The sequence below is a fragment of the Manacus candei genome, unplaced genomic scaffold (genome assembly GCF_025592945.1).
Source record: "Manacus candei isolate 608988 ecotype Guabito, Panama unplaced genomic scaffold, ASM2559294v1 h1tg000035l, whole genome shotgun sequence".
NCBI classification, from domain to species: domain Eukaryota; kingdom Metazoa; phylum Chordata; class Aves; order Passeriformes; family Pipridae; genus Manacus; species Manacus candei.
Genome location: NW_026138083.1, coordinates 1,946,735 through 2,069,550, shown reverse-complemented (window position 1 = coordinate 2,069,550; position 122,816 = coordinate 1,946,735). Strand labels below are relative to the sequence as shown.

Below are 122,816 nucleotides of genomic sequence, written 5' to 3'. Positions count from 1 at the left end.
GCTGAAATGCAGCTGAGAGAGGTGCAACTCTCCCCTAATCCAGCCTCCTTTCATCAGGGTATTAAGGATTCATCTTCAAGCACTTCTGCTCTTCGGTTTAATCTTCCCTTATCTCCTGAGTGGCCACAGAGCAGCCTCTTGGAATTAATAGGGCTCACTGCTAATAAGCTCAGGAGCAGCTCTAGAGCACAGTGGGTTGGGAAGGCCATGGAAGATGCTCCTGAGCCCTTTCCCAAAGCCCCTACTGCAATCCCTTCCCAATGCAATATCCACAGGGATCACCCAGAACCTGCTGCCTTAAGTGAAACAGGTATTGGAGAGATTTGGCTGATCTTTCCCCCGTGCTGTGGGGCGAGCTGGAGCTGTTGGGATTTTCAGCTCCACGCTTTCCCTAGGCTGCAACGCTTCCCTGCCCTCACCCGGGGGCTCAGGAGGAGATTTCCTGGAGACAAATCTCTAGGCAAACCAGCAAATCCCTCGTGCTGGTTTCGTGGCTCTGTTATTACAAGCTGCCTGTCTGGCAGCTGGAGCAGGAGATCCTGTCGGTATTACCAAAGCAATAAAGAGTTGGGAAGCAAAGACAGGGAAGGACAATGTGGATTTCTGCAAAGGGAGAGCACACAGCAGAGTGCCAGAAGAGCCAGAGAGGGATATTTCAGGTATGTCCTCAACGTGCACTTAGCCCAGGCTGTGAGCCAGGTTTTATCCCAGTCCTTCTCCCGTCCATCTGGACGCACTTCACTGCAGTTTGGGAAGTGCCAGGTCTGAAACTTTTGCTCAAGAAGGGAGAACTTTTTTTTTTTTTTGCAAGTTAATGCAGTTGAGTCAGGGAGGGTCACGGATCCTTCCTCAGTGAGACAGCAACAAACCCTCCATCAACAGAATTGACTGAAAAAAGTGTGGAGCACAAACAATCACAATATATTCCCCAGAAACTCCGGGACCACAGAAATAGTGAGGGCATGATAATTCAGGCAGGGTGTCAGTACATCTGCACTCACACCCAGGCTGCCTCCAGCAGCTGGGTAGAGCACATCAGGGATAACTGGAAGAGAGCCCTTCCCACAAGTAGTAAAATATATTTATTCTTGGCTTATGTCTCTACAAAACCCAGCCCAGGAGTTGGGTTTCATGGTGAGGGTTATTCTGCACTACTGCAAAAGAAATGCCTTAAAATAGATTTAAAACTCACTACCTACAAATCAAAGGCGCCAAAAGTGTGCAGAGCTGAGATTCCCAAGCAATGTGGCCTTGTGCTCTCAGAGAGCCCTGTTATTCCCATGAATGGAAATGATAAAGACATCGTATAACATGGAAAGGAATGAAAAAAACCCTTCACAACACAAAATAACCCTTCCAGGGACTTGCTGGCAGGCTCAAGAGATAAGAAACAGAAGATAAGTGAAGGCAAGCACCCCAACAGCATTTCAATACCATGCCCAGTCTGAAAGAAGAAAATCTATTACTCTTCTCAGGAGAAGGAGTCACAGGCTCTTTATCGTCTCCAAGCATGACAATAATGAACAATATCTCAAGACAGAGCTCATACTGCTTGGGAGACAGATGGGAGAGATGCTGTGTCATTTTTTTGTTGAACTTTTCTCAGCAAAATCACTACTTTACCAATAAATCACTTCTTCCCCAGCATTTGTGCTCTGACCCAACACAAAAAAAGGATCTGTAGCAAATGTGGGAACGCAGTTTTTTTGAGTGATCCCACATCGTTTGACTGGGTGTCACATCCCTGCAGAGACTGCAGGGAGAATAAAAACACACCCAAGGCCTCCCTCAGTGCCTTCCAAATGCGCTCCCAGACATATTCATGCTACAGAATTATCCCATTTCAGCCAAGGTGTAGCTGCTTTAGGAAGTAAAGGCGGGAGGTAGCTGGGAAGGGTGTCTGAATTCCCTGCTAACCTGAGCCACCCAGGAGCAGGGCTGTTCCCAGCCAGTCAGACAGGAAAAGGACCATGCAACTCTTGATTTCTAGACAAGAGCAATAAATAAGTGCTGTGGCAGGAATCCACAGGCTGGGATGGAGTGAAAACACAACTCCAGAACCATATTATACTCCATGGTATGATGGTTTTCTTCAGCAGCAATGGAAATAAACAGTTGACTCAGCCCAGCCTTTGTATGGCTTTAGTGAGGCTTCCCAGCCAAATTCCAAGGAAAAGGATCCTGAATCAAACGCCAGAAAAAGCAATGGAAAAATTCCCACTACACTGAAAGGCCTTTAGATGTGGCCCATCTACTGTACTCTCTTGGCAGAGCTATTTGAAGTTACACCAGTAAAAATACTCCCAATTTGGGAACTATCCTTTTCTTCCCTGTCATACAGTTCCCTTATCCCAGATGAACTCAAAAATACCCCATACTGATGAAAGTATGGAATTATAATTCAGCCTCACGTACAGCTGAACCCATATGTGCAGGGTCTCTGTTCTTATTTAGGAACAGTGTAATGGTCCATTTTTCAACCCAACATTAGACCTTCTCAGAAGATGTTTTCCTTGATGTTCACCACTAGAAAGCATAATGTACCTTTTTTTACTTTTCCCTAGGGAGATCAGATGCTGAAATGACTGCTGGAATTAGTCCTACTTCTCTACTGAACTGTTACAGGAGAAAGCATCTTCACGAGGCTCAATTAAAACTCATGTTAATAAGCTAAAGTGTAATTAATCAAATAGAGACAATATTTTACTGTAAGAAAAAAAAGTTATATATTTTACTGTATTGGCTATATTATGATATCTTATGCATTCACTCTCATGGAGAGTGAATTTTTATATTTAACATAAACAAGAATGTGTGAATATTAAAATACAAACATTCAGTACACATATAATGCACATATTTTATATATGTTTAAATGTAAGGAAAATTGAACATCAGTTCTTTATATAGGAGAAATATTGTCCCTGGCTTTAAAACCCAGGTTTGCTGATTTGGCCTCAGTCCCCATCAAGTTTTTAAAGCTCATTCCAACCAGTAGAAGAGGCTAAAGCAAACACAGCCCTGTGGTACCCTGGCTTGAGGGAATACATTTAAGGTGTAAATCACATGCTGGGACAGAGGTGTACGGTCAAGAACATCCATAGTGTTTTATTGGACATAAAGGAGAAAATGTGCAGTAATAAATTGTAAAAGTTATGCCTTTTAGCTGGATGGCCACTTTAGAAATTTAAGACCTCACCTTTAAAAAGCAAAACAACTAAGCCATTATTCATTTTTATTTCACTCTTCCAATTCCCCATCAAAGATTTTCACTCCACATACAACACCTTGTTTTCCAACAGCTGTCAAGAACGTAAGAAATTTTGCCTTGAAGAAAAACACAACCATTTCTTTCTGTCCTAAGATACAACAGTGCATGTTTCAATCCAGACAGGGTTGCAGCAATTACATTTATGCAGATTATATTTCATTCCACCAGAGCAGGGGGGGATTGTTTTAGATGAGAAAGGCTAACACTCCAGAAAGTATTCTGGAAGCTAAATATTCCAGGAAGGAGTCAAAGATCCATCCTACACTGTAGGCTCACCTCCCCCAGGAGGCTGACGCAGCGTCAGGTCTAAGCTGATCCACTTCAGCCTTGCCAAAACATGATTTCATGGTCACAGCATTCAACTTGTTCAACTCATTTCAACTCTCATTCAAGTAATTTCTGGGCACGTGGCACCTGGATTCAGTGTTGGGGTTATTTTGCCATTTCTGCCCTCACATTTTTAGCTCTCCATGCAGAGAAGCACCTGGACCATGGACACCTTCAACAAGCAAAGTCACATCTCTCTTTGCCCATCCCCAGCCCACTGTTACTGCTGCTTGGCTGAAAGGTTTCCTCACAACTCTGAGTGCCCCCATTTCTACACAGACTTTTACTAATGCAAAGCAAAACCAAAGCCAAAGTACAGACCCCTCACTCCTCCTTTTTTGGGGAAAGCAGAACAACTTTACAGCTCCTTCACCTCAGATGATGCAATGAAGGTTTCTCTGTTTCACCCAGTTTAACCCCTGCAGAGCTTTGTTGTGGTGCATATCACAGGTTCCCTCCTATGAGCCTGCAAACACCCATGAAACCCTGAGTGGGACCTACTCCTCCTGACTCCAAATGAATCCAAGGTCATGTGCATCTTTATAGGGGAATTAACATTTTTTAGGACCGCAGCCCTTTGGGGACAGTTTGGCCTCTGGGTAGAGGAAACTGCCCAAGGGAATGTGGTTTATGCAGGATTTTATGCCTCCTTTACCAATCAATACACCATAAAATACATGCTGAGGTCCCACTCACACGACTCCAACGAGCCTCACAGCATCGAGGCAGAGGATTTTGGCAGTACTCTGGCACCTCCTTGGTGCCTTTTCCCTATGGAGTCACCTCCCACTGTCCCCTCAGCCAGAGGACAAAGCTCAGTCTCTGCAGAGGGTTGCAAACAGGAGGCTGATTACAGTGCTCAATTAAGAGGCAGGTCCCTGCAGATTGGTGCATCACACAACCTTCGTGCTCAAAAGGTCAAACACAGGGGGAAGTTGGATTCCTGTCACCAGGAAGCTCCCTGCTGGTTCTTGTCTCTCAGGGAATGCACGTGGATACATTTAGACAGAGCTGCAAATGGCAAACCAGGATGCCAAGATGACAGCAAGCTGGTCCTCTGCAAGCACATGAGCTTCAGCCAGAGAAAAAAACCCCACAACTTTATGAGCCTGGGAAGATGATAAACTTCCCTACAAGGGTATGAGGATGTTCTTCAGCTGTGTGACTTGCATTTTGTCTTTGAGACACCTGTCTCAAAGCCAGGCTTTACACCACGAGTGTGACGTGCCTTTCCCTCATACCACATTTGCAGCACTTTCCTGCTGAGTTTAACAATATTCAAGGCTGGAGAAGCAAAGCTCCACGTGAGTTTTCAGATCTATGCAATTTAGGCATATTTTAGATTACTGTCTGAAGTAGAGACTTACAGCCCTCTGTGAGAAAGTCCAACCCAAGAAAATAAAAGCAAACACCCAGTGAACACCCAGCTCTCCCTAAACACCAGTCCAAGCCCATTTCCATTCCACCTGCACCCCCCTGCTCCCAGCTGGTACCACAGGTATAAAACCAGGCTGATGCTACAGACCTCCCGGGCTAAGTTTTGTCTCTGTAAATAAAACCGGTGGTATTTTTTCTTTGAACAACCTTTAGCAGGTTGATCCTGCCTCTGGGAATGATATTTCCTTTACAGAAACCCGCTTGAAGGATAATTCACACAGAGCCACTAAAAGCTGAGGAAAAGCTGGGGAGAGAGCAGCCCCTGAGTCTGCCCCAGGAGGCAAGTGCCACTCACTTGGATCTGCAAACCCTCTGCTGAGATCCCACACAACCCAACATTTCTGCAAGTTTCTCAAGTCAGGATCCAACCTTGCTGAATTCTTTGCATGTTCACATGGACTATTCAGTGAACAAAGCCATATACAGGTTCTGTTCTTCCCTGGGTTCTTCAAGGGGTTTGATGGGGTCTGTGCTGATATTTGGGCCAACTGTTGCCAGATGCTTAGAGGAGCAAAGTAACCCCCAAATCAAACTAGCAGTGGTGGGTTTGCACAGTCTGACCAGAGAAAGACAGACTGACACCCTTAAAAATATTTCCACTCAAACTTTCCTTTCTGTCTCAGAGGAATAAAACATTTTGCAATGAGGCTGAACTTCCCTTTTCATGATGCCTTCACTGGAGAGGGAGCACTCTCCCAGGCTCCAGAGACAAAAGATTTACAAAAAAAGATCTTTCATGTCTAATTTCAGTTTAGCCTCTGTTATGACTCCCTGTCTTGGGCTCTATACCAGGATTTCCTTCGCCTTCTGAAGCAAGAGTAAACTCAAGTATTAAACAAAACCTTCTATTTAAAAAGAAAACAATTGAACTTTTCATCTATAAATGTACACATTTGTTCCAGAAATTTAAACCTAATCTATCAGTTCTAACATCTCTAACAAAAAAAACGTGTTGAACAAAACTGGGGGCTTTTCTCCTTTTGTTGTCTGTACAATGAATAAATTCAAAACTTAATAGGCAGCAAAAAAACCTTTATACTACCCAGAGCCAGAAGGACGTAGAAAGAAGTTTAAAATGCAGCAGCAGATGACCAGAGGAAATCTGCGCTGGTTGTTCTTGCCAGGACGATGTTCCAAATTCCCCAAGATACATATTACCTTATATATATATATCAAGTGTTATTTTCAAACCAGCTTAAAATCCCACCAGGGCTCACCAGACACACGTGTGCTCAGGGCAGAAATACGGTTTTGCTCCACAAACCACCTTTTGGGTTTAGGTAATAACAGTCCAGAGCCAAGGCCCCAGCACTGCACAGCCCCGAGAGCAAGGGCATTTGGGGTACTGAAATTAAGCAAGCAGTAACTTCTGGCTGTTTAATTACAGGCTGCATCATTATGCGTGTGCACGACGGAAGGAGAGGACAAACGGAGGTCACCCGGGAAACTTTGATGCTGGCATTTCTTCACCTCCAAGTGTCTGACTTTGCAGCTTTAATAATATTCTTGTCAGGAAGGGGGTTTTGTTTAATTTATATATAGATTATGGGTTGCTGTCTATTGGCAGACACCCACAGTATTGGCTGAGTGCAGTTTAAACAGCAAACCTTCCCTCTGTTGGAAACACCTGTTTCAGCTAAAAGACCATTTCACTGCAGGTGTTGCCTACACTGTGAATGAAATAGAGCCTCATTTTGATTCTGATATGCCCAGGGATGGCAGCATCATTTAATGTGTCCATCCAAAGTTCCTAACTGGAGCATAATGGAATAGGGAATGGTGCATCTGACCTTTCTTTTAAATTACCATCACAGACTTTTAATGGGTTTCTCAAAAGTTATTGTTATTAACATGGATATTACAGGAATGAAATCAGCCCCTTGCAGTCAGTTATCACAGTGCTTAAACAAAACTGATACCTGCAAACAGTCTGCTGAGGTATCAAGAACTGAGTTTGTCCCCGAAGAAAGACTTAGATGGAGACAAATACATTGCCTGGTAGAGATAAGGTAATGACATCAATAGTTAATCAATTGTTTTAAATGGGACAGAATTGAAGTGGGGATATAAAGCTACTTTACAGCATGTCCTGCAGTTAAACAGGCCTGAGCTGCTCTTTGGCATCTCCCCCCCTTGGTCTGTGTGATGGATATTGGCTGTGAGGGGCAGGGCACTGACCTGTTCAGATGCTGTGACCCTGCAGTGATTATCTCATAGATCCTGCACCACATATCACCACTGAGGGCACATCTGTGGCAGGGTTAGAGAGCAGCACAGGGAACTCATTCCCAAGCCACTGTTCAATTACCACCTCAATGGGAACTGAACCTTCTCAAAGATGCCCACTTTTTGTTCTTATTTTTAAATTAGGAGTGAATAAACTGTTCAGTCGTTCAGTAGGAAGGAAAAAACCTCATTAATATTCAAGTCTGTCATTAATAGTTTGTTATTAACCTGTCTTCAGTGCTCCCAACCCCTAAGATCAGTGCTCCAATTGGTCTCAGCATCTGCTGTGTATATATAATATTTTTTTTTTGTCACTGGAGGAAAAACTACAGTAGGAGAGATGCAATCCACACAGCAGTGATAAGAGTTCCCTAAGGATCTCCCCTTGGAGCATGACTCGCTCCCAGGCTGTAGGACCATCCCTAGGTTCCTGAAAGTATTTGTACTTTGGCCTTTTCTGCTAAGAAAAAGACAAGCTTGGCAGTGTGCAGATTATAATATCCCCCCATTTCCCCTGGTCCCAGAAAAGAATTCTGAGATCCCTGTCAGCAATGCCTGAGTGAGAACAGAGCCCTGACTGCCCTCTGTGGTCCAACAACGCTTTGGCCACTCTCCCTCTTTACTCCATCTAATCAGCTAAATGCCACGTTGTGAGCTACAGTTTACAGAAATCAATGTATAACTAAGTTACTAAGCATGGGAAATTGGCTACAAATAGCAAAGGCATTCTTCCAGCGAGGATTCAAATTTTTCCTACCATGCCATGGTTTTACTGTCGTTCCTTAAGTATAATTATATATAGTTGGTGCTAAACCGAGTTTACAACCTGCTGTGATTCCATGTTCTCATTTATTTTTCTGCCCCAAGAAGCCTAAGGGCCAATAACAGGAAAAATCTGTTACACTTAATTCTACAGCCACAGCAACTTAAATACCATAACTTTTAATACTGGGCATTGCAAAAGACACTCCCTATGCACTGTGCTGTCTCCAGCCACTCGCTGTGTGCAATAGCTGTGCAGTACAAGCCACTACAGACACCAAAAGCTGCTGGAAATGGAGCATGACTGGACCATGCCAATACTACGTGTTATCCACCTCAGCATCCAGCTTTTTACCTGGCATTTGGCCAAACCAATAAAACTAATTGCCAGGAGATGGTTTTTTTACAAGAGGAAATGCTGCAAACAAACCATTGCCAATTTTCTTTTTTTTTTTTTTTTTTTGGCCAGTGGAGAAAGCAGCAATTTGTTCCTGCTCTCACTCCAAAAGGGAAAGTCCCTGCTCCTGTCCGGATCTGCTGCTCCTGGGAGACAGCAGCAGAGAGGATCTGCCTCTCACCATTACAATAAAGAGGATCCTCACATGGGCTGTACTGAAACACATACTTGCAGATGCCCTTTCATTATCTGCAGTACCTGGTTGCTTTCACAGATCCCATTTTCACACACCCTTCACAGCAGCACTGTCGGCAGGTTCCATCTGGTCAGGTCGGACACACAGACACAAAATGTCCTGTTACAGACAATCCCACAGGCGCCTCCCACCCAGCACTGATGAGAAGCTTTCTGACAACCATCCCTGCTCTGCCAGAGCGGTGGCATTTCACATCAGAGGGGATCCTTGGGCACGTGGCAGGGGGGAGTAGTGGGACACAGAGCTCCTGGCAGGGGAGCAGAGGCACAAGCAAAGCTGCTAAACAGTTCCAGTGCCTCCTGACATCACCCAGGATTGTCTGCCTCCACCACCACAGCACATCCCTGTCTAACATCCAGGATTCTGTTGGCACCAAAAAGCACTGTGGATATTTATTGTTGATATTTACCCTGATTCTCTGAAAAATTAGTGGCAAAGGAAATGAAATACCAAACAAAGAATAAGAGTGTCTGCTCAGGATGACAAAGCCAGGAAGATTATTTCATCAGGAGAGTCAACCTATGTCCTTCACAGAAAATGATATTGTATCTGCCCTATCTCCCAGTTCCTACATAACTCACCATCACACTCCCCAAGCTGTACACACAACAGCAAAGGGGCTGCATCAGCTCCAGTGTGAGGCCTCACCCTGTGCCCGAATCCAGCCCTGAGCTGCAGACCCTCCTGGTGTCCACACACACCCGCATCCTATGGCTTTGGGGCAGAACACACCATTTGTTGCTGGAAAGGTAGCTGGAAGGCTTGCTACACTAAGTTTACCATGTTCTTTAAGTTATTTGAGAATATTTACTGGGAGGTGCCAACACCAGGCAGTTTTTCACTCCTTTTCCTTAGCTGTTGCCCACATCCTAAGGACCCTGCACTGAGCCTTCCCGGGAATCCATCAGACACGCATCCTCTCCTGTCAAAATTAGCCCACGAAACAGTGGCTGGTAAAAGCCAAAAGGCATCACACAAAGTAAATGGTAAATTAATGACAGTGTTTAGCATAGGAAAAACACCAGAGGTCCTCCTTTAATGAGATCTGCATCTGACAATGGTTGCGCAGAGAGAAAAAATGGCAAAAAAAATAGCCTGGCGTAAGGAAGGACACACAGAAAGGGATGTTTCTGCCCAAGAAGGAATTTTTCCCTGGGAGTCTGCAAAGAAACATTCTTTGTCTTGCCTGCTGCCCCATTTACTCTACTCTATACAGGTCAAGAGAAATCAGCTCAGAATGTTCAGGTACAATGGAACACAACTTCAATGCCCAGGCTCCAAAGGAACACGCTGCCACGGACACCTTCAGCCCCAGGGGCTCAGACCAGGATCTGTCACTGCTGCAAAGTTCCCGGAGTGTTCCCTCCCTCCCTCTGCACAGCACAAACAAGGTTTCCTGAGCAGATGACTGCACCATTTTGGAGCACTTTTCCCCACTGCTGAGGGCACCTCTGCAGGCCCTGAATACTCACTCGGTCCAGAGTTTCCACCAAAGTCATATGAATTTTGAAACAATGACTCTGCAGCCTTGGCCAAGGATTTCAGCTGCATTCCCCAAGCGTTATGCTCACTGTGCTAAAAAGCACCTGCAAAGCAGTTCTTTGTGATATTTACTTTGTAAAATTAAAGCACAGGGAAGAAAAAAAAAAAAACCCAACAGTTTCTTTCTGCCATCCCTTAGTTTGAGTAAGTAGCCAATTGTAAATGTCAAACATCAGCAACATTTTAGGAGAGAATCATTCTGAAAAATTCCCTCTTCCATGGCAGAGCCCAACTCTTCACCAGCCCCAAAACTGCTCTAGTTGCACATATAACGTCTTACATTAAGACCAGGTACTGTAAAGCCTAATTTAGCCGTCACAGCTCCAGAAATGTGGGAGTCAAAGAGGCTCCAACAGCACAAATGCAGAGGGTTCACTCTACACTAAATTTTAGGAAGTGCTCCCCTGCTTCAGACAGCTCTGCTCAGGTTCAAAGCAGGGAAGAGGGAATATTGCGAGATCCGAGCTCATTAGAGGAGCAGGTGGGGATGTCTGCAGCTGAATAAGCAGGTTGCTTTGGGAATAACATGAAACAGATGTCCTGTCTTTGCACTCCCTGAACATTTTTTTCAAATAAACTGCAAGTGCAGGGTTTAAGGCTGAGTCTGTCATTTATCTCTTTAGCAACTCCTCTTCTGCTTTCTTCTGCCTGTTTTCTTTTGGGGAAGCCAATCTTTTCTGTAAAAGGATGATTTCATCCTTTCATCAAGCTAAAGAGCAAAAAAGGCTTGTTGACTGAGCACAAGGGAAATGAAGGGCTCCCTGCTAAATGAGTTTACTGAAGTTTCAGGTGGAGAATACTGGGAGAGCTCTGCACATGGTCCAGCACAGACACGCAGCAAAGCTCACTGAACAAAACCACAAACTAGGCTTTACTCAGGGCTTTTCCCTTCGAGATATTTTCCCAGCAACATTTATTGTTCAGGCTGGGGAGGGAGTTGGGTTTTTACATATGCTATGCATAGCTTGAAGTCTGTTATTTCAACACAGAACACACTGATTTATATCAAATGGCTGATACAGATGAAGGGACACCGGTTCTGATTACATACCCAAGCCCTGGGAAGTACTCAGGCAGGGTTAGAACATATTTCCAAAAAATGTGCCTTTTTTTTTTTAAGTAAGAGATTACCTAAAGCACATGCTAAGGAGACTTGATTCCTCTTCATCCATGCAGATTTTGCTTTGAAAGACCAAAGCACCCAGCATTCTACAAACAAGCAATACCCTGGGATGTCTCTTCTTGGAGACACACACTGCTCCTACCAAAAAGTAGCTACTGATAACCAGGAAGTCCCTCTTGCTCACCATCTAGAAGGGTTGCAATGAGGCTCTCTCAAGTCAGGCAACCAGGCCCCTTTGTCAAGGCCCGGGATTTAAAACAGGCAACAAACTTCTGAGTGCAAAAAATGGGATTTCCAGGTCTGCTGTCTTAACGCACGGCGATGTGTCTCTACTGCCTACGCTGCTGGGATAACCTTTCCTAGGTGCACTTCTCTCAATAATGTGCTCAGCTCAAAAAGAAACTTCCCAAAACCCGCACGGAGGATTAGTTCAAGTCTCAAGACAACGAGGCAATAACTCACTGACTCCATCAGCACTACCAGAAGCTAATGCAAAATAAATTCCATGGGAGTTTCCAAAAATGTCAGATGACAATAATACCTTAGTGAGGCAGGGCATATTTTATGCATCCTGCTCATTAGCTGCAAAGCCTGTCTGCATGACTGTTTTTTCTCATTTGAATTAATCACACTGTATATTATGAAGAGACCCCGCTGAGCCCTCTAGTACATAAAGCATTTAAAAGACGATATTATAAAACTTATTGTGGAAATTTGCAATTACACATCTATTTGTACACTTGCATTTATTGCTTCTCTTACTGTCAGTCTGTGTCAAGGGAAAGACAGAGGAGCATTTCCACAGACAGAGGTTTGGAGCCATGATAGGAATATTTACAAGGAAATAACAGTATTATCCTCGTGAAAGGCTATACATTTTACAATGCAAGTTATGTTTGGCATAAGTAGATGTCTCAAACTATTTTATATTCAGTTTACACTGTTCACCCTTGATCTATCTACAGGCAACAGCCTAAAACGTCCAGCCAGCCCTCAAAGTGAGACTCGAGCACTGATTTTTGGGCTACAACCTTGATTTTGTGCACAAGACAAGAATAATTTCTGCACACCGGGGGGTCACCCTGCTACCGTGACTAAAAGCAGGAGAGTGACACAGAATGAATTTCACAGCCCTAAACCTCATGAAACTTGTGAGGAACACAACGAACAGGTTTCACTCAGGCACCCCTGGACAGTGTTGGTAAAGGTTGACACAAGGGCAGCAGATCCAAGAGCCAAATGGATAAAATGGCATCCCCAGCAGTTTTTTTCCTCATTCATTATAGGTGCATTTTTAGTCACCACATAACCCTGCCCACCCTTCCCCTCAGGGATATCAGTCTCGAGTCATTCGTCAGCAGAATATTGTCACATTTTACAATATCACCCTTAAAAACAAGAGCTCTCAACAGGACAGTGCTGGAGGTTATCGATTTTGAACCACTGATGCAGCAGACAGCCTCCCCCAGCAGGAGAGATGCCCAAGGTCAAACGCCTTCTTAAAATACACATTTGGCTACCAGGAGTTTCATTAAGTCCAATAAACCATCAGGTATTGACTGGCGGCACTATTTATAAATAATCAGCCTGTACAGTGCTGATCCCTTTTTTTATTTAATGAAATTTGCTTCCTCCTGTCAGTGTCAGGTATTCTGAGTTGGCAAAACGCTGTGACCTCTCCCATGCTAGAAAACAAAGCTGTGTATAAAGACCGTCGTAAAAGCCCCAGACCAGCAACAGCCCCCGGAAACAGCATATGTCTATTTAGGTAACACAAACAAGATGTCGAGTCTTTAGAAGTGTGAGCTGCTAAACCAAGCACCAAAACCATCCCTAGACTCCTGTGCACCACAGAGAGTGAGGGAGCTCTTTCACTCAGCATCCCTAAAATAAATAATGTATTAGGCACAAGCAGAATTTGAGTTATTGCAGCAGTGACAACATCTCATCCTGAATTAAGACATTCGAGAATTAAAGCTCTCCCTCTCTGTGTGATTCCTGAAGGGAAAGAATTTCCTAAAGGCAGGATTTCTTGCACAGGAGCTAAAATATCTGGCAGCACCGTGGGCCCAGTCAGGCAAGGGCTGGACTTCACTAAAGTTTCTCAGGTCTGAGTTCCTAGTGCAGGGCCAACATCCTGCTGTGCTCAAGCCACCACAAAGTTCAGCACTGCTTCCTCCTCCTTATGCCAGAACTGACAGCAGCTTTATCTACCACAGACTAGTAAAAACTCACTTTGAATTAATAGTCCTTTATTTCCTTATGGACTTTCCTTACTCTGTTCTTTATGCTGCTCTGGCAGAGGTAGGAATTCCTCTTCCTCCTCCTGAGTTAGTTTGCTTGCCTGACCTTTAAATTCTCCTGCATCATCCATAAAGTGGATAGGGATGGGGAATCACAGCACAAAAAATCCAGGAGACATAAGCTTATCCCTTCAGGCCATGCTATATTTAGCAGTTCCCTGGTGTGCTGCTATGTTTCTAATTGCTGTTGTCAGGATACATGCAGGAGAGGGAGCTGCTGTTTTACAGAAGAGGAACCCTTCCTGCCCAGGTGTTAAGTGTGCCACTGTCACCAGACCAGTTACCGGGAGCAGGAACTGCCGGGGTCAAACACAGCACCCAGGCTCTTATTTCCCTAAGGAAATCCCTGCTGCACTCACCAGAAAAGCTGCCCGGGTTTGTTTCCATACACACACCCCGCCATTCTCACAGCAAGGGGTGCATTTCTGGTGTTTGTGTCCATATTTATACCCACGACACTGAATCGGGAACATTTTGATTTGCAAGCCAGCAGTGCTCAATGACACCACATTTGTAATGACTATGGGGGATGGAGAGATAAGGAGTTATTACAAGGCAAGATTAAACCCCTTCGGTTGATCTGTATTGATTTTATTTTTGCAGCGCTGCCCGATCATACATCTTCCCATTCCCAGCCCGCTGCCGGGCAGGAGGGGGCACGACTGGGCTGGGGCTGCCGAGTCCAGGATAGATCTGCGGAGCGCAGGAAGAGCCGCCGGCATCCTTGAGTGGTTACAAATTACAGGCCTCTCAGCAGGGGCCAGGCTGGAGCCAGGATCCAGCTTTCAGTGTGCCAAGGCCGAGTACAGCTAAATTAACTCTCTGCTCGACCAAAGAGCCGCCGTGGCAGACACAGCCTCCAGCAGGTCCTTGCCTTGTGCGTCTGTGCAATGAGCCACAAGGCACATGCTGCAGGAGGGATAACTGCTCACGGGCTAAGAACTGTCACACACCAGCTTTAGCCCTTTTACAAATGCATGTCCGTGTGGAACCGGCAAAATCACCCTGGGGAACCACGCAAGGGCCCAGGGAGAGTTCTGACACCTGATCCCAGGGGCATCTCCTGTGTGACCAACGGCTCCCTACTGACTGAAAAGCAGCACATCATTGGAAAGCAGGAGTTATTTTCAGCCTTGTTAGCATTTGCCAAGCACCGTTCCAACCCGACCATTATAGATGTTTAATAGGTCCACACCGAAACTCTTTGAACCTTGCAATCAATACAGCTGAGCCAGTGCACAAAATTTCCCATTGATCTGCGTTTCGCTTCATTAAACGTTAGTTTTACACGGTTCGAAATGGGCCTGCTTAAAATTGTTTAACAACCTGTGGCTGCATCATCAGCTCTAAATGGCCACGCAAGACTGACTGCAGGAAAACCCGCTCGTTGGTTATTTCTTGCCTCACAACAATATCAAACTCACTTTTAAAAGTCTGTGACCTGTTCAGCAATATTCACTTTACGGTCAAGCATGCTGACAACCACTTAAACAGAGAGCACAGACATGAAAACTTAAACCTTCTTTCTCCGTGGGCCCCAAGGCTCTTGAAAATTCTTCCAACTTCTAATACAGATTTTTTTTTTTTAAAACATACCAGCTCCTCTGGAGCAAGCAGGCAACTACCATTAGTCTCTGCAAGACCACATAACCCTGAAGTGGGCTAAGCCATGCAGATTTGCAGAGTAATAATTCCACACACAGCAAATTAATCATCAATTCTGCTTTTTGGTCTCTCTTTTGATCCACTGAGTTAAGGGTGAAACACAAAACCTCGATTCCTGCTACGCCAGGATGGCTGAGAGGATCTATTGAGTCCTCAGTCCACAGGAATGCTCTGCATGGGATCAGCTGTGAGGGCTGGGAGCAAACCATCACTCTCCTACCACTACTAACACACTTATCTTCTGGACAAGTGTAATATTTTAGTACAAATGGATTTATGTACTAGTATCCTCTCATTTCTACGGTCTTGGATCACCAGCCTCTATATTTTCACTTCCACAACCAAAAACTAGCAATGGAGAAAAATATTGTGCATTCATTACAGAGGAAACCCAAAAGAAGTTCCACATTCCACAAAGGATTCCTTTGTGCTTTGGTTCAAGTTTGGACTTTCCTCTTTATTCTGGTCTCACATAATTTATTAAGGCCAGTCAGGATAAAATTCATAGTAAGTCCTGGAGCAGGTAAAAAATCTATTTAGGCAAACAATTGATATACTGCACAAACCATCAGATAAGAACCAGCACTCTTTAAAATTACAACAGAGGTGTTTTTAAAGCATATCAGTCATGGAGGAACTTTGCCACGTGCCATGTGCAGTCCTGCTGGAGCAATAAGCCCCAGGCAGGGGCCTCCTTGCTTCTGCACAATGAATGCCTGGCTGCTCCTCCCAGCCTTCAGAAGAGGGGTTGCTGTTCAAGAATGGGGGGGCAGAGAATTAGGCCAGGTTTACAGCCCAGAAACAGCAGCTCTCCCATTCACAAAGCAAATAATTAGACACTGAAAAAACCACAGAAAATGTCATTTTTGCTCTGGCACTTCACGTTTCAGAGCCGTGAGCTGGCCCAATACCGAATCTCCCAGATGCCATTACTAAGGTGTCACACTTCAGTCATTCACTCCCCTGCCAGCAAATGGGCGTTGCTAAATTTTGAGGGAAACCTCTTTTGGTTGCTACAAGCTCCATGGCCAGGAAAGAGACACACACACACACACCTATATATATATATATATATATCACAGAACATCCTGAGTTGGAAGGGACCCACAAGGACCATATTCAGATTTAGAGACCTGCACTGCACAGAGTGAGCAAAACCACCTCTGCAATACATCCCAGGGAGGTTCACAGCACCCACTACAGGGGCATTAGCAAAGATGTTCAGAGACTTCTCCTTTGTGCATTATTTCCCTCCATCCCTCAGCTTTGCTTTAAGGCATGGCAACAGCAGAGGCTGGGAAGTGGAATCCCGGACTTAGAGCAAGGCAACGTTTATTGTCACTGTCTGCAGGATAAATGCTGTTTCTCTGACAGACTGGCATTCCCACACAAAACAAACATACTCCTACGGGATAAAAGGAGTGGGGAGCCGCTCCAGCCACAGCCCAGCAGGATTTTGCAAGGCCCAGCAGCCTCTGCCAACTCGCTTGGCACAGCCACAAAACCAACTCCAGCATCAAGGCAGGAAAGGAGAGGGACTGAAATCAGTCCTCATCTGCAAAGTTGATGCTCCCTCCCTCTGAGCATCAACAAAACACAGATAGTCTTTTCTCTCAGTGAAGACCATTCTGCACCTGGAAAACCCAAGTCAGGAAGAGAAACCAGAAGGCAAAGGGAAGAAATCTGCTTTGCAAACCCCTCTGATCAGCAGCAAATGTTCCTGTGCACAGCAGTAACACGTGTAAACCAAACCCGTCTCCCAAACAGATAAAGGCATTTCTTTGTGTAAATAAGTATTTTGCATTGACTTAAACAAAAAAATAAAAACAAAACAGGCTCCTGTTGGAATTTTTAAAATAGAGGGAAAATGTGTTAATAATAAAAGGTGGTTGGGATCTGTCTTTCTTTTCTAAAATAATTTGAAGGACTAGGGCTGATGTCAGAAGCAGATTGGAGGGACTCTCCCTCAGGAGCAGAGATCAAACAGCCAAGTTTTTCTGAGCAGTGTTCCCAAGGAAAGGCCATCAAGCACTCCCAGATGCCTTCCAGGAGTACCAAAAAAAAAAACCACCCTGTACTAACATGAACACGGAGCTCAGACCAAATAAACTAAGTGTGGTTTTAACCCTAGGCTCCACAAACCTGGAGTAGAGTTGCAAGGTGAAATTGATTTTTAAACCAATTTAATTATTACATTTGACAATCTCCATGTAATTTACCTACTCCTTAGGAAATCACAACAGACACACCAAAACAAGAATAGAAAATGCATCATTTTGAGGTAATTTTCCAGTCATTTATACCCATGAAATCCCAGTTAACAGATCAGCAACTGTAAAGCAGCAATAGAAACATGAAGGGATTTGGGTCCTTTCTTTTAAGTAAATATCTGGTAAACCAGCATTAATTTTCTGGTGGGTTGGAATATTGTACAGATTGCTCAAGTAATTGAAAGCAGAATAAAAACCTGGCTTTGTGTGCAGTTACAGTCCATCTGAGACTCCAGCACTGCAGTCATATTTTTCTTGCCCTTTGGCCATCTTTATTTCTCTGTAAAAAATGAAAACCTATAGGACATATCTGAGCAGAGAATTACTTTGGACCAGTTACACAGCTCTCTTCTAATATCATCCCTTAATTTAATAATTTCAGCTCCTCCTGTTCAGGCCACTGGAATTCTGAGACTAATAATGTGTGAAATAGGAATAACAAATGTGGTTAATAGGCAGTTTAGCCAGAAACATTTTAGGGAACATATTTAATTACTCCTAGGGAAGAAAAAACAAAAAGTCTGCCTAATATTTCCTCGCCATCCAAACAAATAGCATGAGGTAATTAGACTAAATATCTTCCCCTCTTGCAATCGCTCTGATTTATGGACTTGGCTGTTTATATAGTTTCTATGATGACATAAAACTAAAATGCAGCAAATATGACTTAGAACACGGTTTTTATACTGTGCATTCAGAAAGTTTTCCTCAGTCTCTGACACCGACAGCTGCTGACACACAGTTAACCACAAGTGGAGGCACACATTATTTATGCAGATGCCATTCAGCCCAGGAAAAGTTTCCTCCCTCTGTGACACAAATGACTGGAAATCTCCAAATTCAGCCCATTTTTTCCCCCCCTCCCAGCCCAGCATTTTCCATATCTATAACAAGTACCTGCACTGCGGGTGGGGGTCCAGGTCCCAGCAGCGCTGTGAGGGGGCTGTGAATGGAGATGAGGGTTGTGAGGGGAAATGGGGGGCTGTGAGGGGGCTCTGAGTGGGAGATGGAGGCTGTGAGGGGCCATGAGGGGAGATGGAGGCTGTGAGGGGAAATGGGGGACTCTGAGGGGGCTGCAAGGGAAAATGGGGGGTGTGAGGGGCCGTGAGGGCAGATGTAGGCTGTGAGGGGAAATGGGAGACTAGGAATGGGCTGTGAGGGAAAATGGGGTACTGCGAGGGAAGATAGAGGGTGTGAGGGGAGATGGAGGGCTATGAGATGCTGTGAGGGGAGATGGAGGCTGTGAGAGGGCTGCGAGGGAAAATGGGGGGGTGTGAAGGGGCTGTGAGGGTAGATAAGGGCTGTGAGGGGAGATGGGGGGCTGCGAGGGAAAATGAGGGGTGTGAAGGGGCTGTGAGGGTAGATAAGGGCTGTGAGGGGAGATGGGGGGCTGCGAGGGAAAATGAGGGGTGTGAGAGAAGATAGAGGGTGTGAGATGCTGTGAGGGGAAATGGGGGACTGTGAGTGGGCTGCGAGGGAAAATGGGGGACTGCGAGGGAAGATAGAGGGTGTGAGGGGAGATGGAGGCTGTGAGGGGGCTGCAAGAGAAAATGGGGGGCTGTGAGGGTAGATAGGGGCTGTGAGGGGGCTCCGAGGAGGAGTTGGGGGACTATTGAGAGGGCTGTGAAAGAAAATGGGGGGCTATGAGGGAAGACAGAGGGTATGAGGGGAGATGGGGGGGCTGTGAGATGCTGTGAGAGGAGATGGAGGCTGTGAGGGGAAAATGGGGACTATAAGGCAGCTCTGAGGGGGAGATGGGGCTGAGGGGGCTGTGAGTTAAAATGGGGGGCTGTGAGGGAGCTGTGAAGGGAGATGGGGGGCTGTGAGGGGAGATGGGGGCTATGAGGGGTCTCTAAGCAGGAGATAGGGCTGAGAGGGGGCTCTGCGGGGAGATGTGGCATCTGTGAGGGGCAGGGGGGCTGTGAGGGGCTGTGAGGGGAGGAGGGGGCTCTGAGGGGCCATGAGGGGAGTGAGGGAGCTGCTGCTGCCCGTTCCTGCCATCCCGGCCGCATCGTGTGAACAAACACCGAGACACGGCCCCCGGAGAGCGGAGGGGAGAGAAGCACCCCATCAGCCCCCCATAAACCTCATCTGCACCCGCAGCCCTTCACTGGCCCTCGGGAAGCGGGTCCTGGGACAGAGACACGGGCAGGACCAAGCCCTCGCTCCCTTCCTTAACCGGGCGAGGACGTTTCCAGCTGAGACCTGAGCACCACTGAGCATCAATTAACTCGTCAAGATCAAAGATAAAACCTTATCAGCACTAGTCTGGGCACTGATCGCTGTCTGACTGTTATCAAGTGCCTCTTCTCTCCACTGTTCTTTTTTCCTGCTAAAGTACGGATATTAGCAGGGAAAAAGCCAAGTCCATGGTCACAGGAACTATCCTCCGAGGAAAGGCAGAGCTTCAAAGGGCTGAAGGAAGCAGCTCCAAGAGCCTCAAGTAGTCTATTTTTCACTTATTTGTATTTTTTTTTAACCAACCACTCATTCTTTAATCTGGAAATGTCTCCAAAATGCCCCCAGAGCAGCACATTTATTGCCTGCTGCTGGCACACACCTGCCTTCCCATCCAGCTCAGCTTTCCATCGGCGCTCACAGAAACATTTTTGCTGGGCGCAGTAAAGTCATTACTTAACAAAAGCACATATGGATTATGGATACTCTATATGAGCATTCCTGTAGTTTCCATTCTGCCAGGGGTCCAACACTACCTTTGTAACTACAGCATTACAGGGCTTATAAACCAGGGCTGAGGGAGGTGATCCTTCCCCTCTGGTGATGCATCTGGATGCCAGAGACTAGAGCACAAGGCACGTGCCTCTCTCCCCCCAGAGGTGCCCAGTGTAAAGATGACACACAAATGGGAAATCCTGGGCAGATATAAGGAAAAGTTTTCCACAATGAAGACGTGCATAGATCCAGATCTCAATGATGCATGTTTATGAAAGGCTCAGTGGCTATGATGTGCTTTCATTAAAAAGTGATTTCAGCATGAAAAGGCATCGAACATATGGTCTCCTTGCAGTCCTAGAGACCTGGTGCTCTCAGTTCCAGGTTGAGGGCAGTGCCAGTGCCCGGGCACAGAGGGCTGACACTGTGGCAGGGAGCTGACGGATGGCACTGCTGGGAGGCAGCCAAGCAGGGGCAGAGGGCACTGCGGTTCAGCAAGGCAGAAACCGAACCACAAAGCCTGTGATTTAGAGGCCCTCACGCCATTTGTGGCATTTTGTTCCTCTGGAGAGCACATTCCTTCCCCTGCTGGGGAAGATTTGTCTTTGGCGATGGCAGCGCTCAGAGCAAGGGCCTCCCAGAGCAGTTCTGGCAGCTGTGCCTGTTCTAAGCTGCATGTGAAAGGAAGATAAACCAGAGCAATCCTAGGACCTGCTACATCGTGGTAGGAAGCAGCCTTGACCCCCAGCTGATTCCCACTCCTTCTCTTCATCCAACCCCTACAGAACTCCACAAAACCAAAACCTCCACTCAACACAAAGTGAGACTGTCCCAGCAACAAATCCAAGCCCCCAAATACTCCACAATCTTTAGAGAGAAGACAATGAGATGCTGCAAAGTGGCCATAACAAGCTTTAAAAATAAAAACCAAGAGAAAGTGTGAAAGTCTTGACAAAAAAAAAAAGTCACACTGTTTTAACATCAGCGTAAGGTCAGAACATACAAAACTGCTCATAAAGAAGGCTTTAAAATGAGTTTGATAATCTACTGTGGTTGAACAATCAAGACCTCACTCATCTTGCACCTAACTGCAAGCACATGTTGGGACTCCTGCCTGAAGCAACAGGTTAATTCTCCACTTATTTCACAGGATTAGAACTACATTTTTCCCCCCCAGGAAATGTAGTGTTATTGTGAAGCCCATCCAGACATGCTATTTCATAATTAATACTAAATAAGAAGTGAATTCTCTCCTTTGTCTAAATAGCTTGCTTTGGCTCAGCGAGGAGCAGCAATTAGCAAGTTGGCCTCCCAGAACACATTTGATCTGCTACAGGGTTTCCTGCTGCTGATCAGAAGAACAAACCTGATTTCACACAATCCATGGGGTTTATGTTGGCTGGATGTGCTATAATTAAAATGATCTTTTCTTTTTTTTAACTCCCCCAAGGGCTTTGTTTATCTGCTTGGGCTTTTTCATGGAGAGGCAGGCACGTCCCTAATTTAGCAGTTTGGTTGATTTACACTCCTGCTCTTTACCAGCTCCCTTTGTAGCATTCACTGTTTGTAGTTTGGTGCAGAAACGGGGGCCTGTTATCATTTGTGTTATAGGGCTGTCTTAATAGCAGGAGTAGAAGAACAGTTCCCATGGAAACATTTCCATGTTTCATCGTGTGCTTTTCCTGGGATTCCCAGGGTTGAGCAGGGTGGGCTCTGGGCCTCTCTAACGGGCACACACAGCAGCGTGTGGACACTTCCCCTTCAGCAGGGGAGGGAAATAGCATATTTATAGATTATTTCCTCTCTTTCAAAGTCTAATGCCTGTAAAAACAGAGCAGCTCAACAGCCCCATGCCCCTGACTGATGTCCTGGCCAGTCCCCACCACTCTGACAACAAACCAGGTCCTGTTTTGAAAGGCCACCTCCAAACCCAAGAGAAGGTTTTCCTTTCTTTCCGACCTCTACAATTAAGCCTGGAGTGGTGCCATGGTTGAACAGGGCTCAACAGGCTCACCTGAGCCAAGGTGCCCTGGTGTCACCAGGGACTTCCAAAGCCTCCCAAAAAACACACGCCATCCTGCTCTACAGGCGAGGTGTTCAGGCCTGGGGAACACCACTGCTCATGGGCCACCCCTGTGCCCTGGTACTTAGCAAGAGCAAAGGTAAAACAACAAATAAAGTCACCAGTGAAAAGGTTCAGCCACCTTCTCTCTCACTCCTCAACCACTGCCACACACAGGTGAGCTCAGGGCAAAGGGGCTCTTCCACCTCCATGCTGAACGAGATCCACCTGCAGCCCCATCCCCTCCCCTTTGTCCTCTTTCTTTCCAGAGGCTGGGCATGGGCTCACAATATTATTTTTTCCTTTGCTTTTCTTCATCTGCAGACTTATTAGTTTCAGAATTTACTTCAACCTATTCACAGTAGTGAGGAAAAAAAAAACCAAACCCAAAGAAACCTCAAACTCAAGGGCCACAGCCACTGCTTTGAAGAGATCATTATAACAAGTTCTTATTCCAGGGTAGAGTAATTATCATGTTATAACAAACATATTAAATAATTCACTATTATTATTTTGGCACTTCTTCGTGAACCAGGTGTTTAGGAAACTGTTTCAGACAGAATCACACGATGCAGTCCCTGGGGTCCTTCCCCCCCAGCCACACACAGCAAGGAGAACACTAATGCTTGGGCAAGGCTGGAGCTCCCCAGAGCCAGCAAAGCCCTCACATCAACAGCACAACATGCTATGCTTTTACTTTTTTTCATCATTCTCATCAATATTTCTCAATTTTCTAATTATAAGCATGGAAGTGTCTGAGCTCTCTCAGTTCAAGTCAGATTTATGTCTCTTGTCCATAAATCTCTGGTTATCTCTTAAGCTTCTAAAACATAGTCATATTTTTATTCAAGTAAGACTATTTTAAAAGCTGATTTTCATTCACATCACCATTTTTGCACTGCCTGTTTGCTGGTTGATTAATGAATGCAGAACCTCTCTTTACTCAATCCAGGCAGAGCTGCCACTGAGTCAGCTGTTCTTACCTGCAGGATTTTGGACAAGCAGAGCTGCCGTGGGTGCTGCCTTGGGGTGAGGTCCCTGTGCACGTGGTTCACCTGAGCCTGGAAAACACAAGTGTGGAGATATAAGGAGGGTTTGGCATTTATACCCCCAGTAGCTGCATTTCCTGGGACACTCTGTAGGAACTCAAAAAAAAAAAAAAAAAAAAAAAAAGAAAGAGTCATCACATCAAGACTTTTTTCCACCCAAAAGTGAGGGAAAAAATGGCTGAGCCACTTCTGCATCAAACTGGTGAGATCAGTAGAAAGAATTCACACCACCCTGGGACTTATTTCAAAGACATTTAAAGACTTCAACAAACCAGTGCCCTGGCAAGGGTGGTATTTGTTGGGGAGGCAGCACAGAGACCCTGAGGGGCATTTGGTGTTGGAGAGGTTGGGGCAGCACAAAGGAGAGCAGGGTTGGGTGCTCAGAACATTAGAAAGGGCACACTGGCTTCGTGCCACATTCATAAACATGTCCATCAACTGCAGCCTTTGGGGAACAGGCTCCACTGAGACCAGTCACTTGCTGAAAACAAAGTGCCATTCTTTACCTTCTAACCCTTCAGCAAAGCAGCTTCTCTGCAGTGCAGAACATAAAATCCACTCCCCACATCCACTACACCAGTGCTATTTAAAATTCACTCCATAGTGAATTTTACAGCTCATTCAGGCTCAGCTCAGAGCTCGGGAATGGCCCTGGAACACGTGCACATTTTCAGCTGAAGCAGAATTATGCTAAAACAACTGCACAAGGAGCCCACGAGGTCTGGTGCAATAACATTTCACTGAAAAAGGGTTAACCATGTGTGCAGGGAGCAAGGCAGATGGGATGAAGGGCTCTAACTGCTACAGAGATTTTTATTCATTAGCTCAGAGACATTCCAGCAGGTTCCAGGGCCCCTCAGAGCACTGACCCCCTTCTCCACACACTGCCTGCCCTCTGCTCTTAGTAGGCTGCATTTTTAGGGGCCACCACAGGATTTATCAGCTTCAAGATACTGATTATACTAAAGATCTTTTTCTTTTTTTTTTGTTAGAGAATTTCTGCTCTGCAGAAAACTTCTGACCCACACAGCCCATGGAGGGAGGAGGGAGCAGAGATGTAGTGGGGACAGTGGGACACAACCAGCCTCCCCCCGTCCCACCAACACGCCAGCACCTCTTACCTGAGCAGAAGGACTCCAGGAGCTCCATGTTGCTCTGTCCTCACCTCAAAGCTGCTCTGGGAGGAAGGAGGAGCCAGCACAGGTGTCCTGAGTCTGCAACTCCATCACAACTTACCAACTTCCACCTGGGCTCAACAGCCTGCACCTGGTCACTGCCCCATGGCACAGCCCACAGCAGCTCCTCGTTAGCATAAAACAAAGAACCAAGTTCATAGCTCTGGGATTATTTTTTTTTTTTAAGACACATGGTAAGAAAAGGAAGAAAAATGCACGACATGCAGCTAATTTCTCATCCAGGCAGGAAACATTTCCAACAGCAAACTGCCCCTCGCAGCTTTGGTCAGGAAAGGAGAGCAAACAAGGGTGGGATTCTATAATTTATTACCACTGCTAAGATGAACACAGATACTTGATACCCCATCGTATGCAGAACTGTAAAAAAATAGTTTTAATACAGTATCAAAATTTACACAAGTGAAGTGTCAAAAGACCAGTGTCCCTCGAGTAGCCCCTGCAGGCACAAGTACAGGTGTCACAGCTGTTCATACACACAGAGATAGGAATACAACAATTGCAACCGAACTGTGCAGTGGGAGAAAACAACGTGGGAAGATAACACAGAGCTGCCTGGGCTGGGTTCTATGTCAGAAATCACGCAGGAGTGCCATGTTTCAAACAGAAGGCTGGATTCTGCATTCCCAACTCAAGGAGAAGGAGTGAACGGGAGCTTTGCCCGAGAAAGCAACGCTGGATCAGAGGCCTTACATCCAATGGTACCAAGTGGAAATAACAACAAAACCCAACAGAATTACTGCTGCAAATTAACACAGTTTGGCTGAAGACAGGTAGCAGATTTACATCAGCTATATGACAAAAGATTGTACAGCAACCGAGCTACATTCCACAGCAAACAGCCCACGGGTACAGGATGTCCAAGCCCAGAGAAAACAGAGCTTCTCACTTCGGCTCAAATCTTCGCAACCGAGAACAAACCAGAAACCCAGGAATTGTTGCATTCCTATTTTTTTTCCTTTTTTTTATTATTATTATTTTTTATTAGTCTCTTTTTGACGCTCAGCTATGGTAAAAAGTTAAGCAACAGCCATTCAGTCACAAGCCTGTTGCACATTCATACATGAAACTATCATTGCTCTTAGATATACACAAAATACCTATGTTGTAATTCAATACACACGACTAGTGTCATACACAGAGATAAAAATAAACTAAGCACATCTAGGGCGCCGTCTGGTCACATCTCAGGCAATCTGAACAAGAGCTTTCTGCCTCCTAATAATGAAAGACATGCTCTGAGGATAATAAAACCCTTTTTCTTTGAAAGAACTCTACGGTGGCAAGGAAAGCTTTTTTTTAATAATGCAGTGCAATCTTTTAGATCCTTATAGGCTCTTGTTAAATAAACCAGCATGTCTCTAAATTAAACAGTTAGAAATTAGCATCCTGACAATTGGAAAATATTTTCCAAAAGAAATTCTGATGGAGATTCTGATCTGAGACCTGTGATAGTGATGCCTAAGTATTCTGTTCACTAAAGGGCTGCCAACACCCTACACCTCTTCAGAAGATGTGCATCAAGAGAAAGCTACCTTGACTTTCCTTTAGAAAGAAATTGTGGATCACTACAAGGACTGTAGTTATGCTACACTACTGGCTGGTTAGGACTTTATGGTCTTTTAGCACCTCCAAAGGCAGGTTATTCTACCAAAGCAAAGAAATCACCTGGGAATTGCCTAAGCACCATTAACGGGTCCTTTACAGACTGAAGGGGGAGTTACTAAGAAGCGACTTTCTCAGAACTGCGGAGACCAAAGGCACAGTTTATCCACGTCTCTCCAGTCTGGTGGAAAAACCCCTCTCAAATCCAGCAGGAAACTCGTTCAGGCCTATTAGAGACTCGCTGTAACTAACCAAAATAAAACTTATTTAGCGCAGCTCCTGCAGAATCCCAAGTATCTGTGGAGTTGGGATGGAGATACCTCAGTGCTCCTAAGGGTGGTGTGTTGCAGTGAGGGTGCAGCGTGTCACTAGGCAGGCGATTGGAACAGCAGGAGGGGAGGCTGCCAGCACGGACAGCCCCCCGGGCAGCAGCTCTGGTGTCCAGCCGAGGCTCGTGCAGCGCATCCAGACACCCCGTCGTCAGTGGGGATGGGGGGACAGCCAGTTCCTTCCCTCTCGTGGGCACGTCAAACTCGCTCTTCAGAGAGGCCATTACATGGGTCCTTTATACTGATTTCCTGACAAGTGTTGCCTAATTCCAGGGCACGACCCTGCAGCATCTCCAAGTTTCCTCCACACAACCTAAAGGGAGGGATGGAAAGAGATCGTTATCCCCGGTCGAGGTGCGCCGGTGTTCACACGGACATGCAGCTGGAATGCCACAGCTCTGGGACATGCAGCACAGGGGAGGGACACACGACAGGAGCACAGGATGTTCCTCAGGGGGTACAGCATTCCTTCTGAACACAGAAAGCACATGCTGCTGGGTAGAAATGATTAAAAACGGACACAGATGGGCCAGCACGTGCTTCAGACACAAGACTGAGGGTGTTTGAAGGCCTCAGCTGAAACTCAGCTATTTCCCCAACCACATCTCCTGCACAAAGATCAGTCCAGAGGTGTCTAAACATTTCCAGTTTAACAAGCACAGAGCAGTTCTCCTCTTTGTCAAGGGATTTACTTGTTCTCTTACAACCAAGCAAGGCACCAGAAGTGTTTATTTCCCTAGTTCTTCCGTGAGGTCCAAGGAATTGTGCATGTAGTCACTGTGCTATACTGTGCTTAACATCATCTGTTACAACACTGGAATTAAAAAGGCAGAGAAGTGACACCCCCAAAAATGTAAGGAAGTGTTTTATAATGACTTATAGGAAGACTGATGCACTGTAAGTGGGAGAGCAGTAGCTGGTGGTGTGTCACCAGGCCTCTCTAGAGACAAGAATGTTGATTCCACCATCCAAACTGTGTACTGCAATTTCAGAGTATTTCTGGTTAATAATAATCAACTCCCAACCAGCTAAAGTGTAACTGCTACTAAACCACCCTTCACCCTCTGGGCCAACAGCAATGTGACTGTCAGGAAAGGTAAAACTGGTTTCCATTGTCATTATTTATTGTTTTACCAGTGCCTAAAGTCCAGCAGTGAACAGACACTGCATTAGCTGGAGATGAATAAAGCCAAAGCAGCTGGATCCTGGGAAGCTGACATCCTTGAAAAGGTGGTTCCTCCAGCTGATGAGCAAAGGCAGAACAACCTCAAGGTCCTGCTGTGATTCTGTGCAATTGGTGGGAAAACAACCCAGTTCCTGTGAGCCTTTGCTGCAGAAAACCTGAGCATAGGCATGAAAACCAGAAATACTCCCAGACTGGAAGGAACAGGGCTACAGTCCTACTGTACAAGGCCACAAATAATGGTCCTTTAAAGGGAACTGTCTTTAATTCCAATGGATGGGCATAACCCAAAGCCTGCAAGCTTTCCACAGAGCAGGATCCTGCAGCCTGGAATCCCAAGTCACATCCCAGAAATCCACGTGTGTGTTTTGGGTGTATTTGCTGTGTGTGAGACACTGCAGAGGGCAAAGCATGGGAAGTGGGGGCTCAGTGACACCTCCCACACTGGGTGCCTGGGCACAGCCAGGGCTGGATCTGGCAATTCTGTCCAACAGCTGGTACCAAAACACAAGAGCTCCTGTGGGAAGGCACACTGTGCCTACACGTGCCCTTCAACAACTTCCCTGGGCAATAAATATTGAGACAATATTTACCAAGCAGCTAATGCTGACCCAGGAATAAACTGGAAGGTGACACTTCCTTTCTTTCCAGCTGAACAAGTGACCCCTGAGTGGCAGCAAGGGACAGACACGTGCAAGGGCCCCAGAGAGGTGACGAGGGGGGGGGTACAAAATTTCACTCAGAATTTCAGCAGGAATTTCAGCCCTCCTGCCCAGCTACACCCCCGATCCCAACTGGAATATCCCACCTTCCCTGCAGCTCCCAGCCCAAGTGAGGGTGCTGCAAACTACACTTACCAGTAGCCTGAGGAAAATCATCAAGAACACCCCTCCAGACTTAATCCAGACATTCCCAATTATGAAGAACACCCCTCCAGACTTAATGGAGACATTCCTGTGCTGTGGAATTACCTCCATGCTCACTAATACACGACAAACTACCTCTAAACTTGCTGCCACGTGTTGCTACATCCTCCTAAGACAATGCAAGTATATAAATACAAAGCAAGAACGTTCCCAAATAACACCATTCCCAAATGCAATACCAACTGCACATGCACGTCCCGAGGAGAGAATTCCTGCCTCTGTTATCTCAATAAAACACCAACATGGTCACAGAACACCACAAAGTTCCTACAAGGTGAGTTACACATCCACCTTGGCAGTTTGCATTATGTCATTATTTGGGTACCAAATTGCATCTTGGCACCAACCCAAACTATGCACCGAAATTAGGGAGCCCAAAACTGTCATCATTCCCCTGTTTTCACAGGGAAAATGATGCCATGGCAAATGTTTCCTGTGAAACACCCACAGTGCACGAGGCTGCAGACAAACAGTGAGTTACAGCCTGGCAGGAACTGCAGTGAGAATGCAAAAGAAAAGATTATAATAAACATTGTAATCGGTTTATCCCAAATCCACTGCGCTTTTAACCTGGACTAGACGGGTAAAAGGGAAAGCAAAACCAGAAAGGAAATACCCAACTGCTTTAGAAGTATAATAATGTCTCAACAGTGAAATCAGACAGAGATTGTAAAAGTCAGAGGGACAGGGAGCGTTTCAGTGGCAGCAGCAGAGCTTTGAATGGCTGGGAACAAAGGGACGAGGTAGGACAAGAGTACGTATTTGAGAGTTACAAAAATGAAGTGATAATGTCAAATTTAGCATTTAGAAGTGGCATTACTTACACCACAAGGACTTCTACGGATTACCATGAAATATGTATGAGCTAGAAACTGCTTTTTTAGCCATAAATGGCAAAGGAATATCCGAGGCAGGAAAAGTCATCAGGGCCATTGCTCAGCTGGGGAAACTGAGGCTGCCAGGCTTCATCACTCCTGCCAGATTTTATTCTTAGGAAGGATAAATTCAGGTCATACAGTACTTTACCCCCAATATATTATCCCACATAGATTTTTCTGATCAATACTAACCAACATGTTAATGTTATAGTGCTCCTAATAAAACAGTAATTGCATTACAGAAACAGTAATTGGCTTAATTTCCATAGAAAATCTTCAAGGGCACATTGTCGGCATTTGAACAAAAAATACTTTGCATCTTCAGGTGTTTCCAGGCTCAATATGGAATATAAACACCTTAAACTCTTACTGCATATTTCTCCAGCCTCAGCTTTCTCTGTCTCACTAAGGTGGTGGTAAGAGAGCCTTTAACAGCCCGGTGATTGATGTTTTCCTGAGCTTCCAAGCCATGGAGACGTTTAAAAAGAAGGGAATTTCATTTATACATTTTTTGGCAGCCACAAGTAAGACCAGTAGTGTGAGTACAGTATATAAGTAGTCAGACTTACAGACCTACAGACCAGGTAACAATCACTGTTCCACCCATACAAACCCTGGTCTGGAACGTCACAAGCAGGAAGTTTGGCCAGATACAACTTCCAAAAGGAATCGAACACATCCTGCCGTGTGAAATAACCACTTACAGGTCCCCAGGGATGCCACCTGCACTCCAGGAATAATCCCACAGCCACGGGCAGGGTGGGGAGGATTGCCAAGGACCCAGCAAGTTCTCCTTCCAGCCATCCTGCCTGAGGGAGCAGGTCCTGGGAGAGCCTTATCAGACCCACTGCATGGCAAAGCTCTGCTCCTGTTCCCACTTTCTCCAACAGTGGGAGATTCCCAGTCAATCTTTTTAAATTTCATAATGTTTTTTTAAAGTCTCCTCATCACTTAGGAAAACAACAGCAGCATTTTTAGCAATTCCCTCCCTCTGTTCCCTAATGGATCTGCCCCTTTCAAACACACTCCTGCTCTCGAGATTTCCTGCTGGGAGGAGTGGGTTGCACCAACAAGGAGGATGTCCCTTTGCCAGGGGGTATTTTAAGAGAACTACAAAAGGCTTTTTTCCATAATTACCCACGATCTCTTGACAAAATTAGCTGGCATAGCTTTATTTTCTGGGCAGCAGCAGGTGGGATGTATGGAAGATGCACAGAGGGCTCGGAGCACTCCTGAGCCAGGCACTCCTGGAGCTGGGAATGTTGCAGGAGGGCAAGACCAGAGCTCTCATGGCCAGTGCTCCTGACAGGGACATGGCTGGGGAGGCCACCCCAGAGGGGACCTGCCACTGTGGGAAGAGGGGCTGGAGCTCTCCTGGATGCCTCTCCTCTTCGGATGCCAGGAACACAGGCTGTGCTGAAGTGCTGTGCCCGGGTTTGTGTCACGGGAAGGATCTGGTGGCTGGGATTTGTGCACAGTTCACTTGAACAAACCTGTTTCTTCAAGCTTCATGGAGGAGAAGGCAATGTCACAGAAGCTTGGGGGGCCAGGCAAATCCACAGCACTGCTGAGCTCTTACTGTGCATCTCCACAAAGCTCAAAACCACAGCAAATACCTACACAAGTCCCTTCCACTCCTCCCCTGGAGGAGGGCAAGCCTGCCCCCTCCAAGTGTCCCTGCAACACCTGTACATGTGGGGAGGAACACCTGCTTATCCAGCTGGATACTGAGGCAGTTCAGCTGACGAGTGAAGCACAGGAGAGAAGAGGGGCACAAAGCACCAAATCCACCACGTCTGAGCCACAACAGGAGAGAGGAATATGCAGTCCCTGCTCAGCTCTCCCTCAGTTTTTATCCCCTCCAGAGGAACATGGACAACCCTGATGCCCGTGCAGCGAGCTCAGCCACCTGCTGACTCCCATGGGCCCACAACCTTTCAATCTTGTAACACCTTCTAAGTTTCTTTAATTGCAACAGTTTCGCTGCTGACAGAAGGGAGAACTTGCAACTCTACCCCTCCGATTCCTTGTGTCACTGGCTGTGTATCAGTGTCACACAGGCCTCTGCAGTCCAGCCCTGGCTCCAGGGTACAGCACATCTGCTCGCAAAGCAGCGTCAGCACTGACCTTGGGACTGTGGTCTTCAGCCCGAGGCCCTGCTATTTTTAACATGAACATACCCTGTGCCTCAGCTTTATCTTTGCATTAGAGTATTTCCCTCTGCAGGAATCCACTGTATCCCACCTGAGCACAAACACGGATCCTCCAGGAAGCAGAAACACCTCCTTATTCAGCAACACACCACGTTCAGCTCCAAATGAACACTACGGGCGTGAGTAACGCGGTGAGCAGCGTCACCCCTGCCAGGGCCAGACCCCTGCCCAGGACACACACAGGCCACAGATACGATGGGTGACAGACAGAAACAAGGCCACTGATGACAGGAACATCCCGGTGGTCCCACGGGGATGTCGGCAGGACGACAGGACAGGAGCTGAGGGACAGACAGGACGCGCGGCAGGGCCGGCAGCGGAGCAGCGTTACCTTCAGAGCATTTACCACTGAGTCAGGCTGCGCAGAGGCCGGGCCGTGTCCCCCCACGCTGGCTGGCTGGGCAGGGCAGGGCCGCCCCTCCGCCCCGCCGGGCATCCTACCGGGCTCCTTGGCAAGAGAGCAAACACTCTTTAATACACAGCACGCTGTCGCTGAGTCAAACACGCCACTTATTCACTGCTCTCTTTTCAAGGGCTGAGCAGCGCTGACGGCGTGTGGTGCTCCCGAGTCCCCCTCTGTCTGTGCCACGGGGACCAAGATCCACGTGAGCGTCACTCTGGCCCTCCGGGGTGTCCCCCTGGAAGGTCAGCACGTGGCAACAAAATTTCTCATCTCAAAATCAAAATCTCTCACAAAAAGCGCTGCAAAGTTTAGAGAGATGATTTCAACCCCAGAGGAAGGTTTGGAGGATGTCTAATTTTATCCCAATAATTCTGGCGGTTGTTCCTTCAGCAAAACTCTCATTTTTGAACATTGCTGCAAGGTTTGCAAGCCCAGCTCAGCCACAGCTGGCCAGGGAAGGAAACAGCTCCGGGCTGACAACTCACTCCTTCCCAGGGTGCCAGGGCACAGCCCCCTTTGCCTTTGCCCAGGGGAGAGGAAGTTTAGCACCTCACACTGACTGCAGAACGTTAAGGCTGCTCAGACCATTTCCCCACAGCACCAGATGCCCATTTGTCCCCAGCAGTGACAACCTCAGTGACAACCTGGAAGGGTTTTTCAGGACACTGCCAGACAAATGTGAGCTACCTGAACTGTTCCAGCTCGGTCTCCTCAAGCTTTGCAGTGTGTGAAGCATCTCCCGGAGCAACTGCAGTGCTGAGGTAACCTGAGAAAGCTTCAGAGAGTGCTAAAAATACCCCTGCTGCACTCATGGGCAGCCATGGGATCCCTGTGGATGCTCCCCAGGTGCTGCCAGCCTGCCCTGCTCCTCACCCTCAGCCTTCAGGCAGAATTTTGCTTAAAAACAAATGAGAAATATAAAGAAGTAAAACACTTCAAAGACTGAGAGATGGGAAGTTCCTTTCTTAGAGAGTAAGAAACACCGTAGGAGACATTAAGAAGTAACACAGCGGTAATCCCTGCTGGGATGAGTGGGAAATGCATTTCTGAAGGAGAAATAACGACAGTGGAACAGCCTCTGCTCAGAGTCAGTGCCCTGATGTGCACTCCTTTGTCCCACTGAGCAAGCACACAGAACATTGCAGTGGGTTTGGGGGTGTCTCTAATCTAAACAATAGGAGAGATGAAGGTGGGTGTGGGAGAGAAAGGGCACAGGGCGACAACATGAGGCTGAGCTTCACAGACCCAGGCTGCCTGCAAAGGAATGGGAAATAACACAGCCCAAAGCAAGCTTCCAGTGCTGTGGGGATATGGCCAGGCCTTTGCAAGGCTCCCAGCAGTGCCAAAGGGCAGAGAGAACCCTCCCAGTCACCCAGCACATCCGCTCGACCCCCACAATCCCCTGCAGGTCTGAGCCTCGTACATTCAAACAAACCCCCCCCAAACCAACCAGTCAATCAATAACAAATAAACAGAATGCTGCATATGCCAAACCCACAGAAAAGGGACTTTATGCCTGAATCTGAAAGCTCATTTCACACACAGACCGGTTGTCCAGCGCCGGCCTCCTGCCAAGCAATGGATCCATGGAATCCACACTGGTGGGCACTAATGGATCTCACTGCATTATCCTGCAACTCTCCCCAGCAGTGCCTATGATCAATTTGTTGTGATGTATGGAAGGGGGTTTAGGACTTATTTTGCTTGGGGAAGGATTTATAGATCTGTTAGAGGCTGGCCAGACTTAATGCTGTACTTTGGGAAAGGAAATGAAGGAGGAAGGAGAAGGGGCAATAGAGCAGATTGGAGCAGTGCTGGGTTAGGATAAATTCACTCAGTCAGCTTTGGGGGTTTATAAGTCAGAGTATCCTGTTTCTTTACTAACTGCAGCACCAGCAAACGTTTTGGTCAGTTTGGAACAGTAAAACAGAAATATTGCCATTAAGAGGCTGAGAAAATGAGCACAGAGTGTACATGTAAAGGCTCCTGAACACAAGGAACTCCAAACCTCCTGTGAATGGCGCTGCTCCCGGAGTTCAAGCCCTGCTCCAGGCACTGTGTGTCCTCCACAGCTCCTCTGTGCCATATGCAGCACATTTCTGCCTGCCTTCATGAGAATGAAACACTTGTGAACACACTGCTTCAAGCAGCCAGTGTTCTCAGCACATGTTGGGAGGAGACTGAAAATTAGTATTTCCCCCGTGGACATCCTTCTCCTTCTGTCCTTGATAAGGGACATGAGCTTTTCTTTAAAAATAAGGCAGATTTTGCAGCCCTGAAGGCCCATCTCAGGCTCAGGGGCTTCTCATCTCAGGTGAGGCTGCTCCACTGAGGCAGCACAGCTTCTGCTTCTTTGGGGGAAGATTATTGCAGCAGATGATGGGGATGGAACCGGCCTGGAGGTGGGTCCTGTGGGGCTGGAGACAGCCCAGCACTCCTGATGAGCTCCTGAGGCAGGGAAGCCAAACAGGAGGAAAAGGCACTTTGCCCAAGGGGCCTTGGGGGATGAGAGATGCTGCTCCCTCCCTCCTCTTCCCTGGCTCCACATACAGCCCCTGCACTCAGCCACTGGAGGGAGGTGTCCCCTGTGACAGAGCTTTTCCTTTAATATCCAGGAACAAAGCTGTGGAAGTGGAACCAAACCAGACAGGGCTCCACACTGCTGGAATCTGTGTGAGCTGTAACCATCCTGAGGAACTGGGAACAAACAGCACTGCACAACACCTGCACCTGAGAAATAACTGACCTTTTTGCTTCTCCTCTGCAGCCACCCTTCCCTGCTGCCTTGCCCAGTCCTGGTGCCCGAGGTCCAGCACAGTTTGGTGTTGTCTGATGTGTCCTCTGTGCAGATCACACCTCTGCAGGGAGCAGGTAAAACCCACAGCACACCCTGGGCATGGCTTCCCAGCGGGATGAGTGAGATCACTGGCTGTGCACATCATTTTCTGTCAGGAGTAAATCTACACCAAGTCTAACTCTAATACAGACTCCAGGGAATGGAAAGCACAGGACACCTGACTCGACCCTGTAATCTCACCTCCCAAAAAGCCCAGAGGAATGGGAATTCACCATCTCGCTCACACTGAGTGCAAAATGTTGAGGCTGCTCAGGCCGTTTTGCCCCAGTGCCAGAGGCAAACCCTGCACTGTGTCCTGGGCACGGGCAGAATAAAGACTCCTGTGTGGAACAGGGAAAGAATTAACCAGGAGCTTTGCTACTTAAGCCAGTAGAAAACTTCATTTTTTCCATCTGCATTGTTGGTAAGGACAGTCCTGAATGAAAACCACTGTAGTGCCAACCCAAGCCAGGGGGATTGTGTCTTCCAGCCCCTCCGGAGGAAATGGGGGAGAGCCAAGGAGGGGAAAACACAGCCCATGCCTGCCCTGAGGACACTCAGTCACCCCACCAAAGCTTCCAAGAGAACAGGGTTTTCCTCTGTTCACTCACCCTCAGCAAACACACAGGACATCGTTCTCCAGCAGCCTCTTATCCCACAGGCAAGTGGTTTCCTGGGAAGTACATCCTTCCTGCTGGGTAACTGCCACGCCAGCTCAATCACTACCTGATTTTCAAAGCGTTTTTCTGATTTCCTCAGCCCTCAATTTCCCTGTAAAGCTCCAAGCAAACACAGGCTGTGTTTGTCAGCTTGTTTCCAACAGGCAGGAGAGAGGGAAAGCAGAAAGCGGTAACTGCTCTGCTGGGTTAATAATGCACTTAAAGAACAGCAACAATTCTCTTAGGGAATGCTCCTGTCAATTAAAATACACAATTTTCAAATGCTGCAGCTTTTCACCTGTTCTCAAAGAGCTCAGGAGAAACCCCTCTAGGACCCTGCTGCCAAAATCCACACGCCCTCAGAGAGGGTTTGAGGCACACTCAGATTCCTGAGTGGCCAAAGCCATTGGTGGCTGCACACCCTCAGAGACAGCCAGTGCCAGCAGGGAATTCCCTCCAGAAACCTCCTTTGATAACAAATATGGAAGAGAAAAAGGTCCTGGGCTGTGACAGCTCCGAATTCTGGAGGCCACACAAAGACCACCAGCATTTTAAATCTGTAAGATCTGGTGGAGTCTGCTAGAAAATCAGGACTGCAAAGCAACTCCAGACTTTTGGAACAAAAAATATCTGTACTCCCTGCACTGCAACTCTTTGTACACCAGGTTTTGCTTGAATTTGTATCTTGGTAACATCAAACCCATGAGCTTTTGCCAACTATGATGGACACCCTGGAACAAAGACTGGTGAGAGCCTCTGCTGCTGGGAACTGAAGTCCTCTGTTAATGACCTTTTAATTCAAACTGAGGATGAGAGCACATGAAAGAACTGGGTGGGTGGATGCTCTTGCTTTACTCTCTTTCAGCAAATATTTGATGACATGATTAGGAAACATGAGTTTGTTCAATGTGTTTTAATTACATTTTGGTTGGAGGATTCCCTATTCTGTGGAAGGGAGGAGACAAGCAGTGTTGGGCTGTGAGTGACACAGATTTTACAAAAAAAAACCCCACTAACCAAACAGTTCCCATCTTCTAATTAGATTTATAATTAAAACCACGTCATACAGAGGGAAAATAAAAAACACAGATCTCAGCAAAAGGTTTTTGAAATATTTGGGAATGGGTTGAAAAAAAACCATGATAATCTAATGAAGGGGGAAGAAAGAAGGAAATGGAAAGTGTTGGAACAGCTTAAAAATAAAGCAATGTGTGCCTAAGTGTTACACCTGCCATTTCCCAGGTAAACATTCCAGGCCTGGAAACTGAGAGCAAGGATGCAAAACCCCAAAAGAGTGCCTGAAGCAACAGTGCAAACGAAAGAGGGACGACAAAAGCAGATGGAAAAGGACCAAAAGACGTGGAAAGGAAAGAACAGGGAACAAAGGCAGCAGAGAGAGCAAAGGGCTCTGGTTCAGCCTCGTGGCTTTGGTCCTGGGCTGTGGGAGCAGGAGCTCAGCTCCCTGATTCCAGCCTCCACTGGCAGCTTGTCTGCAGCACCCTGGCAGTGCTTCCCTTCCCTTCCAGTCACTGAGGGGGAAAGCTGAATTACAAGGACAAAGAGTTGGAAGGGGGAATGTCTGTCAGTTCTCCATCCCTGCCTCCTGCTCCCTCCTCCCCTGAAACAAATACCAAGCAAAGCAATTTGAATTGGGTGGCTTGCCAAGTTTCTCTTTGCAAATGCATTCACTGTCGCTTTATGACAGATGTCCACATTTCCACAGCCCTGAAACACTGCTCCTACAAAAATTCCAGGTAATCTCCAGCTAACTGAGGTGTGGCTGCCAGTCCCTGAGCTGGCTTCCCCGGCCCCACCAGGGCCAGCAGTCACACCCCCGGCAGGGCTGGGAGGACAGCCCTGTGCTCACCAGCTGAGGTCACTCCCTGACACAGCAGGTCTGTCACAGCCCAGGGAGTGTCAGTGGGATCCAAATCCATGGTTGGGTCCCTGCCTGTTTGCTGAGTTATTGCTGAGTGTGCTCATCACAGCACACACGGGCTCTGGGCTCTGCTGTGCAGGGCTGCTGGGACAAGGTGCAGTAGCAGGGAGGCTTTGAGGGTCAGCCAGAGCCCACACCCCATCCCTGGCTGGAGCACTGCTCACACTACATATTTGTTGAATGTTAGCTGCAAAACTCAATCCACAACAACAAAAGAGCAGCTCTCAGGAACATGGCAAACCCACACCCCCTCTATGGCTCCTCCTTAGAGCCACCCCTCTGCTCTGAGCCACAGCTGTGCAGCACAGGGAGACATTAACAGGCTCCAGTGGATATTCCCGGGTTTATGCCTTTCCTATTACCTGATCAAACTAAAATATTGACTCAGTGGTGGTTCTGCAATTCCCCTGACGAAGCAGCCCTTGGGTACAGCAGAGTGAGCTACAACTCAGGTTCCACTGGAACAGGGAGGGCAGCATGTGAAACCATTTTCTCTAGAAACGTTCTTGCCACTAAATATTAATAAAACCTTTACATTAGAGGTCTGTGGGGTTTTGGAAAGAAAAAAAATGAATTAATACATATGGAGAGAGACAAGCACAGCAAAAGAAATAAGTGACAGAGGAAGGGAGAGATTTGCCTGAAGAGATGTCAGCAAATGTGTCAGTGCATTTTCATGAGAGACAGAAAGCAGAAGAGGAGGAAAAGAAAGGATATTGAAAGCAGTGAGGGAAAAGAAGGAAAGTGTGGCAGGAGGAGAGGAAGGCCAGGGCTCTTCAGTGCAGACTGAGCAGAGGTGTCACAGGAGTGAGTCGTCACCTCTCTCCTACCAAGGCCAATCCTGCAATTCCCAACCCCTCCCAGTGCTCCAGCCCCCGCCAAAGAGGGGCTGTGCAAAAGGCAAAAGGCCAAAGGCCTCTCTGACTGAGGCCCTGCTGACATTGGAAGGCACAGCACTGGAACTGAGCAAGGGCTGTGCCAGAAACCTTCCCCACTTGTGGAGCTCATTGTAGCTTTGCAGTTTATTTGTCAGGAGCACTTGGTTTGGCTTCACCCCCAACAAATTCCCATTTCTCCCATTGTATGGAATGGAACCAGTGCCAGGAGCTGATGCATTCCCATCGTGCATCCTTGTCTTTGGGGCAGGGCCTGATCACCACTGAGGGCACGTTCAGGGTGGTACTCACAGGAACAACAACCCCCAGAACTAACTCGGGCAAAGGGAACGTCCAGGGGATCGGATGCAAAGTCGGAATAAGCTGCATTTCCTTCCTCTCCCCAGAGCCATCCCTTTCTTCAGGAGGAAAGGTAAGCCATGCCAGGAAATGTGAACCCTCATCACTCCTTATTTCTTAGAATGAAGTATCCAGAGACACCAGGAGATTTTTCAGGGCTCTGCCCCAGATTCCTGTGCAGCCAAACCCCTCATGACCCAGCTCCGAGCTGGGTCCTTCAAACCCAGGAGCACTTTGCCCACCTGACTCTGCCTTTCAAACCTCACCAGCAGCACATTTTTGTTCCAATGACTTCTCCCAAGCACTACTTTCTGGTTTTGGCTCCCCAGCCAAGGCATTTGCACTGAACTCCGTGCCCACAGTGTGGGTGTTCCAGCCTTCAGTAGGATCTGGGAATGCATTTTGTGGGGCTCCACCTGAGCACCTCCGACCCAGACAAACAAACATAGAACACACAGCCACTTCCAAGGGGTTTGCACACCAGGAATGTTCTGCACAATTTATCCCCTGGTGTTATTCCAGGCCCAAGACAAAACATTTGCCTTGAAAAACATTCTTGAAGAGAAAAGAATATTCTTTGTCACCAAGGATCAACCTTTGTCTTTCCTACTGAAGACTGTTCACATGTTAATGGACAGACATTTCTTGCTGTCCCTCTTTTCCAGATCCAAAAATTAGGGTAGAGAGAAGCGAACTGCTCAAGGTCACCCAGCAAAGAGCTGCAGAGGCCCTTCCAACTGTCATGGATTTTATGGAGTTATGGATTTTTCTAAGGCTTATTTAATGAAATATGAGAGAAATATGTTCCAGTAAGTATGTGCAGATCTGAAAAGTTACAAGTGTCTTCCACTCATTTTTAATGAACTACTAATTTTTTTCTTAAAACCATATTGGAAAAACCCTTTAACTTCATATTTGCTTATTTATTTAATTTAATTTCAGTCTTGCATTTATGTTTCTAATATATCCCTCAAAGGATTAAAAATAATATAACACAGCTATTATTACTTATAGCATTTGCATTTTTAGAGCCAAATATTTTGGTTAACTATACAAAGTAGCTGAAATTTTAACAAGAAGTTCTTGGGGTAAAACCAGAGTGTAAAGGGTCAGTTCAGTGTGATTTTCAACCTGCCAGTTAATTAATTATAAGCAGGGGCCTCCAGGGAGTTTTTCTAGCAAGGTAATAACTCCTGCAAAGGAAAAAAAAATTACAGAAAGCATTGTCATGGCCTTAAATCAATCCCCCACTCACACAGGACCAAGATGAACGAGGGGCCTTGTTATCTGAGAGTTTAGAGGTGGGGATGCCAAGGAATCCTGATCCTCTCCCCGGCACAGGGACTGGAGCAGGGCTCTCTCCCTGCCAGCTCCTGATCCCACAGCAGAAGTCACCCACCTGGGGCAGCATGCGATTTTCCTCCTCCAGCTGTCTTACTCTGGCCTCCAGCTGCCTAACATAGGACAAGGTTGATTCTAAAAAATCAAAACAGAAAAAAAGACTCGTATTATCCACAGAGATCTGCTTGTGTTCACTGGTGCCACAGCCTGGGCCACATCCTGACTGCACTCACAGCAGACTGCCCCTCTCCAGTGTCCAAGGAACACCCTGCTCTGCTCCTCTCAGGGCAGCACAAACAATGCTGATGCTGGAATTAATGAGCTCCTCGCTGCTTGTCATTCTGAACTGCTGCACTTGGACAAAGACAACACAGCCCTGAGTCCTTCCAACCCACCCCCTGGGCTCTGCGAGCTTGGACTGCATGTTGGCAACGCTCCCCAAGGATAATGCATTATCCCAAGTCACCCTGAAAGCTGTCCTTCCAGAGGGGTCACAGCCAGAGGGCCCCTCACACAGCGCCTGGGGGCACACACAGCCCTGCAGGGCAGCTGGGCAGCACACAGGCTGCACCCCAGCTCTGCCACGACAGGCTGGCACAGCCAGAGCGGGGCTGGTAGCCAGCTGTGTGTCCCCAGGGCCCGGGGGCTGGCAGCCAGCTGTGTGTCCCCAGGGCCCAGGTGCTGGCAGCCAGCTGTGTGTCCCCAGGGCCCGGGAGCATGGCTGACAGCCGACACCCTGGGGCACAGCACGCCCTCCTCAGGGCACACCTGCTGTCCTGCTGTCCCCACACAGGCAGGGACATGCCCCCTCTGCCCTGCTGTGATCTGGGAGCTTGGACACAGAGCAAAGCCTGGTTCTGTTCAGCAGCAGCTCCTGGACCCACACAGGGCCAGCCTTTGCTTGGCCGTGAACAACAGGAGTCACTCCCAGGCTGCTCCCAAGAACTTGCTGTAGGAAGAGATCCCTGATCCACCCCTGAAAGCACCCGAGAGCTTCACCATCACACATTTGTGGGGTCACTCAGAAATTCTGCTGTTAAAGTCCTATGTCTGAGAGAGATGAGTGTCTGGGAACACAGCACTCGGGGGGAAGAAAAAACATCTTCTAAGGAAAAAAGGTACTTTCTCAGTGCAGGAAAACTGCTGTGCCTCTCGCTCCTGTGTGGAATCCCACCATGCTCTCACTCCTGACTCAGTGATCCACTCAACTTTCTCAGAGATGTCAGTTCCTGTCACACATTTGAGCTCATCCTGCCACATAATTAGCACAGGTATGATTACTGGTCTGGAATCCATGGGTATGGGGGCAGCAGTGCCAGCTGATACAGCCCTGCAAAGCTGCACTGACACCAGAGCTGCTCACTGGTTTAGACTGGCAGATGAATTTGGGCACGAGTTTCCTGTGCTATCTCATCACTACTCCAGCCTGCCCATAAAACAAAGGAGATGGGGATTAAGGTGTCACTTACTGCTCTTAGAGACTGCAGCAGGTAAAATATGCATGGGAATTTACACAACACGGAGATAACACACAGTCATTTGTCAGAGCTGATTAATGCCCAGCCCGGCCCTGGATCAAAAATAGCCTGTGCAATTAGAGGGAAGGAGGTGAAGTGAGGTTCTGCTCGCTCTGCTGCATCAGGCCTTTCCTAGCTGGTGATGGGGCATCTCTGGAGAGCCCTGAGCCCGGCTCGGATGAGCACTTGGGAGAGGAACAGCTTATTCAATTAACTGCACGCGACAGGGCCCCTCCCAGCACATCAGCGCCTTCCCAGCACAGGCACTCCGGGCAGGAGCTCCCTCTCAGCTCGCTCATTAGCAGGGGCAGCAGCTCCCAGCACATCCCCCTCTCCTCCCTGCTGTTTCCCGCACGGGATGGTTCCCGAGGACCCATCTTTTCCGAGGGGCTGACCCAGCACTTCGGCTGGCACTGCCAGCTCTAAATTCCGTGGTCATCAGTGCACAGCCAGGTGAGCTCAGGCTCAGACTTCATGCTCCAGCCCAGTTCCCACTGAGCCCACTCCATGCAAACTCCCTCCTGGATTCTCTTCAACTCTTTATTTTTTCTAGTTTTCTGGTTTCCCATTTCTCAGCTCCTCAGATGAGGCACCTCTTGGCAAAATCTGTCTCTTACTTTTATTTCTGCACTGGGAGCCCAGAGCTGGGCTCTCTGTTGCTCCAAACCACCCTGCTCTGTCTCAGCCCCCAACCTCCCAGTGCCAGCTCCCACCAGCTGAGCCTTTGGTTAACTCTCCTGAAGTGTGAAACAGTTCTTTAAAGCTCCTCCTGTAATCTGATTAAAAGGGGAAATTAGGCCATCTACCAAAGGCTTGAGCAAGCAAATCCTAACTTATGTGAGTCTTCCTGACACATAGACTAGACACATATATATATTTCAGGATCTGTTAATATATTTATGCTGTGATGCCACGAGCTTAGAGGGGGAAATGAGCGGAGAAGTCAGCCAAGGACATAAGAGATGGAGGAATTGAAAACACACAAAGTGAAACACTGGCACCAAACCTTAAAAAACCCAACCAAACCAAAAAGTTGCATCTAAAAGTATTTATGAGAAGACCTATATGATCCATCTATTCTTAATCAGCCTGGAGACAGGGAGGGAAAGTATTGGAGACACAGAAATATCAAATATCTTGCTTTTAGGGAAATGCAGTGACAATCCCCTGTCTCCACATCCATCACTCCAACATGTCGTAAGGGAACATCAATATTTACGTAGCTGATCTCTGTTCCCTTTGACATGCCCGCTCTTGAAGCTTGCAGATATTTTGGGGTCATGTCAGACGTTATCAGACATTTGTGTTGCTGCCAAAGGCACATTTGTGCATTGGCTTTACCCAGTTTTGTGTGACTGAGCCTGATCCCAGTCCACCAAGGAATTCATCATGTCCTTTAAGCCAGATTATCCTCTGCTGTTTCAGAATGCTCGAGGATGTCATGTTACATTCTGATGGTTTAATACTTTCTTTGGAGGGTTGCAACTCCCTGTGGGACTGCATTGAAGAACCCAAACTCTGAGGTTCTCTGCCCACCTGTGAGATCCCTGCAAAGCACCTGGAAGAGAACTCCACAGAAAGAAAAAACTTCAGGGTTCAACCTCCCCTTCTGCTTGTTCAGATGAGCTCGATACCGAGCCCAGTGTGAAAGGAGGAAGCGATTTCACCTAATGCCCAGAGGAGTATTTCGGGGAAAGAAAGAGCAGGAGATCCAACACCTGGCCAGAAGCAGCACCAGCCAGTCCTTGCATCCTCAAGGCCAGAAAATGGGAAAACAGGATGCCAGGATAATGCAAAATTCACCTGGATTTCGTGAAGAGCAGCACTTTCTGCTGCCACCAGCTCAGCTCTGTTGGGTGTTCGTGTTCCTGAGGGAGGTCTCCAGGATCTGGAGAGCTGGCACAGCCCAAGCTGCACATTTTAAACACTGAGGCTGTAAAGGAGGGGAACTGCCAACGATTCACCTCAGCAAAGAATTGAGGGTGTTGTGTGTAGGGATACTTTGATGTGTAGCAATGAAGTTTTGGTTCAGGTATATCAGCTCCAGCAGAGAGAGCCATTGGTCATGCTGCTCTTTCTGCACTGTGTTGGCAGGAATTTAATAATTTTATTATTATTATTATTATTATTATTATTATTATTATTATTATTATTATTATTATTATTAAATTTAATATAAATTACATCAGGTTTTGGTCATGCAAATCCACACCCAGCACCCCACAATGAAAACCGAATAAACCTTCCATGAATGGCAGATGAAAACCAAGGCTGTGCAAGGGCTGTTTTAAACCCTCCCAGAATTCCCTGACAGCTCCATATGTTCAGGAAAGGCTCTCCATGCTAACTAGCAGATCCAGTGCCACACAAACCATCTCCCTGCCCTGTCATTCCCGGGCAGCTGATTTAATTACTTCAGTATTAGCATTCATGGCTGGAACATGTTATCACAGCCACCCATGCCCTTCCAGCTGCCTTGTTTGAACATGAACAACCCAACCTGGCCCTGCTGGGTTTGTGTGGACACTCATTGCCACCCCCTGCACCAACCAGCCTTGGCTCTGGCAGCGTCCCAGCTCCCCTTGGCAGGATCAGGCCAAAGGTCATTTTTAGCCCTGTCTTCTGTAATTTCCCGTTAGGGCTGCACATCTTACATAACAGCCCTACTGAAGAAGTGCTGGAGAACTCCTTATTAAAGTGCAGCCACATTAGGATTAGTGCTATCATGTAGAAAGAGAGAGGTTTGCCCAAGGCAAGGTTTTATTAAGCTCACCAGAATGTTTAGGAGCTGCTTACGACCAAGGCACATATTCTCAGGAAGTTTTGGGGCAGCAAACACCACAGTGGTTGCAATCCTCAACACTGCTGTTGTCTGAAATCCTCCCATCCCAAACTGAGAATCCTTGGGATTACAGATCCAGCACTTCCTGACTTTAATTAAAAATATAATGAACTAAGCTGAGCTTGTTCAGTGAGTGTGTCAGAACTGAATGCAGGCAAAGGGAAGGCAAAGGGCTCTCACTGCTCCTGAGCTACCCAGGGCACACCTGAGGGCACCCCAGTGCTGCCTGTGACACAGCCTACTACAAACACAGTGTGGAGTCCACTTCAGAACAGCACTGACTTAGGCTGGAGGGTTTGTTGCACATTTAGCTTTAGGGTGCAACAAAATTTCCAGTTGAATTCATTTGGAAAAAATAAAAAACTTTCAGAAAAAAGGTTTAAAGAAGTCTCACAGAGCAGAAAGGGTTTGATAGAGGGGCACCTCCAAAGGCTGCTGGTGTCAGCTGAGGTCACAGTCCTGCAAACAGCTGGCTGGCACTGCCACACTGATGCTCTGCTCTAACCCTCACCCTGGGTTGTTGGGCTGTTGTGGTGCTGGAGGTGACAAAGCTCTCCTTGCTGGGCTGTTTGATGTCCCATTAGCTCCCCTTCAGCCCCTGCTAAATGCATTTGCCACGGTATTGATGGAAACAGAGAAAATCAAACCCATTATGCTCTTGCTGAAGCCTTTCCCACTGGCTGCCAGCTTGGTCTGGTATTGATTCACGTGGTTTATGACTGGGAATATCTCTGTGGGCTCCATTTACTCAACTGCTGGGGTTTGTCCCCGTGCCACCACACTGTCCTTTGCTCATTAGGAGTGTCCCCAGGGCAGGAACAGCCCCCTGGACTGGAAACACAGCACAAGGGGAGAGGGGTGTTCTGTGCCCTCCTGCACTGTGACACTACAGAGCTCCCTCCAGCTTCTCCCAGTAGTGCTTCCCAGCAACACCAATATTTGTGCAGAAAGCAGAGGCTCAAACTGACTGAGGTGCCAAATATGTGCACTAAAGTTCCCCCATGAACCTCACAACTCCCCACAGATGCTCACAGTGACCCTGGATCACCGCAATGCTCATCTCCTGCCTCTCTGGGAGGCAGCTGCCCAACCTGCAACTCCCCTTTCAGGGGCTGCTTTTGTGTGACTCAGTCCCACATCCAGAGGGTGCTCCCGAGAGCACAGAAATAGCAGCTCTCACAGCACCCAACCATAGAACCACTGAACAACTTCTCTTTGCTACACCTGCAAAACAAATGCCAAAACTCCCCCAGAGATCAATAACCACAGGAGTATGGCGAGGAACAGCCAACCCAGCCTCTCCCTCCTCCTCCTGTGAGTGAAACCAACAGTTCCTGTGCTGGTTTGATGGGGGGGAAGTTTGGATGGCAAGGCAAAGGCTGGGAAGGACCAGGAGTTGTGGCCCAGTGGCCACAGCACCTCCCATGTGCAGAGCAATGCCAGCACACCCAGCCTCCAGGGGAACAGCATCCCATAACAACAGCCCAAGGAGACAGCAGGGGTTAATTCAGCCATTATCTGTGACACTCTACTGCCTCAGGGTGCAGGAAAAGCTGCTGAGGAGGTCAGGAGTCTGTCACACTCACTCTTAAACCCTGGAAAGAGGTGGGAGAATATCCTCCCCAAAATCCTGAGTGTCTTATTAGAGGATGGATATTACAGGGAAACACAGCAGGGAAAACTACTAAAACCAGCAGGTCTCCGAGGGAGAGATTTATCCCATTATCCCTCTCTGTGAGGAGCCATAGGAGCACTCCCAGGACCAGGCAGGAGCAGAGGCTGGGCAAGTGCCAGAGGAAGACAGGCCAACCTGGGCAAAGGCAGTGCAGATTTAACATTATCAGGACAAAAGAGGGGTCTGGATTAATTTCTCTACACAGAGTGATTAAGATTAGACCAGGCTATTAAACGCAGCAAGAGATGTTACAAGATTAAACACGTCCTGGAGACTGAAACCACCCTCTTGCTTCCCACAGCCCATTAAAGAGCCCCCGTGTGACAGACCCTGCCTGTCCCTGCTGAGCCTGCTGGCATTTAGGGCAGGAGACATGAGCATTTGGTAAAACTCCTGCACCAGCAGCCTCAGCACAGAACCTCGCTCCGAGGAGAAATGAGCTCTCCATTTCAGCTGGCAGCTGCACAACAGCACAAGGAAAGGCTGTGGGAACAGCCCCCAACCCCTCTGCAAGGGCTTTTTGGGCTGACTGGGGAAGGGAGAATGAAGTGTTCAAACGACACGGTGTTTGAGCCAAAAGTGCACCAGTGTAAGGCTGTCACTGTGCAGGTACTGACACAGCCTGTGTGCCAGCAGGAGAGTTGGGCAACTGGAGCATCCACGTCTCCAAAGGGAACACGTTTCCCTGTTCACACAGTGAGACACTCACTCCACCCTAAACCAGCATTTTTCCCTGCCTCGCTGCCTTCCCTGAGATTCCTACGGCTGCATCCTACACTGCTGGGCCTTACAACCAACCCGAGGCTGGGGCTGATTTTGGGGAAACACACAGACACAAACCCTCCTCATTGACTGACTCAGAACAACACTTGGGAGAGGCACAAAACATGGGAACCTGTGTTTTGTTGGGGCTTCAGAGGAAGCCAAATGCACCACACAGACAGTGTCTGAGTCCCTTTGCACAGTTATTGCAGTGATACACTAACATGATGCTGATTAAGACACTAATAATTTAAAAGTGACCTCGAACACAGATAACAAACCCCAGCACGTGTATATGGGCTGCACTAGATGTATTTACCTGCCATAAATGTACAGAATTAATGATTTATAACCATCTACCTCCCAGACATGGCCAATGGTGGCTGAGCCTCTTGTGTTCCCTTTCCCTGTCTGCTGATCACAGATCTGCAATGCCTTTGGAACCAAAACCAGCTGAGATTTCCCAGGTCAGCACATTCAACACCCAACTGCCCATTTCCTGGTCAGCACCAAAGATTCCTCCAGTGTGCCCACAGAGGTTGAGCAGATGCTGGGACAGCAGATGTGGCAGCTCCCTTAGGATTTAATGTGATGGGAACACACTCCTAATTGAAGAGGTTAATGGAGTGTCTTTGCTGTACTACCCTTCCCAAACATTTAGGAGAAAGACACAGCTCTCCCTCTAAACAGCCCTAACTCAAGGACTTCAATGTGGAATGGTCTCCACATCCCAGTGGCCAACACGACCCAGCACAGCCATTCCTGAATCCACAGGTCTCCCTCTGTCTCAAACACAGGGAATGATGCCCCTGCATCATTTGCATCTCCTTGTTATGTTTGAGGCACCATTTAACCCCCCGGGGACGGAATCAGCCCAAAGCAGGGAGTCCTCCAGAACCCGCAAATGGCAGTTGCAACAATTCCTCAAGTTTTCCAGTCCCCTGTGCCCCTTTTCAGGGATACACTGCTGTGTTCCAGGGCCTTTGACAAGCAGACAGAGCTCAGCAGACACAGGGAGCAGCCCAAGCCAGAGCTGTCCCAGCTGCTGATGTGCACAGGAGAACCAAAAAAACCCTTCCACCACGGTCTGTTCACTTCCTGCCCCCTCGCTGATGGCAAAGCAATGCCCACATTTCCTCCCCCTAAACACACAAACAGCTGAGGGCTTGGGGCACACGGGCTGTTGGCAGCTGTGCTGCCCTTCACTGAGGTTTGCACAGAGCAGTCCAGGACTGACCCTGCCCCGGGCACAGGGAGAGGGGCTGACACCTCCTGAGAGGCACTGATTGCCCCTCCAGCATCAGGTCCCTCTTGGGCCACCCAGCACACACAGAGAAATGAGTCAGACCCAAAACTCATGTTTGTGGGGACATGTGCATGTGAGGGGAGAGCTTTCCACTCATTCCCTGCCCTCCTGTTCCCAGGATTTCGGTCTGGCCACTGGGAAGCTCCTGTATGGGATTACAGGGACAAACACCCGTGCCCCCTCAGCAGGCAGAGAGGCAGATCCAGGCACTCCCTGAGCAGCACAGGCACAGCTCTCAGGGCTGATTAACACCAACAATGAATCTGAAACAGAATAAGTTCTAGAAAAAGAGTAAACACTGACACTTCACTCTCCCAGCAGCTGCAAAGTAGGGCTGGATCTCCCGAGACTTTCTAGAATGAGGATAAAAAGCCCTAATTATTCCCAGAGTTCTGGGCAATAAAAGACAGACGTGACTGTAACTCCAAACTGAGGGAAAACTGCAAGTTACACAGTCAGGGAGGATTACAAATCAGATTTATTATATATGTATGACCACAGCAAGTCACGTTAAACAGACAACCCAAAGCAGCCTACCTGCTATTTCATTACACAGGGATGAGCTCACACACTCCAGTGCTGAGGGCAAGGAAGGTAAAATCAGTGTATAAATGAGCTGCCAGGGCAGCTGCTGTAACAAAATGCACACAGCTTCCCCAAATTTCGGGAGAAAATTGAGACATATAGACAGCCTGGCAGGTTTAAGGCTAGAAAAATGCTATTGAAACAATGCAGCCTGGCTTCCTGCCCTGCTGAGACAAAGGAATTCTGATAATAATTCCAGGAATGCCTGGTTTCCTCCTCGCCGCTGGAAGTGGATATGGTCAAAAGAAGTCTGTGGGCTTTTTCCTCTGCAGAAAAATTTGGCAAAAAACACAACTGGGCCAAAACTAAGTTTATGAACGAGATTTTTCATGTGACTCTGGACATGACCCGTAGGAATAACTTATTGCAGGAGGGTTACATATTTTGTGTGCTTTGTGAAGCCTGACAACCAGCTCCAATCCCTCTGCCTTCCTTCCTGCCATTCCTCAGGACAGCCCTGCTTTCCCTACGGAAGCAGCAGGAGCAGACCTGTGTTACTGACACCACAGCAGAAGGAAACCCATCCGCCCCAGCTGGAAAACCTCCCCTGGAGAACATCCCCTGACACTTCCTGCATCCACCTGCTCTGCACAGGGATGGAACTGCCACTGTGGCACCAGGATTTGTCGTGACACAGGTGTGAGCAGTCCCTGAATCTGACACAAAGCGAGTTCTTTCCAACTCAGGATTTTCTGTTTGGTATTTCCCAGATGGAAACGACCATTCCTGGTCTCCACCCGAGTGTGCCAGAGACCTGCCCTCAGCTCCTGCTGCTCACAAACTCCACACAAACTCCCAGTCCCAAGGCAGACTCACAGAAAAATCTCAGAGCAGGGGAGTGGAGACTGACAGGAATGTCCTTTCCTGCCATTCTTCCAGCACAGGGATTACGACACACCGACTCCAGGAGGAGCTGACACACAAAACAACGTCTTCCTGGGAACGTGCCAGGAGCTCAGGAAAATTATAAGCTTTCCTTTCCTGCAGCATAAACACATTTCCAGCAGGATTGTGGGGCAGGGCAGCCCCTGAGTGCTCCACACCTCCGTGCCAGCCACTGGCAGGGCACAGCCATCCTGCTCTTTCTTGGGCAGCTGGAACAACCTTTCCTTCAGCACTCACCACCCAGTGCTGGTTTGGTTTGTTTGTACCTTTTTTTTTGCCCCACTGTTACAAACAGGCAGAAGAGACAAAGGCTTTTAACACATCTCTAACCCACTTCCAAGGCTGGGAAGCAGCAGTGAGTTTTTCCATCTCGGTCTCCACCTGCTTGTTGAAAGACTCCCGACATTCCCAGGTTCCCTGTGTTAAGGGAATGCTTGCAGAGGCAGCTGCCACGGCTGGCTGAGTTCTGCTGAGAGCATTTGTTGTGTGCTGACCCAGGGCCTGGCTCCACAGTCAGCAGCAGGGACAATTTACACTGCTAGGGCAGCAAGGAAAGTGCTGCTGTGGCAACTACAGAGAAAGCCACGGGCTTTTCCTGCTCTTAATCAAGCCCTTCCTTTAGCCAATGATCCAAGGAAGCTGGGAAGTTGTGTTAACTTCCAGGTTTGCTGGTTGATTGCTGCCCTCACCAAGGACATTTGATGGTCTGGTAAAAATCCTGACACTGGTGTTAAGCACAAACTACTGCTCTGTCCCAGACTCTGAGATTCAAGGGTCAGGTCTCAAAAGGATTAGATCTGGTTACAAACAGATCATGGGAGAGACTCACACCTGGATCTGAAGCCTTCAGAAGGGAAAAGAGAAGGAGAGGGAGGCAGAGTCAGGGAAAGGAAGCTTGACCCCAGTTTGAACTAACAAGTGAGACAAATCCCTTACTGTGGAAGTCCAAGGAATGCAGACCTGTTTGGGAAAGTCCAATCACAGGAAGTGAGTAACCATCAGCAACCTTATTTCCAGAAAAGCACCTTATCTTTACTGCCCTGTTCTTGACACAAACACGGTGTTTCTTATGTGGTGGCAAAGAATTCCCTGCAAAAGAAGGTGGGTTTTTCCTTGCCATCCATTACCTCCAAAGAAAGACTACAACCCCTTGAGCATCAAGATGTTAAATGTTGGCAAGAGCCAATTTTGTTTCAGCAGTTCTCACCATTCAGTGTCAGCTCCTGCTTTGCTCTTGTCAGAGCCCAAAAAATACCCACTGCCTGGGCCACCAAAGCCATTTCTTTCCTCAGCTGGCAATGAAGGATGTTTCAGAACCATAAAATAAAGACATTAAAAGTGGTCTTTGTTGAAAGCTCTTACCCCACCCTTGTTAAGTGCCGTACTGCAACAACAGCTGTCTCAGTGCATAATTCCCAGGTGATCAGGGATTTCCCAGGAACAGTGCACCTCACCACAGTCACCAACTCCTTTACGATCCCAGCCACTTTTCCTAGTCCTCAACCAGAGACACAGCACTGCTCAAAGGGTAACACACTGACCTAGGACTAATGCAGGACATTTGGGATTTGAGTATCAACCTTAAAAATGCTCCTGAAGTCACAAGATGCTTTTTTCCCACTAAGATTCAGCCCCTCCTTAACCTCTTTCCATAGTCTTTTATCTTTTTGTGGTAAGAACATTCAATCAAACCTGCTGAGTCACATTAATGTCTTTACAGGAAAAAGATGTTTGTCCTTTGGATTCAGGTTTGGAAAATAAGATGGAAACTCAAAGTTTTCTCAGCTTCTGTAGTAAGTGGTGATATTCTGGGGAAATGTCTTTGTGAGTTATTATTTACTGCTTGGAGATCATATCTGAGAAAACTTCACGTCACATGCTGTAAAAAATCATGTCCTATACTGCACATTGCAACTCTTCCCAAATTAGATCCCTTTCCCTGCTGAAAGAGTGGATCAAACCCGCACAGCCTACAGTTCATTTAGTGCATTGAACGGATCACATGTTGAGCCAAAGTCACTTTGATCCGAAAAAAACCAGACTGTTGACTCAGCAGTGTCACACACTGGGTTAAACGTGCCCCCCAGCCTGTTAGAGACCCTGTGTTCCATAAACAGTGCCGGTCCATCATTCCCAGGAACACCTGGCACAATAGAAAAGGCACTTTGAGCTGCACTTCCCGTTGCTGATGGGTATCTGTGCCAGCGCCTGCCGTGCCACTCCCGCTGGGTCAGTGCCACCCCCGCCGGGTCAGTGCCACCGGAGCACTTCCCCTGCACGGGGCACAGAACGGGCCATGGAATTTGGGAGGTGACGGATACGGGAGCACCGGGAGCTCGGACACAGCACAGCCAAGGCAAGGCTGCTGCTCCCAGGGCACGGGGAAGGAGCCCCACAGCAGCACCAGGGCAGCAAACTGCAGGCTCGTTGTGCTGCTGGGCACAGAGAGAGGGACAGACACACTGCTGCTGTGTCTGGTTTGGGGGGATGGACACAGAAGTTCCTGGGGGCTGGTGATCCCACGCTGAGCAGAGGGCAGGCCGCACACTCCCTGCTCTCTGGGGGGATGCTGCTGGACCTTGGTGGGTCACAGGAACCCCAGGGGCACCGGATTCCTCCTTTCCAGAACTGACATATCAGCCCATTGAAACCCCTGAAGATGGGACCAGAAATAAGGATAATTTGGGCTCCCCCTCGTGCCCCAGCCAGCTGTTAACACAGGGCAGGGCTCCTTCCCTTCTCCCGCAGCCTGGGGTCGATATCACTGTTATCAGCCCATCGTGCTCCAAGTCACTTCCCAGGCACCAGCCTTCACCTGCTAATTGTGCAGCTCACACTTTCCACCACTAATTGGCTTTCACCTGCTGCTCTTGCTGCTCCAGACTTGCAGAGACCTTGCACACTTCCCACCGAAGCCCAGCCCAACAGAGCACACTTCACACTGCAATTAAGGCCTCCTGGCCCCGTGAACCACAACAGAAAAGTTAATCAAGCCTAAGAGAAATTAGGGATGTTGTCACTCGAACACCCAGATTTTACAAGCCGTCTTTCCTAACTGTGAGGTTGTTTCCCATCTGTCACTCATTTGTTAAAGCTCCTCTGTGGCAGGACTGCACAAAAGTCATGTTTATTTGAAATGTCACCCTTAACAATCCTCACACCCTCAGCGAGCTCGGGCCACATTCAACTGAAAATGTGTGACTGGAGTGCAGTTTCCATAATGCCACAGCACAGCAGCAGAGGGGGGATTGCTGGCCCCAGCACAACTCCCTCTGTTTCATGGGAACAGGACAGGTTAATTACTTTTTCTCCCCAATAAAATTACTTTTATATCGTTTTTGCTTACTGCATCAGAACAAATGATGCATGGACAATTTTAAACGTGATTTCTCTCTTCATGAAGACAAGCAATTAACAACTCCTCAGTCCTCTCTCAGCTTTTACTCTGGGTTCACTTGAAGAAATTCTCACTAAGGCTCACAACAGATTTTATCCCAGCCTCACTGCTCTCATTGCCTGATGATTTCTGAGGCTGAGAATTAATAAATAAGCACTTTCCTTACACTGCAACTCCCTTAGATCTTCATCTCATCCATCAGCACAACTACTAACGTGAGCACTTAGAGATGTGCCAACAAAAATCCCTGGAAGCCCATGGAAAGCAGTGAGAGTGGACATTTGCCTCCATGGTCTCAAAACGTTGTTCCTCTCTCCTTGTCAAACACATCTCCTTTCGCTGACATGTTTATCAGCTGCATAAATATGCACATTGTTCAACCTCACACCCAGAAGCATCACTTTGCCCCTGGGGCAGACATTCACATGGTCTATTTTTGCAGCTGGAGGACCCACGGAAGGGAAATATGCTTTGAAAAAGGCAGCCAGGTCGGGGTTGTGTGAAGGAAGAGTGAAGATTATGATTTCTTTAAGCAAAACAAATTTTTTTAAATAATAAAAAAAACCCACAAAAATAACATTCCTGTGAAGTCAGATCCTGTTGCAAGGAAAAGTCAGAGGACAAGTTTCAGAAGCGTAACAAAAGTCCATTTTCAAGACCTCTTTTTCATGCCTTTTCACTCTGAAGGCTTCATTTTGGTGCTGTTTTTCCAGGTTAATCCAGCACAAGATGAGGCTGGACTTGGCCATAACTTCAAACTCTGATGTCCAGGGGCTTTCCAGGGGTATTTTCAGTGATTGTCCCCCACAACCTGCCCCTACTAGGCCTGTTGTGTTAAAGGAGCAACTCATAACCCTTCCAAGAGCTCCTTCCGAAACGGGAGCTGCCCATAATTCCTCCTGGAGCCTCTTCCCACCTCCAGAGAGAAAACGCCTGGTTACTGAGTTCATTTCAAAGATTAGTCACTCCCTGATTGGCATTTTCCCTCCCTGGTGGCATTTCCTTTTAAAGGCTTCTCTTTCTGGCAGTGTCACAAAGGCAGTGACCACTGTGGGAGGAGTGATCCTGACATTTATTTTCTGTAATGACCCAGCCCCATCCTACAGAGCCACGATGGGAAGCTGCATGGAGAACATAATTAATGCACGGGGGCATTAATTTGGTCCTGATTTGGAGGGAAAATTTGGTCCTGATTTCTGTACTGGAATTCATCAGTGCAAGCTGGTGTGGAGAGAAGCAATTTTCCCTAAAATTGCAGGAAAAGCTTTGTGTTCCTTACTTTCTCTCTGGTTTCTGTGTCAGAAAATCACAGGACCTCTCCACTGCTCCCTTTTTCTGCCCCCAGAGCCAACCTGCTCCTGCTCAAGCCACGGGGGAAAACTAAATTTGGTAGTTTGCAGGTATTTCACATCAAAGCCACAACAAGTTGTAAAAGCCAAAAGGAGCAAGAAGAAGAGAGAGTTATCTGAGATCCATGACTCTCCTGTGTCTCAAATCCCTGACTCTGCTCCTTAAATCCAGATCTGACAGGAAGTGACTGAGCCTTGCCCTGCAGTACCAGGTTTCTCATGGATTTAAAGGGATCTGTGTCCTGTGGCAAATTTAAATGAGCTGAATAATTCAGGAGATATTAACAGGTACCTTAAATAAACAGTGAGTTCCCTGAAAATAGCCTCACATACATGTTTTAAAGTCCTTAACTGGCAGTGCAGTAAACAGCAATTTTTACTCTCACAGAAGAGTCTGTAGTGAGTTTACAGCAGCTTCAACTCACCCAGAACCCACGGGACCTCCTTGTCCCCAAGGAAAGGTAACAGTTACAAGACCCTAATAAATAACTGCCACTAAAATAACTTCTACAGAGGGATGGGGGAAACGAGGGCACTGCAAACGCAGGGAAGCAGCTGCTGATGCAGTAATTTGGGTGCAAATGCCACAGCCCCAAGTGCAGGTGATGGAAGAGCCAAACTTCCCAGCAGGACAGCAGAGACCTCCCCCAGCAGAGTGTTTGAGCTGGGAACCTCCAGAAATGGGACTTGGAGATTATCACTCCCACGTTCGCCTGGCTGAGGTGTTACTCTAAAAAGAAACTGCTGAAGAGAGATCTAGCACTTGAGGGAAGATTAAAAATTCAGGGCAAGGAAGCTCCGTGCAGAATGTAGTTAAGAGACCCATTTATCCCATGCAGTTATATTTCTCCCTGAGCTTCCTTCTCTTTTCATGAAACTGTATTTAGAACTAATAGGATTTGGAATTATATTTAGAATTACACAGTCAACACTGCAGAGCTGTGTCCATCTTTTTAAAATGCTTTCTAAACCAATTTTCCCAAAGATTTCTCAGCAATCTGAGCTAGATATGGATTTTTTTTTTTCCATTTTGCAATCTTACAGATATTTGGATTTAAAAAAAAAAAAAGCTTAAACAAAATTAAGCTGCAAAAAGTACCTGCTCATAACAACTGTTTGCCTGATGGTAGTTGTACAGCCATTTGTAAAATTAGTCTTCTAAACCACCACACAGAAATCCATGGGACATCAATGCCCATGGCTGCTATTAGGAAGTAGCAATGAATTATTGCTTAGGAAAGAAGTAAAAAAACCTGGTTTTTCCTTTTTTTGCAAAGTTCTCAAGGCCAGACCCAAAGCCCTTTACCAGTGAAGCTCCTCACTGACTTTGATGACACCGCTCGCCCTGTCCTTAATCTTGTCAACAAATTCTATCATATCCTTCAGAGAAAATCCTGCAGTTGTTTTAAGTATGTCTAATCCACGAGGACAAAGCTTTAATGAGTTTCTAAATTTGTATCTTAAGAAGTAAAATAAAATAAAATGAAATCAAAAAACCCCCCCTGTGACCTAGAATCCACTCCAAAGCGCTGCTCATCTCTCCACAGGGTCTCCTGGTGCTCCGATAAATCAGATTTATCCCACACCCCTGAGCTAATGGGCACCAAACAGGGGATAGTTGCTTGTGCTACACCCAGAGAAACCCCCCCAGAGAGGAGTCCTGGATCCTCACTGTCCATCCCTCGGGTGGTTCAACAAAGGGCAGGATATTGAGCACCACAAAACGAAAGAGAGAAAAATCATAAGAACTCCCGGTGTTCCGTGGGGTTTGTTTGCAATTGGGCAGTTCTGTGATTTCAAAGGCTGGAGCAGCTCTTTCCAGGCAGACTTTATCACCCTGAGAGTGATAACGTCCTCACCCATTGTCTGGGCTTTATTACACCCGCAGCTCAATGACAAATGGCAGCCCCCACCGACCCTTCACCCGCTCCTACTCCAGAATTCAAATTCCTCCACGTGACCCAACCTGTGTCCTGCAGCAAACTGCAAGGCAAAAGCATTCACTTAGTCCCTTCCAATCTGATTTTTCGTTTCAATCTATTCACTTTAAGGTAAATAAAAGAAACCAGAGCTGCTAAGCAGCCAGGGGAGGGAAAGAGGAGTGGGTGAGTTCATGAGGAAAGGAAGGGGGAATAATTTTTTTTAGCTGTGCATGCAGAACGTACAGAGAACTGTGGTGGTGTTATCTCTGCATGTGCAGCCTAAACAAAGTTCCTACTTCCAAATTCCCTTCATTCCAACCATCCACTGGCACTACAATAAGTGTTCAGTGCTCACAGACTCCAAATCCCAGCACCCTCAGGGTGGGCTCGCTGCCAGAGTTTAAGGCAAGCCATGCACAGGAGCTGCAGCTGCAATGCAAATGCAGGCAGGCTCTTCACAGAGGGATCCCCTCCAAAAAATCACATCTCTCTGCCTTGAAGCCATCCATTAAAAACTAAGCAATACAAACAATTGATGGAGTAGGACTTGGTTATGAAATGAAGTTTCGGTATAAAAGGGTAAAGACAGCCTTAAGTGCACAACTCCACTTCTGCAGTTACCAGTTATATATTTGCACTTTTTTCCCTGCCTCTTCTCCTCAGAGATTAAAAAGTCTTTTCCAGTTGTCCCTCACCAATTAATTCTTTTTCTTGTCCCCAAGAAAGAGATGACCAGAGCTTCACATGCTATTAATAATGAAGCTTATACAAAACACACTCATACATATTTAGGTTGATTCAATACAATCACTTGATATCAAATTCTAGTGGAATTGGTCTAATTTGTGATACTCAAGTAACCTCATCTCGAATAAGTTTGTTTTACCATGGAATGCACCTTGAGTGAGTTTGTTTTCCCAGGCATGACTCACTTACTAAGCAAACACCATCCACAGTGTGTTTTTGCTCCCAAAGACCATTTGAATCTTTTGCTAAAAAAGTGACAGAAGGACAAATATTTGAGAGCTGCCCTGGGCTTGGCTCCCTCCTTTACCTGGGGCTTTCCTCCTGCTCTCTCTCCCAGCTCAGCTGTGAACGTGCAGCTGCTCCCTCTGTTCCCTCCTGAATGTCACTGTCCCTTCGTGTCCCAGCCCTGTGTTTAAAGGCAGTTGTTCTTGGCTGGTAAAAGGGCACTGGAAGGCACGGCAGCAGTGTCACAGCTCCAGCCCTGCACTGTGTCAGCCTGATCTCATCACTCGCCTCAAAGCCCTTTTGTTCTTCTTGCTCAGGAACCTGCGGACATACGGCAGGAGCTGTCCCGAGGCACAGAGCAGGGACGTGTGGCACGAGCTCGGAGCAAGCTGAGGAAAACGAGCAGGCAGAATGGGAGGCTTTCCACCAGAGGGAACAGAGTTAAATATAGAGCTGCAGTGTCCCAAATACACCAGCAGCACCAAGGAAATACCTGCTTGGCCCCCTCCGGATGGCTCCAGGTGAGGAGCAGCACTTAACCCACTGCTGGGGCCTCCTCATCACCTTTGCCTTCATCACTCCCAGGAAATACTGGAAAATCTGCCACCTTCTACTAAGCTTCAGTTCGAAGCCCTCACGTAACAAAAGTGGAAATGAATGGTGTTAATGTAAAGCACAATAAAAAAATACCAGCTGATGAAGATCCCCCTCAAAGCGAGACACAGCTTATTGTCCTTGCAGCTCTGCAGGCAGGCTGCACCTCCTCCTGCAGCTCCAGCAAAGGCCAGCAGACACACTGTTTACCAGAAAACCATCTAAAATTCCAAGCTGGGATAAAAAGATCCCGGCTGAGCTGCTTGTTCCTAAACAAGAGAACCTCTGAAGTGTGGTCTGGAGCTGGATTCCCTCAGCTTGGAACCCCGAAGCTGCATGGTGGGACCCAGAAACCTCCATCCACGGCTTCATCCATCTTACTTGTAAAGCTCTGCTGCACCTGGTGAGCAGATCCACTGTGCACAGCACAGCTTTAGCCAAGTCTGTATCATGAATTATATAAAATATATTGGTTCAGCTCGCCAGGTAAAATGGACTATTTTATTAAGCAGTAAAGTCAGGGGATGGAAGGAAGATGTAAAAGGAAAACTTATGCATCACTGGGGTGGCCACTGTCCAAATCTTTGCAGCTTTCAGGAGAGCTGACATTATTTGATGTCATGTTTGAAATGCCTTGAAGATCTGAAAATGGAAGCCAAATTCCCCATCAGGCAGAAGTCCTTTGCATTGTGCCACCCTTAATTAGCTCTGGGGTTGGAATCTTGTCCCTTCAAATCTTACACTTCTATCTGGTGACTTGGATCACCCACACAAACTGTTTCCCATTCCCCAGGGCTGCAGGGAGCTGGGTACATGGACTCACATTCACAAGGTCCTTCTCTAGGAGGAGAAAAGGAAAAAGAAAGGAGCCAGGGATCACCTTCTTCCCTCCTCATTACAGTGTCTTTGCATTTGGTAAAACTCTTTTAGGAAGAAAAAAGACAAAGTGAAAGCAGCAAGATGTATTAAGATGTATAAATAACTAAACCCAAAATCTGTTCTCCAGCTGTTCCTAAATCAGATTAAGCCAGCTCCTGAGTCAGACCCTCCTCTTATGGGAGAAAGCAGTGAAGAAAGGGCTGTGGGAAAAGAACTGGCCTCAAGAAAATCATCATCATTATTCCCTCTCCAAAACCTTAAACCTATTCAGTCTCACTTGATTTCATCAAGATACTGCCGAGGCAAGGGAAAAGATTCCAAAAATAGTGTCAGCACCAGGACTTACTTGCACTGCAACATATTCCTGGACACTTCCCTCCTGATCTATCCCTTGTGACAGGAGATCCAGAGCATCTCCAGGGCTCAGGAGCAGGCTGTGGCACTCAGCATCTGACACTGCAGCATCCCCGAGTTCTGGGATGGAACATCTCTCCTGGAGTGACCCCTGGGCCTGGTGCTCTGCAGGGGACTGACTCTGGAGCACCGATCTCCCCTGGGACACCCATCATGTTCCCAGCTCCTGCACACTCAGCACAGCTCACAGCAGCCCTGACAGGAACTCAGAGTTCCACTGTCCTGCAACCTCTCTTTTACCTTCCCAACAGCTCCTGCTTGTCTCCCACCAGCAAACCCCACCCTCAGCACACCCCAGTGCTTCCTGGCTTCCTGCCCCTTTCTTGGCTCTGGTACAACACCTTCAAAACCTGACACCAAACCTGCTCATTGTTTCCAGCACTCACTGCATTAAGTGTAAGGAACACTGCTTAGGAACTCTACCTTGCCCTTTTTCACTGTCCCTCTGCCCTGCAGAGACTTTTCCCATTCCTGCTGACACTGCCCACCACAGAACCTCAGCTCTGGGACAGGATCCCAGTTTGGTTTCTCCAAGGAAAAGAATATGCAAGGAAAAAACCAACAAAAAAATCAAACCACTTGCCTTACTCCTTCAGCAAATACTGGGGGGTTCCTCATGTACAAGAGCTTTATTTCTGTTCCTTCTGCATTCAAAGCAGGAGTCCCACCTCGCCATGTGCCAGGCTCAGCAGCTCCACAGGGAATACAACTTCACACGCAGGGAGTTGGTCCAAGTTTGTTTGGGATTTCCAATACAAAACTCACTCCTGCTTTACTGTGTCGTGGCCATTCCTTTGTCATTCAACCAGGGGAAGCTGGACTGAAGCACAGGGTGCAGGGTGGGCACATGACACAAAGTGCAGCACATCCCCAGGGAGGCGTCAAATCCAAACTCTGCCTTGGGATGAGAGGAACTTTAGTGTCTCCTCTGTTATATTTAAACTTGCAATGAGATTCCAGATTACACTAATTTCCCCCTGCTATTCATAACAATAATTAGCAATAATAATAATGAAAGGGTTTATTATTTCTGTTGTAGGAAAGTAAGGAGTACACCATGGAGACAGAAGACACTGGAGCAGTATTTGCAAAATAAAGCAGTAAAACACATTCTGCTGCTGAGAGCAAAGCCAAGGCTGAGCAGAGCACAGAGTTCATGGAATGATGAGGCAGAACAGCTCTAGGAGATGTGGGAAGGCTGTTCCAGAGGAACAGCAAACAGGTCTCAGCCCTGCCCAGGTTTGTCTGCGATGCCCAGACAGGACCACAAGCACCAGCACAGCCACCTGAGGACCCTTTTGGAGAGACACAAAGAGCCCCCAGAGGTCTGGCTGCTGGGGAAGGCAAACAAAACTATTTTTGACCTAAGATATATTTCTGTAATACAGAAAGATTTTTCCATAGCAGGAGTTTGATGACTTCACATTCCAGAAGTCAATAATCTGAACTCACTGTTCTATGAGTACCCTGAGCACAGTCCTTGAAAACAAACCCTTGTCTCCCACAACATCAACAGCATCCACTGCTTACAATTTTTCCAAGGGGGAAGACTGAGATGCCAACAGCCCTTTAAGGAAACTGTCTCCTTCACATCCACACTTGTTCATCTGACAGTCCAGCCACACATCAGGATGAGAGCCCAAACACGGACTGCTCTGATAAATCCAAGATGACAGACAACAAAACAGGAGATGTAGAAAGAAACACCACGATTGATTTTTAGCCGAGCAAATATTCCCTGGGTTGTTGCACTGCAGGGCTTGGTTCTGTACCACAGATATGAGTTCTGAGCAGCTCCAAGGCACCACTGCTGCTCAGTGTGTGGGACTGCAGATACTTATTTACTTCACCATCCATGAAAGGCAAAAAAAAAAAGGTTTATATATTTTAAAATTCTCTAGCACTGAAGTTTCTGAGGACGGGCAGAGGAACATAAGGGAAACAGCTTTTCCAAGAGAGAAAAGAGGTCAGAGAAGGGAGTTTTTCCCCAGAATGGGAATGTTCTCTTCTTGACATAGTCCTGGACCGTTTCCATGCCCCGCAGGCATTTTTGCTTATAATTAAATCTATTTTATCTTCTGAAAATATAACACTGAAGAGTGGCAGGGACAAGGGGCACAGAGATGGTGAGAGACAAGAGATGGTTGTGATAAAGAGAATAAATGTAGTAGTAGTAATAATAATAATAATGTAATTACTAATAATGATAATAGTAATAAATGCTGTGATGAGAGAACACGAATCATGGTCAGGACTCGAAGGAGACAGGGATACAGGGCTGTGTTTGCTTGGAGCACACAGCAGCACCACACAAGAGCTCCTGACAAGGAGTGACTGACAACACATCCCACCACCAATATCTGCAGAGAACTTTAAAGCTCTTGGTCTTGGGGACCACAAAGAACAAGTAGAAAGAATCTCAGCTCAGTGTTTGAACCTTTCCCCCCGGTGTTTCTGCCTGACTCCAGAGCTGATGGTTTTCCCAGCACTCACACACCTGTGTTCTTTGCAGAGGTTAAAAACCCAGGTGAGGGCCCAGACTGACCTGCCCAGTGGCCAAAGGCTGAGCAGAGCCTTGCTTGCAAAAGCACAGCTTCTTTTCTCTTAAATAAATCAAGATTAAAGCAAACCCCAGGTCTCTGCCTGTGTCAGCTGGGACACCGCCGAGCCCTGCCCAGGAGCCTGGGAAAGGAGGGTTACCAACCAACCTCTCACAAAGCAAAGGCACCTCATCTCTGTGAGGCCACAGCCAACTGAGGGCCTGAAACACAGCACCCAAGTCTTGTTTGCAGCAGCAGAAGCCCCAAAACTCTGTGCCAGGGGGTGTTTGTGCTGCAGAGAACACCCCACCCCACCCCTGCTGGTTTGCTCTGCCTCTAACACCCCTCTCCGTGTTCTGCTGGCTGGATCCTCCTCCCCGTTTCCCAGCGCTAATCCCGTGCCCCAACAGGTTTTTCTCCCCAGAAGTTAAAGGGTAAAAGCAGACACGAGTCTCAGAGCTGCAAATCCTGCTGGCTGTGCAAGTCCTGACGTGGGCATTTCTCCATGACTGGGCTCCCAGTGCCCGGGGTGCCAACAGAGGCCTGTCAGCTGGGATCAGCCCAGGGACTGCCCTGGGCACCCACGGACCGGGCACAGAGGGATGAGCTCAAATCCACCCCCTGAGAGCTCTACAGAATAAAACCAGTAATTTCACAAGGAACCAGAACAAAGGGAGCCACAAATATCTTTCCCAGCACAAACTGATGCTACGTTAGGTTTCTAAAACATCTCCTGGGGTAAAGCGGAGCGTTGTAAAATGCACAACTTCAAAATCTCTCCTAGTTTGTTTTCGTGTTTATTTTAAATTATGTTTATCAATCATGTAAGATTCCAGGGGGTGCAAACAATGAATAATCCACTGGAAATTAATCCTGCACGTTGGTGCCAGAGTTGTAAAGGTAATAAATCATCAATCAGCAGCACGGGACCGCAGCATCTATTTCATGCACGAAGCAGCACTTCATCATGGTAAATTTAGCTGTGTCTCATTAAACTGACTGCAGGCTCTGGCCAGCCAGTAAAACCTGAATAGTTTTTCACATTATATTCCTCAGAGCTCAAAATAAATCAAAAAGTCTCAGTTTCATGTGTCTGTGATCTTTAGAAAATGAATTAACCGTTGTGACTACGGAGCGGCTCAGCAAGTGCACAGTTAGTCTGAGGAGCAGGATTTCAGGGAAAACCTTCCCTCAGCCTCCCTGGCTCCAGAACAATCTTATTAGAGATTAAAAACCTTCATTCAGTCACCGTGCAGCCAAGTGGGTTTGGTTTGTTCATTTGCAGAGAGTGGTTTTGTTTGGGTTGGGGCTTTCTTGGAGTGGCAGCGAATTATTCTGTACCAAGAGCAAAGCACAGTCACAGCACGGTGGCCACATCCTGCTCCTCCAGAAATCAATGGCAATACTCCTGCAAGAGGATCAAACTGTGTGGGATCAATTCCTCATTCAAACCCATTTCTCCTCCCCACCAAAAAAGAAACTAAAGACATTTAAGCATTTGCCAAGTCCCTCTGTCCCTTCTTCACCAGCCAGTGCTTTCCTCCCCTGTTAATGTTCTAAAGGATGTTCTACCTGTGGCCAGCTGTGCCAAGGTTTTGTCCCAACCATGCCTGCTTCCCTCACTTTGCACACACTGATCCTTCACACTTCAACTGGGGTGGGAAGCAAAGGTTTAGGGGAAGAGTTGTCTCTGCTCTTTTCAGTCAGACCTTTACAGCCCAGAACAGTGCTAAGGTACCTTAATGAATTTAGGGAGTCTTGCTGATTTACCCTCGGGATTCTGGGCTCACCATTCCAACAGGTCTGTTCCTGGGATGAACAGAGGAATAAATGCAAAACAGCAGAACCTCAGCCAAGGGCTGCACAATCCTGGACTTCTCTCTCCCCACAACTTCAACCATCCCACTTCTCCATCTAGTTCTGTTTTGCTACAAATCAGTGAAATGCAATTCCTTTAGAGAAAAAAAGCTCCAAACCACAGCCAAGATCACACAGTAATCGTGATTTTTAACGTGTCAGTGGCTAAAATCTGCATTTTCAAGGAGAACAGTGAGCAGTGTGTCTCTTTAGCAGGCAAACACTGCTGGCCCTGCACTGTCACCCAAGCCATGGCAGAAGGAAACAAAGAATGATTCCAGTCTCCAGAAATGGAGACAGAACAGCTCAAGTGCTGCTCACACCCTGTTGTAGCAGCAGGCAGAGCCTGGAGCATGGCAAGGACGGCTCTCAGACTTCCAGGATACTCATTTATTGCAGAGAGCAGGTCTAATTCCCTGCCCTGGGTACAGTAATGGATTGGCAACACTTGTCATAATTCAATTTTCCCTCTTACTGTTGAATCTCAGACAGCCTGTGTATCTGAGGATGGAGCTTGTTGGTACAGCTGCAATATAAGCTCTACATCACCACACTGAGCACCTCCTTGCACTGCCCTATCCCTCTGAAACAGGTCTGGAATTTCCCCAAAGCAGCTGCACATCCAACCTGGGGTTCTGTAGAAAAGCGTGGAAGGAAGGGGGTGCACCTTACCATGAAATATCCCACAGTACCTTTGAGTCATGGTAAATTTATCACAATTATCATTTAGACAAATGGAGAGATTAAAGACACTTAAGGTTATAGTTAGGAACGGTCCTAAGGCTAAAACTAAGCATTACAAATTCCTCAGTACATCCTTCAAACCTCCCACCTTCGTAAGGCTATTTAGCCAAGTGACTTGATAATGATGAAACAAAAAACAAACAAACAAAACCTCATGTTTGATGCAAAAATTGCAGGTTAACATGCAAGTTACATGGTGCTTTCTACCTATGTAACATATAATTAAATGATTATCAAGCAATGCATGGCAGCCTCTGTAACTGCAGTGAATGCAGTGCCTTTAATTAATCTGGTCTGATAATGGGTGTGCAGATGGACAGTCCTATTTGTGCAGCTGAGTGAACAGTGCCTATTTGAATTAAACGAGACAGGTGGCCCCTAAATTAACTGCTGCCAGGTATGGTCACACATACAGTGAGCCAGCAGACTCTTTCCCCATCCAGCCTAGCTGAGATCTTTTTTTCAAGCTCCTCAGCTTGAGAAGCTCAGGCACCTGTAGGAACTTCCTCGTGCCAGGAACTTCCTGTGCCACACTCACCTGGCGGCTCTCTGGCATTCCAACAGGGACTAACAGCAGGAACCAGGAGGAACTCCCAGATTCCTTTTCAAGGATTCTGGTCAACAGTACCAGCACTGTGGATTTTAATCTCACATTAGAGTTTTAGCTGGTTTTTAATGTAATTTCTTTTTCACCAGCAACAGTAATCAAAGGACTCGCAGTAACGACTTTCAGAAATCAGTAATTTAGTATAAAGTGGATAGAAAACATGTTTTGCTTTCCCCTTTTTAAATAGGAAAGCTCAGACTTAGCAGCAGAGTACAACTAACACAGACTATTGAACAATGTCGTGGCAGCAGTTGTTTGAAACATTAAATATTTCATAACAAAAGATTTCTGCCTTCCAGTACAGAGAGGAAGACTCCTGCTTTAGAGAAAACTCTGGCAGGGGAGGGGAGGGCATACAAAGAGAAATTTGGATTTCTACACCATCCACTCTCAGGATTGCCAGATCTCCATTCCCAATCACAAGGGAAGACTGGCAGCAGGTCCCTCCAGGGCTCAAGACACCAAAAGCCACGGGGAGCTCAGAGGTGCTACAGAGGCAAAAACGCTGAGCAGCCACTGGGAGCTGGGCAGGATCAGCACCACACAAAGGTGACACTGTGACAAATGTCCTGGTTTCACCTGAGAGCAGAGAGAGGTGGGCAGGACACCAACTGATACCTGCACTGACTGAACAGCTACAGAATCAGGCACAAACCCCTCCAGCCCCTGCACCCTCAGAGAGGTGATATGCAAGCAGTCACTACCTACAGCATTCCCTGCTGTTGCACATTTGGATGCTGGAGCTCCGGTTGCCCTGCAATCTGATCCTGCTCTCCCACTCCTCCATTTTCTGGAAGCAGGGATACTACTCAAAAGCAGGGCAAATTCAACACAATCCAACTTTGGGTAACTGGATTATGACATTTTCCCTTCCTCACATATTTTTTTCCAAGCCCTTCACTTTACAACCTGTTCATTCCTAGATGTAACCCTGACTCTGTCGAACCTCAGCTACTTTCTTTCCCTCCAAGCCCCTCAGAAGCTCTTTTCTGCCCAGTTCTACTGCCTGTGCTCACTGGGTGTGACCCCAGTCCCTCAGCCTCAAACACAGCCACAAGAGCCATCTCCACATCCCAGGGATGTTTCCCTAGAGGTGCCAATCAGCTTCTGAACCCACGGCAGGAGAGAGGAGAAAGGAGATCCTGTTCAGTCCGTCCTTCTCCTTCCTTTCCACTTCCAGCAATTGTGCACTGGCTGCTCCCTCCGTTCCTCCCAGGGAGGGAGCTCTGCAGGGGCAGCTCCTTGCTCCTCCCCTGGAATACATCTCCAAGTCCCAGCTCCTGTTTTAAGACACCACTTAAACCCACCCTGCTTCTTGAAGCCCCTGAACTCGGTGGGAACATGCAAGTCCCCAGGAACATCCCCCTTCTGAGAAAGGGCATTTCTCTGAGCAGTGACAGGTCCTGGGGGTGATGCCCAGCACATGCCCTGCCCTGGCAACCTCCTGCACTTCAGGGGACCACACTTCTGGAGAAGTGTATTTAACAGGCCAATTAGCCTCTCACTAATCATCTCTCACACTGGGTACCAGTCCAGCAATGGAGACAAAAATATACAGAATATTCCAGTTATTCTCCTCCTCTCCCTTTTCCAGCTCTTCAGACTCAGACACATTTCCAGTTTCCTTTCATTGTATATAGATGAGTGTGCTGCTGGTTTACATTTTCAGTGCCTGCTCATGGCTCCAGCTTCCCATGGCTCAGGCAGGAGGAAGAGCATCGCTTGGGAATTGTGAGCACCAGACTGCACACAAACAGAGATGTGACCAACCACCACGTGAGGGTTCTGGACACTGCATTAGAGGATTCCATGTCCACTGACTGTCAGTGATATCCTAAGAGTTCAACTTTGAAATAAAACTACTGCTTTGACCCTTTCAAAATACCTGGCAAGTGTTTTGATAAACTATTTTTCTTTTTTTTACACAATTATCACTCTTACTTTACTTCTTCAGATTTCTAACTACTTGCTGCCCATTCTTCTTATTTGGGGTTCAATTTAATTTCTTGACCTCCATCCACTAAAACTTTGCAATGACAGAAGCGTGACAAGTCCTGTGCTGTAGCTATAAAAACCAGTTAAATACATTAGGAATGCTTTTACAGGAGAAAATTATATGGCTCTGTAGAAAACTTTACAAGCAAAGATATTTTGACAAGTGCTACCTCAGAAGTAGCACCATATGTTGCTGCACTTCAGCCGGAAAGACAAAATGCCTGTAAAATGAAAAGCAGTGAATTTTTTCCAATTTACTGCCCTGAGAAGTTAAAGATATGCACTTATTTCAAGTACCAAGTAATCCGAGCAATCTAATTAGGAAGGAGATAATTAAAAGACTAAGGGGTTGCTAAATCACGCTCAGGTCACACAGCCTGGTGTGTGCTCTAGTTTGTAATGACAGCAGTCCCGGTGCTAATGTGCCTGTAAAGCTGGGCTCAGATCGGGCCGTTAAGCCGCGCTCAGAGCCCATCTGAGCAGAGCGGGGCCGTTAAAGCCTGGTTAAAGCCCGGCTGCCTGGCACGGCAGGAGCTGCTGGAACTGCAGTGACTGTGCTCACAACCACTGATGGACACCAAGGGCCAGATGACCACCCTGCCAAAACACCGTTCTCGGGTTTTTAAGCTCCGGAATGTTCAGTTTTGAATTTTACTCTGATGAAAGGTGAATACCCCTTTGAATGGTACCATTTGGCAGCCTGAAATCCTCGGCTGATAGCTGCCCCTGCCTCTCAGTCCTACCAGCATCCTGATTTCCCAAGACAGCTCCAGCTACACAACTGTTCTGCAACAGTAAAAGCAAGACATTAAGGTAAAGCTTCCTCTGGTAAAGCCATGAGAGCACTTCAGCTGTGGATTCATGGCTTTCTGTGCAAGGACACTTTCAAGCCCGCCTGTAAATGCAAAAGGCACATTAACAGCTTCTAATAGGACTGCAGCACGCACACAAAAGAGAATTAAAAATAGCTTTGTTTCCCACTGGCCGGCTTAGCACAATTCAGGAAACTCAGGAAGGAAGGAAACATTGTCTTAAAAGTTGATTTTGAAAGGAAACACATTGAAAATGTTTGTATCAAGCTGGTTGTTCACAAAGGTGTTTTCTAGGCGTGTGAGTAACGTCAGCCCCAGTTTTTACACCACACTCAAAACAGACTAAGCCAGGAATAAAGCTGTTAAAAAACTGGCATGATGCAACAGAATAATCAGCAGCAAACACTCAGGAAAGCTGCATGTAAGGTTTAGTGATTTGAGGCTGCTGAATCCTGTCTTGTCATTTGTTTAGCTGTTCCCACTGGGGGTGACAATGGCAATATTTGCGTTGTTGGCACGCTGTTTTCAGAACTATTGATAAAAAGCTCCAGGTAGTACCCAGGCATTTACTCAGGGCCACAGCACATCCAGAGCTCTTCACACCCCCCCAAGGTCTCGCCTTCACAAAGACATTTGTCCTGGCCAGCAGGGCAGAGTTCACGCGCATCAATCCATGTCCCACACGTTGATGTCACCCCACGGAACACGCGGGAGATCTCCAGGGACAGAGGCACTGTGAGTTACTCCACGTGCAGCTGAAAAGCCCAGGCCCTCTGGTCAGGGCTGCTTTCTGTCCTCACAGTCACTCCAGGCCGATCCCAAAGCCCCGGAGGCTCCGTTACTGCCCCGTTACAACCTGGAGCAAGGACAAGACTTTCTGGTTGCTTTCCATGGCAACCGAGGCAGCAAAGAAAAGCAGCACCATCCTCCTCTCCTGTAGGTACCTCGGTCCCCACCCCTGAGGTCACAGCCTTGCCTTGGACCTTTCAGAAGCTCACAGGGCTCACTGAAACTCAGAAAGAAAGAAGCTTCTGCAGCATGAAGGTTTTGACCCAACAGACTGGGCCCGAAAAGAAGGGCCGTGCTGCAAAGGCAGTTTCCAGAAGGTGCATAAATAGGTTTAGTCTGAAGACCAACATGTTACAGATTTTCAGTCTTTCCCTCTGTCCACAAAATCAGCAGAACTTAAACATGCCACAGACACACCAGACAGGTATCGCTGACCATTTATTGTGCTGGCTGCCAGATCTGATACATGCAGGACACAGGACCAGATGATTCCATGGCAGTGGTGCCACAGCACAGGGTGAGGGAGCCCCCTGAGCCGTGAGGAGGCAGAGGATGCTCAGATCTCCCATCCTATGGGAACAGGCATTAGCAAACTTGCCTGCAATGAAACCAAACCATGCCTTATCTACCCCCAAAATCTCACCCCTCCACACTGTCAGCCTCTCACACCTGAGTACCACACTGAGGGGCAAAAACCCAGTCCAGGAAGGCTCAGTGTTAAAATGTTCCTGGTTTCCTGGGAAACAGCACTTCCTAGTAAACAGAATATAAACACTATCTGGATTTTTCTCATCCCAGGGAGTGGAGATCTACTTGTCACTTCATCTTCCATTATAGATCCTTTCCCAAGAGCTTCCAGAGCCTCTTGCTCCCCAGGCTGTCACCTGACTGCATCTTCACAGGCAATATCCTGTTTCCCTTGCAATGAGGACAATGAATATCCAAAAATCCTACAGGCAGGACTAATATCTAACGTCAGTTGACTGAAAAATCCATGTGCCAAGTGCATCCCTACTAAGCACAAGGCAGACACAGCCAAGGTTTGCTACATTTAAACTACAGAACTTTCCACGGAGATAATTTCAACAGGTATTTTGCTCTCAACACCAACAGAAATTCTCAGTCAAACATTCTCCACTAATCCTTCAAATATCCATTTTCCAAACTGCTATCAGAATCAACTGTTGGGTTTGTCAGTTAAAAAGTAAAATCAAGCAAAACCACCATGGAGCAAGAGAGGTGGAGTAGGACATGTGGCCCAGGAAAATGACTCGTGGCTTCAGGGCCTGAAGGACACGTTTCCAGTTGATAAGCCTTGACTTGTCCTTTAAGTACAACGAATGCACTTTGCTGATTTGGGGCTGTTGTAGAGTTATCAGGAATGTGGGACAAGCAAATCCTGTTGTGCTACATCTCTTTCTGGACTTCCCCAACCATCTTGTCAGTATTCCAGGGGTCTGCAGCTGGATGTACTTGCAGTTCTGTGATCAATACAAGGAGTCAACGCTGTCCAACCCATTCTGGACAAAGCCAGGATGATGAAGTGACTTGACAGGATAAAACCGTGAGATCCATGCTTCCAAGAGTCTGACCAGTCACTTCCATGCTGCCAGGCAATCCAGCAATTCATTTTTACCAGGCTGAATACAACATTCCAGTACTCTCAAAAGGGACAAAATTGTCCAGGGTTATTCCATTCATGGGGAAGGTAAAATACACAAATCCCAGTGGCTTCATGCTGGAAGTAGCACTTTTTTAATAAAAGCTCAGGATGCTTTTGTCCTCCTTGTTGTCCAAAATATTTGCACGTGCTATGGTTGTAAGTGGTGAGAATGTAGCATTCAGCATTATGGAGTGGAGTGCAGACCAGGTGATCCAACAACAGGAATAAATCAAAAGGTCATTTACAGAGGAGACATAGATTCTGGCACCTTCTGCTGTTCAGTTAAGACTGAAGAGCCTTTGGTCTTGGTGCTTGGAGAGCTGGTTAGGAAAAAAAACATTGTTGGAATACTTTGTTGTCATGTTTCCTTTATGGACTTAGTGACACCGCAAAAAAACCTAAAATTCAAAATTGAACTTCAGGTTACAAAAAATTCTCAAACAATGACAGTGACTTCATTCAGAGCACTGGAGGGGCACAGATATTCAAGCATCTTGCTTCTGTCTGGGCACCCCGTTTCGGTGCCACCAGGGGTGAAGAGCTCGAATACTTCGCGGGATCTGAGTGAACGTTCAGGTTCTACCTCCCAGCATTGCTATGTTTGTGCTTGGTGTGTTCATTTACCTTCAGGGAAGTGTTCCTTTGCTTTCTCATAACCCAGCACTATTTTTAGAGACCATCTTAATGTGCTCAGTAATGTTTTCAGACCACAAAAGCCATCAGATGGATTCTGGCCCTCCCCAAGGTTTGTTCAGTGTAAGACAGCAGCAGGCTCAGGAAGCAGGAGGGGATGTGGGGCAGCAATCAATGCTTTTCTCCAGGCTCATCTGATGAATCAGCCTTGTACCCTTAGTAAAAAATACAGGGGTTTTTTCCTAACCCAAGTCCCAGGTCCGTGTTCCACAGCAAGGGCTGATCAAGGGACGTTTTCACAACTCACAGGAACTTAGAGATGCAGTGGGAGACACCCAGGGAGTTTTGAGGTCAACCATTTGAAGGAGCTATCTCACTACTGATCACATTAGAGCTGTTTAATATTACAGGCATAAACACTCTGTGATAATTTGTGTAACCCTGAGGAGAAATGGAGACCTTCAGAGGACATTCAGTAGTGCTGTTTGCCACATGGCTCACTTGGCTTTTTCAGCTATGACACATCTTTTACTCTCGACAGTGCTTGAACGCTGTGTTTGATTAGTCTAAATAACCCCTTAAATTATTGTATGGACTTTTACAAATCAGTAAAGTTCACACAAACCATGCAAATAAAAACTGAAGGCTAGAAGAAACATGTTCTTGCTGAAGTACATGGGTGCAAAGCTGTTGGTTTCTTCCCCCCCCTCCCGTGAATGTTACAGAAACAATGCAAATATGCCAGCAATTTTCTAGCACAACTGACAAGCAGAACTGTTTGTTATTCAGAGCCTTCACACAACTGTTCATCTTTTGAGACAGCCCAGCTCGAGACAGCAGCTTTCCCATTCACAATCAATACATTTGCACACCCCTCCCTGCTGCGTCCCAAATGCTCAGGGACACATCTCACATCACAGCCCTGACTCTTCCCTGCGCCTTCAGAATGAAAAGCACTTTAAAAAAACACATTTACAAAAACACTCAGCGTGCACAGACTGGTATCATTGCTGTTTACTCTTTTAAGAAAACTTTCCTGTATGTCCTTTGCCCTCCATGTCATACTTTTTAATTCATTTCCTCTGAAACACATTATTGTCCTGCTTGCTGCACTAAGCAAAATTCCAGGCTCGGTGTTTCAGTCCCACTGATTCCCTTCCCAGAGACCACCCTTTAACCAGTCAAGAAGCACAAAGAGACAAGATTTATATCCAGATCCTGCCTTGCTGATAATTCTCACTGCCCTCTCAGTAACTATATATCTGTGCACACGACAGTATGACCTAAGACAAGCTGTGCCTTGGTTTACTAATTAAGACATGACTTACTAGCTCAGAAGCCAATGAATTTTCGTTGCCAGAGTCATTTTCTTGTGTACACAAAGCTTTATTACAGCTCACTAAATACCCTATAATTTGGAATGCCTGCAGTCCTTTGCTCCTGTCAACATCCATGAACTCTGTGTGTGAGGAGCAGCACCAAATTTGAACCCCACACTACACTGACTGCTCTTCCCTGACCATCAACCAGCTCAGCTCCAATCTCTGCACAGCCTGCAACAATTCTCCATTGTGAACTTCATAACAAAATACACAAACTGAAAAAAGATCCCATTAACAGACAGAACTGAAGGGACGGGACACTTTGATTGACACACAATACACACCACAAGGCTGAAATTCTTCAACAAGCAGCACTTACCAAAAGTTATTACAGTATTCTGACTCTGCATTAGAGGTACCAGAGGTCAGAGAAGTTGACAATTTAATCACTGATACTTCCAAACCCGTAATTTACTATTACCAAATAATAACAGTGTAACTCCAAAGTCACCAGAAGGACTCTTACACCGGGTCCTGAGCTCGGGTCAGAGGTGCTGTCTCAGCAGAGGCTCAGACAAGGCTTTAATGTGAGGACTCGCCATTCTGGCACTAAGGAAAATAAAATAACATCCACATCTGCCCACATATTTCAGGCAGACAACAGTAGCTACACAAACTCCTGATAAGCTCTCTGAGGTAAAGGCAAATGGCTCAACTCTTGACCCAACCACCATGAAAAATAAATGAGCGTCTATTGTCTCCTGCACAAACCAAAACAAACGCCCACTCGCTGCTCAGAAAAGGCATTATTTTTTAAAAGCCTTGCAATGAGATAAACAAGACACAATAAAAATCAGTGCACCGGCTCCAGCCCAGGGGTGGCACTACAGCCAGAGGACGGGAACCAGCTCTGCCTCGCAGTGTTTGTGGAGGAACGGTCACAACTCGGTAAATTCCTCCTCAGCAACAAATGCAAAGTGTTCTAGTCCCACACGTATTCACATCTCATGCCCCAGTTCTCTCACAGTGTGGAAGAGCTAAAACCAATTTACAACTTTGGCATGAAACCTACGGAATTCAACGGGAAGGCTTGATAGACGTAAATGTTTAGAGCTCCACGCTTAAAAAAATAAATATCTGAAATAAACAGTAGGTTACTTCATCCTGGCAAAGGGGGAACTCAGTGGATCCTGCAGCCTTTGTTTATGCTCCCAAGAGTTAGGAATGCTGCTCGGGCTCCCAGAGATGCAGTGCTGGGTGCCACCAGGAAAGGCAGATCACGCACAAAGTGCTGTACACTGCTATTGAGGACAGGGAAATTATCTCCATTTCGACTTTAAGAAACACAACTGAGCAAACCTGCATTGAAACATGACATCATCCCCCTCTTTGGGCAGCAAATGCTGTTTCCACCAGAGGATATCAGTTGCCTCAGTAACATCGTTATGAGGTTTTCCTCTCTGAAGTCATACTGCAGTTTCCTCTCTTCACTCAGTGCAGCATTTTCTGATTTTGTTTTCCTTCTAAAAAGCACGTTTATAACAGAAAGTGTCCAAAGTTTAGGCTGAGTCTCTATTCAGCCTACAAGCACCTTTGCTCAAGGAGAGGTGATGTTGCATTTGTTCTGTGAGAGCCCTCACACCTCCAGCAGTATGAGAGGTGTTAGTCAGCAGTTTTACTTCTCTTCATTAACAGCCTCAGCAGGAAGCAAGAGGCACATGTGAAACCCTTTGGATACTTTCCTTTCACACAAAAGTCAAAGCTCAGAGTAAAACAAAGGACTTCTTAAAATAGAAAGTTGAGAATAAATTGCTTAGACTGAAAAAACAGCACTAGGATTGCAAATGCTGAAAGCAGATCAATTTACATAGAGGCACTTACACCCCAAATATCTGTCAGAGTTAAATTGTCATGTAGTCTTCTAGGTCGCATTAAAATTCTCTTCAAAATGTTTTTACCGCTGGCATTTTCCCTTCTAATTTCAGCAATCTTTCTATCCCAAACATCTCTGTTCTCATTACCCAGAACATTTAGGTGTGATTACAGCAAAAGATCGTTATCGTGTTTTATTTGGTTAAGGCCTTAAAAATTAAATACAGGTGTTTTCAATTAACAGCCATCAAATTTAGCTCTCCCATCCCATTTTCTGTCACTCCAAAGGCTGAGGACACCTATCTGAGAAAAATATGTAGGAGAACCATGAAGCAGGACTTTTTAAAAGCCTTATAAATCTTATAAATGAAAGCTGACATGTCATACAAGAAAAAAAAAAACCAAGATCAAACCTTTGAGCATGGAAAATGAGCAGAATTATGAAAGGAAACGTTATCACCTCATCCCTCATTCCTTCAGCTGTGCCTGTGGACCAAAGGCTGAGGTAACTTCCCGCACACCTCGTGACAGCTTAAAACATGCATGAGGCCCAAATGATTAATGCATGAGCACATCCTGCAAAGCTGCACATCCTGTTCCTGACGCACTGCAACGCTGGGCTGCAACTGCTGGGACTGAGCTGAGGAGCTGTCAGGAACCTGCCAACACCCTAATGCACCCCCCCACACCTCTGGGGACAGTGCAGAGCCTGGCAGAGGGGACACGGCAGCACAGAACCCGGCACTGCCCTGCGGGCACCAAGAGAGGCCAGCTCAGGCCAAGGGAGGTGGGCCAGGCTTGTCCCGAGTCTGGAAATTCTGGTTGCGGAGTTAAAATACGTTGTTTTTATTCAAAAGGCGTTTGTGGTTGCTGTCTGTCACTCAGGGTCACCAGCACTTCACTCCTGCTGCTCACACAACACTCCTCAGGTACCACAGTAAGGTCGGAAGTGCCCTGCAAACTCATCACACAGATGGGCAGTCAAACATCTCCTGGCTAGATACACTCCAAATTTTAAAACAAACTAGGGGCCAAGGGGACACTGAATATTTACTACATGATTTTGGGATAAGAACCCAAAATATGGTCCTTTTGCATTTCTCATCAGAGTTGAGGGCCACGTTTCCAGGCCACTTTCTGACTCAGGTTGTCACAGTTTCCCCACTCCTCACCACAGATGCAGAAGATGAGGATTTCCGTCCCCTACACTCAGCTGGCAGGTTCAGGCAGACACAGAACAGGCAAACTAAGATTCACACATTACTTGCACAGCAATAGCCAGTGCTAACGGCCAGCACTTGGACCATTTCCATTTTACCTGCTCCCCACAAAATCAAACCCCCAAACACCCAGGAGGATTCAGCCTTGCTGTGAAGACCAAGTATTTCCCTGAAGTTGAAAGCCTCTTCCTCACAGTAGGGCTGTCAAGAGCTTTACCACTGACCAAGGTCAGATGAATGCCAGAGTTACACCTCAAGTTTGCATCAGATTGTATAAATATGGAAAAAGAGAAGTTTGACAAGGTACTGGTGAGAGGAGTTGTCAAACCAAAGAGGACTTGCTGTAAAAGTGATTATATAAAGTGTAGGGCAGGCAGAGCTGTGATTAAAGTCAATAAACAGCCTCCCAGAGCAGCAGCTGCCCTCTCCAGCACCTTGTGGCCTGAGTCCAAACTGTAGACAGATGAAATATGCTGCACAAAGGATGCCAGTCAGCTCAGGATTAAAGTAACAACTGCTCTCACTGCACTGTTGGCAACACGGGCCTTGACAAGGTACTTGGACAACAGAAAAATCCAAAAACCCACCATGCTGGGAACAGAAAAACCATATCTTCACCCGGGTGTGATTTGAAAAATACACACTTAAAACCTTAGATCACCTTTCTACTGGCTCGGTGATGGACTGAGGAACATCGTGGTGCTCTAAGGAGGTCTGGTTCCACACTTGGTGCTTACAGTAAGGTCAGTTTTAAACAGAAAATGGAGAAGGAATACAGTATTTAATGGAAGTTGTGTAAGGCCAACTTCAGTAATTGCTGTGTTACACATCTTCACATACTTGTCACACACTCACCTTATTAATCACTTTAAAATCAAAGAGAGAAGTCTCTACACTTACCACTTCGGGTCTGGGAGAAGAGTTTTCCACTAGGACACTAATTTCCTTCATGGAAACAGCTCAAAGCATATGGAGGAAAGAAAAGGAGCAGGCTACAGAAATTCTGCTAAGTCTACAAAGAGTTGTTTCTACAGCAGTGAACTTTGTAACCATTTGACTTTCAGAATAACAAAATACTTACATTGTGACTATCCTAAGAATAAAATTAATCCCAATCAGTGGGGATACGCAGCTCTTAAAAGCTTGGCATGTTTATTGGAAAACTTTCTAAAAGGCAGCAATAACAACAGCAAAGAAACCCCTTCAGATCTTCCTTAATTTTTAATTTGTTATAGTTAAAAATATGCAAACTCCGGGCTTTGAAAAGCTTTAGGAGCTATCAGATTCATTTCTATTGACCCTACTCTTCACCTGGGGTCTTCTCCAAAGCTTATGGAAAAGGATATAAGAAGCCTTCAATCAATAGACAGGAAATTCTAAAATCTTTAAAGCTAGAGGAAGGTGGAAAGGAAACTGGAGACATCCAGCTCCACTCTGCTGACTCAGATACAGGCAGGACACAGAACATAATGCAATTCCTCCCTGATGCAAACAGAAACCCATCTGGGGACAAACAGTTTACATCTACGAACCACAGAGCAGGGCTGGGGCCAGGAGCTGCTCCTTGGTGTCTTGCACCAGCACTCAAAATGCACTTTTCCCCTACTTTTTCAATTTAGCCAACACGTGCTAGATGGACAAACAGGGCTACTCCAATTAAATCACTTGCTAAAGGAACAATGCTGACACCAGGCTCGTTACCTTTCGTTTCACATCAATGAAATGAAACATTTCATCACTCCTCCTCCTGAAATAGCACTGGAACTACCTTGGGAATTTTCAAAGAGAGCTGTCACCGGAAGCATGGACCCACCATTCATTCCGTTGTAAATACTCCTGTGGTGAGGGGACAGGTCCTCTGTCACTTGTCTCCTGAGGGTCCCTTCCCTGCTGCCTCCGCTGAGGTGTTTGAGGTGCTCGGGGCTGCCTCCATAGTGCTGTTTGAGGTGCTCTGGGCTGGTGCCCCTCACCTTGTGCAGGTGTTCTGTACTCCCGCTCGGCGTGTGCTTCTGGAGGTGGTCTGGGCTGCCACCGCTGTGCTTTTGGTGCTCAGGGCTGCCACCAGGCCTCTGCTTTGGAAAGTGTTCAGGGCTACTACTCAGCATGTGCTTTGGGATAGTTTCTGGGCTGCTGCTGCTGTGCTTTTGTTGGTCGGGGACTTTGACCACGGCTTTGTGGTGCTCGGGGCTCGGCCCTTTCAGGTGGTGGTCAGGGCTGCCGGAGCCGCGCGGCTTCTGCAGGTGCTCGGGGCTGATGCTCCGGTGCTTCTGGTGCTCGGGGCTGCCTTCCCCCCGAGCCTTCTGCAGGTGCTCGGGGCTGGTGCTGGGGTGGTGTTTGTGGTGGTCGGGGCTGTCTGTGCTGCCCGTGCTGGAGGTGCTGCTGCCGTCCCCCACGTCTCGGATGTAGGCGCTGGGCGCCGTCAGCTGGCACAGGCTGAGCTGGCTGTCGATGGAGCTCCGGCTCCCGGCCCCGCCGCCCTTCTCCTCATCCAGCAGCACACACAGCTCCTTCAGCTCCAGGTTCTCCTTGACCACTTCTTCCTGTCTCACCTCCAGTTCCTTCAGCTTCTGCAGGTACAGGGCCACCTCTTTGTGCATCACGCTGGCGCTGTACCTGCCCAGCCGCTGCCACTCCCGGGACACCTTCTTGCCCTTCTGTCGGTCGTCGTCCAGGAAGCAGCACAGGTCCCTCAGCTCCTGGTTATCCTCTTGCAGCTTCTGGTTGATATCCTTCAAGAGAAAGATTATCATGGCAGAGAAGTGTCTAAAGGAATTGGTGTTATACAATCACCCTTACACAAGCCACAAAATCATATTTAAGTACTCAAGCGAGGCATAAATAATTGCTTGTGTAGATCTGGCACGTTGTAACAGCACAGTGCTTCAAACAGAGCTGCTGTCCAGCCAAAGCTGACCTGGAGCTAGTCTGAGGTGTTCAAAGACTAACTTCTGACACAGCATAAAAGTTTCAGGTGCTTAATTAATTTTCATGCTAAATATCAGAGTAATTTAGCTCCCAACCTGGGCAAAGCTCGTAAGTGCTCTCCTGATGATCTCGCTCCCCAGAGAAATATTCACCTGAATAAAACTGCAAGGTACATCAGAACTTGTACTCTCACTTAAATAATTAATTATTACACATCTAGGCTCCCTATTCCCCAAAGCATAGTCACATATAAAGATGAACATTTTAGAGATTTAAAAAAAAAGGGGGGTTGTTTGACGTTGTTCCAGATTTGCATTAAAAACTCTTGTCAGACATCACTTTATCGGGATTGCTTCAGCCACTCTGAAATTAAATAATCTGCTTTAATAGATTTTTCCCTCCTAATAAAATGCAGTACATGATTCCATGCCCTTCTCTGAACGAGGAACAGTCTGAGGCAAATGCTCTGAAGAAAAATGTTCAGGGTGTTACTGTAGCAGAATAATGCCAAAGAAAACATTTGCAGTATTTTACCCGCCTAGTTTGGACTTGTGACCATATTTCTCTTTCCCCCAGCTCCATATTCATTCCTTCTTATGTATGATATCACAAATAGAGATTAGCCACAATTGTTAAAGGCTTGGCCTTATGGAAAGACCATTTTAGCACTGTTTCCAAAGAAAAGGAAGCTTTTGTAACCCCACTGGATCTGGATGCAGGAATGCCTGGGTTTGTCTGATCTTTGCCTCAGAACAACTCTGAACTTGACCAATTTCAACCTGTATTTGACAATGCAAAAAAAAAGGCTACAAGGTGTCCTTAAAAATCTCTGCTGGTGAGAGATATTTGAAGTGATCCCACAGTGGAATAAAAAAGTTGTGGAAGTGCAGAATTCCTCAGCCAGAAGGCAGCCTTCCAGCTGGGCATTCTGACTCAGGGACCTGGTATTTCACACACAACAAAGGAGGGAGATGTCCAGACACCAGCACAGGGCTCACAACCTCCTTCTCCCAGATTCTGTTGAAAAGTTCCAGATGGGGCATCTGAACAAAAGGAGGAAGTTAAACATGACTTAAGGAGTTCAGAATTGAGAGGGGAATGTGTCACTGCTTCCTACACATCTTGGTGTGTTTGGTCAGTTATCCGGAGGATGCAGAAATCCATATGATGTCACAGCACTGGGAGAAAGACACTATTGTTGTAATTGAACTTACATTTGAAACCCAAGCTTTATTCTTACTAAATACTATCAGGGATGGGTCTTTTTTACCCCCAGACACCACAGATGGTCAAAAAGAGAGAAGAGACACACCCTCCCATACTCTGCAGAACACAAAAACTTGGGAGACAGGAAGAGTCTTCCCCCACATGCTGTTTATTTTATGCCACACTATGATCAAAGACACTTTCTCAGTAATTCCATCATTTAAAGCCATTCTACAAGTGAAGAACTCTCTTCTAATGCACTTCCGTGTAATAATTCAAAAGCCCACACTGCATCTGTCTCTCCTCTCCTTCCCTCCAATCTCACTGGAAGAATTCCCTAAAAACAATGTCCTTTCTCAAAAGCAACAAGACAGAAAAATGTTGGTGGTCCTGCCAGCTCTAAGGTAACTTTCCAGGTCTATAATGCACAAGCAAGGTAATCCTCTGTAAGCAGTCACACTATCTTCCCAATCCTCAGAAGTGGGAAGGAAACATTAGGACTAAGCTTCTCACCCAACCAAGGAGTGAAATTTAGAAGGGATAAGCCATTACAGACCTGGTCTGACTTGTGATGTGCAGCCTGCACAAGGATACAATTGAAAATGGTTAGTCAGAGATGCATTAGTAGATGCCTTTTTCAGACAACAAACTAGGGATTGGTTCTGATCACCCCAAAACGGAGCCCAGGGGTTTGCCATCACCTGCCATACCCTGCGCTGCATCCTGGAAATGACCCACTCCCTCCAGCAGCCTGCCTGCCTGCCTGACAGGCTAAGGCAGCTGAAACTGGGGACAAAAAACCTTTTGAACATCTACAGCTCTGCACACCCTTATTTCTCGTGCACTTCAGGCAGGATCATTGAACTCCAAACCAGTGGAGTCTAACACAGAGGTGACCAGACTTTAGTGCTTGTACCAAACCAAAGAACACTGGGGCAGAGCACACCCCAGCTGTGCTGCACATCCTGCCGAATGGCTGCTCATCTCTTAGCCGGACACTCGATTTTTAAGCAGCATCAAAGGCTATTCACTCCAGCCCTCGTCTACTTTTCCTGCGGTTCTCGGGAGCGGCTCCTCCCGGAGCATCCACCTGACGAGACCGCTGCCGGCGGGACGGGCGGGGGGCCGCAGAGACACGGCACAAACTTCAGGGGTCCCACCCTGCCCACCCCGCTCTACCTTCAAGCCGCGGATCTCGCCGAGGTGGAGCTGGAGGCGGCGGTTCACCTCGCGGATGAGGTTGCTGTGGTCCAGCATCGCGCTCATCTTCTCGGCCTCGGCGCGGCGGAGGCTGCGGATCAGCTCCTCCTTGCTCCACTTGAGCAGCTCCTCGTCCGACACCTTGGACAAGTCCTCGGCCGGCGCCGACCCGCAACTTTCCGCCGCCACTTTGGCCATGGTGGCGGCGCGGGGGCAGCCGCGGAGCCTCCCCGCGTTGCCGGGGCCGCCCCTCCGCCGCCGCCGGGGCAAAGGGCGAGCCCGGAGCCCGCGGGTGCCCCTGGCTCCAGCGCGGGGAGACCGCTTCTGGCCCCGCGCAGCGGATCCTGGAAAACAGGAGGAAGACGAGGAGGAAAGGGTGTGGAGGAAGCCGGGCCACCGTCTGGGGAGCAAACTTCCCCCGTCGAGATGGGAAAAAAATAGAAAGAAGCCTCGAGACAAAGGATCCCCAAGACACGCGCGGTTCTTTCAACAGGTCAGCGCCAGCCGCGAGCGGCCGGTGCCCGCGGCGGGGATGCGCGGGGCCGGCTCTCAGCGGCCGCGGGCTGCGGGCTGCGGGGCGGGCGGCGAGGCGCGGATGCCGCGCCCCGTGGCGGCGGGGGAGCGGGAGCGGCAGGAGCGGGAGGGATCGGAGCGGCTCGGGCGCTGTGGGCGGCAGTGCCGGGCGCGGGGCCGCTCGCGGCTTTTCAGCGGGGCCGCGCCACGTGCGGGGGGGCGGTGCGGGAGCGGGCACAGGCGGATCGCGGGCTCCACCTGCCGCCCGCCGCCCGCCAGCGCCGCGGGACCGCCCCGCGGCGGGGACACACCTGCGGGACACCGCGGCACCCGCACACACCCTGCACGGGGAGCGCTTAGGGACCGCCCCGCGGCGGGGACACACCTGCGGGACACCGCGGCACCCGCACACACCCTGCACGGGGAGCGCTCAGGGACCGCCCCGCGGCGGGGACACACCTGCGGGACACCGCGGCACCCGCACACATCCTGCACGGGGAGCGCTTAGGGACCGCCCCGCACCACGGACACACCTGCGGGACACCGCGGCACCCGCACACATCCTGCACGGGGAGCGCTCAGGGACCGCCCCGCACCGCGGACACACCCGCGGGACACCGCGGCACCCGCACGCACCCTGCACGGGGAGCGCTTAGGGACCGCCCCGCACCGCGGGACCCAGAGACGGCGCAGCCGCCCGCGGAGCAGCGCGGTCCGCCCGCCGGGCCGGTCTCCACAGCTCGCATTACATCACCGCCCGCCGGCACCGCCTCGGCACTCCCAGCCCCGCACCGCTCCTCGGCGCGCTCCCCGCTCCAGATGGAGGTCGCATGCCATGAGATGAGCCCCCCGCGGGAACTAGGACTGGGCTATTAATAGTCCTTCCTTAAGAATACTCGGCCGCGTGGTAGCGAGAGACTCACGTTCCCCAATTTGCTTAGAGATACAAAGGCTCTGCATAAATCTGCCTTGCAGATGATTTGAGAATGAAATTTGATAATCCGTTCATGCTGCTCGCAAAGAAAGATGACACGACGGATCTCAGTGGCAGGAGTGATGAACCAAGACTACGAGGTGAGTAATTGGTTGAATCCCCGTTTCTCAATCACCGAGTTCCCCTGAACAATCCCCTGAGGGCACAGGAGCTGCCTCGCCTAATGGGCCCTTGCTACCTCCGACTTTGCAATTTTATAAATTCGTGGGATTAAAGAAGATGTCTCATTCTTGAGAGGAAAAATTAAAGTACTTAATGCCAGCGCTGGCTGATCACTAGGCTGTAGCCCCACAAGCAGGGCTGGCTCTGCAGAGGCAGCTGCACAACCTGTGCCCTACCTGTCCCACATCACTGTTCCAGCCAGCACTTCCCAGCCAATGCTACAGGACCAGACTAGCCAAGGATTACTTTCTGCTCTTAGTCCAATTTAAGAGTTGCCAAAGAATGGTTAAATCAAACACTGCTCCTTTGTTCTTATTGCTAATCCTTTCCTTCAGCTGCCAGCTGTCCCTCGATCACAACAGAAGTTCTCCTGCTCCTTTCCATCGTGGGCCATGCTTTGCCTTTTTCCCCACCAAACAGCATTCAGAGACGTTCTTTCAGCTGATCCATCTCCCAGGTATCTCCAGCCTCCCATGGCTCCATCCAGCTGGGTCCCAGGATGACCCAGCCAGGGCAGCCCTGCTCTTCCCTTGCCAAAGTCCTGGCGTGGGAATCACACCTGAGCTGCTCCCACAAGTCCAGGCTCTACTCAGGACCCACCACACCCACTCCAAAGAGTCCCTGTGATACAGCAGGAAGCACAGAAGGGTGGGAATGTTGGCTGAGCTGCGGGATGAACCCCAAATCCCACCACTGCCAACAAGAGCTCCAACAAAGCGCGGAGCTTTGCCAGCATGAAATCCCATTTCCCGACCAGCCCCAAGTACTGTGTGAAAATTTTATTTTCTCTGAAAACTCTATCACTCTCTTAAATCCGCTGGAATTTTTTTCCACCGCAAAGAACAAAGCTTTAGATAAAAGCATCTGACCAGCCACAGCAAAAATACAGTAAAAGGCCATGAAAAAGGAGCTGTCAACTTTCATACCCAAATATATTCTATTTAAATGCAACTAAAAAAGAACAGCTAGGGGGAAAGGCAGCAATAAATTAAGGCTTTTCTTCTTCGAATTCAGTTGAAAGGTCATATGATGTTAGGTTTTTACAAGTTGTAATTAATTTCTTTCCATGAAATAAACAATTAACTGAAAACTGACCAGAAACTTTTAAATCAAAATGCTTCAGGAAAAGGTGTCCATTTGCCTCAGCACCACCACTGTTTCTCCAGAGCAGCATTTCATAGCCTTTGATCGTGGCGTGCCATGGAAAGCACGGATGTGAGATGAACGGCTCCACAAATGGGAAACACCTCCACATTTGTGTCCTCGGGAGGCACAGCTTTACTGCACAGGCACCGGCAGGAAAGGGCAGTTCATCAGGTATGGCCACTGGGAACAGTTTAACAAAGCCAAACTTCAGAAGTCGGGGACAAACGGAGCTCCAATAAGGGAACCAAGAACGGATCAAGTGGAACTGATGTGGAACGTTTCTATAAGGAGAGGATCTAATTTCACATTCGCTCACGCTTGTGTAACGAGATCAAAACGAGAGTGGGAAGTGCTACGTAATTATTCCCAGCTCCTGGCAAGCTTAAAACTTTACTTTTAGACAGTCCACCTCAGTGCTCAAATGCCAAGTACTTCCCAGCTCCTGGGCTGTCACCATCAGCGGTGAGGACAACAACTGCCCCAAAACAAACACTTCCATTTGCACGTGTGCTGGTTTGCCAGCTCAGTAACACTGTCACTGCTGTGTCACATTGTCACTGCTGGGTCACGTTGTCACTGCTGGGTCCTGCTCACCCCGGACATGCAAATGTGCACCAGTTGTTGCTGGACAGTTCTCCTGCACGTCCTTGAGGACTTGCTTTTCACTGCTGCTTGCCTTGCTCACAAGTCTCCGAGGGCTGGGCGGGGTCTCTAAGCATTATTATAACCAATAATAGTTATATGATGATTTGAAAAACACTTTTGGACACTTCCAACAAGGCCCTAAAGCTGTTCAATAGCTCCCTGCCAAAAATGTGTCAGAGCTGAGTACTTTCCTAGCAGTCATTTTACACAAAGATGGCTAAACTGTTTTTGTTCAGACCTTCCAAAAATACTTTTGAGAAGAGTTCAGACTTGAAAAATGTCATTCCCAAATTGGAAGGAAGTGGAAGGAGTTTAAAAATGAAAAGTTCAAGTAATTTTAGTTACAGTTGCTTCTAGATGTTCTACCCATCATTTGTGTGTCCGTAGCTGACACCCAACACAGCATCACCCACACTGGCTGCTGTCTAATCCCAGTTGTGCTGATTTCCCAGGGAAAGGGGTAGAGCTTCCCCTGCAATGTTCTCCAGCTCTTTCCCCATCACAGGATTCATTTTCCAACCCTGACTGCCACTCCTGCAGTCGCTGTCCCAGCACAAATTACACCAATGCATTCACAGAGGAATATTTTGCAATTCAATATTGGACTTTTCCTAATGGAGTCTCACACAGTGTTCACAGAGTGTCAGTACACAGAAAAATTAACAGACTGATACTTCCAGTGCACAAGGGATATTATGGATAATTCCATCCAGCTAAAGCTGGCCAGAAGCAAAATCCTTCAGTGCAGACACCTTCGTATCCAAAACATTTAAAGACAGAATCCTCACCTTTTGCTCCTGACTTGAGCACAGGTAAGTAAACAGACAACTTGGAACAAACCCAACTAGCTAACAGGCTGTTTTCTTATCCCACAAACACTTTGGAGAGAGAAAAAAATTCCACGCATTTCCAACCCTGAGAAAATGTAAAGGAAAACTAGAAAAAATGTTTTCAAATTAACAATCTGGAGAGGAGATAAAAAAAAGCTCATCTTAGATTAGTCATTGGGCTTTTTAAAACTTCAGACAGTTGTATGTCCCTCCTCCAGGACAAACCTGGGATCCCCAAGTCACAGATTACTCCCAGAAGCTGGAGACTTCTGTCCTCCCCTAAAACACCAACAGAGCTTGAAGCATTTACAACATACTTAGGAAGCACAAGCATTGGAACGAGATTAAGGCAGGATAAATCCTCGGCAAAGAATTTAAAAGGTTTGGAAGTTAAGCAATACCATGCCAGGAAGAAAGGCACCACTGCCTGCAAGCAGCAGCACAGGGAAACGCCTCGCCCTGATGGATGCTGGACACTTCCCATGAGCTTCTGGACTCCTCCCTAGGACTCTTCTTCATCCAAGCCTCCACACTCTTCTATCATTTCCCTGAACCTATGAGATTTTTTTTCTGTGAAAAGACTGCTGAATCTGCCTCTTCAGTGGCATTATTGATATTTGTTAATAAACCCTTTTTACGAAAAAGAGATTGCTCATTGCATTTTTTATAAAGATATGTGTGCTTAAATAAAACTAATCCACAACAAGAGTACATGGGACAGATCTCCAATGGTTTGTAACTCTGTTTTTCATTTAGAATCATCTCAGTTTATCCAAAATATTTAAATCAGTCACCCACTCACTCATCCTGGCTTTCCCACGGCTCCATAATGGCCTTTTATATCCACCTCCTTCCTTGGCAGGGCAGGATTTTGTAAATAGACTCTGCAGTCTCAACAAATCTCCCCAAAATTCAGGTTTTGCTGGCAGTAAGGTGGGCTGTTGTGGAATCATGGGTTATTTAGCCACCACTTACCCCTTTACCACAGAGACACCAGTGGTCTGGCACTGCAGCTGATTTCTCCCTGTCCCTTGCAGCTTCACACCGACAACTTCCACAGTGGGAAACAACTCCAGGGATTTCCAAAGTATCCAAACTTCCTGTTCTGAGGTGTTCCCATCTCTGCTGGGATTACCTATTTACAGAGAAGCAAAATCAGATTCTTTTGAAGATTTCCCTAGACTCACTTAAAAACACCAAGAAAACCATTCTTTCCAGCCAAGCACTGGTCCTTCAGTAGAAAACAGAACATGGTACTTCCTATGGAATGTATTCCCTGTGCTGCCACAGCAGTTTAAAAACCAGTGCAATATTTTTTAGAGTACAGATCACACATCTGAACAAACCCTGGGCCTCCAGTTCACTGGCAGTTCCTCACAGCGACCTGGTGCAACGAGTTAATAACACAGAGGAAGAAGCTGGAACTCAGAGCCCTTTGGGCTTATCCAAAATGTTCTTTGGTTCTCAGGGGAAGTGCCCAGTGAAGGCAACACAGAGGAGAAGACCCCTTTTGTAATTTTTTTTTAATTATTATTCACAGATTATTTTTGATGAGAAAAACAAGAAAAGCTGTTGCCCCTAGAATTTAAAAGCTGCACCTTAGACCTCTGGTTCCTGCAAAGTGCAGGGGAAGGGGCACAATTATAGTTATATATATAGTTATACAGTTAAATATGACTGTCCCACCTGATATATGGGCATTTCTCACTGTAAACCCACACTCACACCCAACTAATGGAGGACCAAAGCACAACTTTATTGCCAGCTCAGCAAAGGCAGGCAGTGATACTTTGAAGTCCTTCCTGGTTATATGTCTATCCATATTAATGTACACAAGAGCATACTGGGAGGGAAGGAGCACAGTAATTGGGAAGGCAGCTCGTGAGGTTATTGAATGGACAGTGATCCCCACAGATCACCTTCCCCTGCAACTTTCATCTCCAGGAACACACTCCTTACTTATTCTGCTGATTCCTCGCAGCGGGAAAAATCCATTAAATATTTAATTAAGCTGTGTTCGATATATTAGGCAAGTGAACTCTTCTATCCAGTGCTAACCAAACATTACACACTGCATCATTACAACACCCTGTTGCAATGATACACACTTCTGTTTGCTGAGGAACAGTAGCAGCAAACCAGAAATGAGCACCCAAATCAGGATTTCTAATCTAAGCATCCTCCTTTGAGCTATTTTTATGTAATCAATTCAAGAGGAGAAGCACCAGCTCTGGGAACTGCTGCTGCACCAATAGATGGGCATCGAAACGAGGGGGGTTTGGGCTCGTTTGGGTTTTCAAGCAGAGCAGGAATTTATTGCTATTACCAGGAACTCAGTGCAATGGAAGCAGACAGCAGTGATATTTTAGAATTTGTCCCAAAACTCACCAATATGTGACTTTCCATTATTGGCAAGGAATACTGGACTGGTACCCTGCTCAAATACTTGTTTATCAGCCTTATTCCTGACCTCCTTCTAAAAGTAGGCTGACATTTGGCACAGAGAAAACCACAGAAACAAAGTTAGAAGAGGGAAATAGGTAACAAAAAAAGAATTAAGAAAAAAAAAAATCACATTGCCTGTTCTTTTCTCTTGTCAACTGGAATCCTCTTACAGCTGCAGTAATCCAAGTGGTGCTTCCTTACATTGCAAAAGGAATTTTGCAAGTCAGCCATGTACCAGAAAATCCCAGCTGATTGGACTTTGATAAATGTCTCTTATAAAAGAGTAAATGTATTTGTATTCCTTTTTCCACTGTAATGGTTTTATGTTTTGTTGGGTGATTTTTTTAACAGGGGGTCTTATGAGCACTACAAACAAAACATTCAGCAAAAATGCAGACCCCAAAGCCTTGTTGCAGCCATGGGAAGATCTGCAGCTGAGAAATGAGTGGTTTGGAAATAAAGCAGGCTCTGGAACTAGGGATTTTCAACTTGACACAAACCCAGAACATCCCTGATCTTGCACAGGGGCAGGGGGAAGTAGTTTGGACCAAAGTGAAAGGAAAACCTCCCAGAGGTTTTCTTCCAAGAGGATCAGGTGTTGATGCTTCCCCCAAAAGGAGCTCTTTTGAAATAAATAAATAAATAAGGCTGAATAGAAACAGTTATTTTCCATACAACCTTCCAAAGCTGGGACAAGAAGGAAGGACAAAGTTGTCAGGCTTCATCATGATTACAGACAGAGAAAGAAAAAAGGAAAAAACTACAACCAGATCCTGGTAAAGATATTGTTGGTTTAAAGACAACTCCCCTTCTTCAAAGGGTGACAGAAATGTGCTGGCCCCACAGGGAAACTGAGAATCTTCTCATCTTTGTGCTCTAATCTTCCTGTTCCTCATCTTCCAGGGCCATAAATCACTGCTCAGCACCGTGACAGCCCCTTCTGCAGCAACCCCATCACCAGGCCGGGCTGAACATGTGCTAGGCTGGGCTTAACCACAGAGCACTCCAGGGCAGAGGGAAGCTCACACAGGCCCAGCCTAAGAAGATTTCTAAGAAGATGTGCACAGGGAAGCCAGTGTCCTGATCTGGGTGCAGGGGCACTGCAGCTGCTCCCTCGGCCACCATTCCGAGCACAGCCTTTGCTCCGGAATCATATTCACTAAGTTTACATCTCAATAATCCGATTAAAACCTGCAGGAACTAATTAACTTAGTGCATAACGACAGTAACAATAGTCCACAGTAATTTTCTATCTTCAGTGTGCTTTACAGGCATTAACTAATTAATGGATAACACGAATTAAAAAATCAATGCATGAGCATAGCATATGATTAGAATTAACATTTCAATTACTCTCCTCCTCTGGCCACTGCATTCACAAAATGCTTCTCCTTTCTTTGCACGTATGTGCCATAATTAAACGGGATCCTGTACAACTTATTACAAAGTAATTATAGAGTTTGGGAACCATCCCGTACCCTCAGTGAGAGCTCACATCTGCTCTCCCATTGTCCTTGAAATTCTGCCTTTTCAGTTATTCCCACAGATCCCTTTTACCGTAATCTCTTTTTCCTTAAACTTTCCTTGTGCACACGGGGTTCTGTGAGGTACCTTTAGTTACTGGGATGCTCACACACAGACAAAAAACCCCCGCATTTGGGAATTCCAGGGGCCAAATCCCCATTGCAAAAGAGCCTCATCTGATTCCTTCGCTGACACACCCCCAAAATCCCCAGTAGTGCTAAAAGCAGAGCAGTGCAGAGCTTTCCATGGGCCAACTGCTCTGGATCTGCTCCACAGGCCAGGTTTTTTTGAGCCCGAGCCTTCCGATTGCGCCACAGCAGATTAAATGTAACCGAGTGTGTCTGTGCAGGGGCCAAACGGGGATGTCTCCCAGGAGGAGGAACGGAGGCTTTCAGAAACACAAAGCAAAGACACATTTTGGCAACCCATCTTCCCCTGCTGCCAGTTGAAATCCTGCATCTTCCAATGGCTCCCTTTCAACATCTGTTGTTTTCGTGGCGAGCGGGCTGACCTTTGTGAGGAGGGAAAAGTTCCTTTGGGTTTCTCTGCAGGGATGTCAGTGGCCAGAGAGCTCACAGTCGTAACATTTTTCCAGTAGTTTCCAAGGGTTTTCAGGTGCTAACCCAAACCAAACTAACAACCCCCAAAGCCACAAGGGCCCGTACACATTAGCTACACACAGCCTACAATAAAGAGCAACTTCCCACAGCTGACAGGGTAAATTCATTTGCCTTTTCTCCACAGCACAATTTGCAGCATTTTCCCTGCTGGTGCCTTCCTACCACTGCCCTTTCCATCTGCAGGGAGCTGCAGTTGTTCCTCCTGCTGGTTCACACACCTTTTTAATGAAAATTAATTCAGGTTGCAGCATTTTCCCTGCCAGCTGTGTGGGCTGGGGCTCACTTTGCTGTTCTCTGTATGGACTGATGTAAATCACCCAGTCAGAGATTCCAGTGAGAATCCCTTTTTTTCCTCACACTTTCCCTTATAATTGTTGAGCATTACATGATTCCCATCCAGCTCATCTTTTTTTCGGTGCTAATTACATGTTTCCAATCCATGGAATCAATAACACACTTCTCATGTTTTCCCAGTTACATAAATACAGATCCAGTGCTCCCAGCACACAGGCTGAGGTGACAAAGGGGAGCACAGCAGTGAAAGCCAACAGAAATCACTCACTCCCTGCTGAATAAAGTTCTAACTAACAATTCAATTACCAGCTTCCTTTTCCCATTTAAATTCATTAAATGCCCATAAACTTCTCAGAGGAAAGGCCAGCACTGATTTTAATCTTCCTCATTACCTCACTTGCTTCTGACTAATAGGGCTGCAAACATGCATTCTTGTGTTAATTATTTTTTTATTATTATTCTTTAAAATGGACTCTTTAATTTAGAGAGAAGCTGGCTGCTGAGCTCTATGCAGCAATATTTCAAGCTCATTGCATTTTACTCTCAGCCATGAAAAGAATCTGTGCAGCTATGAAGACAAGTTTCTGATCACTTCAGAAAAGCACTTCTGGACACACTGGGGATGAAAGAACTGTGTTAATAAAGTTTTTTCTGGACCCCGAATGGAAATTCTCATTGGGATTCTCATGAGCAGGATGGTCTTAAACCCTTACTAGTGTCTGTGGGGAGGATCTTAAAACAGCAATAGTGAGGCAAGCAGGTTGGAACAGGAAAAAAACCTCCAGGGCCGTTCCTGCCACACAGACAGAGTTGTGAGGCTGAAACATTTGGTTGCTACAATGTAGGAATCAGATTTAGTGCCACAATTTTCCAGGCAGACAGAAGATGGGAGGATTCTCAGTACCTGACGTGAAGCCCATCCTGGGAATCCACCTGAATCCACCCACGTGTGCAGCAACTGCTGCTGCCACTGCTGCTCTGTGACCTCTGAAGAGGATAACGGGGGAAAACCACCTAAAGCACAGGAAAACATTCTCAGAAGAGCAGCAATTCGTCCCATCTCGGTAGGCTTGGGAGAGCTGCACAGGGATAATGCTCTGAGCCTCAGAGATGGTTTCAGACGAGATCCAGGCACTGGCCCAGAGCACCAGGAAATTTCCACTGCTGTCAGTCCTGTACGTCACCAGGATAAATAAAGGCTTTCCTAAACCAGCCCCTCCCCGGTGCCTTTCAGAAGCACCACGCTCACAAAAAGCAGTAAAAACTTGAAGACTGCAGGAAATACAAAGTGTTTCCCTTCTATACAAATGTTCTGAAGGAAAGAGGTCTCACAGGGAGAAATATTTCAGAAGAAATTATAGCCTCCAAGCGATGCCTTTTGTTTTCCCTTTCCACTCCTACCCACCTGCTCTCCCACCCACACACCCCCAGCGTTATTAACGCTTATGAAAGAGCATAAAGTTTTCATAATAAAGAATGTTTCTGTCCATTATCTACAAAATAATACGGCTCATTCAGTATGTTCCCTTAGAGAAAAATAACAAATTGGGCTGCTGTAACTAGATGCTCTTTCTCGGGACAATACATTGCACTGAACAACCTGATTTCCTTTTGCATTTATAAGGGCACCAAACAGCTTTGCCTGAGAACAGTGATTTTCATCGTGGGAGTGTCAGGTGTGCTGTTTGTTACATACCGTGTGTTATGTGTAGAACAAGGAGATGTATTTTCAATCCTAAAAGCTGATTCTGCATTATTTATCTCATTACTGAAAAGACAGATGTGCTAACGCTCAGGTTTTTGCACCCAAAATCTACTTCAAGGACATGGTTTGCTGCTACTTATTGTTTGCTTCTGGAAAAGTCTTGATGAGCCAGAAATTTGGTGATGTCACTAAATCATATACTTGCAAAACAACCTAAATGAGCATTTGCTTGTTCTAAGGTTAAGGCCAGACCACAAATTTGAGAGTCAGTTGTGGTGCCAGGGATTTCAGCTGACAGTGCTTTGCTCTAATACCTACAAGCTTAATATTATGGTAAAAACCAGCAGGAGCAGCTCAGGCAGGAGTGTTTTGGCAGAGGGAAGAGGCAGTTCCTGAGGCAGTTCAGTGCTCTCTGAGTGGAACCCAGTGTTTGATGTGCACAGAACCAGCAAAGAACAGGGAAGCAGTGGCAGAGATGTCAGTCTGAAACTGGTGGTCAAGTGCAGCATGACTTAATGCCACTGAGCACTTGCTGAGGGTAACCAGCCCTCTGTTTATCTGTTTTATAGTGAACTAGGCTAGAAGGAGACAGGCAGGAGTAACTATTTGAGCAGTCACTGATCTGAGTGAGTCCTCAGCAAGTATTTAGCAAAGAGGGGACAGTCCTCCAAATATCAGTGCCCTCAGAGGAAATAACCGATTCCACAGCAGCCCCATCTGTCCAGGAGAAGTACTGCATGGGAATACAGGTCAGCAGTGGAGTGACTTCAGTCAGCTTAGTGAATTTTGTGGATTTGTTATTTAGTGAACATCTATTCGGCAAACAAACAGCCAAACTAACAAACCCCTGGAGTTATTCACTGAAGTTTTCAAAAATTACCTAGATGAGCTAGGACCAGAATTGCAGAAATAAGAAATAAAGCAGCAAATAAAATATGTGGGGGAAAAAATAAAAAACTGAGGAACCAAGAGCTACATTCCTCTCTGGCTTTTATTTAAATAAGTCAAAAGCAGCTCAAATAAACTGACTTTGATTAGAAATGCTGACCCAGACTTCTCTTCCTCAGCTTTTTTCATCTGCCCGTGTGGATGTGCTCCAGGTACAAAGCACAGACCAACACCGTGAGCACTGGAAGTGCATCCCTGTGTGGGGATAACAGCTAATGGCACAACAAGTTACCTCGGACAAACTCCCTGCCGGCGTTAACTCAGTCAGTGACGGTGGAAGGCGACCGGGCACCTCCCCAACAGGGAGTCTCCGCAGAGCGCAAAGGACATTTCCTCTGGGGCCCAGAGCTTGGCTCTCCCTTGGAACAACCCAAAACATAAGGCGGGACAACTGTTGGTGACATGCGACACGGGACATCACTCACATTTCCAAATGCCTGCAGCAGTGCCGGCGGCCGAACAGCGCCCGCTGTTCCCCCTCAGCCAAATCCCCTCACGGTTCCCGCCCCCGGGCCCCTCAGGGCGACGGCCGCGAGTCGCCTCAGGGGGAAAGCCCGGGCCGCTCCTCTCGGCGGGGCCGGGGCAGCCCCACGCGGGCTCTCGCCTCGCCCCAAACACCCCTGAATCCCCGGAACCCCGACGGGAAAGCCGCGGGGAAAACGGCGGGAAGGGCGGCGGGAAAAACAGCGGGAAAGGCGGCGGGAAGGGCGGCGCGGGCGGCAGGTGGCGCCCGCACACAGGCGGTGCGGGGCCCTCACGGTGCCGGTCCTGGTGGGCACACAGACGTACAAAATACAGACATAGGGACACATACACACGTACTTCAGACCCCTCCGGCCGCCTGACACCCCTCTCCTGCTTGATCTCCACACAACAAAGGGGCTTCACCTCAGACCGCGGTCCTCAGCCGCCTCCAGCCTCCTCTCCCGGCGCTGGCACCGCATGGTTCCCTCAGCAGCACCGCGAGCCGATGGTATTACACTGCTTTTTCAGACAGAAGTCCCCGTGAGTGTGGCCGGGAGAGGTGAACTGCCTCGGCGACAGTGAGCCATGGCTGAGGCACGGAAAGGACACAAATCCCAACCCACAATTGCTGCTCCAACCATTAGGGCCATCCTGGTAAAAGCTGCCACCTGATATTTCTCTCTCACTCTCTTCTCTTGCACACAAGTGAGGAAAGTCTGTTCAAATCAAACCAAATCAAATCCAAAAACTGAGCGGTTCACTTTTACTGCCCTGTGAAGGGGACTGGGCAAGAACTCATGGTTACCACTCTCAAGCCGTGATGAAAATAAAACAGGGACATTTCCCTAAAGGGCCACAGTCCATCCCACTACAGCTCAAAAGCCTGAGCACAGCTGATAAAATGAGCACCAAGAAAGCCAAAATTTGTGCCTAGAAAAGCATTCGAGTAACCTCCTTCTCCTCCAACGCATCACCTTCCTCACAGGAAGGTAGGAGGAAAACATGCCCCTTAAAGTATTTCATTTTACTAAGTGCAGTAGCTGGGTTTCTGTCGGATTGGACAATTCCCTCTCACATTATCTGCACAGGGAGCTCTGCCAAAGTCCGCTGGCAAGGGGACCTGCCAGGCTTGTTCACGCTTGTGGGGCTCAGTAAGTCCATTAGGTTTACAAGGAAGAACAAGCTCAAATAAAACGCTCACATCAGTGTGCCCTGCCTTAATTAAAATGTATGAGCACCAAACAGCTGACACCCAAAACGCTGCCCGCACAAAGGGAGCACACACGGCCCTCACTTCATAATGCTTTATTTTCTGCCAAAACTTCTCAGGGAAGACGTTTTGTTGGGAATTTTTGGCGGGGTGGAGCGTGCAGTGTCCCTATTCACAGGGCATAAGAAGCTGAACCATGCGGAACCAGGTCTCGTGAGCTGCTGGATATGTTTCAGAAAGCACTTGAAATGTCAAGGTTAACAAGATAATAATTGTGATTATCTTGAAATGTGGAAGATGTGTATCTTTCAGTGACTTGGTGATATTTTTTGTGATCAGGATTTTGTGAAATACCACACAAGCACTGACCATCTTTTCCGCTATTTCTCATCTTTGTAGCTGATTTCTACATTCATCCAAGCGTAAAAGATCTTCTGGAGTTTGAGGAAAACCAGAAAATCCCAGATGATGCCACAATAGAGTTTTCCACTCAGATTCTCCCCTGCCTATAGGGCCTCTCCATCTACACCAGGATACATAAGGAACAACCATTCCCATGTTACAGAACCCAGTGGCTTAAAATTCTCTGCAGCATCACACGTGCTCTGCCCTCAGGACACAGTTTTAAACTGCAGTGCTACATTTACACCCCAGAACAAAACATAAGTATCTAATTACACAGATTTCTCTTCAGAAAGGGGGAAAATATGTCAGTCCTGTGCTGCACTGTTAATATTGCCAGACCTCAAGTAATGAACGCTTGCCACGGCTGTTTCAACACTGCTCTGTCCACTCAGTGTTCCAGAATGTATGATCCATGCTTTCTCCTGACAGCTAACTAATCGATTCTCAGAGAAAATCAGCTTTCCAAAGGTGAGGAAAAATGATTTCTGCAATCATTTCTGTCACATCAAGCACAGTTCTAAAGGAAATACGAATTTTACTTGGAATATGATAAGAAAAAGCCTTTCAGCAAGAAGAATTGGGCTGGCTCGTGTCGCTTCTAAGAAAAATACAATTTTATTTTTTTTCTTTCGTTCTGTTACTTGTGATATAGAGGGTTTAGATTTAAGGTTATTTTTTATGCCCACTTTTATCACCAGCTTTTCCAATGATCTTGTTCATTGTGGGTGCAGAAACCGAGGCTATAATGTTGTGCCATTTGCAGCCCATTAGAGCGTGTTGTTCCAGTGATTTGCAATCGAGTGCAATATAAAGCTGTTTATAAGGCAGTTACTTGTGTATAGAGTTTAACATCACTAAAAGATACGGAAAAGAAAGGCTCCCAGAGCCATCGTTTTTTTTATTTGCCCATAAAACTATTTTGGAACTTTAATATTCAAGCGTAAATTTAAGCCAAATTAAAGTGTTGAGATGTTTACTGAGAGTCATATTTTAGGAACGAGTAACTTCAAAAGTATTAAGAAAACAAAAAAACTAGGATCTGAAGGCATTCCTCTGCACAGGACAGCAAAATTAAACACTATGGTTTAGCTAGAAAACAGTGTACTCACTGAAAGCCAGAAGCCATGAATGACCCTCTTGTAGAGGTGCTTTACATGCACCAATCCCACCAAACACAAGAGGCTGAGAGACATGTCCAGGTCCCTTTGAACATCAGCTAAAAGCCCTAAATCAAATGTACATTTCCTTAGAAGAGGCAGGTCTTTGGGAGGTAAAAATAGTTGAGTTTTCTAATTTCAGACCGGGACTTGAAAGTGTTTTCCAGGAAGCAAATCAAATTTTTACTCTCATATTTTAAAACATCAGCCACGAGGTAAAAACAATTTTGAAGCACATCCATTCTTAACGGGGTTTTAGGTCATGTTCAGTGGAACATTGAGCTGTCAGTCTGAGTCAGCACAGTAATTTTGTGTTCCCAAAAGTGAGGGGAGAGAGGCCAAAGGCCATCACAGAGAGCACAAGGGCTGGGGAGCAAATTTTTCTCTACTACACTGTGAGTAAACTCCCCGATCCAAAGGGAAGATCCCCTTGCAGTGGACATGTGTAGGAGCGAGCCAGAAGTGGATGCTGAGGGGAGCAGCAAACAATCCTGGAGCTATCCCAGGCCAGGAGAACATTTGCCCTTCTGAAGCAACTCTCTGGGGCAGGACCAGGGGCTGAACTTCCCGGGAGGTGACAGCCACTCCCTGGAGGAGCTCTGCGGTGACGTGTGGCAACCTCACCGCTTTGCACATCTTCTGCTGGTTTGCAGTACTGCACCAAGGCAGCACAAAGTGGGAAAAGCACATGTGCTCAGGGTTCCTGACACTTTACACAGTGTGCCATGTAAGATGGCCCAATTATTTCCTCTTTCTGAAAAAAAAAAAAAGAGTCCCCTGAGCACGGCTTAATTCCCAGTTCCAAACCGATTGGCAACCCGGAGTAGATGAGCGCTCCAGACCACGCTCCATCAAAATACAGTTACAACTATTTAAAACCCAATTAATTCTCTTTCTAACTTTCCCATCGAGCTGTAAAGTTCCAGTTGGCAAGGCTTTTTACTTTGATTTTGAATTCCTGCTTGGAAGATTAACTGAGAATGGATTTGGCTCGAACAGCTGCACCGACCATATTTTGTTTTATTTTGTTGCCATCTCAAACAACAATACTTAGCACTCTCCATCTTCAAAGCATTATACAAACATTGAGTCACATCCCCTCACAACAATCTCGTGACATCACCTCCTGTGAATAAAATCATTTTCACTGCAAAGAGGTGGAGAGTGAGCAGGAGATAATTTGTGTGGGGTCACAGGATGAGCCCGAGGCAGATGGAGAAGCTGGGGGCTCACAGGCCCCTCTGCTCCTCACTTCATTAACCTCCACTTCTGCAGACACATGTGGGTGTCTTCAGGGTGGGGTTTTCTTCTGGTTTTTTTTTTTTACTTTTCTAGCTCCGTTTATCCTCAGATAACATTTCCCTGGTAGCCAGTTCTGCATGTACCAGCTCGCAGGGGTCCATGCTGGTACCTGCCCCGCCACCTAAAGCTCGGCTTAAATCAATCACGCACGGCTGGGTCTGGGGTAGGGAGTTCCCTTTTCCCTCACTGACTTACAGGTATTTCGGGCACAGTCGTATCCAAGTGTGTCTTTGCCCTCGGATCTGGCTGCACCAAGCCAGGGAAGGAGGATCATCCTGTCCTCAGCCACACTCAGCTCTCCAGAGTTCCCTGGCTGAGGGCAGAGCAGTGCCAGCACCATCACCGAGTGCTGTTCACTCGAGGCTCACGCACCAGCACGTGGCTGACCTGCCGAAATTAGGAACTCCAAAAGGTGCCTCCTCTCAGGGGTAAGTCAGAGAGTCCATTGAGGCTGTGCTGACTACAGAGAGCGCCTGTGCTCCCAAATTAGCCTCCTAAATCAGCAGTCTGTGTGGAGCAGGGCCCGTGTGCATACACCCCTATAAATACACATTCTCCGTGGTGCCAGCCCCCATAAAGTGAGTTAACGTCAGACACGAGAGCACAGAGCTGTCAGGGCTGCTTTTCCTCAGGAAAACTGACAACAAAGCCGTGCTATTTGTGGTCCCTTGCACAGCTTGTTTCCCTCCTTATTTGGCTTCTTCCTAAATATCTAAAAAGATTTTTCAGACCAGAAGAATTGGATTGTTCCCCACAAAATGAGAGCATTACCTAGAGAGCCCTTTTGCAAAGCATTCTGAGGCACAACTGCTCCTCCTGAGGCATGACAGGTATGTGGCAACAAAATCCAGAAGGTTTTGCTGATTTCATGCCTTTGTGAGGTCTGGTACTCTTGTTTCTAGGCTGGGGGGCACTGGGAAGAACTGGCATCACGGGGCTGAGTCATTCAGCAGTTAAGACACTGGCCCAGGGTAATTCCCAGGCCCACGACTCCTGCACAGCAGCTTCAAACAAGTTATTTCCCCCCATTCCTGCTACAAGGTACCCTGGATCTCAGGAAGCACTGCCAGGAGCTTCCACTATTAAGTCCTAGTTTCAGTTTTTGAGTTCACCTGAAAACATGGTGGTAGGGTATGAAAGGGAAAAAAACACCCACTAACCAACAGGGGCATTTTAATTGTATTTTATGTTCTGGTTCTGCAAGTAAACTGCACGATTAGAGCCTGTGATGGGGCTGCAACAATCTGAGGCCATGAAGATCCTCAGTGGCAACAACAGACTTTGGCCTCTTAAAATAACCTGAGTTGTTCCTGCCTTGACTGCAGGAAATTCCAGGCAGGAAGAGAGTCTTTCAGATAGGAAAGATAGAGCCAAAGAACCTGAACCCAGAAGCACAAACGAAACTCCAAAATCCCACCTTGAGGTGAGGCCACTTGATTTTGAACCCGCTGACCTGTCCAAGAGCAAATAAAGCAGCTTGGGAAGAGCAGGAGAGAAAACACACCCCGAGCAGTCCAGGGCTGAGAGGAAGTTTTGTGGACTGTAATAGCACAGATCCCCTCCCCTAAGAAACAGCTGTTATTCCAAACAGCTCCTGAAAAGCACTTTTATGAAAATTCCATTGCTAAAAAAAATAAACAAGGAGGCAAAAGGACCACCATAAATATACAAATAAAGAGTAAAAATACACACATGTATGTAATATATATATAAAAATATAAATATAGACCGAGAATGAAATGTTCTCAGTTAAACCTGAGACACCACACAAAGAAAATCTGATGTTCTTGCCAACTGGACAGACAGAAAAAGCCCAGCAACCGTGGCCAGTAAAGATTTATAGGAGATTTCTGTAAAAAGCAAGAGGCAGAAACCCAGAAGTCACCAGAGCCATTTCATCAGACAGGCCAACTTAATGAATTTGTTCAATTTGCTCCTCTTCCATGCATGGGTGTAAACGCAGGCTGGGAAGCAGGAGGCTGGAGGTGATGGGAACGGAGCTCATTAGGAAGCAATAAAGAAGGAAGAGAGGCTGGAAAATGAATGCTGGTTCATTGGGAGAATTTTAAAAAATGCCATTTGTCTTCATGACACAGAGGCAGGAGAGCCCAGCGGGCCCAGCCCGGCGCTGGTTTGCAGGGACCCCCGGCTCCTGCTGCCCTCTGACCTCAGGGTTTCAATCAAGGCAACACTGCCACGTGTGTGGGGACACCTCGGAGCATCCAGTGACTGCAGAGCTTCCAGGCCAAACCCAGAATAAAGACAGGCACCTCACACACCTGACACAGGATTTCAGCAGGCTGTGGAATGTCAATGGCAGTGTGAAAACGTGAAAATCCAAGTCCCACACACCTGAACCTCGGCCAGACCTCCCCTACCTGACACATCCTACTCTGACACATCACACCCTTCAACCCCAAAGCCCTCTCTCGCATTTCTCCTTCTTGCCAACTTTCAAATCACTATCTGCCAGAAACCAGTGCTCTCCTGGGTAGGCAAAAGAACTGAAATGCAGGAGCAAACCCCTAACATCAGGGAGCTAGAGCAGCTCCCTGGAGAACAGAAGGTTCAGCCCTTCCTCCTCAGAACATTGAAGCACTTCCCGTGCCCAGTGCGAGCCTCCGGTGCCCAACAGAAAAGCTCTGCTGTGTTCCCAGCCCAGCAGGAAAACCTTCCCTGCAGGAGCAGAGATCTTACAGTTCCACAAAGCATCCTCCTCTGCCCTCCACACAGCTTGGGGAAGGGAGGGAGAAGGCAGGAGCTGCAAATGCACAGCTCCTTCCTGCGCCACACCCGTGTGACACGTGTGAATGTCACCCTCTGAAGATGCATCCTGCACTTCCATGCTGTGAATTGGAATTAAATGCTCTTGAGTGGGGACCATCTGCAGGCCAGAATTTTACTTTCTTTTGCACAGAAATTCTTCTCCCATGAGCAGGAACCTGGAGGAAGGCTGGCTCCTCCTTGGGAAGGAAAGAGCGTGCTGGTGAGTGAAGCTGAGTGTGTCGGTGTATCCTGGGCTCGGACAGAGGGGCACAGAACACAAACCCTCTTTTCTGCCCACCCTCCGAGCCCAACTCCAGCCCAGCACGTGCAGGAGCCTTGCTGAGGGCTGACATGCTCTCCAGTCCTGCAGCTACGCCCCTGCACCGAAACCCCACTGCACACATCAAACAACGCAACAAACACCAGCTGCTTCCCGGGAGGTTCTCAGGGCTTTCTCCTCGGCTGCTCAAAGCCTTCCTGCAGGTATTTTTCCCTTCAGGCTCTTTGGGAAGAGCAGCTGTGGTCACCTCTGCAGCAGGAGAAGACGGGGGGTCCCTTACCCTGACCCCCTGGGTACTGCTGAAGGCCATCAGTCACCTCTTCTCCCTCGACATGAGGCCAGTCTTGCCAAGGAACCTCTGGGAGCCACACCCCATAAATAAGTCAGGCCCCATTATTTGATATCAAAACAATATCTTGGCTTTAATGAGTGCAGCTGCCAATACAGAGAGCCCCGTGTTATGAATCGCTCTCCTCTCCTTCCCAGCACTTTCTAATTTCCTGCTAAGGAGGCGACTGGAATGGGGTCATTAATCTGAATTAGAAACACCCTGACCTGCTCTGCACTCACTGATAACATCCTCTGGCACAGCAATATTCCGTGTTTGAGACGACAGAGGGATGGCAGAAATGCAGGGCCTGATTTGAAAGGCGCTCAGGAAGAGGTGTATTTTTACAGCAAACTCTGAAATTGAAAAGCAGCACAGGGTTCTCTGTGTTGAAGCATCACAGGAAATATGTTGAGCAGACAGCAGATAAGATGTTCTTTAAATGAAAAAACACAGGGACTTTTCTCCTTTACCTTGGAATTAAATATTGGAATATTACTGAGAACACACGGATCACAAAACAACTACCAATAGAAATGTAAGGTACTAAAATAGAAAATTTATATATATAACAACGAGACTCAGAAAATGAATGAAAACACTGTCCCTAATTTTATTTTCCATTTCTAATGCACTTTTCCTCACCTGGGAGCCCAAAGGCCCTGACAAAAGCCAGGTCACGCTGGGTCTGTGCTTTCCAGGCAGGATTGCACCCCAGTCCCTACAGAGGGTTATTCAAAGACACAACCAGGATATAGCCCAAGGGGTGCAATATCTGCAAGCACTTCTGCACTCAAGCCTTGCTTTCGCCTTTTATTATTATTTTTGATCAGACTAAAAGGGGAAGTGCCAGCTCCAGCCCTGGAGAACATTCCCATTGTGCGTGGCACAGGGCAAGCTCGGCCCAACAAAAATACAAGGCCAGGACTGAGGCCCAAGCATTGCCCAGAGTTGTTGCCAGCTGTTTTACAAAGGAATGCACCTCCCTCAAAATAACTTTCCACAAATGGATAATCCCTGCAAAGTCAGTGGGAGTTTTCCACAGGATTTGAACCGCTCATGGAAAGCAGAGTTTCCAGCAGCCCGCCCAAGGCCCGAGGAGCTCCTAGACGAGGTCTCCCAAACTTCCAGAGCTCCTCGAGCAGGACTGGGGCTAAATCAGAGCACAGGAATTGCAAGGGGCTGTGCTGGAATGGGGAACATCCGTCCCTGGGACTCAGCATCCTCAGCACAACGGGAAGCTTTGGCTGGAGAGCTGGAAGAAACGCGGCACACGGATCTCACACAGCACGGCCAATTCTCACTACAAATCACCCACTAATCATTCTCCAGTCCCTCTATGTATTTCACAAGCCAAGAAGATTAAAAGTCAGCAGTAAAACTTCCCCCCCCCCCTTATTTCTTTGGTAAAATCCTGATTTTCTCCTGCCTGTGGCCGTTTCACTTTGCCAAAACCCCCTCAGCACTTAGTTCCACTCAGAACTAAGTCATCCTTCCTCTGCCTCCCAGGCTGGTACATTTATTGTCAGGGTTAGATAACATGTTAGGCACTTCAACCTCATGGTGCAAACCTTTTCCAGCTCTGGGAACCTCACTGCCAAACATGGATTAGGGCAGCCTAGAATTTACAGCCAAGGGAGTTAACTGGGTTAAAACCTGAGCTTTCCCTTCTGTGCAAACAGTGTACAAATAATGCCATGTACAGGCTACACAACCTAACTGGTTTTTTACTTCTATTAACACGTGTCCCTCACAACAGACAGGCTGGAGCTGGAGAAATAAGAAGTGCCTCTATAGCTTCCCACTTTCCCACATCTGCCCTCCCCACATCTCCTTTTCTGGTTACCAGGACATAGAAATTCCCATCTATGATAAAGCCACTTCCCCTGACTCTACAAGACACCTTTTGCTGAAAAATAAAAATATCTCACAGAAATTTCACCGAATATTCTGAGTTAGAGGGGACCCATGAGGATCACTGAGTCCAACTCCTAAGTGAATGGCCCATCTTACAGAGAGCCAAGGGATGAGAGCTCCTGTCTTGGTTCATCCCATTTATTTGTTAAATATGCACACTGGCATGCAAGCTAAAAAGAGCAAGGCAGCCTTTAAAAGCCTGCTGTACCCAGAAGGAACCTCTCTGCTGTTTATTCAGCTCTGACTTCCTTTCCTTCCAGAGAAAGAGTTGCCAACTGCAGAGCTGATGACCTGTGGTTTGACAACTGGTTTAGGATCAGGAAACCACTTGCTCTGCACTGGACCAGCACTGGGGTTTTTTTATTTTTTTTTTCCTATTTTCAGCCTTTGACTATTAAAAAAAAACCACACACCTATTCCATTTTGGCAAACGGTTAAGAGTGCAGGAATTGCTGGTCAGCAGTCCTGCTGTTTCAGCATCCAGCCTGTGCCAGAGGCTTTCAGGAAATCCATCTCTTTTTTGGTCACACTTTACAGGTTCCTGCTGTCACCAGGGCCCACACAAACACTCCCTCCTGGCCGAGCACATCAAATAGTCCTTCCTCAACCTTGAGGATGCTCCAAGCAGCCATCCCACCTCCTTTATTGCACACCACTTGGAGGAATTGCACTGTTTCTCAGGGAAAACCTCCTGATTTTCCACTGCCATGTCTCCTCTGCCGAGCAGTTTCTGTCCTACCGGTGGGTCACAACACATTAAGAATAATAAAGTCTATCCCCAAACGAATTCCTTGTCCAGCTTGAGTTGTGACACCAATAGGTACATCCTAAACTCTCCGTTTGCAAATCCCACTAAAGCCATAACACATTCTAACACTTTTTTTCCCCTCTCCTTCCGCTGCCATCCAGTTTTTCCAAAGGAAACACAGCAGCTCTTTTCATGCGCTTTTTGAGCCATGCAGCAATTCCTAGAAAAAGTAAAGCAGAACAACTGAACATTTGAACTCCCACAAATAACCTCCACGACGATTTTCCACATGACCCAGAAGAATTATTTTTAGCCCCAGAAAAGTAGCTTTATTCTCTATTTCCACTTAGCCCCGGCGCTGTTGGAAAGGACATCCAGTGAGGATGAGTGTTATTCTTTCTCCGTGATGCGTATTTGCTTGGAAAAGCTAGAATTCCTAGAAATACCAGATTGGGGAAGACAGGCTGTTCTAAGCACGGTGGGACTTCTGGGGAGAGCTTCTGCCTCCGGAGAATTTACAGGCACAGGAGACAAAGGGGAGGGAACAAAGGGTGAGGAGTTTGTTTTGCAGGCAGGGGATCTTCCCCACCTTTCCTGCGGTTTTGTGGGATGCAGGACAAGCCCACAACCCTTCCAGGCTTTAGACTCTGCTCCTTGTTCCACCTCAAGTGTCTTCTGCCTCAACCACCTCGCCATGGACCGAGATGTTCTGGAAAATTCCTTTTCCAGGGCCACCTCAGACCCATGAGGCAACTTCCCTCCATCCCTGGCTCCTGCCTTCCTTTCCCACTCTCCAGGATTGGGAGCACTGGGTGCCAAGGGGTGGTCCCAGAAGAGACTCCATGGGTGCAAACCCATCCCATTCCCAGTTTTGCCACCCCCGTGCCTTCAGAGCCCACAAACACCTCAGCAACTGTTCTAATCCTTATTTTCCCAGCTGTAAGCCAAACCTACTCCTAAGCCACTGAGCTGTTTCTGAAAAGCTTCCCAGAATTCCCAGTAAGCTTTCACTTACCCCCACTGCTTTGCTCCCAGTTATCTGTGGAAAAGCCACGCCAACAGCAAGATCCAAAGAACCCATTTCTGTTTCCCAACACTTTCCACTTTTACTGCCCTTTTCCTGAAGCCAAAGCTTTTCCAAAAGCCGCTTCCTCGGGACCTCTGAGCTCCATTTGAAGTCCACGAAAATTAAGGGGATGCATCAGTGGCTTAAAATAGGTTTGGGATTTGTGCCTGGCTTCCCAGCACAGGTGAACCAGGATTTGGAGCCCAGCTATATACACTCAGTTCGGGGGGCTTTTTTTCCTTTTTAAAAAGGTGGCTGAATATTTGAGTGCTTTTTGAGCCAAATAAAGATTCCATGAGCACAATCACTTCTAAGGAACCACCGGAAAGCTTCTGCGAGAACAACACAACTCAGAGGGAATCAAAAGGAAAAATTCCAATCGGAGCATTTTTAATTCAGGAATTTTGTACAGTGAATGTTACTTTGTGGTCTCACAGAAACTCGTGAAGTTTTGGATGCCACCTGTCAGTCATGCATCAATAGGTGATACCCGCTACTTATGTTATAAGTTGTGTTAATCTGCATGTTATAAAAAGTTACCTTGCTTCTATCCACATTTTTTATGGGCAGGAAGAGCTAAAGGAGGGACTGCAGGAGGTGTCTGTGTCTCCCTCACTCTGTGCAGGGCACAGCTCAATCCAGAATCCATTTGCCATGAAGACACACTCCGGAATATTCCCAGAACACATCTGACAGATGAGACAAAAGTGCCTGGTTGGCCCCTCCTCTGCCCCTTTCCCTGAGCCCTTCCTTGGCCCAGCCTGGAGAAAACGGGATGATTGTGCCCCGAGTGTGTGCTGAGGTTGTGCTGCGTTATCCCAGTTACCCCAGCGGGGAGCAGGGCTGGGAAAGCTGCAGCTGCTGCGGCATTATCCCACCAGGAGAACTCCCTGGGCTCCTTCCCTCCGCCCTTGGAGAGCAGTTCAGAGTCCCAGGGCAGTGGGAAGGTGAATAAAGGCCGAGGCTGAACCCTGGCACCGGTAGTCGGGCGGTGCAGAGGGCTCAGGGAGCCGAGCAGGGGGTAGGAAGCAGGATTTTTAACTTTTGTTCCTTTTTGTACCTCAGTGACTGCAAACCCCAACCCTGAGAGCGCAGGAGGGCTCCCCAGCCCAAGCAGCCATACCCACACCTCCACGACTGGGGTTCCCTGGGCTCCTCACCATCCCATTCCTTCCCCTCTGAAGCACGTTCCATTCATACAGACAGCATTTGGGTCCCTTAATTAAAGTGCAGCATAATCAGAACCGATGGAAGAGCCGAGGCACAACAGCTTGTTCCACGCAAGCCCCAGAATTAGGGCTGGAGACGATTTTCATTTGTCTCCTTATTAAGGACCATAAATGAAGCCTCATATTATTGGGAGATGCTTAGAGAATATAGGTATGAGCACTTGGGGGGTTAATCACTTCCAGACAGGAGACCAGCGGTAATTTCTTTAATTACAGTACAACTAATCAAACATGGAAAACTCAAAAGAATTGGCCTGTTCCTATGGATTAGACTGCAGGGGTCCCATCTAATTTCAGCGACTTAACCCCCGATATTTCGACTCCAACTCCAGAACAAAAAGCGAAGCTGTACAGCAGATGGTGAGGTTACCACACCACCTCCTGTATTTTTATTTAATGCAGCTACAGCTGAGGTTTGGTAGGAGGAGAATATTAACAATCAAGTAAACTTATCGACTGAGGCCTCTTGCTGTGGAGTCAGTGCAGTCGGGTCTGACTTGCTGCAAAAAGAGGAGTTCATAAACTCAGAAAAGCCACACTTTGTTCAAAAGAGCAAATACAGTTGTGTAAAATTCTGCCTTTGTCTGCTTTAGTGTTTAAGACTGGAATTTCTTTATCTTGCTATTTAATTACATTAATTTAGGGGGGTTCAATGTATAAAATAACTTACTGTCATTAGCTTAATATTTTCCTGAATCGGTTCAATTTCTAATTATGTTTAACATGCATTTTTCATATTTTTAAAAGCCTTTTATAAAATTAAGATGTTTATACTTGGCTGGTTCTGACACAAAAAGAGCATGAGACCAGTGAATCAGGAATCAACTCTTGCTAGAGAAGACCTAAAGAATCTTCAATGTACTCACAGTGACACATGGAATAATAATCACTTTTACACTGGCTATGATGGAGAAGGTAATAGAGTATATTACAATGCATGAAAATAATACCCAGTCTTTAATCCAACATATGGTTTTCATGAAAGATGAACTCAAACTACAGACCAACTAAAGGAACAAAAAAAAAAAATAGGAAGGCCAGTGAGTGAACACAGGGACAGACAATTTACTACTTTAATATTAATATTAATAGAAGGAAAAATGTCTTTCTGGCAAAGTCTCTTCACAGTAGAAGGAGAAGTTAAAATTCAGGGAAATTCCCTTCATCAAATACAGCAGTTGGAAAGAATGTAAGAGCAATCCTTTGCTTCCCATCTGAAACCGGAAAGGGATTGCCCCAGGACTTCCAGGTACCTCTGGATTTTCACAGCTATTTCTAATATGCATTTCTGCATCGTGGAATTATCCTGCTAAATCTCATTTATAGTCCAGCCCATTCTCACCTTGAGTTTTCCAGGAGCCTGCTGACCTCAGGTGCACACAGTTAATTTTTCTCTGTAATTTATCTTATCCTTCTCTCCAGCTAATTCAATTACTGCTTGATTAGTGACACAAGGCAACCAAGAAAATAAACCCAGTATATCATTAACAAGCAGAGCCAGGACATTCACCCACAGGTCTCCATGAGAGGCCTCTTCATTTAAACATCCAAGTCACTACTGGTTCCTGCAAAGGAGTGGGGCAAACCAGGTCTGAGGGATCTTTTCAGGACTTTTGGAGAAGGAACAGCAACGGTAACAACTGACTTTTAACAAGAGTTTCCAGTTCACCCTTCCACGTTATCTGAGTAAAATTTAAAAAGAAGCCCAAACAAAGCACCTTTGGACAAACACCAAATTGGAATAAAGCAGTTCAGCTTCTAGGAAGAAAAGGAATGCATATTTCCCACTGTAAAAAGAGTTTTAGCACCTTCCAGGGGCAAATGGAATGAGGAAGACAACTGGTCTGTGAGCGAAGGTACAGAGGCACGTGCTGGGGAGGGTCAACACATTGCTCTGGAGCTCTGTTGAGATAAAGGCAGTTTTGCCACACAAAACAGACCATGAAAATGTAAGAATATTAAAAGGCATCATTTCCCCCTGTGTGTAAAATTGCTGTGGCCACACACCCAAGAGCAGGTGACCTGGGAGTTGTTAGCATTTCATCCAGCTGACCTTGAATAGCACAAATAGAATATCGTTCCCTCCAGTGCAATGATTGTTTCAGAAAAAGAGTAACGGGGAAAGCTGATGAACCCAACGAAAACAAACACCCTGTGAAGACCAAGATGTTCCTGCTCTCACAGGTGGACTGCACAAAAAGCTCCTTACAGCCAGACCAGTGATCCAGCAAAAATTACTGTGCAGAGTTTGCCACGTGGTTCCTCAGCACCCTTCAGCCACCTGAGAGGTGTCCCCTGGTGTCACGCTCAGACCCACCACGTCTGTTCTGGTGATTGGCTCAACAACCAGGTAAATCTGGTGATCTGGGGACAACACTTGAGCTCCAGGGCATGTTTCTAATGCAAAATGTTCCACCCTGCCCCAAGGAATTGCATTTTTCTCCAGCAGTGACTCGAGCCACGCCGAGTTCTCCGGGAGCGGCGCAGCTCCACGCCGGTTCAGCCTCCAGCGTTAACATATGCTTGGCTGGACCACAGGGACTGCTTTAATCAAGGCTTATTTGGCTATTGTACTTCTGGAATTAGGAGCTCACCCAAGGACCCAGCTTAGGATAATGATAGTGAATAGCAACGACTTTGGCTTAGCAGGGAAGTACAAATTCTGTCTAATGAGGATACATCCACCTTGTGCCAACTGCTTCAGATGTTCCAGGCACACCAACCTCCCAAATCCCATCTTTCCATTAAAAAATCACTGCAAAAATTAAGATGCTTGGCTGAAAACTGTTTCATCCAGCCCCCCAGCCATCGTTTTCTCATTGCACTGAAGATTCTGAAGCCTGATTTGGAGCAGTGTCTTTGCTCACCACACCAAAGCTGATCCTGGAGTATTTCCACGGGGTCTCGCCCTGGTTGTTGGATGGAGCAAAACAGTGTTGAGTCCCTGTTTTGTCATTGTTGGGTACAGGGGTACAACCCTCCTGCTGCTGGAGGTGAAACCACAACCAAACAGCTCCAGGTAAAGCGAGGAAAAGTGATTTGTTTTCCCCCTGCGAGGAAATTTGTTGAAGGAGCAGCATTTCCTTGCAAAGGCACATTCACAGCTCTCCCTGAAACAAGGCTTCCAGTATAACTGTGCTCCAAACCTGCTCCAAAGGAAGCTTTGCTTATTTATATTCTGGAGACAGATTTGAGCCCTTAGTATCTTGTTTTCCATCCTCACTTTAACAAAGCCTGCCTTTTCCAAGGCTTGCTAATGAGCCTAGCATGCTCAGGGAAAAAATGTAAAATATACAAACAAACTCACTGTCAGATGGGTTTTTCCAAGGCCTGGCCTGAAACTCAGAGAAATAAGAAATAAATGTTATGTCCCTCCAAATATCTTACAAACTCTGACGAAGAAAAAAAAAAAAGCCCAACCTTGATTTTCCAGCCAAATCTCCCAGCTGCTTTTGCAATTCATAACGGGCCTGGCTGAGGACTTGGTTCATTTTTATAAATCCAGTTCCTTTTCCCCCAAAAATGTTACTTTAATAGCATCCAAATCCTGATTATTTCGTGCTCAAACCCGAACTTTGTTAAAAGACAGTGCCTTTTCCTGCACTGCACTTTCACCCAACATCCATGAAAACACCTCTGAGTTTCTTTTGGAAGAAAAGAAACTTTGTGCCCCTTCCAGAACCAACGCCATTACTCAGGAATTAGGATGAGTGGATTTGAGCAGAAAAATAATAAATCAGGACAGAAAGAGAGCATCTAAAATCCTGGTGATCAGTAACACTGTCAGAACACACACAACACTAAACCTTCAGAAACCACACATGTTCAAAATTCAGCTGATTGGTGAATAATTAAAAAAAAAAATCAAGCAAGTTCCAAAGTGATAATATCGCTCCAAATGCTGGGATACACAAATGTCAGGTTTTGCAGGATGCATGGAATTGTATTCCCTGTATTTCATCCCTGCTAATCAGCACTGGAATCTCAGGGATTCCTCTCCCTCCGTAACACTTCATGTAACATCTGAGGGGCTTGTGCTGAAGGACAGCACGACAGACCTTGGCCGGGGATCTGGACAAGGAGCACTTCCAGCCCTGGAATAAATAGGGCAGGGAGCTTTGCTTGATGAAAAGTCAGGAAACAGAAAGCACAGCAGCATTTGCAGGGTGTCCTTCAGAGGAGGGGCCTGCCAAGGTCACAGAGCAGCCACCTGAAAGGGGAGCAACCAGGCAGGGATTTAGATGGAAAGGGAGCTTTCTGAGATGAGGAGATGAGGAGATGAGGTTTTCCAGCTAGTCCTGGTGTGGACAAAAGCACCTCTTGCTGTGCTTCCTGAGTGTGTCCTCAACTCCAAAGCCTCCTTTCCTCAAAAGCCTGTGGGACTTCAGGGAGCAGGGCTCCAATCCCTCCTAAGGACTTTGAGAATTCCAGAGGTTGCTGCTCCAAAAATACACTGTTTGATCAGGCTGCTGTCAGAGCCCATTCCTACTAAAACAAACACTGAACATGTGCAAATACTAAAAGCTGAATTTCCTGTTTGAACAGTCAGCACAACAGAGCAGAGCCAAAGGAACCATTGCAACATCTGTCAACGTAACCAACCAGCCCGGGCCAGGACAACCAGGACCTGTCATCGGCACACACGGTGTCCCAGCACAGCTCCCCGGATCCAGCCCCACGTGGACACGGACCTGCTGGGATCTCCCACCCCTCCCTTCCTACCCAAACAAGCCAATAACCAGCTTAGGAGTGAAAGCCCCTGTGGTGCTCAGCAAAAGATCCACCCTCCAAGGCAGTGACGAGTTGGAGACTGTTCTGTTCTCCCTGGAAAACATCCACATTCCTCATGCCCACGGAGCTGCTGCCCTCGGGCACCTCAGCAGTAGAGTTTACAAACCTGGCCAAGCACCCACAGCAGACCTGGGAAGTCACTGTAATGATGGCAGTGACAAGTCACCTATTACTGACAAGAGACTACACTTCCATTTTTTTTAATAAATATTTCCAAGGTCTTTGCTCACTTTCTAAGCCTTCCCATATCCATTGTCAGCCACAGTGGTAATGGAAAGGCCTAATTTAAGTTCTAAGGGCAAAGGTGTTCCTGCTGACTGCTCACTGTACACTTCCCAGGAGGAGCAGGTGTGTCCCAGCCCTCAGCATTCCCTTCCTGCACGGACTCCCTCTGGAAGGCTGTTTGTGTGTGCAGTGATGTCACTCTATCAGCAGAGATGATGCTGATGTGGCTTTTGGGGGTTTTAACCTGCTTCAGGAACCAGAAATTCCTCCTAGCCTGAGAGCCTGAAAAGTTACCCCAGTTGTGTGCAGTGAAAAGGGAAATGTTATCAATTTTGCTTCAAAGGTGACCTAAAAGAAAGCAGAGGGAGCCCAATCAAATGCAGTCTGATTTGCCCAGGGGTCAAAGAATCCTCTGGTGCCAAAGAGGAGGTTTCTGGCCACAAGTGGCCAGGGGAAAGTTCCCTCTGTGAACTTGCTGGCAGTGGAAAGCTGGGGAAGAACTCTCTGAGCTGGTTCTTACTGTTGTGGTGTTTGAAATGTGCCGGGGAAAACGGAAAGAAGGAAGAAAAAGGAAAATAAAGGAGTGCAGCAGAGCAGTTTCTATTATTTGAAGTAGAAGATGCTGCAGGAAGCCTGCAGCAGCAAGACACAGGTGATTCCCAAAGGCTCCCTCCCTGGATACCTGCACCTGGATACCCTCCTCCAGGGAGAGAGGAGCTCCTGCCAGCCCAGCCAGCTCCACGCCTGGGATTTGGAAACGGGAACAGGGCCCTTGACTTCCCAAAGCCTTTTTTCTGTTTCTATTCTAAACTAAAAGGAGCCCCCGAGAGGCAGCAGAAGAGGCCTGGCCATGGATCTCTCCGGGCATCTGAAGCCACAGTGTCAAATGCTGCATCTGCAAATTGGTGCAGGTTTGCTGCCAGCTGTAACTTTGTTAACAAAACTTGTCATTTTGTTATAAAATACAGAAAGGAGCAATGGAAGAGAGGGGGAAGGAGCAAGGCCTGACACCCACAGCAGTGTACAGAACATTCCCAGTGTTACACTCAGTTCCCAGCTCCCTTCCCACGTTGTTGTTGGGGGTTTCCCTCGTTTCCTTTGGGATGCCACCCCCAGCCATAATCCACCTCATTATCAAGAAGCTGCTCTCAATACCCAAGCTCAGCACTCCTTTTGCCATTACTTTTATCTTCCCGGTGCTAATGATGCTTTTCCCCTCGTTCCAAACCATTCTTCTATTACCTGGATATATGACAGTGTTTCCTCTCACTGATAATCAGTGGAATTATTGTTCAGAAAAAATACCAAGATAAGCACAATTATTTAATGGGAAAAAAATCATAAATTACTGCCACACTTTCTAATTACCCACTTCCCAGTCCTTCCCAACAACAGAGCCTGTCCTGAGAGTTTGGCCTCAGTTGTTGGAGCCCAAGGGCAGGGATGGAGCCCCAGAGCACTCTCAGCACACTGGAGCAGTTGGCTGAGGATCCATCCAGCTGTGCCTTCCCTCAGCTCTTCCATAAAATCGCAGGGTGTGTTCCCATTGTTTGTGGCTGCCAGCAGCCCACCTCTCAGCTGACAGGGGTTAAAGGCTATGGAGATTCCTGGGCCAGCTGTTGGATAATTGTCACGGCCAGTTCCCTGGTAACCCAGAGGCTGCAGTCTCAGGAGGTGGATTCTTGGTTGCTAAGCGATAAATTCAGGTAAAATAACCTTTTCCTGCATTTTATTGCAACTACAGGCTCCAACTGTAGAGTCCTGAGCTCTTTTTTTTTTTCCTCCTTTTCTTCCCAGGGATGGGATTTAAAATTATTGCTGAATAAGTTTCCTGGGATCTTATGCAGCATTGAGCATGGGTTAAATGAAGGGGCACTATATCCCACTCTTATTAAAATGGATAAATCCACAACACTTCCCCAGCAGTGCAGTTAATTTGCTGGGTGTAAGAGAGTGATTTACACAACAACAAGCTGAGGAGAACAGAAAAAGAGGCAGGTCCTCCTCCAAAATCCACTTGGTGTTACTATTTCCCTTTTGGGGGCCAGGATTTGGGTTTTTTTTTTATTTTCTTTTTAAGAAAATGCAGCATCCAGGTTTGAGCTGAGCCAAACACTTTTGTGCCTAAGGCTTGCTAAGCACAGCACTGCCCTTGGCAGCATCACAGGGGTCAAACTTCCACATGTACACAAGGTCCTGCAGCAATTTCTCCCCACGTGTCACAAGCAGGAGCTCTTAATTTTTTCACCTATTTCTGGAGGCCTGTGAGGGTGAAAGTCCTCAGCCTTGATTTCCAAAGCTATAATTACTGGTTGCTACCTTCTACCTCTTGTTGTGATTCAGTAATTCTCGTGTCCATTTTCCAGGAAACTAATAAACCAACACTTGTTTGCTCCACGGGAGATGTGCAGCTGGAAGTTGGCTGCTCTGATGCCATCTTGGTGTTAAAAACCAGGGCAGAGAAGGCTGTTCCCTTGTTCACACCCTCCTGTAATAAGCTGTGATATGGGAACAACTCAGTTTGGAAGATTTCAACAATTAAGCCTCAGGAAGTTCCAGGGAGGAATTCTGCAGCCAGTTCTGCTCCAAACCCCCAGGGAACAGGACCAAGTCTTGCCTCGCTGTGAGGAACTTCAGACTTGCATTGTCCCCTTGAGCTGTGAGAAGGGAACTCCTCCAGCCACACTAAAAACCTCAGGGTGTCTCAACCAGCCAAGGAACCCTCCTTCTGCACTGAGAAAAGAGTGAACTTCAACCAGAAACGGGGTTTGAATGAGCACAGAAACAAAATCCAGCAGTTGGGAATGTCATAAGGCAGACAGGGCTCAGACTGTGCAGTTCAGGCATTAAAGAAAATACATATTTCAATACATCTCATTTAAAAGTGTTAAAATCAGGTCATATTAAATATAATAATATTCTGCACCCATCTCTAAACCACCCATCCTATCCCATTTCACTGCTTCTTCAAAATAGGGGAAAGCATAAAAAAGCAAAGAAAAAAAGAGGAAAATCTCCGTTTCTGGGTAATCTGAGGCTGATCCAGCACCTATGGAGTCAATGAAAACATTCCTGTTGACTCCAGTGTGGTTTGGACCAGGCTCTTGGGAAGAGAGAGTCTCATACCAGGGAATTTGCTCTTGCTGAAGGAGAACATCTCATATTCTGCCTCAGAACCCAGGCTTTGTGTTCCTCAGAAACACTTTTTTTGAGGAAGCCAGGTGCCATCTTTTGTGAGGCATTTTCAGGCAGCTTTGAATGCTGAGAAAAATTATTTTGATCCAGAAATCTCCCTGATAAATAGTTAGTAAATAGGTTTCAAAATGCCACAAAGACCAGTCTCAAGAATTAAGCCCAATATTATATCTCTGTGTTACGCAGAAGGGAAAGAAATGTCCATTTTTCTACAGCATCCTGTGCCTGGGAGTCACCTCATCCCTTCAAATGGCGTTATTTTCATATTATTCTTTATCTTTTTTTTTTTTTTAATGTTTCAGAAGATAATGAAACTTTTAATAATTAAGCAATGCCTTGCTCAGAACGGCCAGGCCCCGGTTCTGTTTGCTTATTCCCCTGGTGCTCAGGCTGCAAAGCCCACCTAAAGCAGCCGGGATTAAACAAGCCACGACTTTTTGGGACACAGGCAAAGGGAGAGTGGAACAGAGGAGGAGAGGATTTTTAAGCCACACAAGCCCTTAAAATAGCCCCTTCCTCGCTTGTCATTTTTGTCCCTTGACGAGATCTCCGGCGACAAAAAAACCCCAAGTAAATTTTTGCATTTTCAGCCTCACAAAAACCAAGGGTTCTCCAGCAATGAGGCAAGGGAAAAAATCAATACTTGCCATGTACCATGTAACCAATAGAATAAGGGCAATGATTTATGTATGGATGGATGCAGCTGGAATCAGCTGGGGCCTCAAACACAGGGAGGCAGAGAGGAGACACAGGCAGAGGTGTGGGGGGGAGCTGGACTGCAGTGATTATTCCTCCACCATGGGCAGATTTTTTCCTCCGCAGCAATAATCCCCCTCCCTGGCACTGCAGGACGTGGAGGAAGGAGTAGCAAAGGTGTGGAATATGTGCTGGACCAGCTTTTCTCTTGCTGCCTCAGAATAATGATGCTCTGTTGGCTCTTGAGGGCCGGTCACACAGGAAGAACGAGCCATGGGCTGCAGTCCTTCGGGCTTCCAGCTACCTCCACCCTAATCCAGACCAGCCCAGTGGGGCCACGAGAAATAGTTTAAAGAGGGTCAAATTATCAACAGGATAAAAATGTACCATCACTGCTTCATGACGAGAAAAAGCAGGAAGGGCTCACTGAAGAGAACTACTTATACCCCAGGAGTTTCTGCTGAGAATAGAGTTGTGTAAATTGGATTACCAGGGATACAGCACTATAAGGTATTTAATGACTGTGCTAACTTTTAGGATATCTAATGCTGCTGTTGATTTAAAAACAAACCCACCCTGATAAAGATTTCCTTGTCTGTTTGTGTGATGGAGGCTACCAATAAACACTTATCTCAAACTATATTCTATGCTTTATTGCTGTGCTGCTAATAAATATCTAGGAGATGACTTTAGAGTGACAGTAATTTGCTGCAGAAATGTCAAAGTATTTTATTAAAAATCCCTCCTCTGTGGTGTGTGCCAACTGCTAAAATAACCCGTAAACATTTCTGCAGTGCCTCGGATATTGAGGCTGGATTTACATTTTCAGAATCAGATGTTCCTCCAGTACTTTCAATATCACAGTTTGCCATGAAGTAATCTTGTTATAATTAATGTTCTTGCCACAATTACCACTGATGGCTGAAGGAATTCTCTTTTCTTGCTATATGACATTTATCCAACACTGAAGCCTCGGCATTGTCATTATTTGTCTTGAGAAGCAGAATATTTTAGATAATGCCATAGAACAATAGGAGGCCACTAGTTAAATACAGCAGTTGTGCACTGTTAGAGCAATTAAAGCTGTAAGAATTGTGGGATGTTTGAAAGCCTTGAATTTTCTAGATGTCTGGGAATCTATCAGATCCAATAAAGCAGAAATCATTCCCTTTCTGACTCCCCACAACAAACGTGTGACAAAACGCTCGTGAGATTTATCAGGAGCCCCCAAACTACAATTGTGTGTTTGATGGGGAAAATATCAATGAACATATGGACAAAATCTGAGTATGAACAGGTTTTTGTTTTCTAAAGGATGTGATTGCATGTCAGACTTGGCACTTGAATTAAAACAATTTAATTTTTGCTTTGATATTCCCCAGCTCCCCCTTTCCTGTAAGTTATCCCGTGTTCAGCACAACAGCACATACACCTGTATGGGCACAGCAAAATAAAGGAATGCAGGGAAATAATCCCCTGCAAACAGAGTATTTCCTTTCCCACTTACTCAGCTGACAATGGCAGGCAACAACATATTTCAGAGACTGGAAGTATGAAACACCTTCTAAAGCTGAATAAACACACACGGCTCACTCTTAATTCAGTTAGAAAATTCTTCTGGTGGCAAACACTCAACTACTAATGGTTCCTACATCCCTCAGTCCTGCATCTTGATTAATCCCACAAATGAAAATGTTGATAAATTAAGACATTTCTGAGGCCTTAGAATTACGTTGGGCTAAAATAGATGAAGGCTGTGTACCAAACAAAGCCTGGCAGAACACGATCCCCGGGCGAAGGCACCTGAGCATCAACTTCTGATGTAGAAATAAAATTACCCCCTAACATCAACTTCTACTGCAGAAATAAAATGCTGTGCATAATTCAAGGGGATTTTTCCAACTCCCAGGTCCTGGAAGAGAGCAGTTTATCCAAAGGCTTACCTCGGAGCAATGATTGTAATTCTCCTTCTGCTTTCTCTCTCCCTTCAATAAACAGAACAAAAACTCCACGGATGAGGACGGACTTCCCTGACTTTTGTTCTGAGCACCATGGACCTTCACCCTTTGGAAATGGAAAGGGAATCCCAGGAAAACTTGGCACCGGCCCACGGGAAAGAGCAAAGCAGCCAAGGAAAGAGGTCCTGGCTCTGCACAGCACCACGGCCAGGTGAGCTACACACTGTTGTTTGGAGCCAGGGAACGGGAATTCTGGGGGGAAATTAATGAGGGCAGTTTGCCTCCTCCTGCCCTTCTGCAGTCCTGAGAACTTGAAACACGAATTATGCAGTCACAGAAACCTGGGCAAAGCCTTTGGAAGTGTTTGAGTAGGTGAGCAGAGCTCATTTTAAAGCCTCACAGGCCGGTGCACTGTCACTGCTGCAGCCCTGCACAGGAACAGGGCTCTCTGGGCTCAGAGGCTCCCGGTGGCAAACTAACTCCAAACACTGATTAGCAGTGCTACAATTAGGGGAAGATGACTGAAACGACCGTGTTTGCAACACAGAACATTGTTCTAATGCTTCACGTGCACCAACAAATGTTTGTTTCTGTTCTTTTTGCAAATCCCAGTTTGAAAATGCACTGGGGAGTGTTCTCCTGGTGAAAGCTCACAGCTCCATTAATAGAAGCTGACACATAAAAATACTGGAGGGGGAAAAAAAAATCTTATCTACCATTTTAAAAGATTTTAATCTGATGTTTAGTGCAGCTCATTTCCTTCACATGCTTTCAGCTTTTCTTAGGAGAAACACACAGTCAGCTCGCTCCCACTTAACACTAATGTGAGCTTATCAGTAATACTAATCAAAGTATTCCTGTTAACATCTTCTTAGCATTTTAAATACTTGTTCTCTGGGAGAAGGCTGAAAAAAGGAAGCTGGTGTGTGACTTTGTTTTAAGAAATGTGTTATTTTTAATTCACTTTCAATACCAGGAAATATTCACGTACAGCTGTGTGTTAACGTGTCTTCAGATGAACATGCTGAAGTGCCTCATTCCTCTAAAAGCAGCAGGGGGATTTAAAGTTGTTCAGGGACACACCTAGAGAGACACACTGAAAACTTTCTGAGGTGAGGGAAAGTAATTTGTGCCAGGAACAAGGAACTGCCTCAGAGTGTGCTGGGTTGAAACACTTTACTGTGCTCTAAGAACTGGGATACTGCAGATCAGCAACAGCCACATTTTTGATGTGTCCCCAGATTCTCCTCTGTGTGGCCAAGGAAGCAGCAGTATTTGTTAGAAACTGCTGAACTCCTCATGCCAAGGTGCAGCACTGTCAGCTCCAACCACACCAGCTCCCAGGGGAATGAGCAGCCCGGGATCCTGCCCAACACCAACCAGAGCAGAGCAGGGAATGTAACAGAGATCCGAAGGGAAAATGCCCCTGGTTATTGGCACATAACCCCCAAACCCTGGTGGAGCAGTGCCCTCCTGCCCAGCTGCAGAGCTGGCAGTTCCCATTTGCAGGTACTGGAAGTGCATTTATTCCCTGCTCCCATTTCCCACCCTCAAGGGCACAACATCTCCCGGGTTCCTTTATCTCCTGCAAACCACCCCAGCCCTGTCACCGCTCCTGAATTTTTAAAGAGGAGCCTCTCCCTGCCTCCTTTATTCCACCTGAAATTTTCTGACCCCAGATCTCCAGATAGAGCAACTCCCATGGATTAACCAGTTCTCTAGCAGTCACCTAATAAAACACTATTAATTGTAATAGATTTTTGTTTCTTCTCCCGACGATATTTCCATGGCAACATTTTCCAGCCCTATTGTGGAGGGTGTTCCTCATTCCCAGAGCAGGTTAACCACAGGGCAGGGAGGGCAGGCTGTTGGTCAGCCTTTATTTTCTCTGGTCCTTCAGCAAAGGTTAGTTGAGGTCAGCAGGAGCCAAAGGGTAATTACTTTTCCCCACCAGGGTTAAAGTCACACAGATTGTCACTGAGACAACTGTGGGGGCGACCTTCAGCTTTTTATGTTCCATCTCCTTTTCTTTCATGTTAATAAGGGAGCAGGCAGGGGATGGGCTCTGGGAGCTCCACACTATGAGTTCTGCTCCTCAATACTGGTGCCATTTTTAACAAAGGTTGCACAGTGGTTAAGTGTGAAAGTCACCAATAGCCAAACAGGGCCTACTCTGGGATCTCTTAATTAATTGAAACAGTATTCCAACTCCAATTTTTAGGAAAGCCAACACCCCCATGTTCTGTTTCATTTGCCTCCAGCCCATCACTAATGTAATTTTCTTCGCTCAGAAGAATGATTTGGGATTGCAGGTTTTAACCAGGGAAGATTTTACTGCTCAGTGTCTCAGGCCTGGCTCCTTCTTTAGGCTTCCCATGGAATAGTCAGAGCATCAGGAGCAAGATACTCCCCTCAAGCTCAAGCACTGACGAAATAAAATAAAATAAATAACTAAATAAAGGATCAGGTCCTGCTCATTAAAATCTCCATTACAAATCAGGGAAGTGCAGCTCAGCCCTCTGATTGATGGGTTACTCCCTGAGCTCAGCAGAAGTTATAAATAATCCCCGTGCTGATAGATGACAAACGGCAGGTTTGGTGATCAATCAGTTCAAATGGGGCTAAATGGAACAATAATGCAGCATTTCTGCTGAGCTGGATTGCACTGTATGTAAATTATTGAGCACTTACTGTCCCACCATCACATCAAACACGTGGTAGATAAACAGGTGAGCAGCAACCAGGATTATCAGATTCTTTCCCTTTCCCACATGCAGCAACTGCCGCCTCCAAAGTTCAAATATCACTTCCCAAAGAGAAATCCTGTTAACCAGCACTACAGACTACACATCAAGGTCAGGAGAAATGTGTTACAGGGACTGTGCTCCAGATACAGGAACCCCAGAGCTAAAATTCCATATATAACTTCCATCTGTAAGAGGTGAAGAGAATCAAACATGCTCTGCTATGAAAAGCTGTGTTTTCATCACAGAATCCCAGAGTGGTTTGGGCTGGAAGGGACCTTAAAGATCATCTCATTCCACCATCCCAGGTTGCTCCAAGCCCTGTCTGACCTGGCCTTGGACACTTGCAGGGATGGGGTATCCAAAGCTTTCCTGGGTAACCTGTGCCAGGGCCTCCCCACCCTCACTGTGAAGAGGTTTTCAGTTCAGAACCACTGAAATGCTTCTCCTTCTCCTGTGCCTCCTATTCCCATCAGTCACCAGCCTCCCTGCACTCTGGAAAGGAGCAGTAGGTCTTTTTTCCTGTGAGGAAATCAGGAATTTTCAACTGTTTGTGATCCATATTTTCTGAACTTCCCAAACTTTCTCTCTCCCTCAAGTTACCCCAAGTGTTCCTAACTCCTTTCCCTCCCAAGCACCCAACAGTTGGTGCAGAGGCACAGGAGTCACGAGCACTTCCCCACAAATGTCTGGAGCAGCACAAGCTCCACCTGTTTTGGGAAAATGGGGCTTTCAGGAGAACATGTAAAGAAGACTAAGAAACCCAGGGAAGTCCCAGGCAAGCTGAGACAGCTGTCCTGGATTAACCTGCTTCCTTAGGACTGGGAAACAACGACAAGGGCCACAAAGTGCTGATATGGGCAGGCTAGGCAGCCAAGGAACATTTCTGCACTGGTTTTTCATCACTAATTTAGAATCTGTTCAGTCCAATTTCATTCAGATCCTGTTCTTAGAGCCAAAAGCAGGCTTTTGGAGTCGGTATTGAATCATTAAGAGACACGCTGAGGATACACCTACAAGCATTTTTGTAGATTTAAAATACAGAATTGGCCAAACCCTCTAATAAAATATAAATATCAGTTCCTTTTTCCTTCAGTAAATCTGTGGCAGGTTCCACCATCACTAATGATTTGTAAATGGTCATTTGGACACATTTTGCACCTGCAAACACTGAGACTGGCACAGACTTAGAGAAGACTTCACAGGCATTTGGCTGCTTTGCAATCTTCCTCTTGGGTTCCTTTGGTTGTTTTATAAGGAGCAGAGGCTGAAAAAAAGACTCTGAAAACATTGAAAATGTGCTCTCATCTCTGCCCTGGTCATCCTGTGTTTGTGCCCACATAGCTCCAAAATCACACAAGTTTTAGGTGAAGAGAACAACTGGAAACCCGAAATACTGAAGCTGTTTCCTGAGGGTTTCTCCATTTCCCCCACTTTTCTGATCATCTCCCTTTCCCATTGCTTCCCTCAGGTGTGTTTTCTCTGTCACAAATTCTCTACTGAACTATTGTTAATAGGAATAATGCCCTTGTTTTGAAGAGTGTAGAACAGGCTTTCTGGAAACTAAAAAAAAAAAATAAAAGGAAAGCTTGAAGCTGCTTCTCCAAACTGGGACCCAAAATATCAACTGGCCATGCACAGGTAGAAGCCTCAAGTGAACTGCTCTGACTTTTTATTAGAACTAGCTGTCTCCCAGATCACTTTCCACTTCTCCTAAAGAATTAAATATATTGTCTATAACATCTACTGCTGTGTTAGTCACATGGAAATAACTATATTCCAGCTGTAGTGTAGAGCTGGTGCTTTAACTCCGGGCCTTTAAAAAGCACCATTGATGGTGCTCAAAGCAAAAGACACATTTTATAACAGAATATGATCAGGAAAAGGTGACAAGTTCCCATGATCTCAGAAATACACTAATAATTTCCCATTTATAATAAGTGTTTACTTACTGTGCACACAGCGAGTATTTCCCAGTAAATATTTATAACCTGCCTGGGGAAGGAGTTCTTCATTCCCTGACTATCACAAGCTTGGGCCTGACTGAAAGGATCCTTGATCCTGCACTTCCTCAGGACTGGCTTTGGCTATTCCTGGCATTGTTTGGGCAGAGCATGGATCACAGAGGTCTGGGAAGCCCCTGACACACAGGGAGTCACAGGATACACCACTGCCCCCTCATTCCCACCTCATTCCTTGTAGGTGCCACAAACAGGGTGAGACCTGTAATGTCACAGCCTGGACAACTCTCTCTTCCACCAGGCAGGGGAGGCAGACAAGTCCTTCCTTCCACACCATGACCCTCCACATCTTGATTTTCTGTCAGCTTTTAAAGCCCAGCCAATTAGCAGATTCACTGGGCCTCAGATTCCCGACTTTCACAGTCTCTAATTAGTGTCTGTAGCAGCCTATTCCCTAAATGAGTTGTGATATTCCACTTGTATGTTAAATGAGAGCCCCCATCAGAGTTAGTTACCCCACAGTGAATCCTTTCAGTCCTCAGGGCGGCCACTAAACTGGAAAATGTTCAAATGAAGGAAGGTGGAAGGGAAAAAAACCCAGCAGGTTGAATATTAACTCCAATATTCCTTTCCAAAATTATGCCTCAGATTAGGAGCCTCAGTTGGGAAGTTGTGTTACTTCCAGATAGGGCTGAAGGTCTGCACACGAGATAGGCCCAGCCTGGCCCAGCCCAGGGCAGGCTTGGGAGGACAGTTGCCCTCTGCTCCCTCCTGCACTGCAGCAGCTGCACGGCCTGTCCAGCAGAGCACACCGAGAGGTAAGAGATGACTGAACATTATCCTACTGTTAGAGAAGTTCTATCCAGGGGGAGATTGGAGTATGAGGTGTAGGATGGCGGAGGAGTGGGGGAGGCTTTTCTGGACCCACCAGGTCCAGGGCTGTTCAACCCCCCAAAAGCTGCTCTGATGTCCAGCAGACCATCTCTGGGGCTGCTCAATAAGCAATGCTGGAAAACCAACAGCAGCCTTGAGCATCTGGTTTGGGGAAAAAAATCAAAGGTTTTGCCTACTCTTTGAGCTCAGCCTGGAGAGCAGAGATAATGAAACCACTCATACCAACAGCTTGTGCAGGGTGATGTTCTTTAGCAACACTAATTTCAGCACCAAATCAGCACCCAGTGCAGCAGGAACGCTGAGCTTCATTTCACATTTCCAATGTTAAGACCAAGGAACAAAGTTTGATTCTCCTCATACCCTTTAGTGCATTATAAAAACTTCTTTCCATCTCGTGCAGAGTTGCATCATCTGATGCAGCCCAGGCACAGCACCACTACTGCTGATAGCAGGAATTTCGGGGTGCAACAGCAGAAAGCAGAACGCCTTTACTGCCCACTGCCCAACCTGTAAAAATGGGCTTTTACAGACACAAAATTCTCTGTATAACCAGTCACAGACCCATACTGATGACCCCAAAGACACTAAAATAAGTATTATATTAGAGTTTCTTCTTGCTGCTGTTGTTGGCAGAATATTCTGCTGCAATCAGTCATTTTAGGCAAGACTTGCCCTGACACCCACCACCGATCATTTGGTCAGATAATTATTTTAGAAAAGCAAATGAGCAAGGTGCAAAAGCTCAGTTTTTTCTCAAGCAAACTGAATTTCAGGAAAGCACAAGAAGACTTTGAAACTTTTCACCTGTCCCTCTTTATTCATTACTTATATATATATATATATATATATATATATATATATATATAACTATAGTTGCTCTCCTTGCCCACCAAAATGGAGGACTCAGAAAACCAGTTATGACCTTCACTAAGATCCCAAAAAGTTCTTATCCCTGAAGGAACATTCCACAGAGCTGGAAAGAAACCTTCCTTTTTTAGTGTCCATCAGATTTCTCTCAGGTTTTACAGGCCAGATTTCCAAAGCAACATTCCCTACGTGCAGGACC

General features: G+C 46.9%; 1 protein-coding gene and 1 long non-coding RNA gene across 5 annotated transcripts; one reads left to right on the top strand and one right to left on the bottom strand.

Annotated features, from left to right (window-relative positions):
* Positions 1–23,905: 23,905 nt before the first annotated feature.
* On the bottom strand, positions 23,906–80,841 carry CCDC85A (coiled-coil domain containing 85A). Of its 3 annotated transcripts, XM_051792893.1 has the most exons (5): positions 80,567–80,808; positions 77,070–77,985; positions 40,162–40,238; positions 32,022–32,138; positions 23,906–26,803 (listed from the first exon to the last, which is right to left on the bottom strand). In XM_051792893.1, exons 1-5 carry the CDS (start codon positions 80,783–80,785, stop codon positions 26,714–26,716), a joined length of 1,419 nt encoding a protein of 472 aa, XP_051648853.1. In that variant the 5' UTR covers positions 80,786–80,808; the 3' UTR covers positions 23,906–26,713. The 3 variants fall into 3 exon arrangements, with proteins under 3 accessions (XP_051648853.1, XP_051648851.1, XP_051648852.1); XM_051792891.1 differs by lacking the exon at positions 32,022–32,138 and having other exon boundaries at positions 23,907–26,803; positions 80,567–80,840; XM_051792892.1 differs by lacking the exons at positions 32,022–32,138; positions 40,162–40,238 and having other exon boundaries at positions 23,907–26,803; positions 80,567–80,841.
* Positions 62,777–66,827, top strand: LOC127473365 (uncharacterized). Of its 2 annotated transcripts, XR_007905388.1 has the most exons (4): positions 62,777–64,005; positions 64,092–64,303; positions 65,250–65,545; positions 66,620–66,827. It is a non-coding gene; the product is annotated as an uncharacterized LOC127473365 (long non-coding RNA). The 2 variants fall into 2 exon arrangements; XR_007905387.1 differs by lacking the exon at positions 64,092–64,303 and having other exon boundaries at positions 63,933–64,024; positions 66,620–66,813.
* Positions 80,842–122,816: the final 41,975 nt, after the last annotated feature.

Bases quoted from the DNA above. Each gene is read 5' to 3' on its own strand.
- CCDC85A (XM_051792893.1), bottom strand. From the start codon at position 80,785: ATGGCCAAAGTGGCGGCGGAAAGTTGCGGGTCGGCGCCGGCCGAGGAC. The intron at 77,986-80,566 runs GTAGAGCGGGGT...TTTCTCTTGAAG, and splicing joins GCGAGATCCGCGGCTTGAAG to GATATCAACCAGAAGCTGCA. The intron at 40,239-77,069 runs GTGGGTCCATGC...TTGATTTTTTAG, and splicing joins TATTTACAACGGAATGAATG to AATCAACCTTGTCCTATGTT.